The sequence below is a fragment of the Myotis nattereri genome, assembly GCF_964212035.1.
Source record: "Myotis nattereri genome assembly, chromosome: 4".
Lineage (NCBI taxonomy): Eukaryota > Metazoa > Chordata > Mammalia > Chiroptera > Vespertilionidae > Myotis > Myotis nattereri.
Genome location: NC_138079.1, coordinates 82430660 through 82574838, shown reverse-complemented (window position 1 = coordinate 82574838; position 144179 = coordinate 82430660). Strand labels below are relative to the sequence as shown.

The window sequence follows — 144179 nt, the reverse complement described above, 5'->3', positions numbered from 1 at the left end:
TCTCATCAGAGTACTCCCCTGCTAAGAAAATAATGCTTCAGTGACCTCTTCTTGCTTATGAGACCAAACCTGGTCCTGCCTGCCTCACCTGCCGGGCTCAAACTGCCCTCTTTTTCCAGATGCTGGCCATCTTTCAATTAGAGCCGCACTACTATTCCAGCTGCCCGGCATCCTTCCTCAGGCTTACATCCCCTTTGCCTAGTTAACTCCTAGCTCAGCTCAAAAGTTGGTTCCTCAAGGACACCTTTCAAGACCCCAATCTAGATCAGATCCCCCTCATAAAACTTTCCACAATTGTATTGGATTAAACCATAAGACATTTCCTATATTTGATTTTTAACCTACAAAAGTGGCAATTTGATATGGTTAACCTAATGATTAAGTGACTGATAATGAAATGAGTTGTTTGATGTCTGTTTCTAACTGGAGTGCAGGCTCTGTGAGGGTAGGGACTATGCATATTGTTCCTTTTGTGCCTAGGGCCTAGCACAAGGTCTTGTATATTAAATATTTGTTAAATAAATGAGGAAATGGAGTGTCTTGTCCAGGAATTAACTTCCAATATTCTAAGTCTTTAATTCTTTCTTTCTGTTATATCACAGTCTCTTTTTTATGTTCCTGTGATGTTATTTGCTGAATAACATCCTCAATAGCAAAAGTAACAACAGTTTTTGCTTTTTTTATGTTATCAGATGTGGACTTGAAACTTTCAGAAGTAATTTCAGCATACACACACCCCTTACTCCCCCACCCTCACCCCCACCCCCCGCTTGTCCACAATTTTCTGCCATTTTCAAGAATGTCACTTGCCTTTCTCTAGGTATGTGCCTGGGAAAAGATTAAGCTTCTCATATGTTTAAGGCTTATCTCAAAAGTTACTTTTTCTGGAAAATAAAACCTTAAAGCAGTTCTTCCATGGCTTGGCCTTCACCTCTTCCAGAAACCAGTGTAAGGCTTTATTCTGTTAGCTGGAAGCATCCTGGCCTGTGATTATTTTTAAATGAAGTTTGTGTTTCAACCCAGAGTTCCACAGGAGTCATCGAAGTTCTCCGATCCATGGGATATCCTAGTCTTACTCTGTCTTTCAGCCTTCTCATCCTTGCCACCTTCAGTCTTTTCCTTATCTTTTTCACTCCTATGAGCTCCCCAGGTAGGAACTATATTTTATACATCCTTTATATCCTGGAGGGCCTTATAAGTATCTGTGAAATTGAATTATTTTTTGAAAAGAAAAAGATGCTAGATAGATACCTGAGTTTGGAAATCTGCTGGTACTCTATATTGGTTAGTATGTTAGGGGGAAAAAGGCTTTGGTATTCTGTACATGAGGAAAAATGACAAGTAGAGAGTTCAGAGCCAAAGGAATTTGACAGAAGTTTTTCTGAAAGGGATGATTTTGCACTGAAAGTTAAGGTAATTTGACGGAAAGGAAGTTAGAAAGCATTAAAGATTGAAGGAATGATTTGCTGAGAAGTAGGAAAGCCCAAGTTATGAACAGAAAATCTATTTTATTGTTTTATCAGTCCTAAGAAGTATTTTTTCTTTTAGGGAGAAAAAATGGGTTACTGTGGGTGACACATCACTTAGGATATTTAAGTGGGTTCCTGTGACCGACAACAAGGAGGTAAGTGTGGAAGAAAATCCCAACAAAAAAAGGTACTGTTTTCTTTCTTTGATTACCTCTTAATGATAAAGGAGTTTATTTCCCCAGAATTGAGTTGGAAATATGTAAAGACATCCTCTGTCATTGGCCCACACAGAGCCTCCCTTTATATTTTCCATTTATTCCCTTTCCTTAACCCATTCCCCCTTTCCAGGGCTTGGTGAACTATAGCCCATCCTGCTGTGAGTGTCAGTGTAGCCTTATTGGAATTCAGCTATGCCCATTGGTTTCCTTCTGCTTTTGAGTTATAATGGTAGAGTTGAATAGTTGCCATAAGACCTAATGGTCTGCAAAGTCTAAAATATTTATTATCTGGCCCTTTAAGAAAAAGGTTGCTGACTCCTGTTTTTATCGAGTTAGCTATTCACTGCAGTGTATTTTTATATGTTTTATATGTATATATGCCTTTCTAATTCCTCTTCCATGGGTTTATCTGGACATCTGTGTATTCTTGAAAAACACATAGCATTGTTTCATGTTGGTGTTTTTAAATGTTTACATCTAAATGTAGCATTGGGCTATAAACCTCCATTCTTCTTTGTTCAGCCTTGTTTTTGAGAACTCTCCATGTTTCTATAATTGTAAATACAGTTACTACCTTTGACCCTTGTACTGTATTCTTTTATATAGTGTTCACATTCATGTACACATTTCCTGGGTAATAAAACACCCAGATTGTCTCCAACTCTTTTCCCCTAATTGTTTTTGAAAAATCTCAAATCTAAAACAGACATAAAAGTAAGTGAAACAGCCTTAACCGGTTTGGCTCAGTGGATAGAGCATCAGCCTGTGGACTCAAGGGTCCCAGGTTTGATTCCGGTCAAGGGCATGTACCTTGGTTGCGGGCACATCCCCAGTAGGGAGTGTGCAGGAGGCAGCTGATCGATGTTTCTCTCTCATCGATGTTTCTAACTATCTATCCCTCTCCCTTCCTCTCTGTAAAAAATCGATAAAATATATTAAAAAAAAGTAAGTGAATCATAAATGCACAATATTCTATATATACTAGAGCAGTCATGGTGAACCTTTAGAGCTTGGCATGTCAGCATTTTGAAAAACCCTAACTTAACTCTGGTGCCGTGTCACATAGAAATTTTTTGATATTTGCAACCTTAGTAAAACAAAGACTTATATTTTTGATATTTATTTTATATATTTAAATGCCATTTAATAAAGAAAAATCAACCAAAAAAATGAGTTCACGTGTCACCTCTGACACGCGTTGTCAGGTTCGCCATCACTGTACTAAGGCTTGGTGCACAGATTCGTGCACTGTGTGTGTGTGGGGGGGGGGGGGGTGGGCGTGGACTGCGGGGATTAGCCTGCTGTGGGAGCGCCGCTCATCCCAGTCAGCTGAGTGGCGCTCCCCCTGTGGGAGTGCACTGACCACCAGGGGGCAGCTCTTGCATTGAGCATCTGCCCCCTGGTGATCAGTGCGTGTCATAGTGACTGGTCAACCGGTCATTCCACCAGTCGGTTGCTGGGCTTTTATATATATAGATAAAAGCTAAGCGACTGGAACGACTGGAACGACCCGTTGCTATGACATGCACTGTGGCTAGCCAACCAGCCCGATCGAGGGCGGGTTGGCTGGCCAACCTCCTGCAGCCCCTTCCCCTGGCCAGACCCCACCCATGCACGAATTCGTGCACCAGTTCTCTAGTAATGAATAAATACAGTAGGTCCTCTTGTTATGTCAGACATCCGTTCCTATGGCATGACATAATGTGATTTTCGCCGTAAGTCGGAGCAAAAGCACCTATGTCACTCACGTGGAGCACATACACAGCAGTAATGAAGTGAAACAGTAAAAAAAATTTAAAAGAAAGGTAACAATTCTTGACCTTTACTTCTGGTAAATAAATAATGAAAAACATAAAGCACATATGTACATATGTAGAAATGACAGAACTTTTTTTTTTTTTATAAATAAATGGGAGATGGCAACATAACCACGAAACGACATATGTCGAGTTCGACGTAACCCGAGGACTGTCTGTATAAAGCTGATACTCTTGTCAAAACAACCCAGGTCAGCCCTAGCCTTCTATTGGCTACCTCTGCTTTCCATTGGCTACCTCTTGTGGCTACCTCTATTTCTATTGGCTCAGTGGATAGAGCATCGGCCTATGGACTAAAAGGTCCCGGGTTCAATTCCGGTCAAGGGCATGTACCTTGGTTGCGGGCACATCCCCAGTAGGGGGTGTGTAGGAGGCAGCTGATCCATGTTTCTCTCTCATCAATGTTTGTAACTCTCTATCCCTCTCCCTTCCTCTCTGTAAAAAATCAATAAAATATATTTTTTAAAAAAACAAAAAAAACCAGTATTGTTAGATTTATATGTAAAGTTATCTCATCTTGGTTTTAATTTGATGACAAATTGTGTCATTACTAATGACACTGAGCATCTTAACTATGTTTATTAGCCTTTTGGGTTTCCTCTTTTAGGAAGTGCATATTTAAGTGTATTTGCCTCTGGTCTTTTTCTTATGACTTGTAATTGTCTGTGTTCTGGTCACAAATTCTTTAAATTATATACTACCCATACCATTTCCCATTCCATGGCTTGTCTTTGCACTGTCTTTATGCTGCCTGAGTAAAAAAAAAAAACTTTTTAATTTTAACATAGACAACACAATTAAGATTTTTCTTGAATGTCTTAAGAAATCTCTTTTCAAAGAGAAACTTCAGAACTAGTGTGGTGGTTCTGATCCAAGAGTCCCTAAGGACCTAGCTTCTTCTAATCTTTTAGTTTCTTTAAAAAATCATTTTAGCCGTAACTGGTTTGGCTCAGTGGATAGAGTGTCGGCCTACGAACTGAAAGGTCCCAGGTTCGATTCCGGTCAAGGGCACATGCCTGGGTTGTGGGCTTGATCCCCCAGTGGGGGACTTGCAGGAGGCAGCCGATCAATGATTCTCTCATTGTGGATGTTTTTCTCTCTCTCCCTCTTTCTTCCTCTCTGAAATTAATAAAAATATATTTTAAAAAAATCATTTTAGCCCTAGCTGGTTTGGCTCAGTGGATGGAGCATCAGCCTACAGACTGAAGGGTCCCAGTTTCGATTCCGGTCAAGGGCATATGCCCGGGTTGTGCACTTGGTCCCCAGTAGGGGGGCGTGCAGGAGGCAGCCAATCAATGATTCTCTCTCATCATTGATGTTTCTATCTCTCTCTCCCTCTCCCTTCTTCTCTGAAATCAATAAAAATATATTTTAAAAAATTATTTTAGAGTCCTGGCTGGGTGGCTTAGTTGGTTGGAGTGTTGGTTCAGTGCACCAAAAGGTTGTGGGTTTGATTCCCAGTCAGGACACATACCTAGGTTTCAGGTTTGATCTCCAACCTGGGCGTGTATGAATGATATTTCTCTCTCTCTCTCTCTCTCTCTCTCTTTCTCTCTGCCTCTCTCCATCTCTCCCTTCTTCTCTCTCTAAGAAAAGCAAGGGAAACATATTCTTTGGTGAGGCTTAATAATAATAATAATTTTAGAGAGTAGTGACACTATTCATTTTACTCTTTTTAATTAATTGTAGTAAAATACACACACCATAAAATTTACCATATTATCATTTTTTTTGTGTTTAGTTCAGTACAGTAGCGTTACATATATTTACCTTGTTTTACAACCAATCTCCAGAACTTTTCACCTTGTAAAACTAAAACTTCATACCCATTAAACAGTTCCCCATTTCTCTGCTCCATTTTTGACCTTGTATTCCAAGGTTAAGCTTTAGCCATTCACTCAGCACATTCAGGTACCAGGCAGCAGGAGGAGTAGAAAGATGGCAAATGGTATTTTCGGGAGTTTAAGTAGTTTCCTTGAAGTTGCCCCAGGATATACTATAAGTGTTCATAATAGCTTGTGGTACATCTAGTGCCTGGGAAGACTGAGAAAATATGACCACCTAAAAATTCTATTAATATGCCCTGGCTGGTGTTGCTCAGTGGTTGGAGCATGGTCGTCGTCCACCCTCACCCCTCTCCCCCAGGTATGGTCAAGGGCACATACCTGAGTTGCATGTTTGGTTCTCAGTCCCAGTCAGGGTGTGTGCAGGAGGCAACTAGTCTATGTCCCTCTCTCTCTGTCTCTCCCTCTCCCCCTTCCTTCCTCCCTCCCACTTTTCTCTCTAAAAAAAAAAAGCAATGGAAAAAAATATCCTCAGGTGGGATTAACAACAACAAAAAAGTTCTATTAATATGGACGAGGATTTCTGCCATAATACACTTGCTTTTTTCCTCCTCTCTTTACCTTCTGGTGACTAAATTTTCTTCTGGTGATTTTAAGTTCTTTTTTCTATTGGCTACCTCTAACTTAAGACTTACTATGTTTCCCTGTAAAGTGTATCAGAATCTGTATTTTCCCTCTGAACCTGGTAATACCCACAACATTTTCCCCACCTATGGTCTCTGCCTCTCCCTCACTTCTATCCTTACCTTGTCCTTAGTTGTTTTTTTAAATATATAAATACCTTTTCTAAGGAAATATTTTTTAATTCTTTTTTTCTAAATATATTTTTATTGATTTTAGAGAGAAAGGGAGAGGGAGAGAGAGAGATAGAAATATCAATTGGCTGCTTCCTGCATGCCCCCTACCAGGGGATCGGATGGAGCCTGAAAGCTGGGCATGTGCCCTGACCAGGAATCAACTGTGACCTCGTGATTCATGGGCTGATGCTCAACTACTGAGGCATACTGGCTGGGCCCTTGTCCTTAGTTTTGACTGGAATTTTAGATTATACTAAAGGCCCGGTGCACGAAATTCTTGCAGGGGTGGGGGGTGTCCCTCAGCCCAGCCTGTGCCCTCGGGGGATGTCTGACTGCTTGTTTAGGCCTGATCCCCGCGTTGGACATCCCTCTTGAAATCCAGGATGCTGCATGCACCAATGACCATACTTTTCATACAGGTGAAAGGCATCCTGCTGTTGTATGGGCAGCTACATTTTTTGCCCTGATTATAAAAAGTAGTACATAACATGATCCTTCTGCGGCAGTAGTACCATTTCCCCCATCTTATGGGTGGAAAAACTGAAGGAGAGAGAAGTTCAGTAATTGGCTTTGTCACACAGTTATAAGTGTCAGAATCAGGGCTGACCACAAAATGTGCAAGCCAGAGTGCATGCATGTCATCGCTGCATCATCCTGTTTTTTTCAGTGTTAAAGTAGCCTTGCCAGGTTTTAATTTTTAAATCTAAGAGGCTGTTCCCATATAGGGTAGGGTCCCTAGGCCTGGCCGGCGATCAGAGCCAATCGGTGGGGCGACTGGCAGGCAGGGCGATCGGGGTACCCCCGCTGGCACCCACCTTGGCTGATGGCCTGGCGCTGCCCACTGGCCAGTCCCGCGCCCCGATCACTGCCACCGCCTGTCGCCTCCCTGTCAGGGGGTAGGGGGCAGACACTCAATGCAGGAGCAGCTCCTGTGTTGAGCATCTGCCCCCAGGTGGTCAGTGCACATCATAGCGACCGGTTGTTCAGCTGTTCGGTTGATTTGCATATTAAGCTTTTATTATATAGGCTATTCAGTTCACATATTTCAGTTTTTGCAGATATTTCTTATTTTAGTCATTGCTTAATTAGCCAAAGTTAACATTACTAATTATTTACTAACCCTTTGCCACCTATTTTTATTTTTATTGATTTCAGAGAGGAAGGGAGAGCGAGATAGAAACATCAGTGATGAGAGAAAATCATTGATTGGCTGCCTCTTGCACGCCTCCCTACCTCGGGGATTGAGCCTGCAACCTGAGCATGTGCCCTTGAATGGAATCGAACCCGGGACCCTCCAGTCCGCAGGCCAATGCTCTATCCATGGAGCCAAACCAGCCAGGGTTTTTGCCACCTATTTATTATTATTATTATTATTATTTTTTTTGATATATTTTATTGATTTTTTTTTTTTTTTTTTTTTTTTTTTTTTTTTTTTTTTTTTTTTTTTTACAGAGAGGAAGGGAGAGGGATAGAGAGTTAGAAACATTGATGAGAGAGAAACATCGATCAGCCGCCTCCTGCACATCTCCTACTGGGGATGTGCCCGCAACCCAGGTACATGCCCTTGACCGGAATCGAACCTGGGACCTTTCAGTCCGCAGGCCGACGCTCTATCCACTGAGCCAAACCGGTTTCGGCCACCTATTTATTATTATTTTCTCCTAGATTCATTTCTCTTGCTGGAATCCATCCTTCAAAATTTTTTCACAGAGGGCTTTTGTAGAACTTTCTGAAAATAGCTTTTTATTCCTAAAAATATCTTTATTTTATTTTTATGTTTTGTTGATCATTTCATGTTTAATTGATATTTTTAGGAATAAAAAGAAAACATCTTTTTATTCCTGAAAATACCTTTATTTTACTTTCATGTTTAGTTGACCTCTATATGAAATTCTAGGTTCCAAATTATTTTATTTCAGCATTTTAAAATTATTACTCAGTTGTGCTTCTGGTGAGAAATCTGATGTCAGTCTGATTCTTGATTCTTTGTAGTTATCCTCTTGTATTTCTGGGAACTTTTAGAATTTCTTCTCTCTCTGATCTTCTAGGACTTCTATAAGAATATCCTGTAATGTTCACATCTAGCTTCTTTTTTTTTAAATTATTAAATCTTTATTGTTCAGATTATTACATTTGTTCCTCTTTTTTCCCCCCATAACTTCCCTCCACCCAGTTCCCACCCCACCCTCCGCCCTCACTTTCCACCCACTGTCCTCATCCATAGGTGTGCGATTTTTGTCTAGTCTCTTCCCGCATCCCCCACACCCCTTTCCCCACCAAGAATAGTCAGTCCATTCCCTTTCTATGCCCCTGATTCGATTATAATCACCCGTTCATTCTGTTCATCAGATTATTTATTCACTTGATTTTCAGATTCACATGTTGATAGATGTGTATTTGTTGTTCATAATTTGTATCTTTACCTTTTTTCTTCTTCTTCCTCTTCTTAAAGGATACCTTTCAGCATTTCATATAATACTGGTTTGGTGGTGATGAAGTCCTTTAGCTTTTTCTTAATCTGTGAAGCTCTTTATGTGACCTTCAATTCTGAACGATAGCTTTGCTGGATAAAGTAATCTTGGTTGTAGGTTCTTGGCATTCATCACTTTGAATATTCTTGCTACTCCCTTCTGGCCTGCAAAGTTTCTGTTGAGAAGTCAGCTGACAGTCATATGGGTACCCCCTTGTAGGTAACTGACTTTCTTTCTCTTGCTGCTTTTAAGATTCTCTCTTTGTCTTTTGCTCTTGGCATTTTAATGATGATGTGTCTTGGTGTGGTCCTCTTTGGATTCCTTTTGTTTGGGGTTCTCTGCGCTTCCTGGACTTGTAAGTCTATTTCTTTCACCAGGTAGGGGAAGTTTTCTGTTATTATTTCTTCAAATAGGTTTTCAATATCTTGCTCTCTCTCTTCTTCTGGCACCCCTATAATTCGGATGTTGGTACGCTTGAAGCTGTCCCAGAGGCTCCTTACACTGTCTTGGTATTTTTGGATTCTTTTTTCATTTTGCTTTTCCGGTTGGGTGTTTTTTGCTTCTTCGTATTTCAAATCATTGACTTGATTCTTGCGATTCTCTAGTCTGCTGTTGGGAGTCTGTGTAATATTCTTTATTTCAGTCATTGTATGCTTAATTTCTAGTTGGTCCTTTATCATAACCTCGAGGGTCTGACTAGATTTCTTGAAGATCTCACTACATTTATTGGCGGTCTCACCAGTCTTTTTGAGGTTTTTAACTAAATTTATCGGCGGCTTCTAGCAAGTTCTTGAAACACCTTAAAAGTGTGGTTTTGAACTCTATACCCAGCAGTTTGCTTTCCTCCATTTCTGTCATTTGTGTCCTGTTTCTTTGTCTCCGCATTTTTTATGCTTCCCTGTGTTGATAAAGTGGTTTTCTGTGCTAAGTGACCTCTAGGGCCCAGTGGTTCAGCCTCCCCAATTACCTAAGGAAGACACTCTTGGTGCACCCCCTGTGGTCTTTGTGCACAGTCTGGTTGTAGTTAAGCCTTGATTGTTGTAGGTAAAACTGGGAGGGATTGACCTCCAGGCCAATTGGCTGTGAGAATCAGCTGTGTCTACAGTGGGAGAAATTCTGTCCTGGATCTCTAGGGAGGTGCTAATCTAGCCTCTGCCTGAGGCTATCCAGCAAACGCCTCTGTGCAAGGCTTGGGCGGGGCGGGTCCCACGGGATCAACAAGGCGGGCAGAGTGAGCAGTTATGGCTGCTCTCAGTCCTGCCTTCAGAGGACCTGCTTCTCAGTGTCCCAGCAATTGCTGCAAGTACCTCCGAGAGAAAGCTGCCTTCGAGTTCCGACCGATGCCAGACAGTCCCGCTTCTCCCGTATGAGTCTGGGTCCTCAGAGACTCGCCCAGAACTGGAGCTCAGAGCCTGAGACTCCCTCCCGATTGAAAAAAGACAACCTCGCCCTCAGCCGCCAGCCCACTCCAAGTGCACCTTTGTACCTTAGTATTTTACTTCCGCACTGCACCTCCTCTGAGTCTCGGTATGCTTTTCTCTTTCCTTCTAGTTGTAGAATTTCCACTCAGCCAGCCTTCCTGTGGTTCTGGGTGATGTCCATTCCGTCTTTTTGTTGTATTTTTGAAGTGGTTGTGCGAGGCAGCAAACTCCGGTGTTTACCTATGCCACCATCTAGTTTTCTCCACATCTAGCTTCTTTATTTCTGAACTTTTCTCTCATTTATTTCATCTCGCTATTCTTTCCTCATTTCCCTATTTTCACTTCTCAACCCAGTTTTTACTCATTAATCCTTTCTTAAACTATATCTATTTCTGCTACCAAACTCATTTACTTTTTATTTTGAACAATTATACCAATTTCCTGTATTGATTCTTCTTCAAAACAACTTTTCAGTGTCATCCTTATCTATGTGAGCAGACTCACTATGTGTTTTATTTAAATTATTCTATGCCATTGCCATTCTGGTATAGCTTGTTCAGTTTATTGTCTTTCATGGTGCTTGTTATCCTCCAATATCTGGTTAGTGTTTTCTGTACACTTACCTTTTATTCCCTTGGGACTCTACTTTGCCTTGGCTAAAATAATGTTCAACTGAGGGAGTATATAAGCCTAAACTCTGGTTTCCCTCCTCTAAATGAATTTAAGGGATGGAGTTCCCTCTGCCATCTTCCCCTGCCTCCCAGGGAACTCCCTAGTACCATTCTTCCATGTGCTACCTTAATATAGGAGCAACCATCCTCCCTTGTCATTGCCAAGCCCAAGGTAAATGTTAGGAGGGCTATGGAGCCACTCTTTATTCTTCATACATCCCTGGCACCTGTGAGGCCATTACTGCTAGAATCAACCCCTCCACCCCCACTCCCACCCCCAACTCTTCCCATTTAAGTCCCTGGTCTTTTCCTATTCAAATTCCCTCTGGGACTCAGCTCCCTTTGTCTCTCTTGAGGGCTTCTTGGAGTGTTTGTGTTGCTTTCTGAGCTGGGCCCAGAGGTCCATCGGTTTATCTGCCCTCTAGTGATTCATGGTGGTGTGCCATCTTCTAAGGTACTAGCATAGACCTGTTAGATTAGGAAAAATGGAAAATGATGATCAAATTGGTAAAGAAAAAATTACGAAGGATACAGGGAGTGGGACACTCACTGCTGATGGGAGAGTTAATTGGCACAAACTTTACAGGTCAAGTTGATCATAAGAGCTTTCAGTGCTGGATGTGTTAATTAATTAGACTGTTGAAATCCTTTCACAAATGTATATACAGTGTGTCCCAAAAAAATGTGTACACACTTTAACAGCTGATAGCTCAGTTTTGAATGTAAAATTTACTTTACTAAACACTTCCTTGCCGAAACCGGTTTGGCTCAGTGGATAGAGCGTCGGCCTGCAGACTGAAAGGTCCCAGGTTCGATTCCGGTCAAGGGTATGTACCTGGGTTGCGGGCATATCCCCAGTAGGAGATGTGCAGGAGGCAGCTGATCGATGTTTCTCTCTCATTGATGTTTCTAACTCTCTATCTCTCTCCCTTCCTCTCTGTAAAAAATCAATAAAATATATTTTTAAAAAAACACTGCCTTTATAATTATTCAAAGTGTGTGTGTGTATATTTTTTTTTGGGGGGGGGACACCCTATATGTATATCAAGTCACCATTATGTACACTTTAAATATCTTACAGTTTTATTTGTCATGTATAACTGACTCAGTAAAACAGAAGGGGTAAAAAGTTTTAAATATTTATTCCTTAAATATGCAAGTTTTATCTCTAGGAATTTATGCTCAGGAGATAATCATATGTGTATAAAATATGCTTAAATATACCTAATGATAAAGCCAAACGTTCAGCATTACTGCATTGTTTATAGTGTTTCAAATTGCAAGCAAAATAAAGATCTTAATGTAGCTTGGCTAGTGTGGTTGAGTGGTTGAGCATGGACCCATGAACCAAGAGGTCACTGGTTCAATTCCTAATCGATGTTTCTCTCTTATCAATGTTTCTCTCCCTTTCCCTTCCTCTCTAAAAATCCATGAAAACATATACATGTATATAAAAAGAGAACTTATTGTACAGAATTCATTAAATAAGTTAAGTTATTGTGCACCTGTATTTTGTAAATCTTTGTAACCATTATAAAAAAGATGTAGCCGGGCCGGCATGGCTCAGCGGTTGAGCCTTGACCTATGAACCAGGCAGTTACAGTTCAATTCCCGGTCAGGGTATATGCCCCAGTGTAGGGTGTGCAGGAGGCAGCTGATCAATGATTCCCTCTCATCATTGATGTTTCTATCTCTCCTTCTCTGAAATCAATAAAAATATATAAAAATGAATAAATAAGGATGAAAAAAGATGTAGAAGATTACTCAGTTGCATAGAGAAATGTTTAATGCAGTGAATGAGGAAGGGAAAGTAAGTTATATGACCCATTTTCACACAAATATATGTGTAGGTTGTCTCTGGTTTTCGTTTTTTTTTTCTGTACTTCCAGAATTCCCTATAGTGAAGTATGTATTTTACATGAACACAGAATCATTAAAATGATGATAAAATAGAGATCAGGAAAAAATGATAAAGCCAAATGTTGGCATGGGTGCTGTGAAACTAGTACCCTTTCAGAGAGTAGTGGGGTACAGTGTATTTCAAGGAAATTAATATGATTATATTTTCTGATCCAGAAGGAATATTTTTGTGTGAATTTTATCTCAATAAAATAATCCAGGGAAAAATGAAAGTTTAGCATTGTGGTTTTATTTCTAGTAGCAATAAACACAATCCTAAATAAGTTAAAGCTAAATGTCTAATAGTTGAGAAGTTATTAAGTGAATTATGGTATATGGAATATTATGCAGCTATTAAAAACATGTTTATGTAGCTTATGTAGTAAAATGGTCAAGTGTAATTACACTAAAATTATGTCTGTGTAGGAAAAAATGAAGGGAAGGACATGCATAAATTGTACAGTTGATTTACTGCAGAGATAGGATTAAGAGTTATGAACAAAAAATTGTATTAGTAGTACAATGCATGTATAATAAAGAGACATGATGAACAGTATGAATTAGTGAATTTGAAATTACCAGATTTAAACTTTGGGCTGTTGGGATGCTGTCATTTGCAAGTTTCCTTTCCTGTGGGCTTGTTTGTTGCAGGCTAGTTCATCTTCCCACTGTGGTTCCCTAACATGTGTAGCCTACATCCTGCTTGAAGGGAATGATGTTATAGGTAAAGATTGAAGTAGAGTGAACATTTTGAATGGATGGGTTTTTTGGTCAGGAATAGAGCTAGCAGGGGCCCCTTTGTCCCGTAACTTCTTACATTACATATAAATGACTCCTTCCTTTTTCCAGTCAGAGGTCCATTCTTCTTTCACTTACTTTTTTTTCCTGCTGTGCTACTAAAATAGGAATCTTTTTCGAAATTAATATTTTGTGCTTCTCACCCATCCTCATGAGGAAGGGCTGGATCGAACATTCTGATCAGGGCAGAAAGCAGAAGAGTACCACAGGGAAATCTAGTAGAAGTATATGTGTCTATCTTTTACTTTTGATTCATGATATTAGCGCTGGAAGGGTCCATTTTACAGATACAGACACTGAGACTTGCGAACACCTTGTCCAGGATTCCATTATGCCTCGGGCCCTGGATTCTCAAAACCACTGTCATTATTCCTGTTCAGTCCTAATCCAGACCTCTGTGGTGTCTCAAAAAGCACCCTTCTCTATCTCTGCAAGTCTCCTGGTTGGCTCTGTCATATCCCTCTTTTTTTCCTTTTCTAGAAAGAAAAGTCAAAATCGAATGGTTCAGCAGCCCGGGAACCTAATGGCTTTCCCTCTGATGCCTCAGCCAATTCCTCTCTCCTTCTTGAATTCCAGGGTGAGTTGCATCCATATGTCTTCCTTGCAGGAAAATGAAAATTTAGATGAACCCATTAATAATAAGAATAGTTCTATGTATAATTTCAGTGCCTACTGTTTTGCTGGTATCTTGCTAGGCACTATACATAAATCTTCCCTTTTATACTTCACAGTAACCCTGCAAGATAGATGATAGTATCCTTATTTTCCATTTAAGGAAACAGGCTCAGAGAGGTGAAGTTACATATATAAAGTAACATAACTAGTAAGTGACAAACCACATTAATTCCTGGTTTTCTGGATCAGAAGCTCTTTTCTTTAGACAGTATACTTTATGATAGTACCTGAGAGTGGGCCACCCAAAGCTAGGGCATCTACCTATCCCCTGTTGGCACAAGGTCTGCTTCTTAAATCAATCTTCAGTGAAGGTCCTGCCTGTGTCAGGACCGCATTCATGATGTGACCTCTTACACCTACGTGGCAGTTACTGTTTGTGAAGCACTTTCACTTCAGTTTCTCATTTTTATCCTGACATCAGCCTGTGATATAAACCAGGCAGTTACCCTCATCCCTAGTTAAGGAAATGATGTTTGGAGAAAAAAAGTGTTCGCCTAAGTTCAAAAGTGACAAAGCTTTATTCTTACTTTTTTTCTTTCTTTTATTTATTTTTTTTAGAGCTTTATTTTTATAATAAAATGCAACTTCCATTTTAGCATAGAAGATCGTGGTCTTCGTAGAAGTAAAGACTAGAAAGGACTTACAATTTTCTCTTCAAAACTAGTCTGGGAGCATGCAGGTATCCCCTGCCAACCTTTCCCCCCACCCTCTGTCCCCACCCCAGGGTCAGTGTGATATATGAAGGAATACAAGAAAAAGGTTTTTTAGTTATGTGTGGGGTATTCAATAACTGTAGAACTCTAGGAGACATATATGAGGCTTCCCTTTCTCAGTCTGACCACCATTTCATCCTTTTCATTCAGTAAACATTTAATGAACTCCTACTGTATGCGAGGTACTATGCACAAGAAATTCAAGGACCAATAAGCCACAGAGCCTATCTGCACAGAGTATAATGGAAGGAAACTGGTGTGTAAAATAGTAAACTCAGGTGTGCACAGGACACTACAGGAGCATAAAAGAGAAGGTGGTCATTTTTACTCAACAGAGCTTGGGCAATGTGGAGGACATTATGCTTGAGCTCAATGTTGGCCTGTATAGGGGCTTTCCAGAAAGGCTAGAAAGAATAAGAAAGACACCTGTGCAGGAAGTAGCTCTTTGCTTAGGGTCCAGCTTGGTGTGGACTAACAACAGGGAGTGAGACTGGAGATGAGAAAGGACTTTGTATGTTATGATAGGGCCATCTTCTCCCTGTCCAGAGAAGCACTGGGATTTGAATTTTATTGTTTTGGCAGCAGGCAACCATTGAAGGGTTTAGAAATATCATGCTGGCAGAGGTGTGAAGTACAGTGGGAGTACATGGTACTGAAGGAAGGGCAGTTAGGTGGCTTTTGCTGGAGGCTAGGCCTGAACTAAGCCACCAGGAGAGGAAGGAATGAACACAACTCCCGTGTTTTTTAACTATTTCTAACTTAGGTGGTGATTTCAAGCCTTCAGACAGCTTCCCAGGTGGGATTCCTTTGGTCCTTGAGGCTTCGGGTGGAACCTAGACCACTAAAGGATCTGAGCTGAATACTTCCAGACATAACCATCCTCCTCCTTCAGAGAGCCGAGAATGCCAGACAGATTTTATCATTTTCTACGTATCTTGTGTTGTGAGAAAGGTTGAGAGGCATACTGTCCATCTCTTCCACTGGACAATAAGAAAATACAGGGTCTAAGCTATAAATGGTGGATAATAATTAACTGTATCCTGATCTTCCTGAAATATACATGTTGCATAAATTTGAAAATTCTAGCTGCACCTGGTGCTTAGAATATGTTGTGAAATACGAAATGCTTAAGTTAATCAACTTAGACTCTGTTGATAATTTGCAGTGCATAGCAGCCCCATGAACCTCTGCCTTTGGTTCAGAGTGCATCTGCATCAGTGATCATTGTACCTGGTGTGTCTATGGCTGCCTAAGAAGACACCAGAGTTACTCTTGAGGAATAATTACCACCCTCAGCTGTTGCCTTTGTCATGTTTGGTTTTCAGATGAAAACAGCAACCAGAGTTCTGTGTCTGATGTCTATCAACTCAAGGTGGACAGCAGCACCAACTCAAGCCCCAGCCCCCAGCAGAGCGAGTCCCTGAGCCCAGCACACACCTCTGACTTCCGCACAGATGACTCCCAGCCCCCTACTCTGGGCCAGGAGATCCTTGAGGGTAAGTCAGGACGAGCATCTTGGAGGGGCCTTGCCTCTTGCTGTTGATGTTTCTCTTCTTTGGAGTAAGTGGATAGAGAAAATGCCACAGAGTCTGGCAGTCTCAAGCTATTTGTTAACAGTTTGGGCTACTCTGGAGAATGGTTGTATTTTCCCCTTACAGAATGAAGGAAGAAAACAACACAAGTGAGCGCCAGGATCTGTGTGAGGCACTTTCAATATTTAACGCCTGGTATAATTCTCTCCCAAATCCTTGAAATAGATGCTATTATCTCCATTTTACAGATGAAAAAGTGGAGTCTTAGAAAGTTTTGCTTATCAAAGATCACATAGTTAGTAACTGGTAGCGTGGGTATCTCTAATTATATTCCTTCTCACTTCAGAGTTTATTCTCTTTGCATTATCTCCTGTGAATTTCTTCTTAAATATTGTTTCTATGTATGTTGATTCTTTTTAAAAAATATATGTTTTTATTGATTTCAGAGAGGAAGGGAGAGAGAGATAAGAAACATCAATGACGCCGAAACCGGTTTGGCTCAGTGGATGGAGTGTCGGCCTGCGGACTGAAGGGTCCTGGGTTCGATTCCGGTCAAGGGCATGTACCCGAGTTGCGGGCACATCCCCAGTGGGAGATGTGCAGGAGGCAGCTGATTGATGTTTCTCTCTCATCGATGTTTCTGACTATCTCTCTCCCTTCCTCTCTGTAAAAAATCAATAAAAATATGTTTAAAAAAAAAAAAAAGAAACATCAATGATGAGAGAGACTCATTGATCGGCTGCCTCCTGAATGCCCCCCACTAAGGATTGAGCCCACCACCCAGGCATGTGCCCTTGACTGGAATCGAACCCGGGACCCTTCAGTCCGTAGGCCAACGCTCTACCAAGTGAGCCAAACCAGCTAGAACTGTATGTTGATTCTTCAGCCAGTGTTGCCTCTTCACCATGACACCTCTAGATAGCCTTAGGAAAACTTCCCCAGCTTTAAGGCAGATTCTACAGGAGTCTCCTGCGTCAGGAGGCCTTGCCATTCTGCTGACCTTGTTGCTTTTACAGAGCCCTCCCTGCCTGCCTCAGAAGTGGCTGATGAACCTCCCACCCTCACGAAGGAAGAACCAGTTCCACTGGAGACACAGGTAAGGAGGCACTTTGGGTTTCCCAGTTTCTAAGAAAAAAGGAAGGACTTCATTGCTGTGAATTGCATATATTGTGTTGAATGTGCTATAGTATAGTAGAGTGGGGAAGCAGCAAGGAAAACTAGTGTCTCCAAGTTATAAGGTAGGGGAAAATGTTTGGTTATCTACGAGAAGATTGGCATTGGGCTTCTGGGTTGTAATTACGGGTGAGGAGGTTCTGGTTCAGACGGATGGCCCTATAATTCCATGTTCTGGCTGCTCCTAGATGGCCACGGAAGAGGAAGACTCAGGTGCCCCACCCCTGAAACGCGTCTGTGTGGACCAACCCGCAGCGCCGCAGACAGCCTCAGAAAGCTAGCACCATCCTGGCACCCTTCATCTCCTGGCCCCCTGCCTCTATTTATTGCATTCTGGTTCTGACTGTGCTGTGTTGCTGGGCTAAGGGCAAGCACTGGGGCCCAGAGCCTGCCCATAGGAGCCTTCTATTCTGGAAGGCTGACATAGGACTTGGGGTTATCGCATCATCTTCCCTCCCTGGCACCTATGTCTGCTTGTTCCTGAGAAGAGGATGCTCATGTCCTCTTTGTATCCCAAGTAGGCTGGAGTATCAGCCATCCCAAGGTTTATCTGTCACCGCCAGGTAGCAGTCTCTGCTCCAGAACCTCTGGACTGAGCTGCTGGCGCTTCTATAAGAAGAAAGAGATGTGGAAGGCACCCTTTAGAGAAGAGGGTGCCAAGAGTTACTTGAATTTGATGGCGACTGTAGATGTCTGGACTTTCCCTTAGGGCCAGGTGCCCTGTGGGCCGTTATTGGAGGATGCCTAGGTAGAGACTTTGGAGGGAAGGGGCTTTTCTCCACATGAGGGCAAAAAAGTCCATATAGATTTCTTGCTGCCCTGGCACCTCTGCCCATTTCTGAGGTCATCCTGCCTCTCATGGGCTCTCTAGCTGCTGACAATTCCCCCCCCACACATGCAGCTTTCTGTTCTTACCCGTACATTTCATTCCAGCATTCTCTGCCTCCTGCCACAGTCCCCAGCATTCATGCCACAAAACCCCAGAAAGAATTTGAAGTCTGACCACAGTACCCATCCCCCAGAGTACTCCTTCAGCTCAGACTTTCTAGAAAGATTCCCTTTCTTTAAAATCTGCATGTTTAATTGAACTTCGTGATTTTATTTTTTGTTTCATAAGAGTTTAAGAAATGGAAATGGGCAACAGTGAGTGAAGACATATTTTAGCACTGAATAGAATATTTTTAAAATTAAACTATTTGAAATATGCCTTGTTGGTATCTGAGTGCTTCATTCTTGAAGGTTGTGGGGGTGGGGCTGGGAGTATGGGTGGCTGAGTGCTTGTGAAGTCACTGTGGACTAGGCTCTGCCCATTGTCTTACTCCCAGAGGATGGCTGTGATGCCAATGATTGGTAGACTCCCTTTGAAGTTGTCGTGCAGTTGGAATTCTATGACTGTTCCTCTGTACACTGAATGCAACCAATTGTTTTCCACAGCTGCTTAGGAGGCATTCATGAGTTCTTTATTTCATTTATTATGGCAAAATACACATAAAATAACATTTATCATTTTGACCATTTTGAAGTATACAGTTCAGTGGTACTAAGTACATACACAATATTATGCAATCATCACTGCTCTCTACCTCCAAACTTTTATTACCTCAAACAAACCCCCATACCTATTAAGCAGTTGCTCCCCACTTGCCCCTTCCTGGAGGCCCTGACAATCACTAATCTATTTTCTGTCCATGAGTTCCTTCTTGATTCCAAAGGAAAACCAGAGTCATGGTTGAAAGAGTTCTACATTCTACATGTTAAAGAACTTTGTTTCAGTATTCCCTAAAGTGATTCACTTTTCTCAGGAGCTCCAAGTTTATGGGATGAGAGGACCAAATTCTGCTGCCCTGTTTTATCATCCCTAATTTGTTTTTTTTTTTTAAATTTTACATAACATGTACTATCAAGTTGTCAAATGCATGTCACAGATACTGCAATTGTATGTGGAACATAAAATAAGTATCCTATATAATAAAAGCCCAGCGACCGAACAGTAGAACGACCAGAATGACTGGTCAACCAGTTGCTATGACTGCTCGGCTGACAGGGATGAGCGGCTGCTCCGCTGGAGGCCAGTCCCCACAGGCCATGGGATCTAAGGGTTTCTATTCATAGCTTTAAGAATGGAATGAGATCATCAGCTTTTAAGTAGTTGAGGGAAAACACACACTGCTCCTTTTTCATTCTTTGTCCCACCTTCTTGCTAGAAAATGAACACCTGGCTCCCATGGCCCTGCCCCAAGCGCACTGGGCCAAGAGCTCACTGGCCCTTGGCTCGAGTGAGTCTGTGTAATGTTAACGTAAAAAACCACTGAGTCCTGTAAAGAATTTTATGAGTTTATTTAAGCCAAACTGTCGACAAATGCTAGGAAGCGGAACCTTAATGAATTGAGATAATGCTCTGGAGAATGGCATGTCACATCTATACAGACTGCAATCAAAGGAAGGGACGTAAGCGGGTTACATGAAATCGACTGGTGATAGACTAGAGAGGTGGGAGAAAGCAAAGCGGTGGGGAGGGGGGAACCCCTGGGATTGGATAAAAAGTAAAATGAGCCCTGACCGGTTTGGCTCAGTGGATAGAGCATCCGCCTGCGGACTGAAGGGTCCCAGGTTCGAATCCAGTCAAGGGCATGTACCTTGGTTGCAGGCACATCCCCAGTAGGGGGTGTGCAGGAGGCAGTGACTCTCTATCCCTCTCCCTTCCTCTGTAAAAAATCTATAAAATATATTAAAAAAAAAAAGTTAAATGACAGACATGTACTTAAGTGGGTCAGGAACAATTAACATGATAATAATGAAGGAATTTGTGGTATTTGTCCTGGGCCCAGGCACCTTAGGCTGTGCCCCAAGGGGTCCAGATAAGGGAAGTTACAAGTTACCCAGACATTTCAAGGGTATGTTGTTATAGATGCAAAAAGACAGATAGGCTCAGTTAAGGTAAAGGTTGACCTTGTCAGTGAAAACACCAGCCTAGGACGTTAACTACCCACCGTAACTGCTTCTAGTTAAAATTTAATTTCAGACCAAGACTGCCATGCAGGCCCTTCCCTGAGCTTGTCAGGTTAGCATGTGGCCCCTTTTGTCCACACTTCCAATGGCCTTTACACCTAGTGCCTCTGCCTGAGCATCTTAACTCAGCCTGTATCACTGACTGAGCACCCACCGTGTCCCAGGTGATGCCGGGGTGCTCACAGAGCAGCAGGGAGCCAGCTGCCTGTCCTATGGAGGGAGCGTGTGTTCCGCCAGGAGGAGAGGACGGGGGTGCGGGGGGGAAACATCCTTGGACAGACGTGAGGTGCAGCCATTAGAGGGCAGGGGCACCACGAAAACATGGGAATGAAGCCACATAGGGGCTCCGCGAGGGAAGGGCAAAGGGAGGCTCACTGAGGGAAACTGAATGGATGGAGGAGAGCCCGGCAGACACCTGGAGAAGGGCATTGGGCAGAGGGGACAGCCCATGTTGGGGCAGCAGGACAGGCAAGAGGCTGAATGGAAGGGGGTCGAGGGGCACGTCCTGTAGAGATGGAGGGCTGGTGAGAACCTGGCATCCCCTGAGTGCAGGGGGAGGGGCCAGGGCTGTAGGTGAGGACCCGCTGGGCTGATGCAGTGGGGACAGACCCTCTGGCTTGTGTCAGGAGCAGACTGAGGGGGAAGAGGAAGCAGGGAGACAGCAGGAGGCGACAGCACCCTCCCCAGGGCGATGCGGAGACAGTGGAAACTGGCAGCCCAGGCAGCAGCTTTTGGGTGTGCTGGAGGGAAGCCCGAGCATGAGGAACTGTGTGTGTATGTGTGTGTGTGTGTGATTTTGGGAGGGCGAGGGGTGGGCGGTGAGGAGGCCCCATGCTGGCCCTGGCCCCTGGGAAGACAGGGTCTCCGGCAGCTGCGGGGAGGGGGGGGTGGGTGGGGGAGGGAGTGTCAGATCCCGTCCGTTTTGAGGATCTAACAGACCTGGTTTCAAACCCAGACCTTAGTTTGAGCTCCACACGAGGCCCATGGAATGTTCACAACCAGCCTCCCACCGTGAAGTCCAGGCGGCGGGTCATCCCATCTCCCTGCCCTAATCCCTCCATGTCCCTCCCGCCCCCAGCTCTCTTCAGTGATGACACGTACTTACCGGAAACCAGCAAATCATTTCATTTTTGGTACAAAACCCAACAAAACAGAATGTACAGTATTATGGAAAGCAAACGTTGAAAACCAGGAAAATGAAGCCCCCTTGTGGACACACAGATCAGCTGTGCCCAGAACCCGGGTCACCCGTGACACAAGAGGGCTCAGGGTCCAATGCAAAGGGCTTGCCCAGGTGGTCCAACTCTAATCCCTGGCTCCAGTTTCCAGGACAGAGAGGATCCCGCACCACAGAACAGAACAGCGGAGACCAGCTCCAAGTCCCACGGCCTAAAGCAGTGATGGCGAACCTGACACGCGTGTCAGAGGTGACAAACTCATTTTTTTGGTTAATTTTTCTTTGTTAAATGACATTTAAATATATAAAATAAATATCAAAAATATAAATCTTTACCGAAACCGGTTTGGCTCAGTGGATAGAGCGTCGGCCTGTGGACTGAGAGGTCCCAGGTTTGATTCCGGTCAGGGGCATGTACCTGGGTTGCGGGCATATCCCCATCGATCAGGCAGCTGATCGATGTTTCTCTCTCATCGATGTTTCTAACTCTCTATCTCTCTCCCTTCCTCTCTGTAAAAAAATCAATAAAATATATTTTAAAAAAATATATAAATCTTTGTTTTACTATGGTTGCAAATATCAAAAAATTTCTATATGTGACACGGCACCAGAGTTAAGTTAGGGTTTTTCAAAATGCTGACATGCCGAGCTCAAAAGGTTTGCCATCACTGGCCTAAAGCAATGCTTGCGGTTCTTCCGGAGAAAGAAACGCTCCTGAGACGCTGGGACAGGGCGGTCAGCATCCAGATCGCTGCCTCTAACCCCCACCTGGGGTCTGTGGTGCTCCCTGCTCTTCCCTCCCTCCTCCTCCCATGTCCCCTCCCAGGTGAACCATGGATGGCCCTTCCCATCCTCTGCCCTCCTCAGCTCTGATGGCAGGTAGGGAAGGTGGGGGGTCATGCAGGGAATCTGAGGGCCTTGAGGAAATGCCACTTGAACAGCCAGAGACAGTGTCTGTCCATCCGCCTCCCTGGCTGAACCGCTTAACACAGAGGCCTCATGAATGTGTGTTTAGAACCGGTCCCCCTCCCTCTGGCTGTTTTGGGCAAGTTGGCCTCTGGAGTGTTAATTCTCTCTCCTTTAAAATGAGAACAAGAGCCCAGTGGGCATGGCTCAGTGGTTGAATGTCGACCTGTGATTCAGGAGGTCAAGGTTTGACTGCCTGGGTTGTGGTCTCGATCCCCAGTGTGGGGTGTGCAGGAGGCAGCTGATCCATGATTCTCTCATCATTGATGTATCTCTCTCTTCCTCTCTGAAATCAATGGAAGATATCCTATATAATAAAAGCCTAATATGCAAATTGTCACCTTGACCGGGAGTTCGACTGCTTGCTATGATGTGTGCTGACCACCAGGGGATGGCGTGGAACATGGCGGGCATCAGCGACGAGGCACGGGCAGCAGGCTGGGCTTCCAGGTGAGCCGGGCCGCAGCTGCTGGGACTGCAGGGGCCTGTCGGGCTCCCCGTAGGTTCATGCAGGAGCCGGTCTGTGAGGCTGGCCAGGAGAGAGTGCGCTGCCCACCCGGCTTCCGTGCAGCACCGCTGGGCAGCCCAGAGGCCCACGCTGCACACCGGCCCGTGGTGTCCGGCTGTGCTCACATCTCTGCATGGGGACTCAGGCACTGTGACTCAGGTGGAGGGGGCATGTGGGGACCCGGGGGCCCAGGTGCTGCCCAGGGCCCAGAGGTCAGCTGGGACCCGCCTTTCCAGGCCAGATGCTCATGCTTCAATCACCGGCCAGGCCTACCTAGGGACCGCACCCATGCACAAATTTTGTGCACCAGGCCTCTTGAGTTTTAATGTTTTTAAATGAAGTTATTGAAAGTATAATGACTAAGATAAAAAATGATGAGGCACATTTGGAAAAGAACCAAGTAGAGTTTCTATGAGAAACAATTATTGAAATCAAATGTCACAAAGGGTAAGAGAGAGAAAGCTGCCGAAACCGGTTTGGCTCAGTGGATAGAGCGTCGGCCTGCGGACTCAAGGGTCCCAGGTTCGATTCCGGTCAGGGGCATGTGCCTGGGTTGCGGGCACATCCCCAGTGGGAGATATGCAGGAGGCAGCTGACCGATGTTTCTCTCTCGTTGATGTTTCTAGCTCTCTATCTCTCTCCCTTCCTCTCTGTAAAAAATCAATAAAATATATATATAAAAAAAAAAAAAAAAAGAGAGAGAAAGCTAACAAAGGGACGTAGCTGACATTCGTGGTTACATCATGATCAGGTGCTAGGACTGGGGACAGGAGGCTGGGAATCCCATCCCTCATGACAGCCGTGGGCAAACTACGGCCCGCGGGCCGGATCTGGCCCGTTCGGCTGTTCTATTCGGCCCACGGAGCCGAAAGAGCGGAGGGTTCTCTTGCTCTCCCCTCCGCTCCTTCACCAGCAGCAGTGTTAACATGTATTAGTTCACACAAACACTCGATCCATGCTTTTTTTCCGTCCCTCCGGTCCAGTTTAAGAACCCATTGTGGCCCTCGAGTCAAAAAGTTTGCCCACCCCTGCGAGTCTAACCACTGGGAAACACTGGCCACGGCCTCTTTTCCTTTTTGCTGAGTATTATTACAGGCTCGTGGATTCCCTTTATATTCAACTAGTGAACCGGTGCATGGATTCGTGCACATTGAAAGGAAATTAATTAGGAGGTGGCCAGGGGGGCGGGACTGGGCCAGATGGGCTGGACATGCCCTGGAGCCAACCTCCCAGCGTCTGAGGAGTGAGCAGGGTCTCTCTGGCAAGTGGGGTCCCTTGGCCTGGCCTGTGGGGATCAGGCCGAAACCAGCTCTCCGACATCCCCAGAGGGGTCCCAGAGTGTAAGAGGGCACTCTGCAAGTGTGCAATAAACCAGATTCGGGCTGACAGTGCCCCGGCAACAACATAACCCACAGCCAAAGGTGGAATCGCGTGGCCACACGAGGAATCAGTCTCTGGTTTTCGGGTGCGTCACTCAAGAACCACTGCTGCCAAGTCAGTGCAGCTCGGCAGCTCCTATGTTGAGCGTCTGCCCCCTGGTGGTTCATGTGCATCACAGCGACTGGTCGGACAGTTAGCATAATATCTATATCTATATATCTATATCTATATCTTTATCTATATATGGGTGTGTATTATATTAAGTGCATTACTGTCATTTTTTCCCTTTTAATCCTCACCTGAGGATATTTTTCCATTGACTTTTAGCAAGAGTGGAAGAGAAAGGGAAAGACAGAGAAATATCAATGTCAGAGAAACACACTGAATGGTTGCCTACATGAGCCCTGACCAGGGCCTGGGATGGGGAGGAGCCTGCAACCGAGGTACGTGCCCTTTACTGGAATTGAACCCAGGACCCTTCGGTCTGCAGGCCAACACTCTATCCACTGAACCAAACTGGCTAGGGCTACTGTCATTTTTTTTAATGTTCAAATTGTCCCAGATTCAGCTTTTTGTGGCTCCTGTGTCCTGTTGACATGTTCCCATTAGTATTTGAGCAGTTCCTTACTTTTAGGAACAAGATATTCCTGACTCACCTTGAACATTGCTATTCCTAGTCATTTTTCAAGGAGCCTTGGATCCTCTTAGTAGGAAATGTTATTTAGAAACCTAGATAAACATGGCTTTGCTGAGTAATGAGTTTGAGGGATGTAGTAGAAAGACTGAGGATAGATTCTGAAGAGTCTTAAAGGTCAGACTAGGTAGTTTGGTTTTACTTTCTTGGCTTTAGGAAGTCAATTATTAGAAGCCAAGAACAGGAAAGTGACAGTGTGCAAGATACCATGGAGAGGAAAGAGAGGGAGGCAAGGGGACAGATGGAAGGACATTGCCCACCTGATATATTTGCACATATTGAAAGGAGACATATTCAATTTGGGGATAGAGTGAAGTAAGTATAGGTACATTGAAAACAAAGTAAAAATAGACTGAAGCAAACCAGGGAAAACAAAAGAAGAAAGGAAATGTAATCAGTTCACCATGTGGATTGCAATATAATTATTTTGGGAATATTCTTTTTTTATATATAAATACTAGGGGCCTGGTGCACGAAATTCATGCACTGGTGTGGGGGGGTGTCCCTCAGCCCACCCTGCCCCCTCTCACATTGGGTGCCCTCAGGGGATGTCCTAGTGACAGCTTAGGACCGCTCCCTGCTCCCCTTGGGGATAGGGCCTAAGCCGCAGTCTGGCCTCCCTTGGTAGGAGGTGACTGGGCTGATCAGGGGAAGGCACCAGCCCCATCACCGCACTGCTGCAGCCACTGCCAGTCACCACAGCCAGCAAGGTTTTTTTCATCAACACGGACTCCAGTCCCTTCACTATGAAAAAATGACAACTTTCTTTAGGCATTTTCAAGATGTGTCTTTCATATAATAAATTTTTAAAAAAAAATATTTTTTATTGAGTTTTTACAGAGAGGAAAGGAGAGAGATAAAGAGTTAGAAACATCGATGAGAGAGAGAAACATCGACCAGCTGCCTCCTGCACACTCCCCACTGGGGATGTGCCCGCAACCAAGGTACATGCCCTTGACCGGAATCGAACCTGGGACCTTTCAGTCCACAGGCCGACGCTCTGTCCACTGAGCCAAACCGGTTTCAGCTCATATAGTAATAATTTCTTTATTATTATTTTTTTTTATCCTCATCTGAGGATATGTTTCCATTGATTTTTAGAGAATGTGGAAGAGAAAGGGAAAGACAGAGAAAAACATCAAAGTGAGAGGAACACTTAGATTGGTTGCCTCCTGCATGAGCCCTGACCTGGGCCCTGGCCAGGGAGGAGCCTGCAACCTAGGTACATGCCCTTGGTCAGAACTGAACTCAGACCCTGCCATCGGCAGGCCAAGGCATTATCCACTGAGTCAAACCGGCTAGGGCAGGATATGACATTTCTTAGCCCTCCAGCAGCGGACCTTCGTTTTTTTCGCCAGGAGTGTGGTGAAAAACCCTAGATCACCTTTTTGGATTCTTATTACCCAAGTTACTAAGAATATTACCAGTGGCATACAGGGAGCTTAACCAATGAGCGGTCAGAAAAGGTGTTTCCTCTGTAGTTCACACCAATCGCCGGCTTGGCCCCCCCCCCCCCCCGAGGCCTGACGCCTCTGGCCCAGGCTTCAGGCCTGGGCAGGGGACCCCCAGGCCCCTCCGATTGCTGGCTCCGCCCCCCACCCAGGCTTGACGCCTTGGCCAGAGGCGTGACCTCCATCACACTCCAATCACAGGATCGGCCCCTTGGCCAGGCTGACACCTCCGTCAGAGGTGTCAAGCCTGGGCAGGGGATCCCCATCTCTCCCCGATCACCGCTTCTGGGGCTTCTGGGGCCCGGGATGGCGGCTTGCACTGGCGGCTGTGCTGTCCCGCCCTGCAATGTGCAAATGAGCTGCCATTTTTGTTGGCGGTTAATTTGCCTATCACAATGATTAGCCAATGGGAGATGTAGCGCAGGTATGGTCAATTACCATGACTGTCTATTATTAGATAGGCTATTTTATTGTTTTTTTACAGAGAGGAAGGGAGAGGGATAGAGAGTTAGAAACATTGGTGAGAGAGAAACATCGATCAGCTGCCTCCTGAGCACCCCCTACTGGGGATGTGGCCGAAACCAAGGTACATGCCCTTGACCAGAATCGAACCTGGGACCTTTCAGTCCACAGGCCGATGCTCTATCCACTGAGCAAAACTGGTTAGGGTAGGAATATTCTTATATATGTATGTAATGTTTTTGGGGGAAGAAGGGTATGTCCTCATCTTCTAATGAAGAAAGTCAGCAGCTAACATTAAAACTGAAAAATTAAAGAATAGCATTACACAGGTTATTTAGAAATACGGAGTTAAATACCAGAGGAAACAGCTTAAAAACTTTAAAATGGCTGCCCAGGGGAGCAGGAAATAGATGGGATGGTGCTGCCGGGCTTCTTTTTGTAGAAATATTTGGTTTTGTGTGTGTTTTTTTAAAACTGTTTATGTTTCCTTTTAGTGTTATTTTTTTTTTTAAAATGTTTTTATTGATTTTTTTTAGAGGGAGAGGGTGAGGGAGATAGAAAGATCATTGATCCGCCGCCTCCTGCACCTGCCCCGCCGCCCCCGCCCTGGAATGAAGCCCACAACCTAGACATGTGCTCTGACCGGGAATCAACTGGGGACCTCTTGTTTCATGGGTCGATGCTCAACCACTGAGCCACACAGTCTGGGTGCACCCTAAGGGTTTTAAGGGTGGAGATTTTGGGTGAGGTCCCAGGGGAGGATTTCAATAAAATATTCAGCAGTGTTACTGGTGTGTCCTTTCAGGATTGTGGTCTCCTCTGATTGATTGGCCAGCACCCAGGGCAAAGGTCATTTTTCAATGCAGCTGGTCCTGAGGCTGGTTTTGTTGCTTATCTGGACCTGGAGCTGAAATACAACTGAGGCAAACCCATGACCAGCAATATGCTAGGAGAGGCAAAGTCACCCTGAGGGTGAGGTCCCACCCTACAATTGATTGTCCCTTGCTACCTGGGGGTTTCCACCCTGCTGACCTTCGGCAGTACCTGGCTCATTGCCTTTGCTCTGCTCTTGCCTGTCTACCTGTGTACAATAGTTTTAGCCCCTGTTTTGCTTTCCACGGTCTCAGTTACCCAAGATCAATCATGGCCTGAAAATATTAAACGAAAAATTCCAGAAACAAATTCAAGGGTTTTAAACTGCACACCTTTTTGGAAATTGCTGTTTTGCTCAGGACATGAATCATCCCTTTGCTCATGGTATCCACGTGGTACAAGCTTCTGACTTGTCAGTCACTTAGTCGCCCTCTCAGTTACTGGCGAAGTGGCTGTGTTCAAGAACCCTTATTTTACTTAACAACAGCCCCAAAACACAAGAGTAGTATGCAGGCAATTCATACATACCAAAGAGAAGCCGTTAAAGTGTTTCCTTTAAGTGAAAAGGTATGTATAGGAGGGAAAAGTGTAGGCTGTGTAAACAAAAACTTTCATGGCTGAAATCCTTTCTAAAAGAAAGGGTTTACTGAGCCAAATGCTAGCCAGAAGAACCAGGTCCTGGAGCATGAATTCTAAACCAGCAGCAGCAGGGCGAGATGAAAACAACATATTCCTTGGGTCTTCTAAGTAAATAGTTTGGCAAAGAAAGATGTAAATTGTTTTGAAAGAATTTACGTTTGCTATAAAGGGGGTAATAGAATGTGAAGTGGGGCTAGTTCAGAGTCTAAACGTGTAAGGAAGAAGCATTTGCTTCTTTGGATTGGTTGTGGGCAATTGTGGGAGACATTCAAGTGTAAACAAATGGACTTACCTGATAGTCATACTCAGCTATTCTCTTTAGATAATCCAGTGGAAATAGCCACTTGAAAGTTAATTCAAAGTTTTAACATACATTCAGGAATGCAAGTAGTCTTTTGTTGGTCTTGCCCTTTAGCTGTTAACTGACTAACCTCTATCTCCTCCTTCCACCCTCAGGTCTGCTGTAATTTAATTTAGTACTTCTCAGAATTTTTTCTTTGTCATATATAAAGGTTCGGTACTATCTGTGGTTTCAGGCATCCACTGGGGGTCTTGGAACTTTCCCCTGAGTATAAGGGTGGTGGAGACTACTGTATCTGGTTTACCCTGTAGCCGTAGAGCTCAAGAGAGGTCACGGCTGACCCTTCAAGGTTGTGAGAAAGGTGGAGCCATTAATAGAAATTAAAAACACCCAGACTTGGCGGGTGTGGCTCAGTTGGTTGAGCTTCATCCCATGCACTGAAAGGTCCCTGGTTCAATTCCTGGTCAGGGCACATACCCAGTTTGCAGTTTCAGAGTATGTGTGTGGGGCAACCGATCGATCCTTCTCACATTGATGTTTCTCTCTCTCAAATCAATAAAAACATATTTAAATAAATTAATAAAGTAAAATAAAAATGCCCAGAGAAAGCCAATGATGGAGGAAAGGGAAATAATAAACTATGGTTTTGGCCCTGGCCAAATAGCTCAGTTGGTTAGAGTGTCGTCCCAATAAACCAAGGTTGTAGATTCCTTCCTCGGTCAGGGCATATATAAAGAATCAAACAATGGCCCAGCTGGTGTGGCGAAGTGGTTGAGCTTCAACCTATGAACCAGGAAGTCAGTTTGATTCTCAGTCAGGGAACACGCCTGAGTTGCGGGCTCAGTCCAATGTGCAGGAGGCAGCCAATCAATGATTTCCTCTCCACACTGATGTTTCTATCTCTCTCTTCCTCTCCTTTCCTCTCTTAAATAAATAAAAATATATTTAAAAAAATTAAACTGTGTTTTTGGGCTGTGTTGAATTTGAGGAACCAACAGAATGGTCAGGAGAAGACCAGCCAGGAGCTGGAAATGTTTAAGCAAGGGTTTATGATTACATCAGTGAAGCATGGATGTGTGGCAGGGCACAGCTCCGTATGACACAGACCACAAAAACAGACCCTGCTCATTGAGCTCCTGTCATAAAACTACCCAGTGGAGATCTGCATGGGGAAATGTGCTATACATCTGCAGACAGTGTTATTCCTGCAGCTAAGGAGTCACAGCTGTCTTTGAGCAGTAGACGCTCTGGTATAGATTCCTGGAAACAACACATTTTAATCTCTGCCCTTTATTATTATTATTTATTTAAATGCTGGTAGAGAAAACACATTGAACAACAAATTTTACTAAATTTATGAATAATAAAACCTTGAGAATTCAGTGAAAGGCTATGGGGGCTGGAACAATTGGGAAAAAGCATTGGGAAGAAAATGTGGGATTTGGATGCACAGAGGAGATAGAAATAACTTCTGGCAGTGGGGAATTCTGGGAACTAGGAGAAAGTTGGCTAGTTGGGGGCTTGCTGAGAATTAGGCACTGGAAGACTGGATAGGAAGAGTCAACTCAAGGACTTTGTCAGCAACGAGAGTCAATGAGTGGAGGCAAGAGCATACAATGGGGTAAAGACAATCTTCAATAAATGGTGTTGGGAAAATTGGACAGATACATGCAAAAAAATGAAACTAGACCACCAACTTACACCATACATAAGAATACACTAAAAACGGATGAAAGGCTTAAATGTAAGTGGCAAAACCATAAAAATCCTACAGGAAAACAGGCAGTAAAATCTCAGACATTCATGCAGCAGAATTTTCACTGATACATCTCTTAGGGCAAGAGAAACAAAGGAAAAAAATAAACAAATGGGACTACATCAAACTAAAAGGCTTCTGCACAGTGGAAAAAAAAACCCACCAACAAAATGAAAAGGGAACCTATTGTATGGGAGAACATATTTGTCAATGACATATCTGATAAGGTGTTAATTTCCAAAATATACAAAGAACTCATACAACTCAATACCAGGAAGACAAGCAATCCAGTTAAAAAATGGGCAAAGGACCTGAAATACACACTTCTCTAAAGAGGACATACAGATGACCAATAGGCATATGAAAAAATGCTCAACGCCACTAATCATCACAGAGATGCAAATTAAAACCACAATGAGGTATCACCTCACACTTACCAGAATGGCTACCATCAACAAACCAACAAACAAGTGCTGGCAAAGATGTGAAGAAAAGGGAACCCTAGTACACTGCTGGTAGGAATACAGACTGGTGCAGCCACTGTGGAAAATAGCATGGAGTTTCCTAAAAAAATTTATCCCTAGCTGGTTTGGCTCAGTGGATAGAGCATCAGCCTATGGACTGAAGGTCCCAGGTTTAATTTCGGTCAAGGGCACATGCCTGGATTGTCAGCTCAATCCCCAGTAGGGGGCATGCAAGAGGCAGCCGATCAATGATTCTCTCACATCATTGATGTTTCTATCTCTCTCTCCCTCTTCCTTCCTCTCTGAAATCAATAAAGAAATATATTTTAAAAAAATTTTTTTTAAATGGAACTGCCATTTGACCCAGTGATCCCACTTCTTGGAATATATCCTAAGACTCCTGTAACACCAATTAGAAATCAGAAAGAATATATGCACCCCTATGTTCAGGGCAGCATTATTTACAAAAGCTAAGATCTGGAAACAGTCCAAGTGCCCATCAGTAGATGAGTGGATAAAAAAGCTGTGGTATATTTACACAACGGAATAATATGCGACTGTAAAGAAGGAGCTCATGCCTAACCGGTGTGGTTCAGTGGTTGAACGTCGACCTATGAACCAGGAGATCACAGTTTGATTCCTGCCCACATGCCAGGGTTTCGGGTTCAATCCCCATAGGGGGTGTGTAGGAGGCAACCGATCAGTGATTCTCTCTCATCATTGATGTTTCTCTCCCTCTCCCTTCCTCTCTGAAATAAATAAAAATATATTTTAAAAATTAAAAAAAAGGAGCTCATATCCTTTGTGACAGCATGGATGGAACTGGAGATTATTGTGCTAAGTGAAATAAACCAGTTAAAGACAAATATCACATGATCTCACTTACATGTGGAATCTAATGAACAAAATAAACTATCAACAAAATAGGTCCAGAGACATAGATGCACAGAACAGACTGACAGATCTCAGAGGGGATGGGGGTGGAGGGGCCAGGGAGAGATTAACTAAAGAACACAAATGCATATAGGCATAGCCTATGGACACAGACAGTAGTGTGGGAAAGGCCTGGGGTTGGGCAGGGGCTGGGTGGAAGACAGCAAAGGAGGAGGATATGGGGGACATCTGTAATATTGTCAACAATAAATTAAAAAAAAAAGTCCTTGAGGCCCTGGCAGGGTAGCTCAGCTGGTTAGAGTATTGTCTGGATATGCCAAGGTTGCAGTTTGAACCCTGTTCAGGGCACATACAAGAATCAACTAATGAAAGCATAAATAAGTGGAAATCGATGTTTCTCTCTTTCAAATCAATCTTTTAAAAGAGTCAATGAAAGTATTAGAACAGAAAACTGGTACCTGCATTAACTTAGTCTCTCCCTTTTTACTTACTGTTTTGTTAATCCTCACTAGAAGATAATTTTTCCATTGTTTTTCAGAGTGGAAGGGAGGGAAATGGGGAGGGGACTGGGGGGGAGAGAAACATCAATGTGAGAGAGACACAGCCACTGGTTGCCTCCCACACACGCCCTGAGTTGCAGGGGGTGGGAGGAGTGAACTGCAACATGCCCTTGACCAGAAATTAAACCCCCAATCCTTTGGTGCACAAGCCCACACTCTAACCATTGAGCACCATGAGCTAGGACTCCCCTTTATCCCATATAATAAAGAGGTAATATGCAAATGACCATCACTCCAACACATAAGATGGCCGCCCCCATGTGGTCAAAGATGGCCAACAGGGGAGGGTAGTTGGGGGCAACCAGGCCTGCAGAAGGGCAGTTAGGGGTGACCAGGCTGGCAGGAGAGGGCAGTTAGGCGTTGATCAGGCTGGCAGGGGAGTGGTTAGGGGACGATCAGGCTGGCAGGCAGGCGAGCGGTTGGGAGCCAGCAGTCCTGGATCATGAGAGGGATGTCGACTGCCCTGTGGGATCTGGCCTAAACGGGCAGTCAGACATCCCTTGAGGGGTCCCAGATTGGAGAGGGTGCAGGCTGGGCTGAGGGACAGCGCCCACCCCCCCCCCCACTTGCACAAATTTTGTGCAACCGGGCCTGGTCCCCGCCCCCCCCCCCCCAACTGCCCTCCCCTGCAGGCTTGGTTGCCCCCAGCTGCCCTCCCTTGCAGGCCATCTTTGACCACATGGGGGTGGCCATCTTGTGAGCTGGAGTGATGGTCAATTTGCATATTACCTCTTTATTATATTGGATAAAGGGGAGTCCTAGCTCATGGTGCTCAGAACAAGCCCACAACCCTGGCATGTGCCCCTGACTGGAATCAAACCCGGGACCCTTCAGTCTGCAGGCTGAGGCTCTATCCACTAAGCCAAACCAGCTAGGGCATGGGCTCCCTTTTTTTGATATCTTCAGTACAAATGTTAAAATACTGTGTTAATCAGTTCCATTGCTTATAAATTTGAGACACAGAAATAGAGGACATACACCAAGCCAAGAGTCATTAAAGGTTTGTGCCCTGGCTGGCTTGGCTAAGTGGATAGAGCGTCGGCCTGCGGACTGAGGGGTCCCAGGTTCGATTCCGGCCAAGGGCATATGCCTGGGTTGCAGGCTCCATCCCCAGTGGGGGAGTGTGCAGGAGGCAGCTGATCAATGATTCTCTCTCATCATTGATGTTTCTATCTCTCTCTCCTTCTCCCTTCCTCTCTGAAATCAATAAAGAAATATATTTAAAAAAATAAAAATAAAGGTTTGTTTGTTTTTTATATTGTAAACTAATATATAATCACTATAGAAAACAAAAAAGAAAACCAACCATAATCCCACCTCTCCAAGATAAGCACTGTTCTTTATTTGGGGAGGCCCTTATTAACTCATTTTGGGGCTCCAGTTGACAACCCATCCTCACAAAACTACAACTCTAGCTTCGGACATTCCAACTGTGTTCTGGATGGCTCTCCAGGGAGCTCATTGAGTCTCCAGTCTAGAGCTCTACCAACACCAGGGCTGGACTCCAGCCCATTTTGGACCCAAGTGCGGAAATGATTATGGTACCCATTCTTGTGGGCAATTAGATGCTGTTTTTGAAATATCAGTATTTTCCAAATATTTGTTTTTTAATTTTTGTTTTGTTTTTCTTAATGTTTTTGGAGTATTTATTGTGTGTAGTCAGCTCTTAGCTATCTAGTCCTTCAAATGTCTATCCCATTAGTCATCCAGCCTGTGCCTCTCAAATCTGTCTGCTGGTCTCCACTGATCTTGTTACATTTGAGGCCCTTGGTGTCCCCGCCGCAAACAACTGCAGTTCTCTTCTAAGTGGTCACTCCAACCATCACATGCTGTGGCCAAGGGGATCACTTCTTTTCCCACTTCCATCTCTTGATATTTTTTTGCCTCAAAACCCCTATGTTTTTAAAATATAGTTTATTAATTTTTTACAGAGAGGAAGGGATAGGGATAGAGAGTTAGAAACATCGATGAGAGAGAAACATCGATCAGCTGCCTCCTGTACACCCCCTACCAGGTATGTGTCCACAACCAAGGTACCTGCCGTTGGCCGGAATTGAACCTGGGACCCTTGAGTCCGCAGGCCGACGCTCTATCCACTGAGCCAAACTGGTTAGGGCAAAACCCCTATGTTTTAGGCACATGTCCTGAATTTACCAAGTCTGCCCTGCTGCTCCCTCTGCCTACAATGTTTGTGTCTCATTTCTTTGTCTAGTCCAGTGCAACTTACCTTTTTACAATCAACTCAAATACCATATCTCCTGAGAAGAAACCTAATCCTCTTAGAGGAAATGGCTACTCAAGGAAGACGACCTTCCTTTTCTGCTAGGTGATCAGAGAAGGCTTCATGGAAGTGGCGGTCTGATTTAGCACTTACCTTTTCCTGGGGGTATTCTTCTCACCTCAAGGTGAAAAAAAAGGAGGAAAAAATCTGGTATTGGCATGCTGCATTCCCGGACACCCAGCAGTCTATTCCTGTTGAGTAGGCTGCGAAGGATGTTCTGGGCCACTGAAGATCTTTGAACCAAGGGAGACAATTTGACGGGGAGAAAATTATAGTCAGTGTGTTTCTGATTGCATTGAACACCCAAACAGACTTTGGACGATGTGGGCATAGTCTGCATGGAGAAGCAGCTTAAATGTCCTCATTTCCAGGCAGTTACTGCTGTCTTCTTACTTTGGTCAGCACTCATCACTTAGAACTATTATTTATCTCTTACTTTTTCAGGGGAGTCTAACACAGGGCCCTGAACATTGTAGGTGCTAGTAATTATGATTTGAAGGGATGGATGTCTCTTTAATAAGTATGCCCTTTAGAACATTTTTCCGAGAGATTCCATATTTTATCCTTTCCAGCAAGCCCTAAGTAGCACCATACCAATATCCAGGTCTCAACCACACTCTCATCCAGCAGTAAACTCTGGGGTGAGCTAGGCTGGGGCTCAAGTTGTCCTTCAGTAGAAGCTTTGCTTGGACAAGGTCTTGGGGTTACTTCCCGCCAAACCCTCTTCCCATCCGCTCCACGCGCGCATCTCCGGGCGTGGCTGAGCGCGGCGCCTTTAAGAAGGGGGCGGAGCACAAGTGGAAAGACAAAGCCCCTGGTCGCGCGCTCCCCTTCCCCCCTCCAGCGCACCACACGGACAGTGATGCCCGGATGTCGGTGTCGCCGTCAGTGTCACAGATGGCGTAGTGTCTGTATGTGTTAGAGGGCTTCTCTTGTCTCACCTCCTTGAATTTCCGACTTTTCGGTTCTCCGCTACCTCCCACTTTCAACTCCACTGCTGGAGGCCTGCACGCCAGTCACCGGTGCTTACATAACGTGACCTTTCACCTCTTCATACTGCCCTCTAGTGCGTTGCAACCCAACTACGCAGCCGGGGAAGGGGGCTGGATCCAAGCGCAGAGCGGCAGTTCCTCTCAGCCAATAGGCTGTGAGCGCTGGCTAGCTCTCCGCCTATTGGAGCATTCGCCACCGGCGCCACAGGAGAGCAAGTTAGTGTGTGTCTTGGCCGGGCGGGGGGTGGGGAGGAGGGGAATCTCCCGCCATTTTTCAATAATTTCCTCCTGTGCAGCTGAGGAGTCGTGACTGCCGAACGCGGGGACCAGGAGCGAAGGTTGGCTGGAGGCTGCCAGCCTGCGCCGCGGTGTGCGTGGGAATTCTGCGTCCTTGCGTCCCGTTCCTTGGCCCTCGCGCGGCCGCGCCACCAGCGAGGGAGCTGATTTCTCGCCGCCCTCTCACCCCTCCCCTCCCCCACACTGCTCCCGGGAGCCTGGCTCGCTCCGGGCCGCGGGGCCTAGTGTTGCGCCGCAGGCTCGCGGAGCAGCCGCTGTCTCCGCCGCCGCCACCACCACCACCGCCGCCGCCGCGATGGCGCCGCTGCTGGGCCGCAAGCCCTTCCCGCTGGTGAAGCCGCTTCCCGGCGAAGAGCCGCTCTTCACTATCGCGCACACTCAGGAGGCCTTCCGCACCCGGGAGTATCCTTTTCCAGCCGCGCCAGCCTGGCCGCTCGCGGGGTGGGCCGGGGGCTCGTCGGACCGGGGGCCACGCAGCCCCGCGCGGGGGGGGCAGCTGTCAGCGTGCCGATGCCCGCGGGCCTACACCGTGAGTCCGAGCCCGCGGCTCTGGGCGGGGAAGCGGGCGGCGGGGGTGAGGACCGGCGCCGTACCGGGCGCTACGGAGCCCCGCGCCCTCCATCCATTCCCCGGCACCGCACTTTGTCCCCGGGCCTCGCCGTCGAGGAGCGACCCCCACCTCCACACCCCCTGGGGTTGGCTTTAGAGTAGACCCATGTACCACAGAGAGCGGGGTTTCCTTTTTCTTTTTTTTTTTAAATTAAACCTTCAAGTGAAGTTTTTAAAATGGTACCCATGTGGCCTCGTGATCGGCTCGTCCAAGTCGACTGCGTTTTACCCCCTCTCTGCGGGGGCGCGTGTGCTTTTCTCCGGGTGGCCCTGAGGTGACAGAGCCGTGAGGGCGGAACCAAGGATGAAGTTCCTTCCACACTTGGAGGGGAAGGAAGGAGAGTTACTCTGGAGGAGCTGATGTCTTTCCCTGTCCGTGCACAGGTTTGGAGTTTTGACGACTTAGGAGATCGGTGATTGTTTTTAAGTAAAATTAAAAAATAGATACCAAGACATAGAGTTTTTATGTTGTAACTTAAGATCACGAGGCTGATGTTTTATTTACGAAGCATCGTCTCTAATCATTGTTTTCTTGAACAGGCTTAGTTTTTTGGTTAAAAGTTGTACAACTTCTATTATTATTTTTTAATGGATGCCAGTTGAGTCCTTTCGACGCTTATGTGTAAAAAAAAAAAAAGATGTTTGAATCAACCTTTCTTTAATGTACAGAAAGCTTCAAGAAGGCTAATGTATTTAGTTTTGTCCGCCCTTTCCCTGTGTTAGGACTTGATTTCTTGTAGCTTCTGCTTGCTTTTGTACAGAGGAGGAAGTGCCCAGGTGAGGGATATAATTTGATTTCATTTCTTTTTGTTCACTTCTTTAATGTACTTTAAAAAAAAATCTTCACCCGAGGATATGTTTTAATTGATTTGAGAGAGGGAGAGAGAGAGAAACATTGCCTCCTGTATGTGCCGGTAGGTACTAGGGATCCACTGCAGCCTAGGTATGTGCCTTGACCTGGATCGGAACCCGACACCTTTTGGTGTACCAGAGGAACGCTCCAACTCACTGAGCCGCCCGGCCAGGGCTAATGTAATAATTTATAGGATAATTTCATTCGTGTTTGATTGCAGTTTGTGACTGTTGGGTGTTTACATATAAAAAGAAACCTGGAAAGTGAGTCCATGCTGTAGGAAGGCTCTTGAAATATAATTATAGCATTTTAGAGCTGAATGAGTCTTGGAAATGTTTAGGTTCTTCTGCCTGCTTTGCCAGGTGGTCCCAGAGAATTGAGATTGACACACACTGTAAATGATGAGAGTCAGGAGTAGAATCCAGTGCTTTTCCTACCTCATCCCTGTACCTAAGTTAAAACCATGGAATGATACTCCTTTTTAATGATGTTAGTCCACTTTTGTGTCAGTTTGTGGTATAAGATAAGGTCCATGCCCTGACCGGTTTGGCTCAGTGGATAGAACGTCGGCTTGCGGACTGGAGGATCCCAGGTTCGATTTTGATCAAGGGCATGTGCCTTGGTTGCAGGCACATCCCCAGTAGGGAGTGTGCAGGAGGCAGCTGATCGATGTTTCTCTCTCATCGATGTTTCTAACTCTCTATCCCTCTCCCTTCCTCTGTGTAAAAAATCAATAAAATATATTAAAAAAAAAAGGATAAGGTCCATTTAAGGGAGGGGTGGGGATCCTAATCTGGTTCTTTTTATTGTCCTGTTAAGACTTTCAGATTGTTTTGGAGAAGTACTGAGTTCTACTAAATGTAATATTCTTCTAAGGTTGCCCTACTTTTAAAAAAAACATACCAAACATTGATAGAGTGAAAAATTACTTGTGGGAATCTGCCATATCCTTTTCAAATGCCATCTTTTGAGCAGTTGATTCCTCACACTAATATTATCAGATGTTAATTTTTCAGGTATGATTCTAAAGGAGTATAAGAAACATGATAGAGAAGAGACAAATTCTAAGTCCTTTAAGTACTGAGCCATGTAAAGTGGCTGTGACTAGCTAATTTAGAACTGGCAGCACAGGCTTTTTCATATAATTTACTAAAATCTTTGACATATAATGATAAATATGAAGTGTTCCTTTTAAAAACTGAAGGTTGAAACTTAATGGTATGTGTTTAATAAAAAATTCCTGTACCAGTATTTGTAGAACCCTTTTAACAAAGGAATTCATAAATTGTGTTACATATTGGGGGTATATTGCTCACTTGGGAGTGTCTACAGTGGAAACACTTTAGGAGGGTTTTTAAACTATTGTATTTTGTGTTTTTTTTTTATATTTTATTGATTTCTTACAGAGAGGAAGGGAGAGGGATAGAGAGCCAGAAACATCCATGTGAGAGAAACATGGATCAGCTGCCTCCTGCACGCCCCCCAGTGGGGATGTGCCCGCAACCAAGGCACATGCCCTTGACTGGAATCGAACCCGGGACCCTTGAGTCCGCAGGCCGAAGCTTTATCCACTGAGCCAAACCGGTACTGGCTGGCATATTTCTTTATTAGGCTATTAGGGATTTCTTAGAGGAGAACAAGTACGTGGTTGGGTTTCAGCTGCATTTGAGATACTGTAATTTCCAGTTCTTAATTTATGTTTATAATTATGTTTTTAATAGGATTTGAGTAGTTTTCTTCTAAGTACTACCTTTTGATTGCACGTATATTTTATAACAAATTTATATGATTTATTGACTTAAAGCTGTAAGTGTTGGTATGTTCTTAAAAGCATTATTATACATCTTAATTAAATTTACAGTGGTAGTTGTGAATGATGCACACATTTAATGACTGGGTGTTCTATATTGATGATTATGTTTTTTTTACTGTGTCTTTGAATCTGTGCTACACAACTCCCTACTGAAGTACTTCAGGCAGGACAGTAGTTGGGAAAATCTTAGTTGGGGAAATTCACTTTATCAGAATACTTTTAGTTAATTTACTTAACTGATTTTAAAGAGAGACAGAGGGAGAGAGACATTGATTTGTTGCTCCACCCATTCACGCACTCATTGCTTGATTAGGAAAAATGTATTTTTTTATTGATTTCAGAGAGGAAGGGAGAGGGAGAGAGAGAAACATCAATGATGAGGGAGAATCATTGACCGGCTGCCTCCTACATGCCTCCTATTGGGGATCAAGCCTGCAATCTGGGCGTGTGTCCTGACCTGGAATTGAACGCTCAACCACTGAGCCACATCAGCTGGGTTGATTCTTTTTCTTTTTAATTTTCTATTTTTTATTGAATTTACTTGGGTTATATTCGTTAATAAAATTATATAGATTTAAGGTGTGCAATTCTATAATACATCATCTCTATATTGTATTGTGTGTTTATCACCCAAGTCATGTCTTTTGCCATCACCATTTTCATTTGATTCTTTTTTTTTTTTCATTTGATTCTTGTATGCGCCCTGACTGGGGATGGAACCAGTAATCTTGGCTTATGGGGACGATGCTTTACAAACTCAGCTACCCGGCCAGGATCTATCAGAATCAATTCTTGATGTGATTATTTGACAGTAGTATGTTACATTGACTGTATTTAAGTCAAGGTGGGTTTTAAGGAGGAACTGAACCTACAAGCAGCCTGTTGTAGGTTAATATTTTTGTTGTATTGCTTTAACTATCTTAGTTTCTAAAGCCTAGAAACAACTGGGTTATTCATTTTTTGCTGCATCAATATATGAGAACTTTTAGCTGGTGTAATGAGGAAGGGCTATTAGAATATGGCCAGAATAACTTGTTTGCCTGGAAAACCATGACTAGAGCATGTTGCGTTTTTTGTTTTTGTTTGTTTGTTTGTTTGTTTTTTAGAGAGGAAGGGAGAGCGGGAGAGAAGGCTAGAAATATCTATGATGGGAGAGAATCCTCCTGCACACCCCCTACTGAGGATTGAGCCTGCAACCTGGACAGGTGCCCTGATTGGGAATCAAACCAGTGACCTCCTGGTTTACAAGTCAACTCTCCATCACTGAGCTATACAAATGGGGCTAGAGAGCCTGTTTTAAGAGTTGAAGTTGCAAGACAGGCTCTCATTGGACAGTGGAATACTGAGCTCTTATGTTAACTTCTATAATTTAATTTCTTTAAAGTAACAAGCTATACCACATTAGAGTGATTTATTTTATTAGAGGAAGGGAGGGAGGGAGAGAGAGACAGAGACATTTATGGGTTGCCTCCTGAATGCATCCTGGCTAGGGATCCTGAAAACCTGGGTGTGTGCCCTGATTGGGAATCGAACCTACCACCTTTTGGTGTATGGGACAGTGCTCCAACCAACTGAGACACACTGCCCAGGGCTAGAGTTACTATTTTTATTTTTCAGTTTTCTATTGACTTTGATTTTTTACATATATTTGTTTTATTGATTTCAAGAGGGAAAGGGAGAAAAAGATAGAAACATTAATGATGAGAATCATTGATAAGCTGCCTACTGCATGCTCCACACCAGGGATCAAGCCAGCAACCCGGGCATGTGCCCCGACTGGGAATCGAACCCTGACCTCCTGGTTCATAGGTCAACGTTCAACCACTGAGCCATGCCAGCCGGGCATTCTATTGACTTTTAGAAAAGGTGGAAGGGGGGAGGGAGAGAGAGAGGGAGACATCAATTGTGAGAGAGAGACATCTGTTGGTTGCCTCTCACACTGGTGGGTCCGGGGATCGAGCCTGTGACCCTTTGGTGCTTGGACAGACACTCTACACTCTCACCACTGAGCAACTCTGGCTAGAGTTATTTTTAACATAATGACAAACTAGTCCAAAGAGAAAAAAATAGGATAAAAAGCAAATCTTGACTTGGTACTTTGTCATCTCACTTAGAACTCTTAGGGTTATAGTTGTGCTTATTTAACCTCCATACTTTTCTGGGCCACTTCCTTTCAGGCTATCAAATCCTTCCTTCCTTTCTTCACTCACTCACTCACTCCCTCACTCACTCAATTTATTTATTTGTTTATTTATTTGTTTTAATCCTCACCTGAGGATATTTTTCCCATTGATTCCTAGAGAGAGTGGAAGGTGGGGGAGGGAGAGAAATATCATGAGAGAGACATGCCTTCCACAAGCGCCCTTGCCAGGGCTGGGGAACCTGTAACCAATGTATCTTCTCTTGACGAGGAATTGAACTCAAGACCCTTTGTGGGCTGAGGCTTTAACCACTAAGCCAAACTGGTCAGGGCTCAAGTACTTTATTGAGAGAAACGATTCTTACAAGGCGAAAGAACAAAGAAGCAGCATATTGTAGGGAGAGGTAGCCCTTGCACTCATGAAAAGGAGATGCATAATGAGATAGTCTAGGACTTGAAAATATCTTATTTATAGTTTATACAACCTTTGGAGAACTGCATTGACATTTTCTCTGCAATTATATGTGCAGCAGTAGCTGGAACATAAAAAACATCAATTGGCATTTGCTCTGAATGGTTATTTGAGAGTGAGTGACTTATTTTGGTAACCTAAAATCTGAAATAGGATTTAGAGGCAGCTGTCTCAATATCCTTCTAGTCAGCCTTTTCTCCTTTCATTTTCATTTTTTCCTCTTGCTTTCTTTGAACATTAGTCAGAATAATAACCAGAACAAAATTATATAAATTTAAAAATACCCATTGTTAAGGCATGTTGTAGGTATTTCAGTTTTAGCCTTTAAAAAAAAAATTGATTTTAGAGCCCGGCTGGTATGGCTCACTGGTTGAGTGTTGACCCATGAACCAGGAAGCTCCAGTTTGATTACCTGTCAGAGAACATGACCAGATTTCAGGCATGATCCCCAGCAGGAGGTGTGCAGGAGGTAGCCCATCATTGATGTTTCTATCTCCCTTCCTCGCTCTGAAATCAATAAGAATATATGTTTAAAAAAATGAGTTAGAGAAAGGGGAAGGACGAGAGAGAAACATCGATTTGTTCCACTTATTTCTGCATTCACTGGTTGATTTTTGTATGTGCCCTGACCATCAAACCCACAACTTTTGGGTATTGGGACGATATTTGAACCAACTTAGTTTTTAAAGTAATCAGAAGAAATGGGTTTAAAAACAAGCAAGATTGAGAAAAAAGGAAGTTAGGGTGAGAAGCACACACAGAGCACCAGAAAAGAGGATTACCAGTGTAGCCAATTAAAATATTTTGCCTGGGTGAGAAATGAAGATCAGAGGCTGGATTTGTTAATGGCTCTGTTTGCTATTGGCAAGGACTGACAAGAAATGTGTAAGTGGCTGCAGTTGGGGACTGAAGAAATGAGGATGATTCCCTCATTTCTGATTAGGGCACTAGGGCCATTCAGTGAGACTGGAATTATCTGTTAAAGTAGCAAGTTTAGGAGGATGAGGTGGGGTAATAAGAATTTAGTTTAGAAACAGTTGGGTTTGAGGTATTATGAGGTATCTAGGTGGTACTGCTATGTTGTTGACTATATAGGTCTTGATCAGGAGGGCCATTTGTATATTTATAACATTCACGGACCATACAAAATTATCAACTTAAAAATTAACTTGTTATATTTGGTCAAACTTTTTTTTTTTTTTTCATATACAAAGCTGTTGGTTTATTCAGCCACAGAGTTGGGGAAAGGCTCCCAGTGGCTCAGGTCAGAGTCTCTCCTTTAAGTCCTGGCTACCCAAGAAGAGAAGGGGTCCTCATGTAGGCAAGTGGATTTTTTTAGCGTGGTCTCAACTGGCCGTGATACTGTGAAGAAACACTTGTGTCCTCTGTTTTGTTGTCAGGGATATTATATCTAACTAGTAGCCCTGCGCATGAATCTGTGCGCCAGTAGCTCGCTGCTGCCCTCCTGTAGCTCTCCGTCCCCTGTCCCCCCTCCCCCCATAGCTTGCTACTCTGCCCCCTCCTGTAGCTCTCCGCTGCCCACTTGTAGCTCGCTGCCCCACCCTCCTGCTGATCCGTGATCCGGTTGTTATTAGGTCGGTTGTCATGCTACAAGGCATAACGACCATTTGCATATTACATCTTTATTATATAGGATATTATATAGGATTGGTAATGAAAAGAAGCTCAGTGGTTGGCTTCATAGTCTTCTGGTGCAGCAAATTTTGTGCAGGGGATGGTGGGATGAGTTGTCAAGGACATCTGGTGTACATGGATCCAGCGTTTTCCATAAGTGGTGCAAATGCTCTTGGAAACTGGTGACTTAGCTATTGGACTATCTGGAAAGGTAGCCTTAACCTGTAAATGAGAAGACCAAGGAGAATCTTTTTTTTTTTTCGCCTCATGCCCTGCCGCACAACCAGCGGCCACCACTGCTCACTTTCTCTATCGGGTACTACTTCCCAAATATTTTTTGTTTTTAATCCTCACCCAAGGATATTTTTCCATTGATTTTTTTTTTGAGAGAGAGTGGAAGAGAGGGGGAAAGACAGAAATAGTAAGAAACATGAACCCCGACCAGGGCCTGGGTCAGGGAGGAACCTGCATCCGAGGTATGTGCCTTTGACTGGAATTGAACCCAGGACCCTTCAGTCCGCAGGTCAACACTGTCCACTGAGCCCAACCGGCTAGGGCAGTGATGGCGAACCTATGACATGCATGTCAGAGGTGACACGCAAACTCATTTTTTTTTGGTTCATTTTTCTTTGTTAAATGGCATTTAAATATATAAAGTAAATATCAAAAATATACATCTTTGTTTTACTATGGTTGCAGATATCAAAAAAATTTCTATACGTGACACAGCACCAGAGTTAAGTTAGGGTTTTTCAAAATGCTGACATGCCGAGCTCAAAAGATTCGCCATCACTGGGCTAGGGCTTTGATCAAACATTTAATTAACTCACCCCTAATGCCTTGGTAGGGTCAGACCTAATGATTTTGTGGGTGGGCCTTACATGACCCCGGGCCACATGTTCCCCACCTCTGGTCTAGATCAAGAAGACTGGACTGGGCACATTATTCCTACTTTTAAAAATAACTAATAAAAGAAAATGTTCTCTTTTTTTTTTTTAATCCTCATCCGAGGACATGCTTATTGATTTTAGAAGGGAAGGAAGAGTGAGAGACAGAGAGAGAGAAACATCAATGTGAGAGAAACATTGATCAGTTGTCTCCCTATATACCACACCCTGACTAGGAATCAAACCCACAAGTTTTTGGTGTATGGCAGTGATGGCGAACCTTTTGAACTCGGCGTGTCAGCATTTTGAAAAACCCTAACTTAACTCTGGTGCCTTGTCACCGATAGAAATTTATTGATTTTTTTACAGAGAAGAAGGGAGAGGGATAGAGAGCCAGAAACATCAATGACAGAGACCAATCAGCTGCCTCCTGCACGCTCCCCACTGGGGATGTGCACGCAACCAAGGTACATGCCCTTGACCGGAATTGAACCTGGGACCCTTCAGTCCACAGGCTGATGCTCTATCCACTGAGCCAAACCGGTTTGGCAAGACTTATATTTTTGATATGTATTTTATATATTTAAGTGCCATTTAACAAAAAAAAAATCAACCAAAAAAATGAGTTCGCGTGTCACAGGTTCGCCATCACTGGTGTGTGGGATGATGCTCCAACCACCTGAACCACACCAGCTAGGACAGTGTTCTCTCTTTAGGATATATTTGTTAATATCATTTACATTCTCCCTGATTTCTCAGTGAATTTCTTCAGTGTTGCTAAGTAACTATTAAACTGCTAAACATTTTGTTTGTTTAAATAAATTCACTTACTGATTGTCTTTATTTTACCTCCACTCCTCAAGTGCAGACAGGCAAACAAAAATAAAACGTCCATCTTGTTAGTTATGATATAAAAATACCATTATAGTTATGATAACAGAAGCCATGCTATTGCCTTTTTTTCCCTTTACTGTAGTTCACCCTATCCGTAGGGGATTAGTTCCAAGACCCCCCCCCCCTCCAATACTGTATTTGAAAAAGTACCGAAATATTGAAACAGTACTGAACCCTATATATGTCATGCTTTTTTTGTGTGTATATATATATATATCTTGATAAAGTCTAAGGCTTCTTTTTGGCATATCTGATTTGCCAGTAACATTATTGTTGGTGCTTTGGGGCCATTAATAAGTAAAATTGAAGTTATTTGAACACAAGCACTGAGATAACCATAATGGTCCATTGGATAACAGCTGGCTACTAAGTGACTATCACTCAGGTAGCATATACAGCCTGAATACGCTGGGCAAAAGGGATGGTTCATAGAATGGGATGGCACAAGATTTAAAACATAAATTATTTATTTCTGGAATTTTCCACTTAATATTTTTGAACTGGGTTTGAATGGGTAACTGAAATGAGAGCAAAAGAGCTAAAGGGGACTATAAGTTTTTATACATTTTCAGTGGTTGTCTTTATATGACTATACTAGAGGCTCAGTGCATGAAATTCAGCACAGGGGTTGAGGAGGTGTCCTTCAGCCCGGCCTGCATCCTCTCGCAATCCGGGACCCCTTGGGGGATGTTGGGCCTAAACTGGCAGTCCGACATCCCCTGCAGTCCAGGACACTGCATGTGCCAATGACCATACTTTTCATACAGGTGAAGGGCATCTTGCTGTTATATGGGTAACTACATTTTTTTTGCTCTGATTATAAGAAGTAGTATGATCCTTCTGAGGCAGTAGTACCATTTCCCCCATCTTATGGGTGGAAAAACTGAAGCAGAGAGAAGTTAAGTAATTGGCTGTGTTACACAGTTATAAGGGTCAGAATCAGGGCTAACCACAAAATGCAACCCAGAGTCCATGCATGTCATTGCGTCATTCCTGTTTTTTCAGTGTTGGAGTAGCCTTGCCAGGTTTTAATTTTTAAACCTAAGAGACTATTTCCAATATATAGGGTAGGATCCCTAGGCCTGGCCAGCGATCAGGGCCATCTGTGGGGCGACCACTGGGTGGGGAGATCAGGGTGCCCCACTGGCACCCACCTTGGCTGGCGGCCTGGCACCGCCCCGCATTGAGGGTCTGCCCCTGGTGGTCAGTGCACGTTAGTTCCACTGTTTGGTCAATTTGCATATTAGGGTTTTATTATATACTAGAGGCCTGGTGCACAAAAATTTGTGCACTTGGGGGGGGGGAGGGGGGTCCCTCAGCCCGGCCTGTGCCTTCTCGCAGTCTGGGACCCCTCGGGAGATAACGACCTGCTGGCTTAGGCCTGCTCCCGGGTGGCAGAGGGCAGGCCCAATCCCTAGGTGCAGCATCTGGTCGGGCTCAGAGCAGGGCCGATTGGGAAGTTGGGGCGCCGCCCCCTGTCATGCACAGAGCAGGGCGGATTGGGAGGTTGTGATGCCACCCTCAGTCACGCTCAGGGTAGGGCCGATTGGGGGGTTGGGGCACCGCCCCCTGTCACACTCAAGGCAGGGTCGATGGGGAGGTTGCGGTGCTGCCCCGTCACGCACAGCAGGACCCATCAGGGGGGTTGGGGCTCCGTACCCTGTCACGCACAGAGCAGGGTCAATCAGGGGGTTGGGGAGCTCCCCCGTCACTCACAGAGTAGGGCCGATAGGAGAGTTGGGGCACCGCCCCCTGTCACACACACAGCAGGGCAGATCGAGGTTGGGGCGCCGCCACTCTTACACTCAGGGCAGGGCCGATGGGGAGGTTATGGCTCTACCCCGTCACACACAAAGCAGGGCCCGTGGGTGGGGGGGGGGGGTTGGGGCGCCGCATCCTGTCACACACAGAGCAAGGTTGATCAGGGGGTTGGGGCGCCTTCCCCTGTCACGAACAGAGCAGGGCCGATAGGGAGGTTGTGGCCCCGCCTCCTGTCACACACAAAGCCGCAGGGTGATCAGGGGGTTTGGGTGCTGCCCCCTGTCACGCTGATCCCGGTGCCAGGAGGCCTCGTGGCTCTGCTGATCCTGGTGCTGGGAGGCATATTACCCTTTTACTATATAGGATAGAGGCCTGGTGCATGGGTGGGGGCTGGCTGGTTTGCCCTGAAGGGTGTCCTGGATCAGGGTGGGGGTCCCCACTGGGGTGCCTGGCCAGCCAGGGTGAGAGGATGATGGCTGTTTGCAGCTGGTCACACACCCTTCAGGGTGGGGTCCCCACTGGGGTGCCTGGCCAGTCTGGGTGAGAGGCTGAGGGCCGTTTTCAGGCTGGCGGGTGACTGAAGCTCCCAACTGCTCCTTTTTTTCTTTTTCTTTTTATTCTGGGCCAGCTTTAGCTCTGACTCCAGCTCTGAGGCCTTTGCTGCTGAAAACAGGTATCTGGTTTGTTTGTGTTCTATAATCGAAACACTGTATCAACTCCAGCTCTGAGATGGGGGGGGGGGGGGCTGAAAGCAGGTTTCTGGGGTTTTGTTTAGCTTCTATATTTGTAACTATGTTTCAGACTGCAAGCTCAGAGGCTGGCAAGGCAGGCGGGGAACGTTGGTTTCCTCCGTCACTGAAGCAAGCAAGCCTCCTGTTAGTTTCAAACTGCCTGGCTGCTGGCTGCCATCTTGGCTGGCAGTTAATTTTCATATCACCCTGATTAGCCAATGGGAAGGGTAGCAGTCGTACGCTAATTACCATGTTTCTCTTTTATTAGATAGGAAGATTGAAGTCTGACTCCTGGTTTTTGATGTTACTGTATTTTGTTTAATCCTTTAAGTATTAGCATCATCCCCAGTGAGGGAAATAGATTTGTTGCTTCATTTTTGTCAGATGGTTAAAACTACTATTTTGGATTCTCTGTTGTTTTGTCCCTGTTGATTGCCTTGTTATTGATCATAACCCTAGAAAACCAAGAATATTCATGTAAATATATTAATATATTTTTTTATTGATTTTTTTACAGAGAGGAAGGGAGAGGGATAGAGAGTTAGAAACATCGATGAGAGAGAAACATCGATCGGCTGCCTCCTGCACACTCCTTACTGGGTATGTGCCCACAACCAAGGTACATGCCCTTGACCGGAATCGAACCTGGGACTCTTGAGTCCTCAGGCCAACACTTTATCCACTTAGCCAAACCGGTTAGGGCAAGAATCTTCATATATTAAAAAGGAAATTATTTGTTTAGTTGTGAGTTACTATCACAGAGGGAGCTTTTTAATAACTTTTATTTCAACCGCTATAAAATAAAGTAACTTGTAAAGTACTAGGTGTACCAGTTAATAATGCGGATTTTTTTCAGTAGATGGAGTTACACATATGTTGATACATATGCGATTTGTTATGCATGCTATTTTGTATTGACAGCAAACCTCAAAACTTCATATGTCAAATTTGCTGAAGGTATAATCATAGAGCTTAAAATTGTCAAATTTTGTGCCAAAAAAGCATTTGCGGGAAGTTTTAATTCATTATTTTGAAGAAAAAGTTATTGTAGACTTCAGGGAGCTTATGGTGAACATGCTCCATCTCAAGATATTTGTGAACGCTGGTTTAAACACTTTAAAAGTGATGGAAGTGATGATTTTGATGTGAAAGACAAAGAACATCCGGGTCAACCAAAAAAGTTTGAAGACCAGCAATTACAAGCATTATTGGATGAAGATGCATGTCAAACTCAAAAACAACTTGCAGAAAGATTAAACATTGCTCAGCAAATAATTTCTGATCGTTTACAAGCAATGGGAAAGATTTTAAAGGAGGAAAAATGGGTGCCACATAAACTGAATGAAAGACAAATGGAAAACCAAAAAGTCACAGTAAAATGTTGCTTCAACAGCATGAAAAAAAGTCTTTTTTGCATCGAATTGTGACTGGCGATGAAAAGTGGATTCATTTTGAGAATCCCAAACGCACAAAATCATGGGGTGATCCAGGTCAACCATCAACATCGACTGCAAGGCCAAATCGCTTTGGAAAGAAGACAATGCCCTGCGTTTGGTGGGATCAGGAAGGTGTGGTGTATTATGAGCTTCTAAAACCAGGTGAAACCGTGAATACTGATCGCTACTGACAAGAAATAATCAATTTGAACCACGCTTTGATTGTGAAATCACCAGAATGTGCCAGAAGACACAGCAAAGTAATTTTGCTTCATGATAATGCACCATCACATACTTTAAAACCAGTTAAAGACACGTTAAAAGATCTTGCCTGGAAAGTATTAACCCACCCACCGTATTCACCAGATCTTGCTCCTTCAGATTACCACTTGTTCCAATTGATGGCACACTTTCTGAGCAGTACTTCAAAACGTACGAAGAAGTGGAAAATTGGGTCTCTGAATGGTTTGCCTCAAAACAAGAAAAGTTCTGTTGGGACGGTATCTGCAAATTACCTGAAAGATGGGGGAAATGTGTAGCTAGCGATGGACATTACTTTGAATAAAGCATTTTTGATGTTTCTCTTGAAATTACGTGTTTATTTGATTACAAAATCCGCCATTATTAAACAGTACACCTAGTACAGAGATTGGCAGAGAATTCTCTAGTTGCGTCAGTTTATTTGCTAGTATAGCATCTGTTGCTATGCATAAAATTAAATTAGCTACTTTTTGAATTTGAACATAGCTGGCCGATAGTGAATTCCTGTTGGGATGTTGTAGAACGTTATATACTTGGCACTAAACTGTGACGTGCTTTTCATCTCATAAAGACTGAACAATGACTGCTAAGTGACTGGTGAATGTATTGTTATTGTAGATAACATAAAGACTTGATAGATATTATATCAAAATTATTTTCAGGATTTTTATGGAATTTTTTTTTAAATATATTTTATTGATTTTTTTACAGAGAGGAAGGGAGAGGGATAGAGAGTTAGAAACATTGATGAGAGAGAAACATCGATCAGCTGCCTCTTGCACACCCCCTCCTGGAGATGTGCCCGCAACCAAAGGTACATGCCCTTGACCAGAATCGAACCTGGGACCCTTCAGTCCGCAGGCTGACTCTCTATCCACTGAGCCAAACCGGTTAGGGCAGGATTTTTATGGAATTTTTAAAACCCTAAGATACAATAGGTGTTCCTAAGGTACTAAAAACTTCCAATATTTTAGTAAATGGATCATTAGATGCACAAGGTTATTCCAGACTGTCTGTGAGACTGATGTTGTCATCTCATCTTCCTGTGAAACTGATTCTTAAATTTGATAACCATTGAAATCTATACATCTATATCTATATCTATATCTATGCCTAAGTGCCCGAATAACCGGTTGCTGTGATGCACACTAACCACCAGGGGGCAGACGCTCAATGTAGGAGCTGCCCCTCTGGTTGTCAGTGCGCTCCCACAGCCAACCTCCTGCGGCCCCTCCCCCTGGCCAGCCAACCTCCTGTGGCTCCTCCCCCCAGCCAACCTCCCGCCCTCCTGATTGGCCCTGATCACTGACCAGGCCGAGGGACCCCCCTCATGCACAAATTTGTGCACTGGGCCTCTAGTTGTGTAATAACTCCACAGACCTTAAATTCTTATTTCTTACGACTTTTTGTCTTATTTTACCCTTTTTTTTCTTACAATTTCCAAATCTTTATTTTCCTCTAAATAAATTGGAAATTTTGGTTTTTTGCCTTTATGTTTGTCTTACGCATTTTTAGTACTGTTTGAGTACTAAAATTGTGAATTGAAGAAATCACATTTGTACTAAATTATTCATGTTTTATTTGCAAAGCGCGACAAACTATTCTGGCCATACTTCAGTCTTAATCGTCTTGTTTGGATTCACCAATTGAAAACTAACTTCAATTTTATCTTCTCAATATGTATATCATAGAAAGGATACTGTAGGTTTTTTTCTATATATAATTAAGTATTTTATGAATATGGATTAGTTGTCTCTGTTGCTTGAATATTGTTTTCCTGAGCCACTGCTAACAGAGAGTATGAAGCCCGCTTGGAGAGGTACAGTGAACGCATTTGGACATGTAAGAGTACCGGAAGTAGTCAGCTAACACACAAGGAGGCCTGGGAGGAGGAACAGGAAGTTGCTGAACTGTGAGTAATATAAACATTGCTTTTCTAGCACCATCTTCACATTATTAGGAAAGGGGGCATAGAAAGTAAAGCAGTATTTATATTAAAATTTATGGGGGAAAAAATTTATGGGGCATAAATTGGAATTTGTTACATTAGTATACTGTATTAGTGTCTAAGTGCCTTTGCTTAGTAGAATTTTGCTAGTAACAAAGTGTGTGGAATACATAGTTATGTATATACTTTAGGTAATTCACCAGGCTTTTGAATATTCTTGCTCTACTTTTATCCTGTAAATATTTTGAAAATGTGGTTCTAAACAATGGACACAAATATGATCTAGAAGTAATATGGAGGTAGCAAATAAGCAGAGAGTTTTTAAATTTTGTGGTCATTTGAAATTTAAGATAGTATTTACAGCAGCTACTAAAAATAAACACAATTTAAATACCATTTATCTAAGTGGGGCAGTTGAATGAGGAGTCGGTTTTTTAAAAAATATATTCTTACTAGTTTTAGAGGGAGAGAGAAAAATATCAATCAGCTGCCTCCTACATGTCCCCTATTGGGGATCAATCCTGCAACCCTTGTAGTGCCCTGACCAGGAATTGAACATGCGCCCTTTTGTGACAGTCCTCAACCAACAGCCACACCGGCCAGGGTTGAATGAAGAGTCTTAAAATTCCTGTCTATATTCAAAGTGCCTACTTGTTTTGGTATTCTCTCAAAGAAAACACTCAGAATTGGGCATTAGGAACATGTAAAAGATAAATAGAAACTAGGGATGTAAATTACCCCTTTGGGAATTTGGAATAGAAATTTTTTCTGTGGACTTCTTACTAACTTTTCCTGATAACCCATAAGCAAAGAGCATATAATTCTGCTCTTTTGCTGGTGTAACAGAACACTGGGTGTAGTTGAGGTCTGGGTTCTGGTTATGGCTCCAGGACTAATTATTAGTCAAGTTTGTTAACCTGATGCCTGTTTCTTCTTAGCTTGGGTCACTTACATCGTTCTGTTTTAGATTAGTATTATTTATGTATATGCCCTTTTTAAAGTGTACTAGACCAGGTGTTGGCCACCCTTTTCAATAAACTGTCAGTTAGTATGGTCTTTGTCTTAGCTATTTAATTCTGAGGTTGTACAGTAAAAATAGCCATAGATAATAATACATAAGTGAATGGGAGTGACTGTGTTCAATGAGAGACACATCAGTTGGGTGTCTCCCGCATGCCTCAAGCCCGCAATCCAGGCATATGCCTGACTGGGAATCGAACCCCGGGGACCTCTTGGTCCATGAGATAGCCAAGCTCAATCCACTGAGCTACACCAGCCAGGCTCAAACTACTTTTTAAAAATATATATTTTATTGATTTTTTACAGAGAGGAAGGGAGAGGGATAGAGAGTCTGAAACATTGATCAGCTGCCTCCTGCACACTCCCCACTGATGATGTGCCCGCAACCAAGGTACATGCCCTTGACTGGAATCAAACCTGGGACCTTTCAGTCTGCAGGCCGACACTCTATCCACTGAGCCAAACCAGTCAGGGCCAAACTGCTTTTTTTTTTTTTTTTTAAATATATTTTTTATTGATTTTTTACAGAGAGGAAGGGAGAGGGATAGAGAGTTAGAAACATCGATGAGAGAGAAACATCGATCAGCTGCCTCCCGCACACCTACTACTGGGGATGTGCCCGCAACCCAGGCACATGCCCTTGACCGGAATCGAACCTGGGACCTTTCAGTCCGCAGGCCGACGCTCTATCCACTGAGCCAAACCAGTTTCGCCAAACTGCTTTTTAAAAGAGTTGAAACATAAGCTATCAGCAGTATATGAGTGTTACTTTGCACTATTTATTTTCCCATATTGGGTATGATCATTAAAATTCTTTTTTGTTAGGTTAATAAGTGAAAAGTGGTACATCATGGTTTTACTTTGCAAGGACATTGGAGTTCAAATCATGGTTCCATCATGTTAACATCCTGATTTATTTTCCTTATCTATAAAATGAAAATTCTAGAGAACTAAATGAATGAAAGCATATTATTGATTCAGACATAATAAAAATACAAGTGTTATGATATCCTAACTAAAAAGATGGGAAAAGGCTGTAAATAAATAATGCACACCTAAAACAGGACGTCTACTGCAAAAAACAAATTAATGGAGAAATGACCAACCTTAGTAATGATGTGCCTATTATTTTCACTTTATGTATGAAAAAATTTACCTGGAAAGGTCAGTCTGACAAAGATATTTATAAGTTCTTTTTCCTGTGTACTACATAGTTTTTAATCTTTGTATTCCCCAGTGCCTTGTATATTTGCTAAAGAAATGTTTGCATTGACCTGAATTAAAGCTGTGGAAAGGTTTTTCTGCATTTTCTTGGTAATTAATAACATATTTGTTCAGTTTGAAGGAAGAGTTTCCTGCCTGGTATGAGAAACTTGTTCTGGAAATGGTTCACCATAACACAGCCTCCTTAGAGAAGTTAGTAGATACTGCTTGGTTGGAGATCATGACCAAATATGCTGTGGGAGAAGAGTGTGACTTTGAGGTAAGTTTCTATATTCTTTAAAAATATGAGATTTGATTCACTAACCATATATCAGGATATGAGCATAGATTATCCAATGCATATCTGTGTGTATAAAATTGTGTTACATGAAGTCTCTACTTAGTATTAAATATAAATGCCAAATTTTAGAATACTGGGCTAGCCATTTTACATGTCTTGCAGATTCTGCCCAGAAATGTTGAGGTAGTAAACAGGCTCAGATAATTAAATAGGTTTGTTTACATTGTTGTATGAATTAAGAGTGATTTCAACTGTATGTAATGAAATATCTAACACTGGCTAGTACTTCTCAAACTTTAGCCTAAATAAAATCACTTATTCTTAAACTATTTAAAAATATTGAAGAGGCACTAGCCAGTTTTACTCAGTTGATAGAGTGTTGGCCTGCAGACAGATAGGTGCCTGGTTCCGTTCCCAAGGGCACATGCCCAGGTTTCAGGTTCAATCCCCAGTAGGGAGTGTGCAGGAGGCAGCCAATCAACGATTCTCTCATCATTGATTTTTCTATCTCTCCCTCTCCTTTCCTCTCTGAAATCAATAAAAATATATTAAAAAATATATATATTGAAGAGGAAGGAATGTTTCCAAACTCATTTTATGAAGCCAGCATTACCTTGATACCAAAACCAGATAAAGACATTACCAAAAAAAGGAAAACTTACAGGCCAATATTGTTGAGGAATATAGATACAAAAATTTTCAACAAAATATTAGCAAACTGGATTCAATAATTCATTAAAAGAATTATATACTATGACGAAATGGAATTTATCTCAGGGGTGCAAGGTTAGTTCAACATCCATAACTAAATCAGTGTAATACATTTTATTAATAAAGTATAAAAACATGACCACCTCAGTAGATGGAGAAAAAAGCATTTGACAGAATTCAACATCCTTTTATGGGAAAAATTTCCTCGTGTGAAGTTTAACAAATGAAAAAGGAAATAGAATAGAGAGCCCAGAAATAAGTCCTTGCTTATTTGGTCAATTAAGCTACAATAAAGGAGGCAACGATAGACAGTGCAAAAAGATGAAATTGGACTACTTTCTTACACCATATATAAAAATAAACTCACCTGGCCATTATTGCTAAGTGCTTGAGCACTGAACCAAGGTCACCAGTCCCAGTCAGGGCACATGGCCGGGTTTCAGGCTCGATCCCCAATTGAGGGCGTGCAGAAAGCAGCTCTCAATGTTTCTCTCTCTTCCTTTCCATTCCTCTTTCTCTAAAAATCAATAAAAACATATTTAAAATCAAAACAAAAAAAAATCTCAAAATTAAAGATTTAAATGTTAGACCTGAACCCATAAAACTGAATGAAAACATAGGCAGTAAACTCTTTGACATTGCTCTTCGCAGTGTTATAAAATTGACTTTGGAGATAGGGAAAGAAACATTAATTTGTTGTTCCACTTATTTATGCATTCATTGGTTGATTCCTGTATGTACCTTAACTAGGGATCATATTCATAACCCTGGTGCATCCTGATAATAATCCAGTCAACTGAAGACTATCTTGCCAGGGCTGGATATATGTTTTCAAGAGAGGGAAACGAAAAAAACAAACAAATGGGACCACATCAAACTAAAAAGAGTTTGCAAAGCAAAGGAAATCATTAACAAAATGAAAAGACAGCCTGTTTAATGGGAGAAGATACTCGCAAATGATACATCCATAAGGGGTTAATATTAAAAATATATAAGGAACTCAAACAATTTAACACCAAAAAACAAGCAATCCAATTAAAAAATGGGCAGAAGACTTTAACAGACATTTCTGTTAAAGGACATACAGCCCTAGCCTGTTTGGCTCAGTGGATAGAGTGTTGGCCTGCGGGCTGATGGGTCTCAGGTTCGATTCCAGTCAAGGGCATATACTCGGTTGCAGGCTCCTCCCCGACCTGGGCCCTGCTCAGGGCTCATGCAGGAGGCAACTAATCGATGTGTTTCTCTCACATTGATGTTTCTATCAGCCTTTCCCTCTCTCTTTCACTCTCTCTAAAAATCAATGGAAAAGTATCCTTGGATGAAGCTTAAAAGTAAATAAATAATAAAAGAATAAAATACGTTTAAAAACAAACACAAACAAGCACAGAAGGACCTACAGATGGCCAGCAGATATGAAAATATGCTCAATATCACTAATCATCAGGGAAATACAAATTAAAACAACAATGAGATATCGCCTCGCACCTGTCAGAGTGGCTGTCGTCAATCTTATATAATAAAAGGCTAATATGCAAATCGACAGGACCGCAGAATGACCAGTCACTATGACATGCACTGACCACCAGGGGGCAGATGCTCAACACAGGAGCTACCCCCTAGTGGTCAGTGTGCTTTCACAGGGAGGAGCACCGCTTAGCCAGAAGCTGGGCTCACAGCTGGTGAGCGCAGTGGCCATGGTGGGAGCATCTCCTGCCTCTGCAGCAGTGCTAAGGACCCCTCAGGGGATGTCTGTCGGCTTAGGCCCACTCCCCCTGGGGAATGGGCTTCGGACATCCCCTGAGGGGTCCTGGACTGCAAAAGGAATGCAAGGGGTCCTGGACTGCCGGGCTTAGGAACCCCCCCCCACCCCCCACCCCCCCCAGTGCACGAATGTCATGCACCGGCCTCTAGTAAATCAATAAATAAGTGCTGACAAGGATGTGGAGAAAAGGGAACCCATATATTATTTGGTGGGATTGGAAATCAGTGCAGCTACTATGGAAAACAGTATGGAGATTCCTTAAAAATTAGAAATAGAGTTGCCATATGATCCAGCAATTGTACTTTGGGGTGTTTATCTTAAGAAAACAAAACACTAAATGTATATGTACCCCTATGTTCAGTGCAGCATTATTAGTAATAGCTGAAAGCAACCTAGAGTAGATGAATGGGTAAAGATGGTCTAGTGAATATATACAGTGGAATAATATTATTTAGCAACAAAAAAGAATGAAATCTTGCCATTTGAGACAATATAGATCGACCTAGAGGGTATTAATCCTAAATCAAATAAGTCAGACAGAGAAAAACTTCACTTATATGTGGAATCTAAAGAAACAATGTAAAGGAATAAACAACAGAAACAGATACAGAGAACAAGCTGATGGTTGCTAACGAGGAGGTTTGAATTAAGAAAAAGGAGAGTGCAAAACAAATGAGTTATTTAAAAAGAAATAGAGTGGATACTGTTTTCCTAATTTGAATAAGAGTTTTATTCTCAAGTTTGATATGATCACCATAGGTTGACAATCTCACACATACACATATACACATGGGGATGAACATACTTAACTAATAGCCATGAGCTCACCAAATGAAAACAAGAGGCAAAGAGAAAAAAGAAAATAGACACACACAAACTTGAGGATAGATAAGAGATAAATAAATTGAGAGAGAGTTGTACGCAGATACGGGGACACTTTCCTTACACACTTTTCATCCTGTTCAATCTGCCTTTCTTGGGAAATAATAGCTGGCCCAACAGGAAGCAGCTGAATAATTGACCTTGAAATATTTCTTCTCCAGAAGGCTTAAATATATGACCATTACTACAGGCAGGGAGATAATAAAGCCTCATGTCAGGTGCCAACTTGTGGGTCCAGTTAATTATCAGCTCTAGAATAGGGAAAAAATCTTATCAACCTGGTCTGTCTATCAATCCTCTATGTTTCCCCTTTTAAAAAAATCACTAGAGGACTTATGAATATACATTCTTGAGCCCTATTTCCTAAGGATTTGGTTTAGAAAGTTTTGGGTAGGTTTTAAAAATTTGCAGTTTTGCTGAAACCGGTTTGGCTCAGTGGATAGAGCGTCGGCCTGCGGACTGAAAGGTCCCAGGTTCGATTCCGGTCAAGGGCATGTACCTGGGTTGTGCGCACATCCCCAGTAGGAGATGTGCAGGAGGCAGCTGATCGATGTTTCTCTCTCATTGATGTTTCTAACTCTCTATCTCTCTCCCTTCCTCTCTGTAAAAAATCAATAAAATATATTTAAAAAAAAAATTTGCAGTTTTAACAGCTCCACTTATATGTGATGATGCTAACACTCTGGAAACAATGATTCTCACTGATGTTTCTATTTCTCTCCCTCTCACTTCCTCTCTGAAATCAATTAAAAAATATATATTTTAAAAAGTTTCTAGAAGTAATAAGTGATAGGATACAAGATAAATTTGCGAACACCAATTTGTATTTATGTCTATGTGTTAGCAGCAAACAATTTGAAATTTAACAAAGAAATACTATTTCAATATCAAAAACTATGAAGTACTCTAGGAGTAAACCTGACAAAGATACGCATGACTTATACCTAAAAATTATAAAACATTGCTGAGAGAAATTAAAGAAGACCTTAAATAATGGGGAGGTATATCTTGTTCAGTTCTTCCCAAGTTGATAATGTAGATGCAACTCAATTGCAATAAAATCCCAGCAGTTTTTTTTTAGGAATTGCCAAGCTGATTGTAAAGTTTACTTCAAAATACAAAAAAAACAACAACAAAAAAAACTAACCAAAACAACTTTGCAGAAGCACAAGAAGGATAAGCTAATATTGTCTGATTTTGAGCCTTCAAATTTTAAAGTATTGATATAGTGTGAACTTGGTATAAGAATAGCAAATAGATGTGGAACAGTATAGCATCCAGAAATTGACACACACACACAGAGGCACACTTGATTTTTGGTAGGGGTTGAAAGATAGTTAAGTGAAGAAGACATAGTTTTTTCGATAAGTGGTTCTGGTATTGTTGGATATCCATATATATAATAGATTCTTTTTTTTAAAAATATATTTTATTGATTTTTTACAGAGAGGAAGGGAGAGAGATAGAGAGTTAGAAACATCGATGAGAGAGAAACATCGATCAGCTGCCTCCTGCACATCTCCTACTGGGGATATGCCCGCAACCCAGGTACATGCCCTTGACCGGAATCGAACCCGGGACCCCTCAGTCCGCAGGCCGACGCTCTGTCCACTGAGCCAAACTGGTTTCGGCTATAATAGATTCTTTATTAAATGGAAAATTTTAAACTATTTTACACATGTCTGATGTTTGTGCCGTGATTGCCCTTTGGGCTTAGTACATTGGTACATGAGTTATAAATTAGATTGTGATAATTTTATTTTTTAAGATGTCATATTTTACTTGGTGGAAAAGGTGAAGGGCTTAAGTACAAATTGACAGTTACAGAATCACTTATGTAAAGGAGAGCATAGGGAATATAGTCAATAAAAATTGTGTCCGGTGGGTACTGGACTTATCAGGGAATCACTTTGTAAATTATGTAAATGTCTAATCACTATACTGTATACACCTGCAACTAATATAATATTGAATGTTAACTTTAATTGAAAAATAAAGAAAAGAAATACATAGGTATTGTAGAAAAAGAATGAAGAAATGAAGTCAGGGGCTAAATATGTCATTTTAAAAAATATATGTTTTTATTGATTTCAGAGAGGAAGGGCGAGGGAAAGAGAGATAGAAACATCAATGATGAGAGAAAACCATTGATAGGCTGCCTCCTGCATGTCCCCCACTGGGGATTGAACCTGCAACCCAGGCATGTGCCCTTGACCGGAATTGAACCCTGAACTCTTCAGTCAACAGGTGGATTGTTAATCCACTGAGCCAAACTAGCTAGGGCGTAATATGTCATTTTTTAGCATAGAAGTCAGAAATAAAATTGGAAAAAAATCACAGTACTTGGTTGGTACTTTGGAGGTTTAGTGAATTTTTGTTAGGTGGGGTGCAATGTAGGTATATTGGCTAATATATTCTAAACATTATCTTTAGGTTTTCTAGTTTTTATTTATTATTGCTGATTTTCATTCCTGTCTCCTTTATAGGTTGGGAAGGAAAAAATGCTCAAGGTGAGGATTGTGAAGATTCATCCTTTGGAGAAAGTGGATGAAGAAGCCACTGAAAAGAAACCTGATGGTGCCTGTGATTCTCCCTCAAGTGACAAAGAGAATTCTAGCCAAATTGCTCAGGAGCACCAGAAGAAGGAGGCAATTGTAAAAGAGGATGAAGGAAGGAGAGAGAATATTAGTATGTGTGATGCTAGCTTTCCTTTGTGACTCCTATTATACACAAATCTTTTTGAGTTCTCTAACAAGTAATTTGTGATTTGTAAACGAGTTTAGTAGGTAGATATGCCTTTCTTTTGTGATTCAGCAAACATCTAAAATATAAAGCGCTTTGGCTGGTGTACTCAGTGTTTAGAGCATTGCCCCATGCACCAAAAGGTCTTGGGTTCCATTCTGGTCAAGGGCATGTACCTAGGTTACAGATTCAATCCCCGACCCTGGTCAGGGTGTATGCAGGAGGAAACTGGTCTATGTCTGTCTGTCTGTCTCTCTTTCTCCTTCTCTCTCCCTCCCTAACTCCCTTTCACTTTCTTAAAAAAAAAAAATCAATGGAAAAGATATCCATGGGTGAGGATTAACCAAAAAGAAAAAGAGAAAAGTCCGTAAAGCAAATAAAGATTTAAGTCTTCCCTTGGAAGGCATTTCCTCTTAGAAATCTGTGTGCACATACCTAGCTACTCAAGATGGCAAAGAAAGCTTGCTTTCCTTGTCTCTTTAAGTTGGAAAATACATATGTCTGTGTGTGGAGAAGCAGGGTTAGAGTAGAAGGGGCAAATTCTAATCTCCATTACTTTTCACCGTGCAAGCCAATTGTGGTAATTTTAAGATACTTCCTTTTATCTAAATCCTGTAACTCAAGTCCCTCCCACATAGGAACTGCCAGAATTTTGAAACATTATGATATCTAAGAGTAATTTTTTGGGACTTGGCGATTCTAACAATACTGTTTGAAAAGTTGAACAATTGAGACTTTGCCCACTGGGAAAATTATTCAGCCTCTGAAACCTTAATTTGGGGGAAAACATCTATATAAATAAAAGAATTTGACTGTAATAGATTACTTCCGTCTTAAAATATGAGTACTCAAAGGATTTGTGTATATTGACCCCCCCTCCCCATGACTGTTAGAGGATCAAATAATCTTAACCTCTTATTTAAGTGTTACATACAGAGATTGAATTAGAATTAGAGTGCTATGCGCTCTGTTTTCCATTCTATTTTGTCTTTCCAGGTATTTTGGATATATGCAGATGTGTTTTAGAGGGATTTCCTTATCTAGTCCCAGGGGAACAATTAACTAATTAAAATTTCCCCAAGGATACTTAACTGTTGTAGTTGATTCACCCCAGTGTTGATACTTCAGTTTTGTTTTCCCCTCTGTATTGTGAATGCTAATGTTTATGTTTTTCAGTTTCTCTCTTCCTTCTTTTTGATACTGAAGTTTTCTAATATGTTCATTACTTAATATTCTCATGACTTATGTTAATAAATTTTTTGGTTAGGCGTTGCCTGATAATATGTCTTTAACACTTTCTGGAAACAGATCCTTGAACTACCAACAATATGTTAACAATTGTTAATTTTATGACTTTGGCATCGTGTACCAGGGAACTTCTATGTTTTAGGCTTTGGTTTTTTATGGTGTTATATGCCATAATTTAGTTTTTAATTATTGGGATATATATAATACTATTGCTAGTATGTGGAAAGGGTGGTGGACAGGCTGAAGAATTAGTGTTATGATGTCTACTGAGTGTTTTCAGGGGAAAAATTGATTAGAATTTCCATAGAAATGATAGGCAAATTCCAGTATACTAAATTTTTTCTCACTTAGGTGACCTTTCATTCTACTTTATGGGGAAAAATGTATTAGACAAACTTTCAGCTTGTTCTTAACCTCCCTATTTTAAATTTCTACATTCTTCCATCAGAGAAGGGAGCGAAAATGCTTTGACTTTGAATTCCATTTCCTCCTACTTTCTCTAGGGTTGAGTGAACTTTTATTGTTCTACTCTACAGTGTTCTTTAACCCTCTCTCATGTTTATTTTTCTCAATTTATAAATGAAGCCCCATTTTCTAAAAACAAAAACATATCCTCCCTTGATTCTGTTGTTTTATTTCTGTCTTACTCATTCAAACCAAGATTCATGAGATAGTGTTTCCACTTATTGTGCTATGATAGTCTAACTTCTGCTTCTTTACTCCTGACACTGTTGCTAATAAGATTATAGGTGACCCTCTACTTGCCAATTCTACTGATTTCTTCTATGTTTTGCTTTTCTGTTACATTTATACTGTTGGTCACAGTCATACCTTTAACTTATTTGATACCACAGTTTCCCTTAACCTTGACCCTAACCCTAACCCTTTTCTGTTCTTTTGCCATCTTTAGAAAATATGCATCTGCTTACTTAGACCAAAAATCCTTTGTTTCCCTAGAGCTCACAAGATAAATTCCAATTTCTTTAAATGGTGTACAGGTCCTTTATAGTTTGCCCTTCTTACTTCTTTAGTCTGATTTTTTACTGTAGTCCCAATTATATTTACTCGTTATTTGCATTCTCTGAACAAGTCATGTTCTTTCTAGGCTTTTTCTGCCTATCTTCCTAAGTTAAACATTGCTGCTCTCTCCTCATATTATTTTTGTGTACCCACCTCTCTAATAATATTTACCACATTGTATTATAATTATTGTTGACTCTGCCCATAGACTTTAGCTAGTTCAGGTAAGGATTTTATGAATCATCTTGGTGCCCCATCATTCAGTGCCTGATGCAGAGTAGGTGTTCAATAAGACAATTATGAATGAATGAATAGAATTAAAAGAATTCTTATTTTCACTAATTTTCTAATGATTTGACTAGATGACAGAGCACGTAGATCTCCACGAAAACTCCCTACTTCATTAAAAAAAGGAGAAAGGAAATGGGCTCCTCCAAAATTTCTGCCTCACAAATATGATGTGAAACTACAAAATGAAGATAAGGTTAGTTGGCACTTTATGTTAACCCTGTTACTTACATAGATGTTTAAGAAAATATCATAGGGCTGGTTTTCTTAGAGAAAATGTGCTAAAGAAAAATGTAAATGAATGTGTTTCTGTAACAAATTCTGAGTGCTTTTCTAGTTCTCTAGTCTTAGTAATTATGACTTTACGTCAAACTGTATTTTCTTTCTTAGAAGATTGTTTTTTCCTTTTAATAGGACTTATTAAGGTTAAGAGTAATTTGCATTTGAGCTTCAAATTCAGTTTGAAAAATAAGAATCTGTTTCCAGCAGTTATAGACTTCCTGAGATAATAGCTCTTCCCAGATAAAAGTAGAGCAATTTGTTATGTAATTTAATTTAGAAACCGAGTCAACAGTAATCAATGCTTTTGCAAGGAATCTGTGGAATTAACAACGTGAAACAGTAAATACCCTTAAAGTAACTTAGTACTGTGTTTTATTCATTCTAAGATGTTCATCTTTTATATTTTTAATGTATTTAGAATCAGTATATATCTTAAAATCAGTTGGCATAAATTTTTTTCTTAGTGGTGTATAAAATAATGTCTTTTATTAATAGCACCTTAGAGTCTATGAAATAATGCCGTATTACTTTCAGGTACTCATACCTGTATGTAAATTGTTAGAAAGAAGGAGGATGGGAGGTTGTGTGTGGAAGAGAGCTGCACATTTTTCTTCACGTTTAACTGTTTTATAGAAAAAACAGCTGAGGCCTGAGAAGCTTAATAATTGTCAAAGCTCCTAATTTAGTAAAAGAGATTGGGATGGATTATAACCCAGATCTTTTGCTTATTTAGAGTTTTTTCCCCTACCTCAAATTTGTTGACAAGTCTTAATTCCATTTTGACTGTTTTATAGTGAATTAGAGGCCCGGTGCACGGCATTCATGCACTGGGGGGCTGGGGGGACGCTGTCCCTCAGCCCCGCCTGCGCCCTCTCGCAGTCTGGGACCCCTCAGAGGATGTCTGACTGCTGGCTTAGGCCTGCTCCCCATGGCCTAAGCCAGCGAGAGAGGCTCCCTCCACTGCCGCTGTGCTCACCAGCCATGAGCCCGGCTTCCACCAGGAGAGAGCTCCTGTGTTAAGCGACTGCCCCCTGGTGATCAGTGGGCTTCATAGCGACCGGTTGTTCAGTTGATTTGCATACTAGGGTTTTATTATATAGGATGATCTGAAGACATACCTAAATTGTTAGGATTTCTTTATATTTTAAAATTAAATGTTAAATACAATTTTTCACTAAAAGTTTCTTCCTCATTCAGGAAGGTAACTAGTTAAAACATTGCTAGGGAGTCTCAACCACTTTCCTAATTATTCATATTCTTATTGTTGAATGTAAATTGTTTTGTTCACATGTAGTAAATACTATTCACAGGAAGATAGAAAATACAAATAAGAAAAAAGACATCTCTAATCCCATACTCAGAGATGATAATTGATGAATATAGTTGTGATTAATGGTGGTTGTTAGCTTTTAAGTGACCTTTAAGAGTAGGAATATTTGCCCTACCGGTATGGCTCAGTCTGAACCAGAGGTCAGAGTTTGATTTCTGGTCAGGGTACATGCCTAGGTAGTAGGCTTGATACCCAGAGGCAGCCAATCAGTGATTCTTTCTTGACATTGATGTTTCTATCTCTCTCTCTCCCTCTATGAAATCAATAAAAACATATTGCAAAAAGAATTAAAAGTAGGAATATTATATACATACTGTTTTGTAGCTTCTTTTTCCTTTTCTCTCTGGTAACTATCTGTAATGTCGTAACATTCTTTGAAAACAGTATTTTCAGGTTGTGGTGTATGTGATGGTCACCAGGAGAGTTTATTAAAAAAGTAGTAGCTCTTTCCGAAAGCAGCCAGAGGTGACATGTTGAAAATTGTTCGCTATTCACTTGACCCAGAAAACCCCACAGAATCATGCAAATTAGGAAGTTCAAATTTTTAAGTTCACTTTAAGAACATGTGAAACTGTCCAGGCCATTGATGGTATACATATCTGAAAAATCACCAAGTATCTGAAGGATGTCAATTTAGAGAAGTAATGTTTGCCATTCCATCATTAAAATGGTGAATTGGTGGATGTGTCCAGTCCAAACAGTGGGGCTGGGCTCAGGGTCTGTGGCCCAAAAAGTGCCAAATTTTTGCTACACAGGTTTAAAAATGCAGAGAGTAATGCTGAACTTCAGGGTTTAGATATAGATTCTCTGGTCATTGAACACAACAGAGCTCCCAAGAGGTGATGCAGAACTTACAGAACTCTTTGGAGGATTAAACTATATATGAGCTCTCCCTGCCACATTGAGATGAACCTCACTGAAAAAGAGCAGATTGTTCCTCAACCAGAAGAGCAGGTGGCAAGAAGAAAAAGATACCCCAGAAAAAACTGTAGAAACAAAAACCTAATAGCCTCGGAGTAAATTCAGCATAAAATCTTCTATATACATAAAAGCCAAGCAAACAGAATGATGGAATGACTGGTCGCTCTGATGTGTGCACTGCAGCGGCCAGCTGGCTCCGCCAACACCCCAACCTCCTGCAGCCTCTCCTCTGCCAGTCCTGCCCCCACCCCCCACCCCGTGAATCCACCAATTCACCATCGTGGGTGGGGCAAGTCAGCCAACTGTCCGTGGACCCTCCCCTGGGTTGCCCCCCCAACCCCCACACGCATGCACGAATTGGTGCACCAGCCCTCTAGTAGGTAATAAAAGTAAAGCAGGGGGAAAAAAGTGGATGCTCAGGCTCTACTGCCAGACATTTTAAAAGTATGTTTATATTGATTTTTAGAGAGAGGAAGGGACACAGAGAGAACCATTGATGGTGATGTGAGAGAGAAACATGGATTGAACACTCATACACACCCCAACCAGAGATCAGACCTGCAACCTCAGCATGTGCCCTGACCAGGAATTGAACTGGCAGCCTTTCCGTGCATGGAATGATGCTCAGCCCAACTGAGCCACACTGGCCAGTGCTAGCGTATGCATTTAAAAAAAATATATATATATATATATTATTGATTTTTTTTTTTTTTTTTACAGAGCTGAAGGGAGAGGGATAGAGAGTTAGAAACATCGATGAGAGAGAAATATTGATCAACTGCCTCCTGCACACCCTCTACTGGGGATGTGCCCACAACCAAGGTACATGCCCTTGACTGGAATCGAACCTGGGACTCTTCAGTCCGCAGGCTGATGCTCTGTCCATTGAGCCAAACCGGTTAGGGCTCGCATATGCACTTTAATAGCTCCCTAGATCAGCGGTCGCCAACCTTTCAACCCTCACAGACCACCAGTGGTCCACAGACCACCAGTTGGTGACCGCTGCCCTAGATGATTCTGATAAGTTTGTCCTGATTGAGAAAAGTATTTTCCCCCATGGCTTCAGGGTATTCATTATGGATGTATTTTAATCTTAAAAATGAATCCTTTATTGAAGATATTTATGTATTCCTCCCATCCCTTTTTCTGCTTTTATAAGCAGTTGATGGCTGGTCTATTTATTTCTAAATTTTTAAATATGAGGATTTGTTGATTCAGTGAGTATATGCATTTTTAGGACTTTGATACATATTGACAGATTTCCTGGGGATTAATTAACATCCTGTCTCTGACAATTATTCTTTTTTCTTCCTGGTTTATAGCTTTATTTTATGGATGGAATTATGATTTTTCTGGAGAGAAAATAAATCTTTGTTCTCATTGGTTAATTGTTCTTTCACCCTAGTGATGAGTTGTTTATATTTGTTAACCTAGATCATCAGTAATGTGCCAGCAGACAGCTTGATTCGTACAGAACGCCCACCAAATAAGGAGATACTTCGCTACTTTATACGGCATAATGCCTTACGGGCTGGCACTGGTGAAAATGCACCTTGGGTGGTAGAAGATGAATTGGTGAAGAAATATTCCCTACCTAGCAAGTTCAGTGACTTTTTACTTGATCCATACAAGGTAAGGTCACTATTAATTTTTGGACAGCGGGATAGAACACTATTAGATGAGTTTATTTCCCCAGATGGGCCCAATAGATTAGATTTAGAGCAGATTTTGAACTCTAACATCAGATAAGGAATTCAAAAATTTTCAGATATCTATTTCATATAGGTTGTGATTTGTGGGGTTGTTAGGGGAGAGGTCACGTTGAGTATCTCCCCTAGTTCAATTTATTTTTTACATAATTAAGAAGCAAACTACATACATGTACTTTTTAACCTCAGATCCTTCTTATAATGAGGTATGGTATAAACACAAAAAATATTTTGCAAATTGAATCCTAAAAATGAAAATTGATTTTATACATCAGAAAAGATGATCAAATATACTGGTAGCCTTGAAAAAGGACTTGGAATGAGTATTACTTTGTATGTCAGGTGAGTAGAAAATCTAGGATTTTCCTCTTGAGAACACGGTTTTTTCTTTATTTCATTTGATCTACAGAACATTATTATGAAGTTGTATAGTATGTAAAAATATCTTAATCTTATTTTCCAGATGGGGAAACAGAGGCTAGTCTAATTAGAAGCAATATGAAGTGAATGACAAAAGCCAAGACATTGTCCTTTGATCTCTGGTTATCTTTTCCATTTAGGGTTTCTTCAATGAAATTATAATGTAGTTTGTGAGAGTTTTTTATGTAGGTTGTGAGAGTATTTATGCTTCTTGTGGTGGTAAATTTACTTATTTGCATACTGATGTTTTCATCTTGGTCTCTGGGCCAGAAGGGGAAGGAGAGAGCCCCTGGTCCATTAAAATAAAGTCTGAGTTCCAGGATTTTTCTCCCCCATCCTTATTTATTTATTTATTTTTGGTAAGAGAACATTTATTGGGTAAATCACAGAGGTAGAAAAAGTAATTCCTGGAAGAAATGGGCTTAGGAAACAAGTTATAGGGGTAAAGGAAGGGCCCTTTGAATTTGGGAGTGAGGAAGCTAATGATAACAAGCCAGGAATCTGGGGCAGAGAGAGGTTGGGGGAGGGAAGGGAAGAGAAGGGAAAGGCATGGGCATACTTTCAGGAGGGAGAGCACCCCCTTTCTTGCATATTTTTATTGATTTCAGAGAGGAAGGGAGAGGGAGAGATAGAAACATCAATAATGAGAGAGAATTATTGATTGGCTGCCTCTGCACTACCCCCACTGGGGATCGAGCCTGCAACCCTGGCCATGTGCCCTGGTCATAGGTCAATGGTCAACCACTGAGGCTCCCTCTCTTGTTTGTTTGATGGTTTGTTTTTAATGTATTTTTTATTGTTGATAGTATTACAGATATCTTCCATTCCCTCCTCCCATTCCCGTTTTTCTCTTCTCCTAACCCTTATCTGCGCGCCCGCACCCCCGCCACACACACCCAGGTCTTTACTACCCTATACCTCATGTCCATGGGCTATGCATATCCTATATAATAAAAGCCTAATATGCAAATCGACCAAATGGAGGAACAACCGGTTAGCAGGGATTGGGGCCGGCAAGCAGGCAGCAGCAGGCAGAGGGAGGGGATGGCGATCTGGGGGGTGTCAGCGGCAGGGGGGCCGTCCCCAGATCGGCCCGCTGGTAGTTTCCCTCGGAGGCTAAACTAAGCCATCAGTTGGACATCTCCCGAGGGCATGCGTGCGCGCGCGTGCGCACACACACGCGCACACACACACACACACACACACACACACGAGTGCACAAATTTTCGTGCACTGGGCCTCCAGTGTATATATGTTGTTTGGTTTTTCTCTTCTTGTTCCCCCAACCCCACATCAAGGTATGTCAGTCTGTTTCATGTCTCCCTTGATTTTTTTAAAATATATTTTTTATTGTTGATGCCTCCCTTGTTTTTAATTGTGAAAAACTAAGGATATCTCCAGTCATGTAACTGAATTATTGTAATTATCTTAGGTTGATTTTGCTGACAAAAGTACATTGAGAAATAAATTTATTTATTTAAACATTGATAAAAACCTCTAACCATAGTTTAGCATTTAGAATGTTTTCTTATTCTAGACCAGCGTGATTATTACCTTTCATTATGCTCTTTAAATTTTCATTTGTGAAAAAGAAGAATTTAGGAACTAATTGACTTTTTTTAGATCAGGACTAAATTTTCCATGGAACTATAGTAAACCGAATTTTTTTCCTTAATATTTTTATTTTCTTGGTATTTTTATTTACTGAAAGGATATTTTAATACATTATTTCATTGCTGTATGTTTTGAAACTGATGGCTTTTGGTGGTTATAACATGAGATTACTATCTATACTGTATGAGAATCCTATATAAAATGATCTCTGAATGGGTTTTAGGCTCATGGATCATTTGAATCCTTTAATATTTTCCTCTTATTTGATAGCTGTCTTTTATGTATTTTAGTTTAGTGATTAAAGTATGTGACCATGCTCTAGCTTTTTTGGTTCAGTGGATAAAGTGTCAGCCTGTGGACTGAAGGGTCCCAGGTTCGATTCCAGTCAAGAGCACATGCCCGGGTTGTGGGCTTGATTCCCAGTAAGGGTGTGCAAGAGACAGCCTATTAATGATTGTCTCATCATTAATGTTGCTATCTTATCTCTCTCTTCCTCTCCCTCCCTCTCTGAAAATCAACAAAAATATGTAAAAATAAAATTAAAATAAAAATCATTTTAAAAAGAAGTATGTGAATAACATGAAAGGACTGAGTATTTATAGGTAAAAATGTCTTTAGATTTTACTGAATGAAAAAGTTTGATCCACTCTCTCTAAAAATTGATTGAAAAATGTCCTGAGGTGAGGATTAACAAAAAAGTAAAAAATAAAAATAAATTCTGCTTGTTATGGAGAAAAATGCTACTGACAGTTGAGTTTAGGGATAACCTTTTTTTATAGGCCTAATGACTTGGAGGAATGTTTTACAAAACAATGGGTAATAAGGTAATTGTCATTTAAGATGAGATCAGTCATCTTAGTTCATTTCCCTTTGTAATACATGCAGCTCTAGTGTTCTGTTATTCTATCCATAATGTTTGAACTCTTATTTTGAACTGTTATAAAGGGCATCCTGTCACCCTGGCCAGTGTGGGTCAGTGGTTAGAGCATCAGCCACTAATGGGGACGCTTTTAGATAGAGACATAACAAGAAAATAACACTTTTAAAATTGGGAATCCATAATTAATTTGGGGTAATTTAGTATGGTTTTTAATATATTTTAAAAACATTATTTTGAAATAAATAATTTCATATAGAAAAGTTGACAAAATAATATAAAGCATTTCCCTTCATGTAGATTGTACTCCACGTTGATTTCTCAAATGTTAACATTTACCATATTTGTTTTATTATTTTCTCTTTTAATACATACATACGTACATACATACACACAAAAATTTTTCTTTCTGAGACAATTGAGAGTAGGTTGTAAGACAGGCTGCCCTTATTATTATTACTAGAGGCCTGGTGCACAAAATTCATGCATGAGACGGGTATGTCCCTCAGCCTAGCCTGCACCCTTTCCAATCTGGGATCCCTCTCACAATCTGGGACTGCTGGATCCCAACCACTCGCCTGCCTGCCTGCCTGATTGCCCCTTACCGCTTCTGCCTGCCAGCCTGATCCACCCCCTAACCACTCCCCTGCCAGCCTGATTGACCCCTAACTACTACCCTGCCGGCCCAATTGTCCTAACTGCCCTCCCCTGCCGGCCTGGTCACCCCTAACTGTCCTCCCCTGCTAGCCTGGTTGCCCCCAACTGCCTTCCCCTTCAGGCCTGATCGTCCCCAACTACCCTTCCCTGCTGGCCCGGTTACCGCTAACTGCCCTCCCTTGCCAGCCTGGTCCCCCCAACTGCCCTCCCCTGCAGGCCTGATCACCCCTAACTGCCGTCCCTTGCAGGCCTGGTCCCTCCCAACTGCCTCCCCTGTTTGCCTGATTGCCCACAACTGCCCTCCCCTGCGGGCCATTTTGTGTGTTGGAGTGATGGTCAATTTGCGTATTACCTTTTTATTATATAGGATTTTTTGTTGTTAATCCTTACCTGAGAATATTTTTGCCATTGCTTTTTGGAGAGAGTGGAAGGTAGGGAGGTGGGAGAGAGCGAGAGACATCAATGTGAGAGACATACCTCAATTGGTTGGCTCCTGTACATGCCCTGAAGGGACAGGAATCGTACCCAAGACCCTTCAGTGCATGGGCTGATGCTCTAACCACTGACCACACTGGCCAGGGTGACAGGATGCTCTTTTTAAAAGTACTTGAATGTGTCTTTCCTAAAGACAAGGATGTTTTCTAATGTAATTCTAGTATAGTTATCAAATCAGTAAACTAACTTGATTTACAGTTTTTACTCAAATTTTGCCATTTATCCCATTAATGTCCTTTTAGCCGCCTCTCCACCCCCCAATTTTGTTTTGGTTTCAGTAGGATCCATTTACTTGTTATTTATTATGTCTCTTTAATCTCCTCTAATCCAGAACAGTCCCTCAAATTTTCTTTGCCTTTTAAAAACCTAATTATTATGCTCTTCAGTTTGGATTTATTTTATCATGAGTAGATTTAGTCTGAATTTTTGGTAGAAATGCCACAAAAATGATGTTGTATTCTTCTCAGTGAGTTGTATGAGAAGGCACATGATGTAATCTTGTCTCATTACTAGTGATATTAATTATTATATATTTTAAAATATGTTCCTTATCTCTCCTAATAACTAATGTTTCAAGTAAGTGTTTATAGCCCTAAGATTTTTCTTTAAATTTTAGCTCTTGAAGTTTGTTTATGAGGTGGAGACTAGAGCAGAAGTATTTAAAATAAATTATATTATTTTTCAAAGCACTTAAAATATTTTATAGTAACACATTTCACAAATTTCTAATTTATGATTCTTGCTGCTTACTGTTATGTTAAATTTAACATCTGAATGAGCTTCTCTAAATACTGGTTCTTTATTTTTATCTTATTAGATTTTCTTATTTGTGGTAGTGGTTTGTTTCTGATGATAGGGAACAAGTATAGAATTGTATACACTATTTTTCTTAACAGCCTCTCATGTTTTTAGACAGAAATATTTTTTCTTGTTTAGCAATTAGGAAAAGCCTTTGTCCCAAACTATAGTACTAGAATCCAGACATCCATTCTTTTCTCCCTTCCTATACACTACTCTAGTAGATTACTTATGCTGAATGGGGGGTAGGGGAGACCCTTAGCACATAAGTGGTTTTATACTTTTTCAGATTCCCCTGAGTCCAGCCATGCCGGCTCCCATTTGGCTGTGACTGCCCACCAGCATGCCCTGTGCTGAGATGATCCAGTTACTGAAGGACTACTCACTCGGGGAGCTGGCCTGTTGGGAGGGGGTTGGGTGAGTTAATTTCTTTCCTTTTTTTTTTAAATCCTCACCCAAGAATAAGTTTTTATGGTTTTTAGAAAGGAAGGGGGTTGGGGGGAGAAACATTGATGTGAGAGAAAAACATCAATCAGTTGCCTCCAGCACCAGCCCTGACCAAACCGGCAACCTTTTGATTTCAACGCTTCAACCAACTGACTCACCGGGCCAGGGCTTCTTTCATTTTTTAAGAGAAAAAAATTAAATGGTGTAGATTGGCAAAAACAACACACCTTATACATAAAAATGGGTAGCTGGACCCTTTTATGGTTAAGCCACCCCAGCCTTTTCTTGCATTATTTCTGCATAGCACAATGCTTCTAAGTAGAAGAAATTCAAAGAAACTTATGCTAAATTTGACTTTTAAAATTTTTGACTTTTTAAATAGAAATACAACCAATAAATTTGGAAGAGGTCTAATTATAAAAGATCCTATTAAAAATATCTTATTTAAAATAGTAAAAAAGATACATAGACTCATGTTAGTCTCCTTTTTAATGATAAATTTCATTTTAGAATGACTTTAAATAAAATCTGTCATCCTGATCATTAGAAAAAGTGGCAATCTATTTTGTTTGTACTCTGAAGATTTTCCAAGGCTACCTGAAGAGGATGGTTAACTCTTCTCTTGAGAATAATATATTTGTCTTTAATTTCTGACAGGGTAGTGTTTAGTCTTACTCTGACAGCAGTTTTCCACTGTTGTGCCATGGCACACTGCAAGAGGCACACTGTGTGCTGTGCAAGAGTTTTTAAAACATGCAATGCCTGGCTGTTTAATCAGGGGCACTGACCTCTTTTCCTTTAGATTGTCACAAAAATGACAGCAGTCAACACAACAACTGAATCAAAATTATGCCAATTTTTCTTTGGTCAGATCAGCAAAAAATATGTTATTTGGTGTGCTGCAGAATTTTAGTAATTAGTTTGTATATGCCATGAGATTAAGAAGGTTGAAAATCACTGCTCTATGATCTGTAGAATAGTCTTGAGATATGGTTCTCTTTGGAGTATTGTGCTATCACTGTCCATGAGGAAAATGCAATCTTACATTAGTTATCTTTGTTTATTCTTTTTAACCTTTTGAAATTTATTTCTGGGGAAGAAGAACTGGGAAATTCTATTTTTGTGAAAAGTATCCCCTGAAGCACTGATAGTGTTTCTTTTTATGTTAACTATGAAACCATTTTGTCATTTTATACTGAGGCTGATAATTGAAACCAATTTTTTAGTCAGGCAACAAAAAACAGCCAGCTAGAGGAACAGTAACCTACAATTGCCTGTAATTCTTAAAAGGCAGATCGGCCTTTAAAGTTACAGAACTTGGCCAGAAGAAGTGTAAGGCCACTATTCATTGCAGACTATATTTATACCTCTTGTGCTGCCTTGGTTCTGTGAGTTTGTTTCTCTGATTATATTCTTCTTGTTTATTTCTTTTTGGCATTATAGTACACCTTATTAAATTTTACTCTACCTGCTTGTTTACTCCTAATGAGCATAGGTGTTTCTCTGTATCATCTCCGGATTTATTTCACCATAGCCATTTTCCTGTAGCCTTTTTAAAGGGGCTCATACTTTAATATTCAATAATCTTTAGGTGTTTCCTTGCCTATACTTGTCATTTTATACTTGTCATTTTATACATTTGATTTCACACTAACCTATCTTACTGCCTGCCTGCAGACTGCTTCCCTGCTATGTATGTATGTATGTATGTATTTATTTATTTATGTAGATCTGTTGTTCCACTCATCTATGCATTCACTGGTTGATTCTGACTGGGGATCGATCCACAACCTTGGCATGTTGGGACAATGTTCTAATCAACTGAGATATCCAGCCAAGGCCAGACTGTTTCTTTTATTAAATACTAGAGGCCCAGTGCATGAAAATTCATGCACTGGAGGGAATTGTCCCTCAGTCCAGCCTGCCCGCTCTCACAGTCCGGGAGCCCTCAGCAGCGGGAGGCAACTGTCGATCAGGGGATGGCGACGCCCCCATCACATCTCTGCTGCTGCCACTGTTGGCAGCACAAGCCTTCGCAGGCTCTGGTTACCTACGCCTTGGGCTGGCCCTGGATGACTGGGCAGCCAACAGCCGAGGCTTGCCTGTGCCTCGGGCATTGGCTGGGCAGCCATCATGTGAGGCTTGCCTGAGCCTCGGGCCAGCCCTGGGTGGCTGGGGGCTGAGGGGACTGGGGGACTCCAGAGGCAGGCATGCAGCAAGGCCCCAGGGGGACTGAGGGAACTGGGCGCCACCATTTTGTGGCTGTGGGCACCGTCATCTTTGAGGGCGGGGCAGTCAATTAGCATATTACCTCCTTATTGGCTGTGGCTGCTGCCATCTTTGCGATGGCATGAAGGTCAATTAGCATATTCCCTCTTTATTAGATAGGATATTTTTACTAGAGGCCTGGTGCATGGATTCGTGCGCTGATGTGTGTGTCCCTTAGCCCAGCCTGCGCCCTTTCACAGTCTGGGACCTCTCGGGGGATGTCCACCTGCCAGCTTAGGCAGTCAGATATCCCTCTCACAGTCCGGGACCCCTCGCTCCCTACCGCCAGCCTGCGGTGGAGGTGGGAGAGGCTCCCACCACCACCGCTGCACTCGCCAGCTGTGAGCTGTGAGCCTGGCTTCTGGCTGAGTGGCGCTCCCCCTGTGGGAGTGTACTGACCACCAGGGGGGCAGCTTCTACATTGAGCGTCTGCCCCCTGGTGGACAGTGCGCATCATAGTGACTGGTCATTCTGCCGTTCGGTCGATTTGCATATTAGGGTTTTATTATATTGGAGGATAGGATTGATTTCAGAGAGGAAGGGAGAGGAAGAGAGAGATAGAAACATCAAGGATGAGAGAGAATCATTGATCAGCTGCCTCCTGCACACCCTCTACTGGGGATTCAGCCTGCAACCCGGGCATGTGCCCTTGACCAGAATCGGACCTAGGACCTTTCAGTCTACAGGCCGACGCTCTATCCCCTGAGCCAAATATGGGCTAGGGCCAGACTGTTTCTTTACATGTTGCTCTTATCAAGTTAGTCCCTTAGTCCCTTCCACTAAAAAACTTGAAGTTTTTTAGAACTTAAGTATTTTAGAGATTATCTAGTCTTTCTCCTGATCACTTGAAATAGTACTTTTTTTGAAATTGGCTGTACCTTTTCATTGCTGGTTATTATTTCATTTAATTTGTGTTTTAGCTGCTAGGTTTTTTTCTTTATAATTATATTCTTTAAAACATAGAACTCATGACTGTTGTTTCTGTGTACATAAAACAAAAACAAAGACTAAAAACAAAATACCACGTGCGGGCGCGCACGTACAGTGCGATTGAAACTTTGCGGCCCATGCGCAGAAGTCAGTATTTTGTGGAAGAGCCACACTGAAGGGGCCAAAGAGCCGCATGTGGCTCGCGAGCCCGGTTTGCCGAGCCGCAGTTTGCCGACCACTGGACTAAGGGAATATACTGTGATTACTGGGTGGCATTCAGGACCCATTTGAAGGCATTTGGTTATGACTTTAATATCACACATTCATTGTATCTTCTAGTCATGTTTCTTTTTAAAAATTTTATGTATTGATGAGAGAGAGAGAGAGAGAAAGAGAGAGAGAGAGAGAGACATCGATTTGTTGTTCCACCTATTCATGCATTCATTGGTTGGTTCTTGAATGTGCCTGACCGGAGATTGAACTGAAACCTTGGCTTATTGGGATGATGCTCTAACCAACTGAGCTACCTGAACATGTGCAGGCCAGGAGTGATTAGATATAACAGAGCAAGAGAGACAAAAGAATTTAATCTGGGTTAGAAGGGTAGGGAAGTACGAGCATGGTGAAAATGATAAAATTAACAGATTTGAGGGCCTGGTGGGATTGAAGGATTACAAAGTTGGGGTACTAGAGGAAGTGAACTAGAAAGATGTGAGAAGATGAACAAAGAGAATTAAATGAAATTGAGAATTTAGAGGGCTTATAGTTACTAGTATATTCATTAGAATGAGTTCTTAAGGTATGGAGAAATGTCAAAAGGGAGTTTAAAGACTTATTCTGTCAGTGTCATGAGAACAATGTCTTTGTTATTGTTAGTATACTCATTGATATGTTAAAAAAGAAATTCCTGATCTGAGGTTATTTTTTCCATTGGTTTTTAGAGAGGGAGAAAGGGGGAGATGGAGAGAGAGAGAAATATTGATGTAAGAAAGCCACATTGATTGGTTGCTCCCACATGCGCCCCAATCAGGGCCAGGGAATAAACCTGCAACCCAGGTACGTGCCCTTGACCGGAATGGAATCCATGACTCTTCAGTGTGTAGGCCAACTCTCTACCACTGAGCAAAACTGGCCAGGGCCTCACTGATACTTTTAATAAGAAAATAGGCTTCTGAATTTAAACAGAAATACTTAATGCTAATCTTTAAATGTAAACCTTAAGAGCATAGAATATTCCCAGTTGGAACAAAGGCTTAAAGGATGAAAACCTAGTCCTGTCTCAGGAGCAATACTTTTAGCCCTAGCTGGTTTGGCTCAGTGGATAAAGCGTCGGCCTGCAGACTGAAGAGCCCTGGGTTCGATTCCAATCAAGGGCACATGCCTGGGTTGTGGGCTCGATCCCCAGTAGGTGGCATGTCGATCGATGATTCTCTCTCATTGTTGATATTTCTATTTCTCTCCCCTTCTCCTTTCCTCTCTGAAATTAATAATAATGATGATGATGATGATGATGATGATAAAAGAGCAATACTTTTAAATTTTCTCACATGTTCCCCTTATCTATATCAGGTACTCTTTGTTAATCCTCACCTGAGGATATTTTTCCATTGATTTTTAGAGAGAGAGTGAAAGGGAGGGGGAGAGACTGAGAAAGAAAAACACCAGTGTGAGAGAGACACATCGATTGGTGCCTCCCGCACGTGCCCAACCAGGGGCCTCCCGCACATGCAACTGAAGTACATGGTATGGGCTGGAATTGAATCCGGGACCCTTTAGTCTGCAGGCCGATGCTCTATTAAGCCAAACCAGCTAGGGCTAGATCAGGTATTCTTTTTTTCTTTTTTTTAATATATATTTTTTATTGATTTCAGAGAGGAAGGGAGAGGGAGAGAGATACAAACATCAATGATGAGAGAGAATCATCTATCTGCTGCCTCCTGCATGCCCTCCTCTACTGGGTATCGAGCCCACAACCAGGGCATATGCCCTTGACTGGAATTGAACCTGGGACCCTTCAGTCCACAGGCTGACACTCTATCCACTGAGCCAGACTGGTTAGGTCTAGATCAGGTATTCTTAATCTGGGATCCATGGATGGACTCGGAAATTGTTTGCATAATTTTTATATGTCTTTTCTGGGGAAATGGTTCACAGTTCATTCAAGTATTTAAGAACTGCTAATTTGTATATAAACAAAACTAGTTGCATAGCAAAAATGTCTAATATTAGAGTATAGCTTTTTAAGCCTAGGTATCGAGAATTTTGTGTTGATATGGATATAACACTGTTTTTTCAGGGACATAGGATTTATAAAGAGAAATGAATTTGTAGTTTTGCCTGAAGAGCAGAAAAGAGGGCCTTTCGGATACTTAAATGTTGCTTCTTTAAACTAGTTTTTTAAATTAATTTTGCTTCTATTTTTAAATTCTAGTATATGACTCTCAACCCTTCTACTAAGAGGAAGAATACTGGATCCCCAGACAGGAAGCCCTCAAAGAAATCCAAGACAGATAACTCTTCTTTGAGTTCACCACTAAATCCTAAGTTATGGTGTCATGTACACTTGAAGAAATCCTTGAATGGCTCACCACTCAAGGTGAAGAACTCAAAGAATTCCAAATCTCCAGAAGAGCATCTGGAAGAAGTGATGAAGATGATGTCAACCAACAAATTACATGCTAACTTTCACATTCCTAAGAAAGGCCCACCTGCCAAGAAACCAGGGAAGCACAGTGACAAACCTTTGAAAGCCAAGGGCAGAAGCAAAGGCATCCTGAATGGACAGAAATCCACAGGGAATTCCAGATCTCCAAAAAAGGGCCTAAAGTCTCCTAAAACAAAAATGAAGCAGATGACTTTGTTGGATATGGCCAAAGGCACTCAGAAGATGACACGAGCCCCCCGGAATTCTGGGGGTACACCCAGGTCCTCTAGTAAACCTCATAAGCATCTGCCTCCCGCTGCCCTACACCTTATTGCCTACTACAAAGAAAACAAAGACAAGGAGGACAAGAAGAGTGCCCTGTCTTGCGTTATCTCTAAAACAGCTCGTCTTCTTTCTAATGAAGATAGAGCTCGTCTCCCAGAAGAATTGCGGAATATCGTTCAAAAACGCTTTGAGCTTCTAGAGCACAAAAAAAGGTGGGCCTCTATGTCTGAAGAGCAACGCAAAGACTATTTGAAAAAGAAACGAGAGGAGTTGAGAGAAAAGTTGAAGGAGAAAGCCAAAGAGCGGAGAGAGAAAGAAATGCTTGAGAAACTAGAAAAACAGAAGCGATATGAGGACCAAGAATTAACTGGCAAGCACCTTCCAGCATTTAGATTGGTGGATACCCCTGAAGGGTTGCCCAACACACTCTTTGGGGATGTAGCCCTGGTGGTGGAGTTTTTGAGCTGTTATTCTGGACTACTCTTACCAGATGCTCAGTATCCTATTACTGCTGTGTCTCTTATGGAAGCCTTGAGTGCAGAAAAAGGTGGCTTTTTATACCTGAACAGAGTCTTGGTCATCCTTTTACAGACCTTATTACAAGATGAAATAGCAGAAGACTATGGTGAATTGGGAATGAAGCTGTCAGAAATCCCCCTGACTCTGCATTCTGTTTCAGAGCTGGTGCGGCTCTGCTTGCGCAGATCTGATGTTCAGGAAGAAAGTGAGGGCTCGGACACAGATGACAATAAAGATTCAGCACCATTTGAGGACAATGAAGTACAAGATGAGTTCTTAGAGAAGCTGGAAACTTCTGAATTTTTTGAGCTAACATCAGAAGAGAAGCTACAGATCTTGACAGCACTCTGCCACCGGATTCTCATGACATATTCAGTGCAAGACCACATGGAATCAAGACAGCAGATGTCTGCAGAGTTGTGGAAGGAACGGCTTGCTGTATTAAAGGAAGAAAATGATAAGAAGAGAGCAGAGAAACAGAAACGGAAAGAAATGGAAGCTAGAAATAAAGAAAATGGAAAAGAGGAGAATGGGTTAGGCAAAACCGATAGGAAAAAAGTTGTGAAGTTTGAACCCCAGGTAGATACGGAAGCTGTTGACATGATTAGTACTGTGAAGAGCAGACGGCTGCTTGCCATTCAGGCCAAGAAGGAGCGGGAAATCCAGGAGAGAGAAATGAAAGGTAAAATATTATAATGAGAGAAAAGAGGAAGCCCTTTAGTACAGGGGTGGAGAACATCCGGCCAGCAGGCCCTATAAGGCTGGAAAAATCATTTGGCCTGGCCCTGCCAAGGCATTAGGGATGAGTTCATGAAATGTTTGACCAAATATAGCATGCTATTATTAAGTTGATAATTTTGCATGGCCTATAGATGATGTTATAAATATCCAAATGGCCCCTGGCAGAAAAATGGTTCCATACCTCTGCTTTAGAAGATAGTAAAAGTAAGGAAATTACTGAGGTAGTGGTAAAGTCTCTATTTGTCATAACTAGTTATTTTTGTATATAATAACCCAGATCCTACTATGTATGTAATAGTCTAGCAGAAGTGCTCAGTATGGCATTCTGTAGTAAATGATAATTTGACATATAGATAATGTGATGTTGACATCTTTTCTGAGTTTCCTAGTTTAGACCAAATCCACAAATAGGTACAGTGGAAGTAACACATGACTAGGGAATTGCCGATATGGGTTCAAACTCTACCAACTGATTTAGCTATATTCCTTTGGTCAACTTATCTATGCCTCAGTTTCCTCATATGATTGTAAAAATTGTTGTAACAATTGAATAATTAGGTACTTGAAGCCCTCTGCACAGTTGTCCTTAAGATATAATAACATAAAAATTTTGGGCTTTGATAGCACCATTAAATCTGAACTTTTAAATAAATAGTATTATTAATAAACTAGAGGTCCAGTGCACGAAATTCGTGCACCAGTAGGCCTTCCTTCCCCCGTCTGCCAGCACCAGCTTCCCTCTGGCACCTGGGACCCAGGCTTCCCTCTGGCTGCTGGCAGGCACCCGGGACCCGGGCTTCCCTTGCAGCCCTGGCTTCATCTGGAAGGTGGTCCAGAAGGATGTCCGGTCTAATTAGCATATTATGCTTTTATTATTATAGATAATTCATATACCAGTCAGTTCTTCCATTGATAGTGTACAATTCAGTGTTTTTAAATATATTCACAGACATGCAACCTTCACCACAATTTTAGAACATTTTCATTACCTCAAAAAGATACTCTATACCCTTTAGCCATCTGGGACTCTGATTGAGATTGCTTTGAATCTGTAGATCAATTTTGGGATCTATAGATTAGAACTATAGATCTAATAGATTTATTGCTATCTTAATATTTTGTCCCTGTCCTCCCTAGACCCAAGCAACCACTTGTCTACTACTGTTTCTCTAGATTTGCCTATTCTGACAACATATAAATGGGATCATACAAAATGTGATCTTTTATGATTGGCTTCTTTCACTTAGTGTATATAATGTTTTCAAAGTTCATCCATGTTGTAGCATGTTTCAGTAGTACTTTATTTATTTATCTTAATTATTATTTTTAATCCTCACCTGAGGATATTTTTACATTGATTTTTAGAGAGAATGGAAGAGAGAGGGAAAGACAGAAATATTGATATGCATGAAATACATCGATTGGTTGCTTCCTACATGCGCCCCGACCAGGGTCTGGTCTGGGCAGGAGCCTGCAACTGAGGTATATGCCCTTGACCAGAATCGAACCCGGGACCCTTTGGTGTGCAGTCAGATGCTCTATTCGCTGAGCCAAACCAGCTAGGGCAGTACCTCGTTCCTTTTAATAGCAGAATACTGTTCGATTAATTGGATATACCACATTTTATCAATTGATGGACATTTGGCTTGTTTCCTCCTTTTTGGTTACTATGAGTCTGCTGAAAGCATTGGTGTACAAGTTTTTGTATGGATGTATCTTTTTATTTCTCTTGGGCATATACCTAGGAATATAATTCCTGGGTCTTATGGTAACTGTTTAACTGTTAGAGAAACTCCCAAACTATTTTTCAAATGGCTGCACAATTTTACTTTCCTATGAACAGTGTATGAGGGTTCTGATTTCTCTACTTGCTGCATCCTCACCAACACTTGTTATTTTGTGATTTGTGGATTATAACCATCCTAGTGGTTGAGAATTGGTATCTCATTAAGGTTTTGATACACATTTCCTTTTTTTTTTTTAAGTTTTTAAAATGCGAATTTTATTTATTTTTGGAATAAATAATATATTTGCATGACTCAAAAATTCAAAAGATACAAGAAGGTTTGTACTCCAGGCAACTACTCTGATACGCATTTCCTGATTACTAGTGATGTTGAGCATCTTTTCATGTGCCTATTATTTGTATATCTTCTTGGGAGAAATGTTAATTCAGATTTTTGCCCATTTTCAAATCAGATTGTCTTATTATTATTGAGTTGTAAGAGTTCTTTGTATAGTCTAGATACAAATTCCTTTTCTCACAGATATATGATCTGCAAATATTTTCACCTATTTTATGTGTTGTCTTTTTACTTTCTTGATAGTGTCCATTGAAGCACAAATTTTAAATTATTTTATAAAGCCCAATTTATCTCCCCCCCTCCCCCTGGTAGCTTGTGGTTTTGGTGTCATATCTAAGAATCCATTGCGAAATCCACAGCCATGAAGATTTACCCGTATGTTTTCTTCTAAAAGTCTTATAGTGTTAGCTCTTACATTTACGTCTTTGATTCATTTTGAGTTAATTTTAATATATGGTATGAGGTACACGTCTAACTTCATTCTGTGGCTATCTAGGGATTTTCTATTATCATTTGTTAAAGGTTATTCTTTCCCCCATTGAATGATCTTGACACCTTTGACAAAAATCATTTGACTATAGATGTATTGATTTATTTATGGACTCTGATTTCTGTTCCATTGATCTATATGTTTATCTTTACACCAATGTTACAGTGGCTTGATTACTATTGCTTTGTAGTAGTTGTTGAAGTGGGAAGTATGAATTGTCTAACTTGTTGTTTTTCAAGATTGTTTTAGCTGTTCAAGGTCCCTTGCAATGCCATAGTAATTTTAGAATCAGCTTATTAATTTCTACAAAGAAGCCATCTGGGACTCTGATCGAGATTGCTTTGAATCTATAGATCAATTTTGGGATCTATAGATTAGAACTATAGATCTAATAGATTTATTGTCATCTTAATATTTTGTCTTCTGATCCATGTTCAACACCCCAAGCCAAGTCCATCTCCCCAACAATCGCCACACTGTCGTTCGCATCCGAGTTTTTCTTTTTTGCTCAGCTGTCAGCCCCTCTATCTATAGCAGTGGTTCTTAACCTTCCTAATGCCGCGACCCTTTAATACAGTTCTTCATGTTGTGGTGACCCCCAATTTCATTGTTACAAATTGAACATAATTAAAGCATAGTGATTAATCACAAAAACAATATGTAATTATATATGTGTTTTCCGATGGTCTTAGGTGACCCCTGTGAAAAGGTCGTTTGACCCCTAAAAGAGTCACAACCCACAGGTTGAGAACCGCTGATCTATATAGTAATACCAATATTTACTTACTTGATCAGTCTCACAATGTACACAAAATTTGTTTTAGAATTATTACCCATAATAAACTAAGTTTATTAGTTTTTTTCCTTTAAGACATAACTATTTTGATCACTGTTACAGTTTTAAACCTTATGAAAGTTGCCAACTTATGAAATGAAGATAGTAAAAATGCTTTATTTGTCAAAGTTGGATGCTAAGGATTGGGTAGATATATACCTAGAAATAGTCTTAAATTATGTGTGAGAGCCCGGCCGGCATGGCTCAGTGGTTGAGTGTTGATCTATGAACCAGGAGGTCACGGTCTGATTCCCAGTCAGGGCACATGCCTGGGTTGCCGGCTCAATCCCCAGTGTAGGATGGGCATGAGGCAGCCAATTAATGATTCTTTCTCATCGTTGTTTCTATCTCTCTCTCCCCCTCTCCCTCCCTCTCTGAAATAAAAAAAATTTTTTTTTTTAAATTGTGTGAGAATTTTACAGAAAGTCAAACAACTTTGTTACTTTGTTAGTTTTTTTCATTAGACAATATGAAATATTTAATTTAAAACAGGCTTTAGGTTACACTACTTAAGGCCATTGAAATGTTTTTATATTTATATGTGAGTTTGTGCATATACATACTTACCAATTTGAAAGAGTATAATTGCATTCCATATTAAACAGCATATAGATTAACTTTATATCACATTTCAGTGTGTTTTACCTCTGAAACAATGATTTCTGGAGTTCCTGAAGTGTTACTGTGTGTGTTATATTTATCTTAACCTAGGAGAAAGGCTAGGGAGATGATAGAGGGAAACAACGGACAAAAAATATGAATATTTTGCCATGGTCAATATTTGAATTGTAGAGTTAGGTCTTTCAATATCCAGTGTTGTAACTACTGAAACTGAATTTGGCTGTCTTTTGGTGATTTTCCCTAGGTTGGTTTTTTTTTTTTTTTTTTTTTTAATATATTTTATTGATTTTTTACAGAGAGGAAGGGAGAGAGATAGAGAGTCAGAAACATCGATGAGAGAGAAACATCGATCAGCTGCCTCCTGCACATCTCCTACTGGGGATATGCCCGCAACCCAGGTACATGCTCCTGACCGGAATCGAACCTGGGACCCTTCAGTCCGCAGGCCAACGCTCTATCCACTGAGCCAAACCGGTTTTGGCCCTAGGTTGTTTTTTATTTGTAGCTGCAAGAGAAGGAGCTTTTCCTTTATTGTGATTTGGCCATTACTCTTTATCATTTACCTTTGTGTACTGTTCTCTACTGAATCATTGTTGCCAATATAGTTCCATTCAGGCTAGAAAACTTGATTAAAGATAGCATGCCATGTTGGTTTTAAATAAATGAGATTGATGCATTTTCCAGATTCTCATCATATTGTAGATATCACCAGTAGAAGATCAGGGTTAAAAAATTCTGGCATTGTAAATAGTAGTGCATTGCACTTACAGTATCACAATTTGTGATGGTTATGGAAAAACTTGAAAGGCAAGATTACTGGGTTGCTTTTGTTGAGAGAAATTTCTGTCTGGATAGAATAAACCCATATTATCAATGATCAGAAATAAATTGATTAAAACCTTTTTTTTGTGTGTCCTTAACAGTGCTAACTAAAAAAATAGTATTGTTGATTTTGTTTGTTTTTTTGGTCACTAAGGCTAATAAGGTAAATATTCTATCAAATTCCTCAAAGCAAAAATTTGTTTTATTTTGAAATAGCTATTCTAGTTTTATCCCAATCATTTTGAAGATCCTATGATGGTCCTGTCATACAATTTTCAATTAATTCCATTTAAGGACTGTTTTAAGGTTACATTTAAAATTATTAATAAAATAAAATAACTTAATTATTAAAATTAATGAAGTTAAATTTTGGAGAGAAGAGATTTTGATGATGCCTGAGACATCACCAAAATTCAAAGAACATAGGAGGGCCGGATAGAAATTGCTTCCTTTAAATGTGATTTCATTTTTTTTTTATTTCAAGAGAGAGGAAGGGAGCAGGAGAGAAGGGTAGAAATATCAATGAGGAGAGAGAATCATAGATTGGCAGCCTCCTACACACCCCTGGGGATCGAGCCCACAACCTGGGCATGTGCCCCAACTGGAAATGGAACCATGATCTCCTGGTTCATAGGACAGTGCTCAACCACTGAGCCATACTGGCTCGGCTACATGTCATTTCTTATAACATACTAGAATTAGGAGAAGGAAACTAAGGTTTGATGAAAATATACTTTATACCAGGCACTTCTTACTGCATATGTGATTGACTGATTTATTTTAATCCTCACCCGAGGATATTTTTTCCATTTATTTTTTTAGAGAGAGTGGGAGTGAGGGGCAGAGGGGTAGAGAGAGGAACATCGATGTGAGAGAGACACATGGATTGGTTGCCCCTGGCACTCGCCCAACTGGCGCTGGGGATCAAACCTGCAACCGAGGTACGTGTCCTTGACCGGAAAGCGAATGTACAACCCTTCTGTTGGAGGCTGACGCTCCAACCACTGAGTCAAACTGGCTAGAGCTTCAAATGTGATTTAATTTGTAAGAGTGGAATTTACTAGGAAAAAAAAAAAGTCTAGTTGACTCTCTTTGTCTTTAACAGTGAAACTAGAACGGGAAGCTGAGGAAGAACGAATACGAAAACACAAAGCAGCTGCTGAGAAGGCATTCCAGGAGGGAATTGCCAAGGCAAAACTAGTCATGCGTAGGACTCCTATTGGTACAGATCGGAACCATAATAGGTAACTTACTAAACTTAATTTTTGTCATCTTGTTAGAGCCTTTACTAGTTATAAAACTGTCAAAAGCACTAAAAATACATAAGCTTTGCTATTTATGGATTTTGGAAACAATTATTCATCACACATTCATTGAGTATTTATTGAATATATGCCAAATGCTAGGGTTACAAAGTTAAATAAAGACATGACCCTGTTCTTAAGATATCACAAATATGGAGCTTAAAGTATGATGATAGGTGACGTGTGAACCAAATAGAGGACTTTAAAAAATGGTATTTTAAATGCGTACATTGCATGGAGTATAAAGTTGAGACATTAGAAGTTATAAAAATTACAGATTTTAGACAAGTCTCAAATTCTAAACATTTTGGTATTCTTTGTCTTTATAATTTGTATAGTATTTCTGAATGTTTAGTAATATTCTTTAATCATCTTTCCCAACAATAAAGTCATCTTGTGCCCATAATCTGTCATTATCTTATTAATATGTGGTTGTGATTTATAGATACTGGCTCTTCTCAGATGAAGTTCCAGGATTGTTCATTGAAAAAGGCTGGATACATGACAGCATTGACTACCGATTCAGACATCACCGAAAAGACCATGCTGACTCACCTGATGAGGATTACTGTCCCCGTAGTATGTATATCTGTTAGTTATTTTACTCTGCCCAAGGAGAGTAAATATTAAGAACTGTCTGTTCTCTGTCATCTTTTTTTTTTTTTCGTTAATCCTCACCCGAGGATATTTTTTCATTGATTTTTAGAGAGGGTGAAGGGAGGAGGAGAGACAGGAAGAAACATCTATGTGAGAGAGACACATTGATTGGTTGCCTCCCTCACATGCCCCTACGAGGGCCAGGATGAAGCCTGCAACCAAGGTACGTGCCCTGGACCAGAATCAAACTTGGGACTTTTCAGTCCATGGGCTGACGCTTTATCCACTGAGCCAAAGTGACTAGGGCTGTAAGATTTCTTTATTGCTTTCTTAGGTAGATGTACTTGAGTGGGGTGAGAGAATATGAAATGCACAGAAAGCAGGAAACTAACATGTGATTACCAATTTTATTCCAGGCATTGTGTGGACAGATAAAGAATTTGAAAACTACTCCTACAAAGTCTATATATAACATCTTGTTTGGGTATTAAACTTTATATGAGTAGTTTTCAAACTTTGTTCCTTGGAAATCACTTTCTAGGTACCTGAAAGGTTAGAATTAAAGTAAGGGGGCCAAGAAGGCAGTTATATGTCTTCTTCCTTTACTTTTAAAATTCATTTATTCAATATTTATGGATCATCTTTTATGTGCCTACCAATTTTTCATGTGCTGTGATACAAGGTAGCAAATAAGATAATATTCTTTTTCTTGTCTGGGTTCTGGTTACATGGGTATATTCAGTTGGCAAAATAAATACATAAATGTACTTTTATAAATATTTTTTTTACTTGAAGTTGTGTGTGTGTGTGTGTGTGTGTTTCTCTCTCTCTCTCTCTCTCTCTCTCTCTCTCTCTCTCTCTCTCTCTCGAGCCCCAGTGCACGAAATTCGTGCACTGGCGCGGTGTGTGGCTCTCAGCCTGGCCTGTGCCCTCTTGCAGTCCGGGAGCCCTCAGGGGATGTCCAACTGATGGACATTCTTAGCACTGCCACAGAGGTGGGAGAGGCTCCCGCCACCACTGCTGCACTCATTAGCCTTAAGCGTGGCTCAGGGCTTCTGGCTGAGTGACACTCCCCCTGTGGGAGTGCACTGACCACCGGGGGGCAGCTCCTGCATTGAGTGTCTGCCTCCTGGGTGGTCAGTGCATGTCATAGCAATGGGTCGGTCTGCTGTTTGGTCAATTTGCATATTAGCCTTTTATTATATAGAGTGTGTGTGTGTGTGTGTGGAGAGAGGGAGGGAGGGAGGGGGGGGAGGGAGGGAGGGAGGGAGGGAGGGGGGGAGGGGGGGGAGAGAGAGAGAGAGAGAGAGAGAGAGAGAGAAATTAGAGCTGGAAGCTTCTGAATGTCCAGACACATATTTGGTTGTCATTATTGGCATAGGTGGTAGAGGCCAGGGATGCCACTAAATACCCTACAGTGCATATAATAACACCCCCTCCCCCACTTCAAAGAATTAGCTTAAAATGTCAATAACGCTGAAGTTGAGAAAACCTGACCTAACCATCTGAATTTTTCATTTTATTTATTTATTTATTTATTATTTCAGAGAGGAAGGGGAGAGAGAGAAACATCAGTGATGAGAGAGAATCATTGATTGATTGCCGCCCACATACCCCACACTGGGGATCTAGACCACAACCCAGGATGTGCCCTGACTGGGAATTGAACCATGACTTCCTGGTTCATAGGTCGGTGCTCAATTACTGAGCCGCACCGGCCAGACCCAGCTCTATTTTCTATAACTTAATAAAATTTGCTTCTCAAATGTTAGATTATATGTGTGTGTTTTTGAGAAATCTCTTAATTTTTTTAAAAAAAGTATTTTTTTCCCTTTGGTAATACTGTAATCCAAACTATATACTCACAAAATTGATAAATAAGGAAATTAATATGTAGCCCAAATTTCAAATTTAAGGCATTTTCCTGTTAAATTACATTAAGTGCTAAATTGTAGTACTAGTAGAAAAATCTAGTTCTGGTAGACTGTAAATACCAGGTGAGGGCAGTTAATGTTTGAGAGCACTAAGTGTGAAGTCGGGATCTTCAGACATAGGAAAGTTTCTAGTGGATTGAGAGACTGTGAACATGTGTTTAGTGGCTGTCATTAGAAGTTGGGCCTACACAGAATTTCCTGATTGAAGGTTGGCATCCAAATTCTTTCACTTCTAGAGCATCCTGGTAGATGTTTTGCCTCTTCTTTCTTTAAAAAAAAATACATTTTTGCCGAAACCGGTTTGGCTCAGTGGATAGAGCGTCGGCCTGCGGACTGAAGGGTCCCAGGTTCGATTCCGGTAAAGGGCATGTACCTGGGTTGCAGGCACATCCCCAGTGGGGGGCGTGCAGGAGGCAGCTGATCGATGTCTCTCTCTCATCGATGTTTCTGACTATCTCTCTCCCTTCCTCTCTGTAAGAAATCAATAAAATATATTTAAAAAAAATACATTTTTATTGATTTCAGAGAGGGAGGGGGAGAGATAGAAATATCAATGATGAGAGAGAATCATTGATCAGCTGCCTCCTATACGCCCTCTACTAGGGATTGAGCCTGTAACCAGGGCATGTGCCCTTGACCAGAATCAAACCTGGGACCCTTCAGTCTGCAGGCCGACATTCTATCCACTGAGCCAAACCAGCCAGGGCTGTTGTTGCTTCTTGAACTCTAGTTCCAGCATGGCAGGCTCTCTCCAAAATTACCTGACTGAAAAGACTAAAAAAAAAAAAAAAAAAAAAGGAGAGATTGTTTATATTGTAGGAGGGAGAATGGTAGCAGGGAACAAACCGATTGTAATATGAGGTAAGGCTTCAAATACTGGCTTAAGATCTACCTATATTAATGTCACATCCTATATAATAAAGAGGTAATATGCAAATTGACCCTCACCCTCACAAGATGGCTGCCTACAATCAGGCCGGCAGGAGGGTTAGTGAGGGATGACCAAACGACTGAGCAGGCAGGCTGCATGGGGCAACCAGGCTGGCAGGGGGTTAGTGAGGGACGATCAGGCTGGCAGGGGGGCAGTTGGGGGTGATCAGGCCAGTGGGGGTGGTCAGTCAGGAGTGACCAGGCCGGCGGGGGGCGGGGGGGCAGTTGGGGTTGATTAGGCTGGCGGGGGCGGGCAGTGAGGGGTGACCAGGAAGCAGGCAGGTGAGTGATTAGGAGCCAGCGGTCCAGGATTGTGAGAGGGATGTCCGACTGCTGTTTTAGGCCTGATCCCAAGGGGTCCCAGATTGGAGAGGGCGCAGGCTGGGCTGAGGGGACCCTCCCCTCTCCCTGGGCCTCTAGTATTTTTTTTTTTAATATATTTTATTGATTTTTTTACAGAGAGGAAGGGAGAGAGATAGAGAGTTAGAAACATCGATGAGAAAGAAACATCGATCAGCTGCCTCCTGCACATCTCCTACTGGGGATGTGCCCGCAACCAACGTACATGCCCTTGACCGGAATCGAACCTGGGACCTTTCAGTCCACAGGCCGACGCTCTATCCACTGAGCCAAACCGGTTTCAGCAGGGCCTCTAGTATTAATATATAAGAATTGGTTTACAGAAAAGTTAATCATATCTGACATATGAAAGCTTTCAGGGGTAAGCGTTTAGTAGCTTATATATTTTAGTTGACTCCTTCAACACAGATGTCTTTGTGTTAACATCGGAATAAATTATTTGCTTTGATATAAAGAGTTATCCCTCTTCATTCTAAGTTGTGAAACTCTTAAACTTTGAACTGTACAGCTATTCAACTGTATAGAGAACAAATATCTCAGATAATGCGTTTTATGTGAAATACTTAAAGAGAAGTTAGCATCTATTGTGCATGTGGATATATTTAATAGGCAGCATCTGTTTTTAGTTGTTAGATTTGGTACTGTGTTGTACTGCTTAGATTTGAAACTAGGAATTGGATATTTACTATATTCAACCAATGTATTAATTTTTCTTAGATAAGAAAGCAAATCTAGGCAAAAATGCAAGCGTGAACACACAACATGGACCAGCAACAGAAATTGCTGTAGAGACCACCATACCCAAACAAGGACAGAATCTATGGTAATGTGAGCATTCATCTGGCTGCTCTTTTTCCTTTCAGTGTTAAAGTATTTACTATATTAACACCAGTGAGTTAGTGATTATCTATTCAGATATTTTGTGTTACTTTGATTTCTTGGATATGTAAACTCATTGCTTTAAAAGCAGGCTTGATTTTTTTTTTTTTAATCCTCACTTGAGGAGTTATATATATATGTATATATATTTTATTGATGTTAGATAGGAAGGGAGAGGGAGACATCGATGTGAGAGACACATTGATTTGGTTGCCTCTGGACGGTGGATGGAACCTGCAAACCTAGGTATGTGCCCTGACCAGGAATTGAATCCATAACCCTTTGGTGTACAAGACAGCGCTCCAACCAGCTGAGCCACCTGGATGGGGCAAAGCAGACTTGATTTTTTGATAAATATTTATTTGTTCTAAGTTTGGAATTACATTTCCCCCCTTGTAATGTAACCTTGTATATGATAGATCTTATATAGCATTTGAAGCGCTTTTCAGTCCATTTGCAAATAGAAATATTTAGCATTTTCATTAATTAAAAAATAACTGTATACATAGCCATTAATTTTCCTTTGTGTTGATTCTACTTTTAGGCAGGATTGTGAGAGGGATGTCCTACTGCTGTTTTAGTCCTTTCTACTGAAAGGACTCTTTGTGATTACATTAATTGCTTTAGCTTTGATAACCTTTGGTTTAATGGCCATTTATCTTTTTGAATATCTAAGTTTACTCTTTGAAGGTATATGGACAAATATGCCTATAACTTGATAAAATTTGTCTCATATTTTACTAGGAATTATGGGCTCCAATGTCCGTGGATAAAGTTAACATTAGGCATGGAAATAGTAAACTAGTTCTTCTTGTGAGCAAGTTTGGAATTCTGCTTTCCTAATTCCCACCATCAACCCTAGATTCCTTTCTTAATGTTTGACTTTTGACCCCCGCACCCCACCCCCAATTATTCAGGCCTTTTTTGCCCCTACAGGTTCTTATGTGATAGTCAGAAGGAACTGGATGAGTTGTTAAATTGCCTTCACCCTCAGGGAATACGAGAAAGTCAGCTTAAAGAAAGACTAGAGAAGAGGTAAGGATTTTCGTCTTGCTGTTCACATCTTAATTCTCTTCAGCATTAGATATTATAAATGTCTTAGTTTTTTTGTGTGTGTGTTCTTTTTTTTTTATCCATTAAAAACTATCATTTTTAAAAACATCTAACTTTTATATTTCTTTTGCTTGGTATTTTCTTGGCACGTCATACTTAGAAAAATATGCTTTTAAACCGTGTATATTCAGGGTAACAGGATTAGTCTTGAATAATGCATGCCATGCAACACACTGAAGTCCTCTTTGTTGTTAGGCAGCATTGTACATCAGTTGGTGATCAGAAGTATTCTGTCAGTATTCAAAATAGCCAAAAAATGAAAAAAATCTAGATGTCCATCAACTGATGGATAGATGTTGTTCTTATATCCATAAATTCAGCCATAAAAAGGAACAAAGTGCTATATGCAACAGCATGGTTGAACCAAGAAAATATGCTGAGTCAAAGAAGCCAGATGCAATAGACTGCATATTTTATGATTCCATTTATATGAGACTTCCAAAATAAGTAAATCCACAGAAAGTAGATTATTGTTTGCCCGGGAATGGGAGATGGGGAGAACTGGGAGCCACTGCTAAAGCTGTGGGATTTTTTTTTTTTATATATATATTTTATTGATTTTCTACAGAGAGGAAGGGAGAGGGATAGAGAGTTAGGAACATCAATGAGAGAGAAACATCGATCAGCTGCCTCCTGCACGCCCCCTACTGGGAATGTGCCTGCAGCCAAGGTACATGCCCTTGACGGGAATCGAACCTGGGACCCTGGAGTCCGCAGGCCGACGCTCTATCCACTGAGCCAAACCGGTTAGGCAAGCTGTGGGATTTTTATGGGGTGATAAAAATATGTTGGAATTAGGTAGTTTGGTTAGTTCCACAACATAAAAACCACTAAAAATTTATACTTTTTAAAATGGTGAGTTTAATGTTATGTGACTTATATCTCAAAAAACAAGCAAAAAGCCCCGAACACCCCAAAATCCCAAGCAAGAACTGTGCTATCTACAAAATGAGCATCAACTCCATCAAGATTTGTTAGTGTACTTCCTTTTCTAGGCATTGTTTCTATCAAAGCTAGGACAAGATTTTGGTTTAAGACTACCTTTTATTTCTGACTGCGTGCTTTCCTGGTTGAATTTAGGTTTGATTGAGAGAATGAAAATACCAGACTTTTGTGAGTGGTTGTGGATACATATCGGTTTTAGCCCACTGCTTAATGTGAAAAATTAAAATTATATTCAGAATCATGCTGTATTAATGCAGATATGATTAGGAAAATTAAGAAAGACAAGGGAAAATGTCAGTACACAGAACCACAAAGGAATATAGTTCTATGATGAACCTTATTAAAATACAGTCAAACTTTGGTTCTCAAATGAACAATTTTGTTCTCAACTAAGTTGTTCAAAGAAAAAAGCGTCTCGGTTGTTGAACAAATTTCAGTTCTAGGCCTGAAACCCTTTCATGCTGATATAGATCAGCATGACTAAAGCATCTCTCAGGCCCATCTCAGGAAATAGTGCTGTAAATATACATGTATTTTTTGCTTTTGTTGCTGATGAAATGGACAATTAGCACAATTTTAAAACATAAAGAAGCTATCAAGAGTGCTAATGTTGCTAAGGGTATGAAAGAAACAATGATCATAGGCAATTGAAGAGGTAGAAAGTTTGTTGATTTGTATAAATGAAAAGCAGTTAGCTGGTGACTACAAGCAAAGATGCTGCATGCTGACCTGAAAGATACCCCTGGAACGAGTGCTGAAAGTGATTTGTTTAAGGCTAGTAGGTAGTGATTCGATAAATTTAAGACAAGAAGTGTTTGTTTATAGATAAAACAGTACATTAAACATGTGCTGTATATAAGAAAGGTTAAAACGGAATCATTTGGGTGTCTGAAACAAATTCAATTTATATTATTTCTAATGGGAAAAAATTATTCTGTTTTCCAACAAATTGCTTCTTGAACAGCCTTCTGGAATGAATGAAGTTTAGAGCCAAGGTTCTACTGTATTTGCTAGGCACATGCATAGGATTGAAAGGACTTGTTCCATTCACTAAAAAAGCTGTCAAGCAGTACATATAGTCTTTGGGGCTTACTGCTCTTTACTTGGCACTAAAGAGCCATCCTTTTTTTTTTTTAAATAACTGAACTCCATTTTCCTTTATATTATTCCATGACTAATATTTGTGAATCTGCCCCAATTTATTTATCTGTTCTCTTGGTGGTGGTTGAGTTGATTTCCCTGGGGGTAGCGAAGATGATGAGGTAATACTTCACAAACCATTTGAGGTTCAGATTTATTTAAAAATACATAGGGTATCCCCAAAAAATGTATGCACACTTTGAATAATTATAAAGGCAATGTTTATTAAAATACATTTCATTCTCAAAATGTAACAGAATATACACACACACACATATTTTTGGGGGGATACCATATATATATTTTCTCTTTATAAGAAAATATGTAAAATGATGGATATAAATTAAAGGGTATGCAGTCAGTTATAGCTCAGTAAGAAAGATTTTTTTTTAAAAAAGTATATCGAAGGATACTAGGCCATTTGGAAACATAAAGAAATAAATTTTTTTGTTATATCAATGAACATTTATATACTTAGCCACAGAAACAATCTCAACAAAATACAAAAGTAGAAAGCTTCAGGATATATTCTCTCATCAGATTGCAATAAAATTAGAAATAAATTATTTAAAGATGATTAAAAAGATCTTAACTGGTAGTAAGTTAAGTATATTCCTAGGTAACAGATAAAACAAGAAAATAAAGGGAAATTATGTTGAACATGGAAAACAATGAAAGCATCCTTTATTTAAAAAAATTTTTTTTGATATATTTTTATTGATTTCAGAGAGGAAGGGAGAGGGAGAGAGAGAGATAGAAACATCAATGATGAGAATCATTGATCGGCTGCTCCTGCACGCCACACAATGGGATCAAGCCTGCAACCCGGGCATGTGCCCTTGACCGAAATAAAACCTAGGACCCTTCAGTCCACAGGCTGACACTCTATCTACTGAGCCACACCTGCTAGGGCTGAAAGAATCCTTCCTATATAATGAAAGGCTAATGTGCAAATTGTCCCCTCCACCGGGAGTTTGACCAAGGGGTGGGGCTGGTCAGCCGGCCGCCTGCCCATGGGTGGGCCGGCTAGACCCCACCGGTGCATGAATTCATGCACCAGGCCTCTAGTCCTTTATAAGAACACCAGTAACAATGAAGTTGTATTCAGGAAAATAATATTAAAAACCCATATTATTAAGAAAGAATAGGGAACTTAGTACTCAGCTTAGATGACCTTAAGCTTTAGTTTTCATTTTCGTATAGGAAGCCAACAGTGAAGCTAATAGTTGGCCCCATCCAAGGTAGAGAGTCGTATTTTAGTCTTTCTTTGCTGGGACTTCTCAAATGGTTAATCATTAGTGGAAAAGTGCATGTGAAGTGAAGGTCCTCATGTAGGTTTTCAGTTGAAATTTTTTTTCTGTGTTGTGAAGAATTTTAGGCAGATGATTTAAAGTTATCTTGGGTTGGTAGCAATTTTGCAACTGACGTAAGCAAGTACACTTTCTCTCTGGAGGAGCACAGCTTTAAACCAGGCCTCAAAGAATTCCCATAAACTTGGATCAAATTCCAAGAAGCTCATGGTAAGTTTAAAAATATACAAACTAGGTATCATGAATAAGAGCTAGGGAAAGCAACCCACTTTAGATACTGGAATTTAGCAAATACAGAATAAAATAAGTTTTTAAAATAAATCAAGAATAAGAGAAATTTGAAATTTTGTGCAAGAAACAGACTACTAAAAATTACCAAGGAGAGGTGAAAAATCTAAAGATGTCTTATAGAAATAAAACATGTTATTCAAGTAATTGAAATTTATCAACCATCTTCAAAAGTTTCTTTATTTCCCCTCCTGCTTATCCCAACTTTTCTAGGTACCAGGACATTGTTCATTCTATTCACCTAGCCCGGAAGCCAAATTTGGGCCTAAAATCCTGTGATGGCAACCAGGAGCTCTTAAACTTTCTTCGTAGTGATCTCATTGAAGTTGCAACAAGGTTACAAAAGGGAGGTCTTGGTTATGTGGAAGAAACATCGGAATTTGAAGCACGAGTAAGAACATATGAAAACACCCTTTGAAATCTGTTACTCATGAAAACCCAATTTGGAATTGTCCCCTGATACTGTTGTTGACTTCCCCTGGTGATCCTGGAACTCATATGTTTGGGTTTATCTTGAAAGACATGTGGAACTGAAAAATACTCTATATACATATGATATTTTTCCTTTGTCATCTTTTGCTGGTATCCCCAAAAATCTAATAGTTGGCTCAGAGCCTTTTCTGTTAAGTTGAATGAAAACTGGTCCTGGAGCCATAGCCCTATAACATTATTTAACATGTTTATTAGCATGTGATGCCTGTGCTTTAAGGTCTGACATACATTTGTTGTGTTCGGATTTTATGCATCATTCTTTTTTTTTAAATGTATTTTTATTGATTTCAGAGAGGAAGGGAGAGGGAGAGAGATAGAAACATCAATGATGAGCCGGAACCGGTTTGGCTCAGTGGATAGAGCGTCGGCCTGCGGACTGAAAGGTCCCGGGTTCGATTCCGGTCGGGGGCATGTGCCTGGGTTGCGGGCACGTCCCCAGTGGGGGATGTGCAGGAGGCGGCTGATCGATGTTTCTCTCTCATCGATGTTTCTGGCTCTCTATCTCTCTCCCTTCCTCTCTGTAAAAAATCAATAAAATATATTTAAAAAAAAAAAAGAAACATCAATGATGAGAATCATCGATTGGCTGTCTCCTACATGCCCCCTACTGGGGATTGAGCCCACAACCCAGGCAGGTGCCCTTAACCAGAATCGAACCCAGGACCCTTCAATCCATAGGCTGATGCTCTATTTACTGAGCCAAACTGGCTAGGGCTGATTTTATGCATTCTTTACACTAGATTAACTCAGGAGAATTATGCTTATATTGGGCAATACTCATGCTGTTAGATTGGAGAATACTATCCATCAATTATTGTAAAATATTTTTTACTGATTTTAAATAATAAAGTCCATATTAACTCTAACCAGCGGTTCTCAACCTGTGGGTCGCAACCAGCGGGAAACACATATAACATATCAGATATTTACATTACGATTCATAACAGTAGCAAAATTACAGTTATGAAGTAGCAACGAAAATAATTTTATGGTTGGGGGTCACCACAACACAAGGAACTGTATTAAAGGGTCGTGGCATTAGGAAGGTTGAGAACCCCTGCGAGTCCTTTCAAACTATTTATGTGCATTATAGCATGTATATTTTTGTTGTATCATTTTTAAATTTTTTTCAACTACAGTTGACATACAATATTATATTAGTTTCAGGTGTAATTGTATAATTATGAGCAGTTACATCTTTCTCAGAAACTCCCTTTGTCCTAATTTATAAACACTTTCTATTTCTTTTAGTTTTTATATCACTTCAGGGTCATAATAACCGATGGAGTTGATACTATTTTAAATCTTCTACTGTCAGAGTTTGTATTTCATTTTCTTTGCTATTGGAATTAGCAAATTATAAATGCATCTTATATATGCTACTTTTTCTTTTTAATTAATCTGTTTATGAATTCTTGATACATTTCCTAGGGAAAAGAATTTAAATATATTTGTTTTTTAATTTTTTTTAGGAATTATTCAACCCAAAATAACTTTGCCATTTTCAAATATTACATTTACTCTTTTATTTATTTAGCAAATATTTACCAAGTGCCTACTTTGTGTCAGACCATACCGTACTAGCATTGGATTATCATCATTCCTCCTTGTTTCTCTTTGTGGTTATAAAATGGCATCTTTTAATTGTGTGTCTTGCATGACTAAAGAAAGTAGTTTGGTATTTAAGAACATGATTTGGGTCCAAGTGATTTAGCTTCTGTTTCCTCATTCATAAAAAAGATGTGAGATTTAGCTGAAGTCAAGTATGTAAAGCATATTACTTAGTTTATAGTTTGTAAGCTAGTAGTTCAGACAATTTCAATTTTCCTTCCTAGTTTTTCTTTGCCTTTAGACTATGGTTTACACATAATAGGCACTCAGTTTACCGAGCGAAAGAATTGAATTGATTACTTACTTAAGTAGAGCAAGTTTCAGCATTTTGTGGATCCCTTCGCTGGGGAAATGGAAGTAGCCAGCTATTTTTAAATGCATAAGCCATCCATTGAACTGAGGAACCCAATTAAACTAATGTTATGTGATCCATTGGTGTCTAGGTTGATTTGAATGTAGTCAAGGATAGTCTCCTTTCATCTTTCTCTCAGCTTTTCTCTTAACCTGGTTTTTAAATCAATTCCTGTAGGTGGTCTCTTTGGAGAAACTGAAGGATTTTGGTGAATGTGTAATTGCCCTTCAAGCCAGTGTCATAAAGAAATTTCTCCAAGGCTTCATGGCTCCCAAGCAAAAGAGAAAAAAACTCCAAAGTGAAGATTCATCAAAAACTGAAGAGGTGGATGAAGAGAAAAAAATGGCAGAGGAAGCAAAGGTATCTAGTTAATGAAGATGTAATTTTATGATTGTGTAGAGTGATTTGGTTTTAAATAGTCAAACCCTATGCTTTTTTTTTTTTAATATATTTTTATTGATTTCAGAGAGAGGAAGGGAGAGGGAAAGAGTGAAAGAAACATCAATGATGAGAGAGAATCATTGATTGGCTGCCTCCTACAGTCCCCCCACTGGGGATCGAGCCCGCAACCCAGGCATGTGCCCTTGACTGGAATCGAACCCGGGACCCTTCGGTCCACAAGCCGACGCTCTTTCCACTGAGCCAAAGTAGCCAGGGCAAACCCTGTGCTTTTTAGCTACTGTAAACACTATTCCCTGAACCATGTTTGTCACTTTCACTGAAGCTTGGTTTTCAAACTGGTCTGTGAAACACAGCCCTATCTCTAGGACTGGGTAATGGGTCAGAATGCCCCCTTCCCCTTTCCCTTTTTTAAAAAGGTGGTAATAGTTTTTAAATTTTTAGAAATTGTGGTAAAATAGACAATACAGTGTACAGATGATGTGTTGTAGAATTGTGCACCTGAAACCTATATAATTTTGTTAACCAGTCTCACCCCAATAAATTCAGTTAAAAAAGTAAAAATGAAAAAAATTGTGGTCAAATATACATAACAGGCAATTTACAATTGTAACTATTTTTTTTACGAATGCAGATCTGTCATTAAGCATATTCACATTGTTCTTTAACTGTTATCATCATCGATCTCCAGAAGTTTTCATCTTCCTAAACTGAAACTGTTCATTGCAAACACTAAACTACTCATTTTACACCCCACCACAACCCCTGGCAACCACTATTTTCTTTCTATGTCTATACTAGTATATTTGACTACTGTAAGTATAGTCATAGAATATTTCTCCTTTTGTGACTCGCTTATTTAGCAGAATGTCTTCAAAGTTCACCCACATTGTAATATGTGCCAGAATATTTTTCCTTTTTAAGTCAGTAATGTTCTAGTGTACATATATAATACCACATTTTGTTTATTCGTCCATGGATGGACACTTGGGTCACTTCCACCTTTTGGCTATTGTGAATAGTGCTGCTATGAACATGGGTGTGCAGCTATCTGTTCTAGTTCCTACTTTCAATTCTTTGGGGTATAGACCCAGAAATAGAATTGATGGATTACATAGGAATTCTATTTAAGTTCTTGAAGAACTGCCATAATGTCTTCCATAGTGGGTGTACCATTTCACCCTCCTACCAGTAATGCTTGAGGGTTCCAGTTTCCCGCATCTTTGCCAACATTTGTTATGTTCTGTTTCTTTGATAATAGCCGAAGGTGTGAAGTGGTATCTTGTGGATTTGATTTGTATTTCCCTAATGATTAGTGATGTTGACCATCTTTTCATGTGCTTATTGGCCATATGTCTTATCGTTGGGCAAATGTCTATCTAGTCCTCTGACTATTTTATAATTGAGTTGTTTGTGTGTTTGTTGTCCAGTTGTATGGCTTTTTTTTTTTTTTAATGTTTTTATTGATTTTAGAGAGAGAGGAAAGGATAGCGGTAGTGAGAAACATAGATAAAAAACATCAATCGGCTGCTTCCTGCATTCCTCCTATTGGGGATTGAGCCCACAACGTCGGCATATGCTCTGACCAGGGATTAGAACCAGAAACCCCTTGGTTCACGTGCCAACACTCAATCACTGAGCCACACCAGCTGGGCTCTATGGGTTCTTTATATGTTCTGGGTATATGATTTGCAAATATATTCTCCTATTCCATGAGCTGCCCTTTCTTTCTATTGATAATATCTTGATGCACAAAAGTTTTATTTATTTTTTTTTATTTTTATTTTTTTCTTTTAATTAAATCTTTATTGTTCAGATTATTACATTTGTTCCTCTTTTTTCCCCCCCATAACTCCCCTCCTCCCAGTTCCCACCCCACCCTCCGCCCTCACTCCCCACCCACTGTCCTCATCCATAGGTGCACGATTTTTGTCCAGTCTCTTCCCGCATCTCCCACACCCCTTTCCCCCCCAAGAATAGTCAGTCCATTCCCTTTCTATGTCCCTGATTCTATTATAATCAACAGTTCATTCTGTTCATCGGATTATTTATTCACTTGATTCTTAGATTCACTTGTTGATAGATGCATATTTGTTGTTCATAATTTGTATCTTTACCTTTTTCTTCCTCTTACTCTTCTTAAAGGATACCTTTCAGCATTTCATATAATCCTGGTTTGGTGGTGATGAACTCCTTTAGCTTTTCCTTATCTGTGAAGCACTTTATCTGACCTTCAATTCTGAATGATAGCTTTGCTGGATAAAGTAATCTTGGTTGTAGGTTCTTGGTATTCATCACTTTGAATATTTCTTGCCACTCCCTTCTGGCCTGCAAAGTTTCTGTTGAGAAATCAGCTGACAGTCGTATGGGTATTCCCTTGTAGGTAACTGAGTTTCTTTCTCTTGCTGTTTTTAAGATTCTCTCTTTGTCTTTTGCTCTTGGCATTTTAATTATGATGTGTCTTGGTGTGGTCCTCTTTGGATTCCTTTTGTTTGGGGTTCTCCGCGCTTCTTGGACCTGTAAGTCCATTTCTTTCACTAGGTGGGGGAAGTTTTCTGTCATTATTTCTTCAAATAGGTTTTCAATATCTTGCTCTCTCTCATCTTCTGGCACCCCTATAATTCTGATGTTGGTACGCTTGAAGCTGTCCCAGAGGCTCCTTACACTATCCTCGCATTTTTGGATTCTTTTTTCATTTTGCTTTTCCGGTTGGGTGTTTTTTGCTTCCTCGCATTTCAAATCATTGACTTGATTCTGGCGCTCCTCTGGTCTGCTGTCGGGAGTCTGTATAATATTCGTTATTTCAGTCCGTGTATGCTTAATTTCTAGGTGGTTCCCCAATATACGATCGAGGGTCTCATTAGTTTTCTTGTAGATCTCATTAAGTTTATCGGCGGCTTCTAAACAGTTCTTGAGAGACCTTAAAAGTGTGGTTCTGAACTCTATATCTTCCATTGACAATTTTGTCCTGTTTCTTTGTCTCCGCATTTTGTTATGCTTCCTTGGTGCACCCCCTAGTGGTCTTTGTGCTCAGTCTTATAAACCTTGATTGTTGTAGCTAATACCAGGGAGGGTTTGACCTCCAGGCCAAGTGGCTATGAGAATCAGCTGTTTCTGCAGTGAGAGAACTTCTGTCCTCTAGGGAGGTGCTAATCTGGCGTTTGCCTGAGGCTATCCGGCAAATGCCTGTGTGCAGGGCTTGGGCGGGGCGGGTCGCACAGGATCAACAGGGTGGGCCCGAGAGAGCAGTGATGGCGGCTCTCAGTCCTGTCCCCAGGGGCTCTGCCTCTCTGAGTCCCAGCACCCGCTGCAAAGCTCGGAGAGAAAGCTGCACTCGCTCTGACCGAAGCCAGACAGTCCCGCTTCTCCCGTTTGAGTCTGGGTCCCTAAAGACTCACCCGGATCTGGAGCTCAGAGTCTGCGACTCCCTCCCGATTGAAAACGCCGACCGCGCCCTCCGCCGCCGCCGCCAGCCCGCTCCGCGCACTCCGCACCTCAGAATTTGCCTTCAGCACTGCGCCTCCTCTGAGTGTCCGTATGCGTTTCTCTTTCCTCCTAGTTGTAGGACTTCCACTCAGCCAGCGTTCCTGTGGTTCTGGGTGATGTCCCTTCCGTTTTTTGGTTTCACTTTTGAAGTAGTTGTTCAAAGCAGCAAACTCCGGCGTTAACCTATGCCGCCATCTTGGTTCTCCAAAAGTTTTAAATTTTAATGTACAACATCTGTTTTTTCTATTGTTGTCTCTGCTTTTGCTGTCCTATATAAGATATCATTGCCAAATTCAGTATCATGAAGCATTTCCCTGTTTTCTTTTTTAGTTAATTTTTATAGACAGTAAAAGGTAAAAATCCAAGTTAATGGTTTTGCATGCATGTATCCAGTTCTCTTGTTTTTTAATTTTAAAAGTAACATGTTCATTGTAAGTAACAAGTGAGAGGTAAGTAAAATATGAAACAACTCCTATTCTAATTTTACTGCCCAAGAATATCACTCTTTAATAGTTTGATGTGTTTTCTATATACATACAAGGTTGTGGGTTTGTGGATTTTATAGAATGGAATCCTTTGCATAATGTTCTGCAGTTTTTCATTCATCAGCATATCCTGAACATCCGTCTCCCCTTCCTATGAGTCCATGTAAATGTTCATTTTTCTGACATCTTAATTTCTTACTAATGAACATTAGGATGTCTCTGGTTTTTCTTCAAAAAAACCCCACATTTTTAATAATTTTTATATTTTTAATTGAATTTATTGGGGTTAACAATTTATACATCATCTCTATTATGTGTTCACCTCCCCAAGTCTTTTTTTGAAAATATATACTTTTATTAATTTCAGAGAGGAAGAAAGAGGGAGAGAAAGATAGAAACATGAATGATGAGAGGGAATCATCTATCAGCTGCCTCCTGCACACTCCCCACTGGGGGTCAAACCTGGGACCCTTTATTCCGCAGGTCGATGCTCTATCCATTAAGCCAAACTGGCTAGGGCCCCAAGTCTTCTTCCATCACTATTTATTTCCCCCTACACCTATATTCTCCTCTACCTCTCCCCACCCCATTTTCCCTCTGGTAATCACTATATGCTAGTATTGTTGTCTGTGAGGTTTTTTTTGTGTTTGTTTTGCTTAATTCTCTCACCTTTTTCACCCAGCCTGTTTTTTCTTTATTATAATAATCAGCAGCTGTCTGTCTGCTTTGTGTATTAGATTTCTGCTTAAAATTACGTAAGAATTTGAAAAGAGTACATTAAAGAAGTCCCAGGCATTATCCAGTAGCATACTTTCCCCTATTTTTGAATTCTCCTTTTCTCCCTTCTTTTGTTTCATAAACAATTGGAAAGAGCTTGTTAGTGTCAGTCACTGTGGTAAGTCTGCAGGTTATAATGATGAGTAAAAGCCAGAAGTCTATGCCCTCAAGGAACTCATTTTGAGTGTGAGAGATGGTTATAGTAGTGTTATAAGTACTGATGATAAAAAGAGCAGTACCTGAGTCACCAGGGACACCTGGGGGCAAATTAGAGAAGACTTCCCAGAGGAGAAGAACATATCAGCTAGGTTTTGAAGAATAAATTGGAGTTAATCAGATGGAAAGGTGCATAGACTGAACTTGGCCTCCTTGTCATTTACAGCTGCCCTCTCAGTTTACATAGAATGAGTCTACTGTCCAAAGCTCCTCAGGTATTTGAACACAGTTGTCAGGTACCTCCTAAATTTCTTCCTGGGGCCAAGGGTGATACCAGTATGTGATTATTTTGTGGAAGAGGGTAAGCAGAACAGAGAACTAAGACTCAGTTAAATAAAGGCTTAACAATTAATTTGTGACTTAGGCTTAGAGACTTAACACATATGTCATTATCGTACAAGGATTAATTCTCACCTTCTTCTTGTGTTCTTTTTAATGATTATATGGCCACCAGGTCACCTAGATGAAGTCTAAGACATTAGTTAATAGTCTCCTTTGCTGAATATTACATGGGTTTTGTTTTTAACTAAGTTTTATACAGAAGAGCCTCTTGATATGATCTTTCTCTTCTATTTATTTACCTATAAATTTTCTTATTGAGAACTAGATGTAGATTTCTTTTTTTTTTTTTAATATATTTTATTGATTTTTTACAGAGAGGAAGGGAGAGAGATAGAGAGTTAGAAACATCGATGAGAGAGAAACATCGATCAGCTGCCTCCTGCACATCTCCCACTGGGGATGTGCCTGCAACCCAAGTACATGCCCTTGACCGGAATCAAACCTGGGACCTTTCAGTCCGCAGGCCGACGCTCTATCCACTGAGCCAAACCGGTTTTGGCTAGATGTAGATTTCTTACATATTTTTTTATTTTTAGTGCTCAACCCCATGGTGAAGTAACCTCTTCTTAGCTTGTCATATGAGACTTGATTCTTAGCTTGAATGGGGGAAAAAAATATGAGCACTTTACAGGTTTAATCTTGGGGCCCAGACACATTGTACACAAATGGAAAGCATGGAAGAGTTTCATGGAAAATCAATTAGGTTGCCTACTGAGTAGTTCAACAATGTTCTCCATTAAAATGGCATTATGTCCTTCAGTTCCCTACCAAACAAAGGTCAACTTTGACACAGCTCTGAAATTTTCCACTGTCCTTTGCTTTGACGGTTTCCACTTAGCATGGGCCAGGATTTTTTTTAGTTGGCACTAGGTTGTTGCATGAGCTAATATCAGTCTCTAATCTGGGCTTCAGTTTCCTTATTATAAAAGTAGATCATCTCTCGAATATCTTTTTTGTAATAGTTATTGACTTTGAATATTTAATGTTTATTTCATTTCCTTGTATTAAATGGGAAAGACATGGTATAATTTGGCAAAATCCTGGATTCTGTTAGGCTCTCTGCTTAGTTTGGCTCCTTTTGTCCTAACAACCTGATTATCTGTTTTTACATTTTATACATTCTTTGTGGAAAAATATGGTCTGAAGTCTCATTATAGTTTTGCCAAGATATACTGCCTTTTTACTGTTAGGCGGAGGGACTTGCATGTAAACTGGCTTCCTTTTGGTTCTGTTATACTCACTTCTATCCAGGGACCAACTTTATTTAAACATGCTAGAGAATTTGAAATTTTCATCAGAGAGTATTTACTGGATGTGTTGAATGTCAAAATTTTTATTTTGCTGCTCTTGATCTGTTTTTGAAAACACTGTTTTGCCCGGCCACTGTGGTTCAGTTGTTTGAGCATCATACCATGCACCAGGAGGTGGCTGGTTCAATTCCCAGTCAGGGCACATGCCCAGATTTCATGCTTGATCCCCTGTAGGGGGGTGTGCAGGAGGCAGCCAATCATTGTTTCTCTCATTGGTTTCTATCACTTTCCTCCTTTCTGTGAAGTCAGTAAAAACATTTTAAAACAAAACCAAAAAAAAAAAAAATCTCATACTGTTTTGACTATGATAAGGTTTTGTTTTTTAATGTGCTGGACTGTTTACAATTTTGTGCAGTGGGAGAAGACCAGGATGCTCTTTCAAATCTTGAGTGCCTAATGTTTTTGCCCTCAAAATTAGAGACTGGTTGGAGTCTAGGCTGGTCTAGATGGATAACTCAGTGGATATAATAGGACACTGATGATTAGTATGTATAATGCCAAGAGCATTGGTTCGGGATAAATTGGCCCTTAATTGCTGTGAGACCTTGGGTAACCTTTCTTTCCACGAAAAATAATAAATGAATATTACCTAATTGTGCACAAACATTTCCTAGCAACATTATTCAGAATAGCCAAAAAATTGAAATGATCCAAATGTTTATCAACTGATTAATGGATAAACAAAGTGTGATATATCCATACAATGGATATTATTTGGCAATTAAAATGGAATGAAGTACTGATACATGCTATGATGTGGATAAACCTAGAAAGCATGCGCAGTAAAGAAGCCAGTCATAGAAGGCCAGGTGTTATATGAAATGTCCAGAATAGACAAATCTATAGACCACAAGTAGATAAATTGTTACTTATCGGCTGGGTAAATGTGGTGGGGTAGTGTAGGGAATGGGGAATGAGTGCTAATGGGTTGGGTACAAGGTTTCTTTTGGGGATGATGAATGTTCTAAAATTAAGATTATATTGACAGTTGCACAACTCTGTAAATATATGAAAAACCATTGATTGTACACTTTACAAGGTGAACTTGTCAATATATAAATTTTATCACAATAAATTTTTTTTTTAATATATTTTATTGATTTTTTACAGAGAGGAAGGGAGAGAGATAGAGAGAGTTAGAAACATCGATGAGAGAGAAACATCGATCAGCTGCCTCCCGCACATCCCCCACTGGGGATGTGCCCGCAACCCAGGTACATGCCCTTGACCGGAATCGAACCCGGGACCCCTCAGTCCGCAGGCCGACGCTCTATCCACTGAGCCAAACCGGTTTCGGCTCACAATAAATGTTTTTAAAATGAGGTTAACTAAGCCTGTTTTCAAGATCCCTTCCAGTGTTTTTATTAATCTTCACTGGAGGATATTTTTTTTTCTTTTTTTTTTTTTTTAAGCCTACAGCACCTGGTATTCCCAGGAGGATATTTTTCTATTATGTTTAGAGAGAGTCAAAGTGAGGGGGAGAGACAGAGAGAAACATCAGTGTGTGAGAGACACATCGATTGGTTGTTACCCATACACACCCTTACCAACCTGCAACCAAGCTATAATGTCCTTGACTGCAATCGAACCTGTGACCTTTCAGTCTGCAGGCTGACACTCCTATCCACTGAGCCAAACCAGCTAGGGCTCAGTTTTTTTTATTTTAGAGGCCAAATGAGCTATTGAGTACTCAGATTTAAAATTTATAAGCAATAACTTAAGGAAGTAAAAAAGCATTACTATATGCTAAGACATTTTCTTGAAAAGGTGTGCATCTGACTATCCACTAGAGGACAGCAAAGCCCATTTTAGCCATTTTCTATCTGTTTTCAATAGCACTCTTTTAAAGAAAGTCTATGGTACCATGTGTTAGCTCTCCATTACAACAGGGGGGGAAACTAGCAGCTGTCATAATGGACCCCATGTTTTATTGACGCACTCTGAAGAGGGAAGGAAGGAAATTGTGCTGTGCAGTATTTCGAAGGCAGATGTTGAAATACCTGCAGTTGGAGATTGGAATAAGGAATGAGTCAATTTCCCCTAGAACTTTAGCAGCCTCTTAAATAGACTTTTTTGGTGTGTTTAAATGATCCTTGCTATTACTCATAAATGTATACCATTATTCATAAATGCTCTGTGGTTCTTTATTTCTGTAGGAAAGAGAAAGGACAACATTATTTTCTCTTCCTCACACCACAGCTTTAGAAGTGGCTCAACTATCCTACTCCCTTGGCAGCTATTGTAAAGCCTATGGCTTTCCAGGATAACTGGACTCTCCTATAGGAGGAAGACTATATTCCTTAAAATAGACCTCTTTGCCTAGAGCAGGGCAGTGAAATCCAGCGGTAGTGTTGTCCGTTAGCTAGAGCTAGCCCAAGTTGTAAAAGTAGAGGGATTGCTAATCCACTTTAGTTCACTCATGACAGTTGAGCAATATGACCTCCACAAGGTTGATGATACTAAGATAACCTAGTCTCTCAGCTTCTGCTGAATTGCCTAAGCTTTACCTTGTCGTCTCTTGTATTTTCTGACTATCTGAGAATGATAACCCCCCGCCCCCCCACATTAGCATTTGTTCAGGTAAATGCTCACCATAGGAAAGAGAGTTAGTTGTGTTGATCATCAGAATTGCTGATTATATTTTCCACCATCCTGTGTTTTGCTTGGCTGATTCTAATTTAATTTGCATTTTATGATCATGGAGAAGACAATATGCAGAGATTAACTGCCCAGAATGAAGTCAGGCTAACTTCTGGGACTTTCAGATTTTCACTTAACTTAGAAGTTGGTGATAGTGTCTAAAGGAATATGTTGTATCAACACTTAATATTTTGTTTTTTATTGATTGATTTTAGAGAGAGGAAGGTACAGAGAAAGAGAAACATCGATTTGTTGTATCTACCCATTCCTCTTTCAGTGTAAACTCTGTCAGTATTATGTGAAAAATTCATGTCTTTGAGGTCCCTATAGTAATACTGGCCTGATTTGGTGTCTGTTTAGGTTGCATCTGCACTGGAAAAATGGAAGACAGCCATCCGTGAAGCTCAGACCTTTTCCAGAATGCATGTTCTACTTGGGATGCTTGATGCCTGTATCAAGTGGGATATGTCAGCAGAAAATGCCAGGTGCAAAGTTTGTCGAAAGAAAGGTAGGTGTATTTAGGTCAGTGCTGCTTATTTGAATGTATCAGGAACTGTGACTTGTTAACACAGATTTTTTCTCCCCTAAATAATTTTGAGTATACAGCATTTAAATGTGGTGGGACAGATATTACCTGCTGGAGTTCTATAATAAAATGCTAATCTGAAATCCCATGTCCACAAATCAGAGTAGGCCCTTTGTTTCCCAATATTGAGTATAAAATAAGAGCAGTTGCTTTCCAATCTTTAAATTCTATAGAGGGAAGAAAATTAGTTAACCTAAACATTTTAATCTTCCTGTCTCTGAATTTTAGTCATCTGTGAAGTAGGACAGGTGCTACCACCAGAGGGCAGTACTTGTACATTGTGAAGAATACTCAGGTTTGGGTTTTCCAGCAAGAATTCTACACAGCAAAGGGATTTGGGAACCGTTTAATGCTGAGAGCTTTCTAAGTCCATGTGTGTAAAAGGAACTTCATGACTAAAAGCCTCCCTCAGTGATACACTTTTCAGCGACAAATTCTTTTGTGAATTTGGTTTGAATTTAATTTCCAAAAACAGTTGCCCTAAGAACTGATTTAGAATGAAAGTTGGGGAGGGGACATGGCCATGGTAAGTTGGTTCAGTGTATTTTCAAATGTAGGGAAACTTAAGTGTTTTAAGAGAGTCATACCAGATATGAGTTGGAAGTGTTTAGGGGGTCCTGAAGGAAGAAGGGCAAAAAATGTAATACTTCATAGGGAATTTATATTTCTTAGTGGGAAAGGAGCAGCAAAATTTCCTGCTATCACTGTTTTTTTGCTGCCTCTTAATAAATGTTAAATGTTCTGTCCTAGCTCTGGGTAGATTTTGGAATATAAATCAGGAGACCTAAGCCACAGATTATTATGTGCTACATTTCTTTTCAGAAAGTGACTACATTTTAAAAAAATATGTAGTAGCATTGTACTAGAATGTTTGTTGCTTCTGTAGTGTTAATTGAGGGCAAGTGGCTCTTTCTTCCAACTCCTTGACTGTTGCCGTGTTCCCGACAGTGCCATACAAGTTTATCTTCTTGCAGGTGAGGATGACAAACTGATCTTGTGTGATGAGTGTAATAAAGCCTTCCACCTGTTTTGTCTGAGGCCGGCCCTCTATGAAGTACCAGATGGTGAGTGGCAATGCCCAGCTTGCCAGCCTGCTACTGCCAGGCGCAACTCCCGTGGCAGGTGAGAATTCTTCTCCCAAAAACAAATGAATAAATAGCTGTTATAATTAGGCTTCAGTTATTCAAACTGAATGACATTAAGGAGCTTTAATTTAAGTCCATCTATTGGGTATGGAGCCTGATCATTTAAGGTATAATAGGAACTCAAGGGGGGCTCATTTAATTTTAGCTTAATGTTGACATTTCTAGTTTCATTACCAGTTATGTTCTCTATCTTCTTGACCATACCTTCTAAAATGACAATATATCTCCTTCTGCCCCATGCCCATTTCTTAATTGGTGATTATGTCTGCAACCACCAAATCCTGAAACTCATTACTTTCCCTACCCAGACCTTCCTTAACATGATTAGAATTTGGTTGTCAACTTGGACATCTTCCTCTCCTTTGTCTTCCATAGTCATTCATTTGCCAGATGTTATCAGGTCAGTGTCCAGATGTCTTATGAATCAATCTGCTGTCCGTTCTCCAAGGTCCCTGTTGTCACTGGCCCTCCTACATCTCTCACCTGGGCTCCTCGGTGGTTTCTCAGCTCCTTACCTCATATCTTTCACCCTCTTATTCTTCCAGCTTTAGTGATGAGACCCGAATAGGTTATAAAAGGCAAAGAACTGCTTATGTCACTTTACTATTCAAAAACATCCATCTTTACATTTCCTCTTTAATAAAGTCCAAACTCCCTAGCCTAACTTTTGAGACTCTTATTGTACAATACTGGCATATGTTTTTATGAGCCCTCCTTCCCATATTTGTGCGCTTGTTACAAACTGTTCATTGTGCATCCTTGCCTCTTGTGCTTTCCTCCCAAGTGGGAATATTCTCTCTTCCAAGTACTCCCTCATTTTACTGGGTGTAAACTACCGAAAATTTTGTGTTCTCTTGAAGTGTTCTTACATCCTTAGAATTAATTGTTCCTCTTTGTGTTTCAACTGGGTGTTCAATATCTAAGACAGCATTTTGGTGCATTTGATGTCTTCCCATGAGATTGTGAATGCCCTGAGAGTAGAGGTGGTGCTTTGTTCTTCACCCTAATTTCAATAAGGCCAGACACAGGGCTTTGTAAAAAGGAGGCACCTAATATTTGCCAAGTTAATACAATTGTTTTCCACATTGAAATTTGAGGTTGTGAAAGGGCAGCTTATAGGCACTTTGGCTTGGTCTCTCTTTGAAAGGGCAGAGCTGTTTGATCCTGACCTCACCTAACAGTATTACTCAGTTATTTCTCACTCCATTCCAGCTATACTTAAGAGAGATGAGGCATGCTGTTCTGAAATGGTGGGGCTTTGGACCAGCTGTTCTGAGCTGGGATTACCAGTGCTTTGATGTTATGGTCATCTGCAAGCTGTTTCAGCTCCTGGAAGGGGGCCATCAAGGTGGAGTAACACCTGTCTGGGCTTTTATTCTTTCAGTCCACCCCAGAGTCGGGGACACATTTTAATACCTTAAATGTTACATTATCTGGCTGTTTTTGTGAGATAAAAGGAATAAAATTTTGAATTGTTTTGAGGGCGGGAGGGGTACATTTTTGTCTTGATTTCTGTTGCCATTGGTGTCTTATCCAAAGCATTTGGGGCCTGGTTGGGGAGGTATGCTGTTGACAGTATATTCTACTTCCTGTGTCCTGGCCTGGATTCAGTTTACCTTCCTCATCATCAAATCTGTCCAGTGTGTGAAGAGGGAAAAGTTGCTGGGATCCACATGGGACTTGATCCCCCTAGGAACACTTTGGCTGAGAACCAGGTTCCCTGTATGCTTTTTCACCTCCCAGGAATTACACAGAGGAGTCTGCCTCTGAGAACAGCCAAGATGATGAGAGCAGTGAAGAGGAGGAAGAGGAGGAAGAGGAAGAAGAAGATTATGAGGTGGCTGGTTTGCGATGTAAGTATTCAGTTTGCCTTCATAGTTAATCTCATAGTCTTTTAAGCTGACTTGGAAAGATTGGGTTGGCAGGCAATAGATAGTCAGTGTTGCCATCATGCCATCTTCCTGTTCTCACATACTGTGGCTGTTGGGGTGACTTCATTGCCATGGTTTTAAATGGGTTTTCAAGGTGCCATTTAACCACCTTCCTATTAGGAGGTTGGGTAGCTTCGTCTCAAGAACGTTAATTTACGGTAGATTCACTTGATCCACGATTTAGTAGAATTCAAGGCACCAAGTATGTTAATGACAAGCCTCTAGTTCTGAGCCCCTCATTGCCTGGGGACAATGATTAAAGAAGGTCCAGTTCCATTGCCCTCTCCTAACAGTTCTTTTGCCTCTGTTTTCAGAGAAGTCATTTTTCCTTGGTTTTTCACTCCCCTATAGAGTTCAGGGCATAGCTTTGCTAGTTTGAAAAAGAATGCCGGTTTTTCATAGCTTAGGCATAAAGTTGTTAGGAAGGTTCATACATGTTTCACATTAGATGCCAGTAGGGGGAGAAAAAGACCTCATCATTTACCCTTACCTCGCTGACTCTTTATTTTTTGTGACTATTTGAGAGTTTGTTGTTTTCATGGTTAAACTTGAAGTTCTGTAATTTACCCTTAGCCTCCCTCTTTTCAAAACATATCCTTCTTTGTAGGTTAGTAGAAAAGAGACACAGATCAAGATTTTGATGAGCTCTTGAAGAGATGATACAATTCCCAAGATCATAGCACTCTGAATGATCAGTTAGTATAAGGAGAGAGACGATGCTTGGCATGATCAATCTTTTACTTCAGTAGTGCCGCCAAACCTGAGGGCTTGGGCTTACACACCTGCTCCCATCTCTCTAGTCCTGAAGGCTTTTAATTTGGGACACCTCAATTTCACTCATTCCTATTGGCATGATTTTCCAGGTATCCAGGGTGAGGAGACAAGCAGTCCATTAACCTTGTATCACACAGAGACCAGCATCTACTGGCTGAGAGTTGTGATTCAGATGCGTGTTTGTCTGGAAGCAGATTCTGAATATAGCAGTGTACTGATTGTTTATTTTCAAACTAGTGATTGTTTTCTACTTCTGAGGTGTTGCTCTCTTTCCAAGGAATTGTTTCCTTTCCAGGTTTCAAGGGCTGTTTCTATCAAAAGGATGTAGGAAGTATTTATAGCATTTTGTCTACTCTGCCTTTTAGACCACCAAAGATGTGGCTCTCTAGTTCAGCTCAAGTCTGGGGTTGGTGTCTGTTCCTAACATCCCAAAGTTTTATCCTTGGCATCAGCTGCTTACTCCCTGTTCTTAGCCAGGTCTTGGGCTTGAGACCCTGGAATAGCCAATGAAGGGTTAACATTATTTATTCCTGTATCACTGCCTCTGTATGCCCCTATGTCTGTCCAAATGTCACCTTCCGGCTTTCCAGGGAAAATTTGTTTAGTAGAGAAACCTTGAGCTAATCCTTCTGGAGCGTGAGATATTGAGGAATGTTGGTTTGTGTGACATTAAACACCTGATGTAAACCTGAGACACAAGTGGTCTTGGGTGCCTTTGTATTCTCTCTTCTCTCTTTGGGGATCCTAGGCAGCTTTTTATGGGAGTGACCTAGATGACTGCCTGTGGTTTTCAGAAATGCAAGAGAGCAGGACTGATGCTACCCCTAAATTGTATTCAATGAGGAAGACTTTACATAAATACTTCACATAAGTATCAGCTTTTCTCTAAGAAAAGATAACTCTGGGAATTATAAAATAGGATCTCTCCTGTAGCCAAGTTTCATCTCACATGTAAATGCATTACACATTTCAGGCTGAGTGTGGGCTTAGGAATTGCAGGCAGACCTGTAGCAAATGGCCTCTCCTTTGAGTGAGGCACTTACAATTGACTCCTTCAGGAGCCTCATTCCCAGGAGTAACTGGACAGGGCGGGGCCAGAGGATAGAAGCACTGAAGGAACTGACCTGAGGAGGCTCTTAAAAGGTCTTTGGCAGTTCATGAAAGGTATTCATTCCTCATCTACTGCTCCCTTCACGATGTCCTGTTAGATAGGACAGGAGATAGCAAAGAGCACTCTGTAACCCAAGGAAGCCATTGCTTTGCTTGTCCGATTATCTCCTCATTCCATAACATGCTTCCTTCATCCTCAGTTGTTCTCCTCTCAGTCTGTATTTTTTATTTCAGTGAGACCTCGAAAGACTGTCCGGGGCAAGCAGGGTGTCATCTCCCCTGTGGCAAGGCCAGGCCGACGACCAGCTAAGAAGCCACATCCTATCGCCAGGAGGTCTCAGCCAAAGGCACCACCTGTAGATGACACTGAGGTTGATGAGCTGGTAAGAACTATTTATCATTCTGCCTCTAATGTTTCTGCTTCTTATCCCCCACTCCAGTATTAGGAATTCATCAGGCAACAGGTGGGAGCCTCCCCCTCTCCTCCCCTCCTCCCTCCCTAAATTTGGAGGCTGATGGGAGGGCCTATAGGCAGACAAGGCAGCAGGCCCTCCAGGAACAGCTATGTCCGGCATTCTCCTGCTGTAGCCTGCAAACATTGTCTCCTTTAGTTAACAGGCAGCCTGCGACTTGTTAAGGATTTTAAAATAGTATCCATGTGTCTCCAGTGGCTCAGAGGGGCTGGGTCTCCATTGTGGGAATGTCAGCAATGTCGGAGCCTCATTTACTCTCTGGTCTTTTGCTGACAGTTGTTATGGGAGGGACATTACCCTCCCCTCTGCTCCTCCACTGTGATTTTAGTGGTTTTGCTTTAGACTTCACTTGAGCTTTAAAGAGCAAAAAGAGGCCCTTGAAAACTTGATTGTTTTGACAGATCAAATTGGGGTTGGGATGGGCTGGGGGCATAAAGCAAGCCATTAGGGAGCTCAAAGAGCAATGAGAGATCCTCCTACTTGCCCAGCCCTAACCTCTTCAACTCTGTGGCTCCTCCTTCTTCGAGTCACAGCCTGTTAATGGCTACCTAGAAAGGAGGCCTCACGTTTTTTTCTCCTTAGTCACTTAGCTCTCACATGCCTGCAGCGGGAGAGCACAGGAAAGGAATTGTACCTCTTGCCTTTCTTCCCTGAGACTCCCTACTCCCACAGAATTGTCTGCCAGTGGCATCCATACCCGGTCTGGTTTTCTGCAATTGTTTGCTTATATACAACAGCGTCATCATAATCCCAGGTCCATCTGCTCTTAAGAAAGTGGTTGAGCTCTTTCTCTCTCTCTTTTTTAAAGCAGATGTATACATTTTCTGTTTTGTCCACTTTTCTTCTCTTGGATCTGTAATGATATCTTCTTCCATTGGCACCAGGTGCTTCAGACCAAACGGAGCTCCCGGAGGCAAAGCCTGGAATTGCAGAAGTGTGAAGAGATCCTCAACAAGATTGTGAAGTACCGTTCCAGCTGGCCCTTCAGGTAACAGCTTTGTGTTCTCAAGCACAGAGGGTAGGACCAACCTGGCAGCTGGCTGAGGCAGTGCTCATTTGAACCCCTAGGAACAAATCTGATCCCTTCCTTTCAAGACATGTCTCAGTCGCAGGGGATTGGTGTTCCAAACTGGTAGAGACAGCTCTTAGTGCAAGGTGAACACACCTTCTCTGTGCCTACCAGGTGGCTGATCTCAGCGGGGTGGGCCTTCTGTGGCTAATGGTTTAACAGCAAAGTTTCTGTCCGTTGTGTCATGGCTGTGCTGCTATCTCCATTTGGGGTTTCTCCACAGGGAGCCTGTGACCAGAGATGAGGCTGAGGACTACTATGATGTGATCACCCACCCCATGGATTTCCAGACAATGCAGAACAAATGTTCCTGTGGGAGCTACCGCTCTGTGCAAGAGTTTCTTACCGACATGAAGCAGGTGTTTACCAACGCTGAGCTTTACAACTGCCGAGGCAGCCATGTGCTAAACTGCATGGTGAAGACAGAACAGTGTCTGGTGGCTTTGTTGCATAAACACCTTCCTGGCCACCCATATGTCCGTAGGAAACGCAAGAAGTTTCCTGACCAGTTTACTGAAGATGAAGGGGACAGTGAGCCAGAGACCATTGGACAGTCTAGGGGACGAAGACAGAAGAAATAGAGAGGTGGGGCCCTGGTAAGGGAGAGGGAGCTGAGGTTCGGGAAATGGAGGTGAGAGCAAGGGAAGGAGGAGTGGGATGGAGAAGAACGTGGAAGGGAGGACATCACAGGGAGTCCTGAAATGCCTGTTGTCCCAAGCTTGTGCTATTTTTCTAAAACTCTCCATAGAGCCTTAATCAAGCAGAGCTATTTGGAGAGCATAATATTGGGTTGGTCTCTGCCTAGAAATATGGTGATAGACCTTAACCTACCCTTTCTGAGAATTTCCATGAAGAGCCCAAGGGTATGAACCCAATTCCTTTTCCTTCCTACCCAAGATCCCTTCCACTTTGGCCACCACAATAGTGCCAAGCCCTTTGGTCTCCAGGGGCAGTATTACTGTATTACACAGAAGGATCAAGTATAACCAGGCCAGTTAGGTGGTGTTGCTTTTTAAAAGTCTATATTTATATACAGCCTTGTTTCTTTAAGCCCATACTCTGTCTCTTCCCCCACTCCCTCTCAGGTGACGGTATTAGTGAGTGCCATGCAGAATTCTGTATTCACCAGCATCATGAAACAGTTGTGCTCTTTTCATTTGATCTTGGCAGAGTAAAGGGACATGTCCTAGAGCCATTCCTGAATACCCTTCCCCTTCTTTGTGACAGTTCTCTCCCCACTTTCACCCCACCACACCCTCCAGAAAACAAACAAACTAAGGCACTTCACGTAGAGACTGGAGTCCTGCTTATAATCATGCATATAATCTTTAGTTTGATGGATCTGGCCAGAGGGGTGTTGGAGCCCAGCCCACCCACATACCAGACAAGCTCTTAGGGGAGCAGAAGAAAAGCAGGAAGGATTGAAATGTTTAATTTTTTTAAATTGACTTTTCTAGTTATTAAAAATTGCTTGTTTTAGCAGTGATATTGTATAAAAACACCTTGTAAAATATTTCTGTCATCTTGCTTTGGCACATGTACAGTACAATTTATATGATAATGTGTTTGCTTTCCTTTGCCCCATCTCCTCCCTCAGCCCATCCTCTCTCCTTCAGAGAAGTGGGTTGGAGGCTTATCACAGCAATCAGTGTGACCTGGGTGGGAGAGGGCACCCCCCCGCCCCCCGCCTGCCCCTGTGGCTGTTTCTCCCTTCTCCATTCCCATTTTCACCCCCCTCCTCCCATGCCTTTACTCCCTGAGAACCTGAATCTTTCAGTGGTCAGTGTCAGTGGGAGTAGAGATGGGAGGAGAAGCTAGGCAGCCCCTTCCCACAATGACTCTAGCACTAGTGGTTATATTTAGGCAAAAGTTTGTAGTCTTCTTTCCCTTTTATGGAAGATTTTGATAAAAAATGCAAAACAGGGTTTAATTTTTTTTTCTCTATCAGCTTTGAATTGGAAATTTGGATCACCTGGGTTTTCTTGTATCTATTTAAATGAAGGGAAAAGAATTCCACCAAGGGGATTGCAACTTAGAGAATTTGGGAATAAAGCCTCTTAGTATTAAACTTCAAGGTGTGGTCCCTGCCTCTCCCCTGTCCTCTTCATTCAAGGACTTTGGGGATTTGCTCCGGTGGCTGGTGGATAGGCTTACTGTCCCCTTCCCACAGGCTTGGAGTTAGCACTGACATTACAACTTCATAATCCCAGCCACCACCTCCTGCCTCTTACCCTAGAGCCAGTCTGTTCTTGTTAACAGTAAGAATCCTGTGTTCCCACTTCAGTGATACCTGAATTTGTTGTTTTTTAATTGTCTTTAAGGAGGAAGGGCCCCATTGAGGGGTAAACTTGTAATAAATTGGAATTTCAAATAAACCTTATGTACTTGTGTTTATAAAGAAAAAGCAGTGCTGGTGACTCCTTCTTTGTGCTCCTTGGGGTGCTAGTGCAGAGTAGGTAGTCTGAGTCCTCAGTTTTCCTACCGAGTCTTGGAGCCAGTTATTCCTCAGCATTGAGAGGACCTTTCTTTGACTTAGTCTTTTTTTTTCTTTTTATAATGCTTTTATTTATTTGGGAGAGGGAGAGAGGAATGGAAACATCAATGATGAGAGAATCATTGATCGGCTGCCTCCTGCACGCCCCCTACCGGGGATCGAGCCTGCAACCCTGGGCATGTGCCCTGACCGGGAATCAACTCCTGGTTCATGGGCTGACCCTCAACCACTGAGCCACACCGGCCGGGCTGACTTAGCCTTTTTAACCACAGGTTAGAGCCAGCTTCTCATTGCCTTGCTTCCAGGAGACATTTCTGATGCCCCTGGTACAAAGTAAGACCTTCATTTTCCCTGGCCTTGTCTCTGTCCGAAACCCCCCAACATTTTATTTGAAATTTCTAAGAATTCGAGTAAATTATTTTTTTAAGTCTTCACTATAGAAATTTATGTAGATTTTTAGTTAATTTGGGGAAACTCCTGCCATTTTAAAAACTTTCTGGGAGTCCTGGTCAGTGGGCTAAGTGGTTAGAGCATCAGCCTGTGCACGGAAGGGTCTTGGGTTTGATTCCTGGTCAAGGGCACGTACTTGGGTTGTGGGCTCCCTCCCCACCCTCAGTCGGGGCATGTGTAGGAGGCAACCAGTTGATGTGTCTCTTTCACATTGATATTTCTCCTTCCCACTGTGGAAAACAATGGAAAAAATATCCTTGGACGAGGATTAAAAAAAAAAAAACACCCAAGGAAAATTTCAAACACAAAAAGAGTAAATATATAATGGATTCTCATGTACTCAGCTTCAACAATTCTGCCATGTAGCCAATCTTGTTTTCTCTGTACTTATTTTATGCTGGAAGTTTTATAAAGTCCAAGTGGTTGATTCAGGTAGTCACGGCTGGGTGGCAGCTTACCTATGGACTTCAGAGGTTTTGTAGAGCCACTGCATGCTCCCATTTATTGAGAAAAGAAACTACCAATTCCTGACCACCTGAACCCAAGCCCTGGGTGTGGGTTCTGCCATCGACTCATTGTGTGGCCTTGCTGAATGCGGGCTTTGAGCCAGGCCCGCACTGAGCACTTGGGGATTTTCCGTCCTGCAGGGGAGGAAGCAGTTTGCCCCAAGGTCAGATTGGTTTGATCAGCCCTCAGGCTCTGGAGAAGGAGGCTGTGTTACCTGTGAGCATTTTCTACACACAGTTGGACTCCCACCTCATGTGGATGCAGTTCTGTCCCTCAGGTAGGTTCCTTAGGCCACACTAGGGTAGTGCTGTTGGGACCATGGGTCTGTATCCTGGTCCTGCCCAACCTTGAGAAGCACCCTTTCTCCCTACTTCTTCCCCAGGGGTGAGACCTTGGGGGAGCCACCTAATTTTTGGTTGAGTATTATAAATGGGGACAAAAACTTACCCTTTGTTGTTAATTCTCACATGATATTTTCCCATTGCTTTTCAGAGAGTGGAAGGGAGGGGAAAGAGAAGCATCAATGTGAGAGACACATCACTGGTTGCTTCCTACACGTGCTCTGCCCCAGGTCAGGGAGGGAACCGGGAATCCAAGTACATGCTCTTGACCCAGAATTAAATCCTGGACCCTTCGGTGCACCAGCCGAAGCTCCAACACTGAGCCATACCAGCCAGGGCGAGAACTTTTATTCTTGAAGATGGGCATGAATCATTACTTCGAGAACCAACTAAGGCCTCTCCCTCATCCTGACTTATTTTTCCTCAAACCCTGTCTCTGGGGAGGAGGTACAGTCAGGGGTGGCAGTGAGGTGGGGTCTGGAGTCCAAAGCCACCACTTGGGCAGGGAGCCAGGGTCTCCTTGGCAGGGGTGAGAAAACTCAGGGGAGGCAGAAAGAGGTTTTCCCTCCTGTGAACAGCTTCCATTCTTGCCCAGGGCCTTGTATTTTTACACCCAGGACTGCTCTGGAATGCTGGGACTTTCCCTTTCAGGGTAGAACCGATAGCTACTGACCACCGAGGCAGGTCAATCTGACTGACCTAAGAAGTTCCCTTAACTCAGGCTCTCCCAGCCACAAGTTCAGACTGAGGTGCTGTGGTGGCCTGAAGACCCACCTGCTGGGCCACCAGGGCCACTGCCGGGAGGGGCTGGAGGCACACAATGAACAGTCCAGCAGGTGTTGATTTCTGAGGCATTTGGGGGCTCTGGAATTACTTGTCTTGGGGTGTGGAGAGACCTGCTTTGGGAGGGGCTTCTCTGGACAAAACAACCCCAGGTTTCAACATCTGCTGTTCCCCTGGGACGTGGTGGTGGAGGAAGTCACAAAAGTTCTGGAGGCTGCAGACCACCTACCTGGCTGTGTGAGGAGCCAGCCAAGTCCTCCACTTTGCCCTATCTGTAAAGTGGGGAGAGGGGGACCAAATAGAGGACTTCTGTAAGAGGCCTTGAATAACTGTTTCCTTCTTCCCCTCTAGGGTCTGGGACATTTCTATAGTGTCTCCCAGTGCTGAGAAGCCTTGGCTGGCAAGGTCCATTCTCCCTCCCTCCCAAGTACTGGCCCATGTGAACCATCTCAGGCTCAAAGCCGACAGAGCCCCCTTGGGCTGGTCCTGACTACACCTCCCCCTCAGGCCCCGCCTGCCTCCTAGTTGTTCTGGAAGCCAGTCTGGTTTCTGCTGAGTGAAAAATAGCCAAGGACCCCCCTCCCTTGTCCAATGACTGGCAAGGAATAGGGTGAACTGGTGCCATTTTAATGCTAATCCTCCCCTCCACCCTTCCCATTTGCCTTTTTCTTACCATCTCCGGAATCCTTCTGGTCCAGCTGCCCGTCCAGGGCAGGCCCTTTAGCAGCTTCAGCTCCACCCGCTCCCTGCAGACCTGGCCCATAAGCCCAGCTTGGTGCAGCCACTGCCCCTCCCGCTCTGAACCTGGGCCCCTGTCACTTTCAATAAGCTCATCCTGTCTCACTCAAGGACCCTCACAGGGAGAGTTACAAGGTGTTACAGTCATTTGGCTTCATTGATCAGAGAAGGCACAGGGACCTACTGTGTGCTCTGTGAGAAGGGAAGGCTTAAGATGGGGAAGGCATTCCACATGTAAGACACAGAAGCAAAAGGCACAAGGGTTGCAAAATTCCCCCGAGGTCAGTACTGTTACATGTGATGAGGGACAGCCCTGAACCCACCTCAACTCCTGATGGAGCTGTCGTTGGTTTTCATCTGGTTTCTCTCTTGTCCTGTGAGATGGGTGGTCGGTGCAGGGCCAGAACTCTGTCCTGAGAGGCTCTGGGTTGGGGGGCTGACCCCTACCACTGAAATGAAGCTACTGACCTTGGGCCTCCCCTTGGCTCCAAAGTGAGGCCAGCAGCGGAACTAGGTCCTCGGGGCCTCCTGGCAGTGACAATGAATGCCACTGTGCCATACACCCAGGGACAGAAACCAAGACCCTCACATCGCTCAAGGTGAGGTCACAGTGGCCACAGCGGAGGCCATGATGGGGCCCTGTAGTCTAATCCCAAGCTGATGGGGGTCCCATGGACCTTTTCCTAGCCCCTGGCATCCATGCATACTGCCTTGTACCTGCCCAATTTCTTATTGCTGCTCCCGTACCTCAAATATTTCCACAGCTTCTTAGGAGCTGAAGGCCCAATTCCCACTATACCCGGGCTCCCCACTATACCCGGGCTCCCGTCTCTGTGTCCATGTCTGCTACCAAGAGGCCCATATACCAGTCTAGTCCCATCTCTACTCCACCCAGAGAGAGCCCCAGGGCCCCAACTAGTGAAGTGGGTGCACTGACAATCTTCAAAGGCAGTAAGGATGGCCAGACACCAGCCTCAGACCCCAGGGAAGACAGCAGGCTGGGCTACAGGAGGCAGCAGGAGCAGGGCCTGAAGCTCTGAGAACCTTTGAGATAGGCCGATGCCCTCATTTTCTACACAAATGAGGAAAGCAGTCTGCAAAAAGGAAGACTTATTAAACACAACCCCCAAATAGGCTAGAGATTCTCCAGGGCCAGAGATGAGGATGTCATCCCGGGGATTCCCTGAGTATCCCAGCAGGCAGGCATCCCAGCCTCACTTTGGGAAGCAGGAACCCAGGCCTCAGAAATAGGCAAGCAGGTTGCCAAAAGGAGCAAAGACAGGCAAAAGGGAAACACACACACACACACACACACACACACACACACACACACACACTGAGACTTGCAAAACACAGCTGTTCCATGGGGGACATTCTCCTGATTGGTGGGGAGCCAGAGAACAGGGGCAGGGACCCACCCCAGCTCTGCTCACAAAGGAGATTCCTGCAGAGCCCCCCACCCTCCCACCTTCCCAGCCCAGAGAGGACTCAGGGGTGCCACATGGGGGTTTATTCCAGTCACAGCTTCCAGAGAAACTCAACAATAAATTACATCATTAAATAAACTCCCTGCTGGACCATGCCCCCTTCTGCCCCTTCTCCACATGCTCCCTTGGGACACTGTGGGGACTTAGCCAGGCCCACCCCCTGCTTTAGGCCACAGGGGAGTGAGCCTCACTGGGTCCTCACATGTGAGGGTTGAAGGAGAGTCTCCCTGCCCTGGTCCTCAGCCCCCTTGCACTCACTTGCCTGACCTTGACAGCTGGGCAGCTGCTAGTCAGCTGTCTCCCCCAGAGGGGGGGGGGGGTAGAGGAGGGGGCAACAGCCGCCCTGAGTAGGCCTGTGTACCTAGAGGTGTGTGGGGTTCTCCAGAGAGGGGTCCGTCTTAGTCATGTGCAAGACCACGGTGGGAGCTTTATAGTGGCAGTGGGTGCCACGGCCATAGCCTCCTGGGGCCCGGCAGGCCTTTGCCCGTGCCCGGCCAGCTGCCATCTTGCGGTGACAAAGGCTCTGCCAGGTCTGGAACGTCTTGGAGCTCCAGACCCAGACACCGCTGGTGATGCCCACCACCAGCGACATGAAGATTTTTAGCATAAAAACAGCCACAGTGGGCACCGAGCCCCCTTGCAGCGAGCAGTCCCTCCGGCCACCCGGCACACTGGCTGGGGAACACAGCTGCTCTGTTGCCCGAAGGCGCCAGAAGTCCATGTTGAGGCGTTCATAGACGTAGCACACAATGACGCAGGTGGCAGGCACCGTGTACAGGATGGAGAAGACCCCTATCTTGACCATGAGCTTCTCCAGCTTCTCCGTGTTGGTGCCGCCCGTCTTCATGATCTTGCGGATGTGGAAGAGGGCCACGAAGCCAGTCAGGAGGAAGCTGGTGCCCAGCACCAAGTAGCAGGAGAGGGGCACCAGCACGAAGCCTGTGAGCGCGGCCGCGTCCATGCTGGCCACGTAGCAGAGCCCGGTCAGCTCGTCCCCGGCGACCTTGCGCAGCGTCAGGATCACGATGGTCTTCAGGGCCGGCAGGCCCCAGGCCGCCAAGTGGAAGTAGCTGCCGTGGGCCTCGATCGCCTCGTGGCCCCATTTCTTGCCGGCCGCCAGGAACCAGGTGAGCGTCAGCACGACCCACCACAGGGAGCTGGCCATGCCGAAGTAGTAGAGCAGCAAGAAGACGAGCGTGCAGCCCGTGTTCTCCAGGCCCTCCTGGATCACATAGAGCGCGCCCGCCTCCTGGTCGCAGGCCACGCTCTGGGCGCCGGCCACCGCGCGGATGAGGAAGGCCAGCGAATAGACGTTGTAGCACATGGAGAGGAAGATGATGGGGCGCTCGGGGTACTGGAAGCGGTGAGGCTCCAGCAGGAAGGTGAGGACGGTGAAGGCCGTGGAGAAGAAGCACAGCGCCGACCACACGGCCATCCAGACGAGCGCGAAGTCCTTGTCGCGCCGCGACCAAAACACCTCGACCCCCGGCGCGCAGCGCGGCGCGCAGGAGCGGCTCTTCTCGATGTACTGGAACTTCTCGGGGTTCTCGCAGGTGCCGCCGCCGCCGCCGCCCAGGCCCGGGGCTGCCTCTCCGGGGGGCCGCGCGGGCCGCGGCGCCACGGGCAGCATGCCCAGCCCCTTGTGGGGTTCGGCGGGGCCGGCCGTGGCGTTCTCGGGCGCCTCCATGCAGAGCGCGTGGGGGTCGTTGCGCGTGGGCAGCCTGGCGCAGTCCAGCGAGTCCGGCCAGCCGAAGTTGAACTGCTCCATGATGGGCGCGCAGCGCAGCCGCGCCTGCTCGCACATGGGCCGGCAGGCAGGGATGGGCGTCGAGACCTGGTCGGTGCACATGGGCGCGTAGAGCGAGCACAGGAAGAAGCGCAGGTGGCTGTGGCAGCCGTACTGCACGAGCGGCGCGAACTCGGCCAGCTCGGCGGCGGCTTCGCCCTGCGACGTGTGGCCCAGCAGGTTGGGCAGACGGGTCAGGTTGTAGCCGATGCCGTGGCACATGGGGATCTCCACCGCTTGACACGGCGGCGGCCCGCGCCCACGCTCCGGGTCGAAGCGGCCGATCTCCAGTGCCGCGCCACCCGCCGCCAGCAGCTGCCACAGCAGCAGCGCCCGGCGGAGCGGCGGCACGGCCATCCCGGGCTGCCCCGGCCGAAGGCGGGAGGTCGGCCGCGGCTCACTCGGGCCGCGCCATCCGGCGCCCCCATGCCCGCCCGCCTGGTCCCGGGGCGCGGGCCATCGCCGAGCCGCCCGCGTGTGTCCGGGCGCGGCTGGGCGCCCTGGGCAGCGCGCAGGAAAGCCACCCGAGGGAGAGAGGCGCCGAGTCTCCACCGCCGCTGCCACTCCAGCGGCCGCGGAGCCTGAGCCGGCGCCGCCTCCCTCGGCCGCGGCTACAAGCCTCGGGGTGGGGCGCCGGGCGGACAAGCCCAGAGGCGGGTCCTTCACGCGCCGGGTACGCCCCCGCCTGGGCTTTAAAGGCGCCGCGTCCCGCAGCCATCCCGGGGCGGGGCGGCCCTGTGGGGCGAGTTGAAGCACCGCATGGTCTGCGCGCTCACAGCCGGTTATTTCCTTTCCCTACACGATCAGGATGACATTGGATGATCACGCCCCCTGCTTCCGCGGGCCTCACTCAAACCGTGGGGATGGGGAGAACTGTCCTTCCTGGGGTACAGATGGAACCACCAAGGCAGGACACAACGCAGTAACTGTGAACCCCTAGGGGTATGGTCGGTCTGTCGGTGACAGATGACAAGAAGTGAATGAGGCCCTGACCGGTTTGGCTCAGTGGATAGAGCTGCGGACTGAAGGGTCCCAGGTTGATTCCGGTCAAGGGCATGTACCTGGGTTGCGGGCACATCCCCAGTGGGAGGCGTGCAGGAGGCAGCTGATCGATGTTTCTCTCTCATCGATGTTTCTGACTCTCTATCCCTCTCCCTTCCTCTCTGTAAGAAATCAATAAAATATATTTTAAAAAAAAAAAAAAGAAGTGAATGAGGTCTGAGCCTGAGGCCCCTTACTGCCCATCCCACCCACTTGTACACCCCCAGGTTGGGAAGGTGTTTCTGAGGGGCTGGATTGTGGGGGCTCCCTAGGACCCCAGAGCACCTCAGCCCTCCCACTTCTGCTCAGCCAGGTACCCTCCATGGGCCCTGGGCAGCTCCATGGCCCAAGGGCATCCAGCACACCACCCACGGGGCCCTGCTCTGGTTTGGGCCTCACTCCTTTGCCCACCTCCCATCTGCCCTCACCCCCGAGGAGTATCAGGAAGACTCAGACTCAGATTCAACACGTGTGCTCAGCACAAGTTCAGTCCCCCTAGCAGCTGCCAGGGATGCTTAGAGGATGAGTGACTACGGGAGTGACCCGCAGGAGGGCTAGGAGACTGACTGAGGACTTATGGAAAGCCAAGCAGCCCCACGCCAGGCATTTTAAACTCTCATAGTCCCACAAGGAACTCTGAGCCCATTTTACAGATGAGAAATTGAGGCTCAGGAAACTTAAGCTATTTGCCCTAGATTATAGAACTCACAAGGGTCAGGGTTGGCATTCAGGCATGAATGCCACTCTTCCACTGCATGAGGCTGCCTGTCCCCACCAGAGGAAGGGCTCCTGCCCAGCTGGCCCCCCTCACCCTTCTGTAGAGCCTGGCATGCGGTGGGGGCTCAGAAGGAGTCGGGGCAGTGGCTGTAATCAGTGCTCACCCCCTCTACGAGCTGAGCTAGAATGAGGAAGGGGGAAGGAAAGAAAGATGCTCTGTTGCAGGCGTGCACCCAGCCTCTTGTTCTTCACGGGACACGAGAAACTGGGCATCCAAGGAGGTGCAGCCAGCACTGTGCCCAGTGCATAGTATATGCTCGGCTCCCCTGAGCCCTGCGAGGTGCTGCTGTAAGATGCTGAACTTCCCCAGGAGGAGCGCAGGAGGGAGGGACCTTTGGGAAAAGGCTGTGACTTTGATCACCTGGTCAAGGAGAACAGGGGTTCATTGCCAAAATGCCAGTGGCCGTTTCCCCTGACACAGGGTGACAGCTCTTGCTCATGGAGATGAGACGGCAGAAACCCTTCAAGGCATAACTTCCCCAGTTGCCTCTTCATTTCCTGCCACTCCCCCTCCTCCCCCCACTCCAACTCCTCCGGGGAAACAACATGCCACCTCGGTCTTGCCTCCAACCCCCCAGCTCAGAGGCCCTTCCCTGCTGCTCTGGCTGCCCAGCATCACCTCCTAAGGGCAGCCTCTGTCCTGGATGGAGTGGAGGCTCTGCTCTGTGGGCCCAGATCCTTGCCCGCCCACGATCCGCCCACTTGTGCACTCACATACGGCATCTCTCCCCCCTCTGCTTCAGTTCTAGCAGCTGCTCAAGGCCAAGGGGACATTTTATTTTTCTCTGTATCTTGCCCTGAGGAGGTACAGTTGCATGGATGACAGTGGAGCATGGCCCTGCCTCCTGAGCCCCTACATTATGGTGTTGGTGGGAGGAGGGGGCTCCAGAGCTGTCCCCTTTGCTGGCAGCCAGAGTGGGAAGCTCAGGCTGGTGGAGGCTTCCCATTGTTAGGACTGGCTTGGGAACCAGGTTTTTTATGCCCCAACCCCCCAGTCCCCTAACCACCGCCCCCCCCTGAGGGTGTAGAAGAATCAGGGGCCCTTCCTCTGGCAGTGTAATGGGGAGGGTGCCCCAGGAGCCAGGGGATGCCAGGCCTGTCACCATGGTAACAGCTGCTCTTGGGAAGCCAGAGGTGGGGAGGGGTTATGGAACAGCCCCTCCCCCATATAGATGCTGCCTGGGAGAGAAGAGGCCTCTTGGGCCGCCTGCCCACCCACCCGGCTTTGTCACTCGATCCCCCTCTTTACAAAGGTGGAACAATACCCCAGGCGCTCACTGAAAGGGGGCTTTGCGGAGGACCGAGGGGACTGGGAAGCGGGAGATTACCATCAGCGTCCACCCCATTTCTGCTCTACTGGGCAGCGGGCCGGAGGGGCAGGCGCGGTGGGAATGGAGTCCCTTCCTGGGGGAGACACCTCCCTTCCTGGGGCCCTTGGCTGTGAGCCAAGTTGCCCTGCATAAGTGGGAAGGGACACCTTCCTGACCTCTGTCCCCCTCCCACCAATCCAGTCTCCCTGAACTCCCCATCCTGAGGCCCTTCCTTCCACATCCTCCCTGACTGTAGCCACCACTCCCCTCCACTGGGCAGATGCTGGTCCTTCCTTCCCAAACTCAGCTCTGATCTTGCCATTTACAGGACAACCCCCACCTGGCGCCCGCCTCTGTGCCCTGCACCCACCATACCTGTGCCCGTCTCCCCACAGGCCTGGGAGCGCCTGGGTAGCTTGTCACGTGGCTTGGAAGGAGCTCTCATAAATGTATGAAAAGAATGTAATGAGGAGGGGGCCATAGATCCTTCTGGAAGAGGCTGACTACAAGTGGGGCCTGAGATTAGGAAAGGGATGTCAATTGGATTCTTGGGGACAGAGGTGTCTGTGAATAAACAGGAACTAGAAGGGGGCCGGTCCTGCATCTCTTCCAGGTGTCCTGGACAGCCCTCAGGAGGCACTATTGGCGATGGAGGACCCAGCAGGTACGTGGACACACCTGCTCCCGGGCAGGGGCGGGGTGTGGAGAGTCACTGCAGCCTGGGCAGACAGAGGTGAGCTGTGGCTGTGTGTGTGCTGTGCAGGGGGCATGAAGGGTGAACTAAGTGTGTGTGTGCACACGGACATGCAGGGGCCTGGTTATTCCTGTGTGCCTGCCCGTGCCCTGGCAGGGCTGGGTAAGACCCTCAGGTGGCCTCAGGGAATGAGCCCACCTCCCTGAACTGGAGCCCTGGTTCTCAATCAGTTTCCCTTTAAGGAGATGTCAAAGGCTGGACTAGACTGTTTCGTTTTTACTAAAGAAGTGCTTTAAAAATTTCTTCTTAGGGCTTTACACTTTTCACAACTAATTCAACATTAGAGATGAGCAGAGAAATAACACAATCATTTCTTCCTCTTCGTACATACAATCCCAGCACTCAGCTCATCAATATAGAGTTCAGACATCTCATCCGGGCTGGCGGCCCAGTGGTTGGAGCGCTGTCCTATACGTTAACAAGGTTGCAGGTCTGACCCCAGGTCAGGGTGCCTACGGGAGGCAACCAATCGATGTCTCTTTCTCACATCGATGTCTCTCCTTCTCTAAAATCAATAAACATATCTCTTTGGGTGAGGATTTAAAAAAAAGTTCAGGTATCTCTTTTGATACTTTTGTCTCGACTTTACAAACACTTGTGCTAAAATGGAATTAATATAGTACATTTCATGCCTCATTTTTTTCACCTAATAATCTATCATAAATCAATGGATGAATATATGGTAAAAATAAGTAAAATGTTAATGGTAGAATCTAGGTGGTGGACATTCAGGTGCTCACTATAAATGTTGTTAAACTTTTCTGTACATTTAAAGTTTTTCATAATAAAAGTATTTTTAAATTACTATCACAAATGTCTTTCCTTTTAAACACACACAGGGCCCAACCATTTTTTAAAAATAGTCACTCTGATCTTCACAGTGAGGATTTATTATAAATTATTTAGCTAATCCCCTTGGATAGACATTTAAGTGGCTTGTTCTGATATAGATCGGCCATGCAGATACTGGAGTATGTGTATCTGTAACTGGGTTCTGCAAACTGTGGTCCATAAGCCAAATCCAGCTCACTGGATTAAATAAAGTTTTATTGAAACAGTCATGCTCACTGGTTTAGAATCTATGGTTCCTTTTGAGCTACAATGGCAGAGTTGAGTAATTTTCACAGAGACAAATGGCCCCTAAAGCTGAACATGTTTGCTACTTGGTCCTTTACAGAAGACATTTGCCTACCCCTGAATGGACCTGTACATTTATTTCTATAGTACAGAGCCTGTGTCAATGGGTGTGTGAATTTTGCTGGGTCGATGGGTGTGTAAATTTTGCTGGGTCGATGGGTCTGTGAATTTTTTATAGCATCATTGAGGTACATTATTGATGTAAAATAAATGTGCACATATTTAAAGTATACAATGTGATGAGTTTTACCATATGGATATACTTGTGAAATTATTACCACAATTGACCCAGATAATACCTTCCAGTTAAAATGCAATTATCTTACTGGGAAGTAGTACATTAAAACGTTAATAACTGGTATATATATATAATAACTGGTCAATGTAGGGTGAAATGAGCTTAAAAATAACTACCATTTATTGAGTATTAATTTACATCTCATTTAATCCTCAAGATACCCTATGAGGTGATTATTATTTATCCTAATTTGTAGATGAGGGAACAGGCTTAAAGAGCGTTGAAGTACGAGGGCAATGGGAGATAATGGCGGACATCTGTAATACTTTTTTTTTTTTAAATATATATTTTATTGACTTTTTACAGAGAGGACAGGAGAGGGATAGAGAGTTAGAAACATCGATGAGAGAGAAACATTGGTCACCTGCCTCCTGCACACTCCCCACTGGGCATGTGCCCGCAACCACGGCATACGCCCTTGACCAGAATCGAACCCGGGACCCTTGAGTCCGCAGGCCGGTGCTCTATCCACTGAGCCAAACCGGCTAGGGCAACTTTCAATAATAAAGATAAAAAAAAGAGAGAGTTGAAGCAACATGCTTAAAGGCAAGTCATAGCACCAGGATTAAAATAAATAAATAAATAATAATAATAATATATTCTTTACCCCCCAAAAGTTTTCTTGTACTCTTCCTCCCCCTCTCAGATGACCACTGTAGATGAGTTTGCATTTAGTTTATGTAAATGGAATGTCCATGTGGTTTTATGGGAACTGTGGGTAGCAAACATTAATGGAGCACCTACCTTGCACCCGACACAGCACAGAGCCCAGACTGGGCTGGGCGCTGGGGACACAAGATGAACAAGACAGGGCACCTGTCCTCTGGCTGCTCCTGGTCGCTGGAGTCACAGAACAGTGACAACTCTGGCGTCAGCTGACATCCGTGATGAGAGAGGGAACCTGGGACTGGGTTCGCAGAAGGTGACACATGAGCAGATTCCTAAACCCAACTGGGAGCCAGATAAAAGAGGGCAGCGTGTTCGAGACAGGGAGCAGCACTGAAAGCATCAGAGAGAAAATGGAAGCAGCCTGCCAGGGCCCTACTGAGGCAGGGAGCCAGGGTTACCCTTGGCCAATGGGGAGCCATGGGGAGGTTTTAAGAGAGCGAGTGTTTTACTGGTCTCTTTTGGGGGTCGGCCGGGACCAGTAGAAGTGACAAGTTTGTGAGTCCTGGAGAAGGAGGTGCTTTAAGAGCAGAGAGGGGAGGAGGGCGGAGCGAACAGCAGGAAGCGGCCCTTTCAGAGCAGCGGCTGGCTCTGGGGGGGCTTCAGGGACGGCGTATGCCAGGGGCAAAGGGTACCCCACCTCCAGAGAGCCCCCATCTGTGTCCAGCCCCAGTCCTGCCAGGGCCGCCGTGGCCGCCCTGTGGCCAGGACGCCCAGAGGCGCCTGCCACTGCTGAAAGCCGCTTTGTGCAGCAGCTCCGGCTCCTGTTTCGTTGACGTTGGACCTGCTGCTTATTTATCCAACTCGAGGGGAAATTCGGCAGTGGCCGAGGGAAAAAAACAACCTCAGCTGCCGAGCAAGGAGGAAGGAGTCCCCAGCGTGGGCCCCGCTGCCCTCCCACCACCCTGCCCAGCCCAGAGAGGGCCTCACGTTGCCCCCTAAGACGGCAGCCTGGAGAGCTGCCTCACCTCCAAGACCTGGGACCCCCACCCGCCCTGAGGCTGCTGGCTCTCCGTGGGTCCTGGGACCCCCACCCGCCCTGAGGCTGCTGGCTCTCCGTGGGGCTCCCTCCGTGGCTTTTCTCAGGGAAAGTCACTTACCTTCCGGGCAAGCTGGTTCTCATCTCCTCAACCCCCCAACCCCGCCCTGCCATCACCCCCCCAACCCCCAACACACACCTGAGGAGGCTCCAGGTGGATGGTCCCTAGTGTGTTCTGAGCCATTCTCCTGCCCCGCCCAGCCCGCCGCTGCAGCAACAAGGAGCCTGCATCTAGGCCACCCTGGCCTCAGGGTGAGAGGGCAGAGCCCAGCAAAGCCTGTCAGATGGGAGGAGGCATGACTTTAGCCTCCCCGGACTAGTCCTCCCTCAGCCAGCGGAGAGAAGGTGTGAGCATCGGCCCCGGGCCCACCACACCCAGGGAGGGTCCCAGCTCTCCCCAGCACAGACCACCTCCTGGGGTCCGTGTGTCCTGTGAGGCCCTTTCACACCCACGACTTGGATTGCCCCCATTTTACATGAGGAGACTGAGGCTGAGGGATAGAGCTGAACCCCAGGCCTCCGGACACCAGGCCTGTGCCCTCCCTGCTTAATTCTCTGCCGTAGGTCATCGCACCCGACAGGCCCACTTGCTCCCATGGCCTGGTCAGCATGTCTGAAACCTCGTCTCTTTCTCACAAAGACCTGCCCAGGAGCTCCCCCGGGCAGGGGGCATGTCCCTCCATCCTGGCTTATCCCAGCCCTGGCCTTTCCTAGGGATGGTGGGGGAGGGGAGTTATCCCAGGTGAAGGGCAGAAGCCCCTCCTCCCCCAGTATGTCTTGTTTTAAGAGCAGAGAGGGAAGAAGGGCAGAGCTACCGTTCTGCAGGTCCCCACTCACACAGGGACAACCTCATGTCTGCCTTGGAGGCGTTCAGGCCCTGGGAGGCAATGTCACGGGGTGGGCCGAGCACCGCTTTTGGATTCAGTGCCTGGACTGCAACTGTGCCCTGCAGCTGTCATCTTAGATAAGCCGCGTGTCTCTGGGCTGCCACTTCTCAGCAGGTAAAGGACCTGGTGGTGCCAGCGCTCCCGGGAAGCTGAGGACCCGCAGTGACGGCTCAGCACTGTCCCTTCACACCAGGCACCCCTCCCCACACACCCCTCCACACACACACACACACACACACACACACACACACACACACACACACGTCCTTGAGCCTTTCCAGGACTCTGGGTAAACTTGTCTCAAGCTCTCATCTGAAGCCCGCATTGTCATCAGGGCTGCCTGTTTAATTCCCTGGTCCTTAGACACTTTTGCTTCCCTGGCCCCTTCCTCCATTAAAACAAAATATTGAAAAATTAAATTTTATGACTATATGAGCTATATTTTATGATTACATTACACTTTATGAATATATTAACATTATATGTAAAAACACTTTTTGACCTAACAGTTTTTTTGTCCTGTTTTTAAAAGAAAGCATTTTGGTGGGTCCCTAGAAATGTGTGGGCCCTGGCACGGTGCCCACTGAGCCCCAGGGGTAAGTCAGGCCTGGCTGTTGACCAGCCCAGTTTCACCTCCTCCTGTGGGACAGTTGTGCAGGGAAGCGCACACACCTCCTCCTGCCTGGAGCTCTGCCCTTCTCCCTTCTGCCTGTTCCTCCTGTGAAGGTGGGAAGGCGGCCCAGGAGGCTCAGCAGGCCTTCTCACAGCCTCTGCAGATGAGAAAAGCCACGATTCCACCCTCCTTCCTGTCCAGATGGGTAGGGCTGGCCTGCGGGCGCCTCTAGCCTAGCTCGCTGCAGCCCCCTCCCCTGTCTTCTGACCCCAAATGGTTTCCCTCTAAAAGAGGCCACATCTTCCTGATGCACCTCATCTACTCTGCTCCAAAGCCTTCGTTGGCTCCCACCTTCTGTAAGGCCAGACCCAAGCGGTCCAGTCTGGCAATCAAGGCCTTGCTCCCAGCTCACCGCCAGCCCCCCTGACTGGAGACCACCCCCACTTACTAGGTATACCGGGTACTAATGCATATTTTTTTCAATAGATGGAGTTACACATATGTTGATATATATGCGATTTGATATGTATGTTATTTTTTTAAATATATTTTATTGATTTTTTACAGAGAGGAAGGGAGAGGGATAGAGAGTTAGAAACATCGATGAGAGAGAAACATCGATCAGCTGCCTCCTGCACACCCCCTACTGGGAATGTGCCCGCAACCAAGGTACATGCCCTTGACCGGAATTGAACCTGGGACCCTTCAGTCTGCAGGCCAATGCTCTCTCCACTGAGCCAAACCGGTTAGGGCTATGTATGCTCTTTTGTTGGATTGACAGCAAGCTTCAAAGCTTCATATGTCAAATTTTCTGAAGGTGGTAACATCATAGATATTTTTACGCTTAAGAATGTCGAATTTCATGCCACAAAAAGAGCATTTGAGGGAAGTTTTAATTCATTACTATTTTGAAGAGAAGTGTTGCAGAATACTTCGGGAAGCTTATGGTGAACATGCTCCATCTCAAGATGCTTGTGAACGCTGGTTTAAACGCTTTAAAAGTGATGATTTCAATGTGAAAGACAAAGAACGCCCAGGCCAACCGAAAAAGTTTGAAGACCAACAGTTACAAGCATTATTGGATGAAGATGCGTGTCAGACTCAAAAACAACTTGCAGAAAGATTAAACATTGCTCAGCAAACAATTTCTGATCGTTTACAAGCAATGGGAAAGATTTGAAAGGAAGGAAGATGGGTGCCACATCAACTGAACGAAAGACAAATGGAAAACCAAAAAGTCACCAGTAAAATGTTGCTTCAACAGCACGAAAGAAAGTCTTTTTTGCATCGAATTGTGACTGGCGATGAAAAGTGGATTCATTTTGAGAATCCCAAACGCACAGAATCATGGTTGATCCAGGTCAACCATCAACATCCACTGCAAGGCCAAATCGCTTTGGAAAGAAGACAATGCTCTGCGTTTGGTGGGACCAGGAAGGTGTGGTGTATTATGAGCTTCTAAAACCAGGTGAAACCATTAATACTGATCACTACCGACAACAAATAATCAATTTGAACCACACTTGCATCGTGAAACGACCAGAGTGTTCCAGAAGACACGGCAAAGTAATTTTGCTTCATGATGACGCACCATCACACACTTCAAAACCAGTTAAAGACACGTTAGAAGATCTTGCCTGGGAAGTATTAACCCGCCCGCCGTATTCACCAGACCTTGCCCCTTCAGATGACCACTTGTTCCGATCGATGGCACACTTTCTGAGCAGCACTTCAAAACGTACGAAGAAGTGGAAAATTGGGTCTCTGAATGGTCTGCCTCAAAACAAGAGAAGTGCTATTGGGACGGTATCCACAAATTACCAGAAAGATGGGGGAATGTGTAGCTAGCGATGGACATTACTTTGAATAAAGCACTTACGATGTTTCTCTTGATATTATTGTGTTTTATTTGGATTACAAAATTCGAATTATTAACCGGTTAATAGTTAATCTGCATTATTAACCAGTTAATAATTAATCTGTATTATTAACCAGTTAATAGTTAATCCCATATTATTAACTAGTTAATAGTTAATCCGTATTATTAACCAGTTAATAATCTGCATTAACCGCAATAATGCGGATTTTGTAATCAAAGAAAACATGATAATTTCAAGAGAAACATCAAAAGTGCTTTATTCAAAGTGATGTCCATTGCTAGCTACACATTCTCCCATCTTTCAGGTAATTTGTGGATACCGTCCCAATAGAACTTTTCTTGTTTTGAGGCAGACCATTCAGAGACCCAATTTTCCACTTCTTCGTACGTTTTAAAGTGCTGCTCAGAAAGTGCGTGTGCCATCGATCGGAACAAGTGGTCATCTGAAGGAGCAATACAACAAAATAGCATACATATCCAATCTCATATATATCAACATGTGTAACTCCATCTATTGAAAAAAATCCTCATTATTAACTGGTACACCTAGTATGGAGCCCACGGTTCTAATGCTCATGCCCTTCACTGGCCCCAGACACACCCAATCCCCCTGAGCTTGGGCCACATCTTTGCTCAGGGACAGAACCTCTGCTGACTGTATTTTAAAAAATATTTTTTAAATCTTTTTTAATCTTTTAATTTTTCCTCCGCTGACTGTATTCACCGTTGCTTTGAGTTACTCTTTTTTTAAAAAAAATAATATATATAACTTACAACCACATATACTTTAAATAACAATCAATATGCGCTATGCCAACCCTAGACTATACGTGGGTTTAGGTGATAACAGTGAAAATCCACCCTCTTTAAGCACCCACCTTCCCCCGCTCTGTTAGGGGCCTCTGTTGGCGTGGGTGGTGTGTCTCTCTAGACCTTCACAGACACGAACACATATGCCTACTTACAAATGAATAAAATTGGGAGGCTTTTACTTATTTACAGTTAGTTCTGTAATTCAAGTAATATATGTATATATAGTTAAAAAAATTGAGATATAATTTACATTAAAATGCACAACTCTTGAGTGTTCAGCTTGATAAATCATTAACAAAGTGAACACTCTAGTCACAGTGTCACCCCCCCCCCCGCCCCCACCGTAGACACAGAGCCTGCCCATCACCCGAGAAGGCTTGTTTGTATCCCTTCCAGCAACATGTTCCACTGTTCTCACTGCCCCATCTCAGCTTAGCTGCACCTGTTCTTAACTGTTGTATAAATGGAGCCACAGTATTTGCTCTTTTGTGCTGGCTTTTTCTGCTCAGCGTATTATTTGTGTACCTCATCTCTGCTGCTGGCACGTAGCTGCACTTGGTCATTCTCACTGCTGAGTAGTGCTCCATGGTGTGGGCACAGAGAGTTTCTTTTTTCATTCTCCTGATGATGGATATTTATTTGGGTTGTTTCCAGTTTGGGGTTTGTGCACCCCCGCCACCCCCAAATAAAATTCTTATGTTGAAGCTTAAGCCTCAACTGATGGCATTAGGAAGTGGGCTTTGGGGGGTGATTTGGTCATGAGAGTGGCGCCCCTGGGAATGGGATTGGTGCCTGTATTTTTCAAAGGCTGCTGAGAGCTCCTAGCCTTTCACCATGAACGACGTAGGGAGCAGATGGTCATCTACGCACCAGAGATGGGCTCTCAGCGGACAACAAATCTGCTGGCACCTGGGCCTTTCTTATTTTTTTTTAATTTTTAAAAAAATATTTTTTACGCATGGGATAAAATAACATTAGGCCATTGTCAATTGAGATGGAGTAACCATTTCATCTCTTCTGCATGCATGGTCTAGACAAAAGAAAAAAAATATTTTTATTGATTTCAGAGGGGAAGGAAGAGGGAAGAGAGATAGAAACATCAATGATGAGAGAGAATCATTGATCGGCTGCCTCCTGCACGCCCCCACATGGGACTGAGCCTGCAACCTGGGCATGCGCTCTTGACCAGAATCGAACCTGGACCCTTCAGTCCACAGGCCGATGCTCTATCCACTGGGCCAAACCAGCTAGGGCACCTTGCCTTTCCTACATCATCCTGTTCTTGTTTCATTATAAAAATGTTTGGGTACACCGAGTAAGAATCTATGGCGCAATGAAAATGCACGAATGACAGTTACGTACATCAACATGGCGAGTCTCTAAATCATAAGGTTGAGTGAACGAATCCAGGCCTAACAGAATACAGACTGTTCATTTATATAAAGTTTAGAAAGAGGCTAAATGGAACTAGATTGACATTTATGATAAACGTTCAAGAAATGCAAAGAGGTGAACATCAAAATTGTTAGGTAGGATGTGGCAGTCAGGTGGGGGCAGGGAATTGGTTAGGTTTGGGAAGGGCAGGCAGGTGGCGTCTGAGGGCTGACAGTGTCTTACTTTTTGACTGTTAGGGCCACACGGGTGTTCATTTGGGAAGTTTTAATGTGAACACATAAGTTTTGGGCACTTTTCTGTGTGTTAAATTTTACTGTTTAAGAAGGAAAAAGGGCCTGGCCAGTGTGCTCAGTGGTTGAGCGTCAACCCATGAACCAAGAGGTCCTGGGTTCAATTCCCGATTGGGGCACATGCCTGGGGTGCAGTCCCCAGTGGGGGTGCACAGCGGGCAGCCCATCGATGTTTCTCTTTCATCAGTGCTTCCATCTCTCTATCCCTCTCCCTTCCTCTCTCTCTGAAAAATCAATAAAAAATATTTTTTTAAAAAAAGAAGAAAAAGGTACATGAAGTATCTGAAGTAAAAAACAAAGTCCCCAGTCCCTTCCTTTCTGCCGAGGTAGCACTATGGGCCTCATTTGGTTTCCTCTCAGACACTTTTATTTGCACTTACCTCCCTCTATACACATGGACGCCGGATACACGTGTGTTTTTTTGTGTGTTTCTCTTAAATGATATGTGTGTAATTCTATAGCTTGTTTTCACTTGATGAGTTTTGGACCCATTTAAAAGCTCAGTCCACCTTCGTTACAGGAGTGTCATAGCGTTTTGCGCAGAATTCATGCACTACAGCTGGGCTGGGTTAGTGACAGCACCTTCTGCATAGGGTTGCTGCGGGGTGTCAGGTGCCAAGTGCTTAGAACAGGGCCCGGCCATGTCCGGCTAGCCGTGAGCGCGTCCGTTTCCCGAGCGGTGAAGTGGGATTCGCCTGAGGATCAGGTGGTCAGGACGGGAGGAGCTGCTCCGAGCAGTGCCCGCACCCGTGGGCATTGGCTGAGGGCGGTGGAGGGGCAGGTGCCGCTCGTTAGTTCTTGTGAACGTGCAGTTGGCTTTCCTACCTGGAGGGCAGGCTCCCCGTCTTTGCTCTTTGTTTTTATCATGGTTGTGGCTCTTCTTTCCAGTTTTCTCTTCTGGATGAACTTTGTCATCTAGTTTCATAAATAATCCTATTGGATTTAGAGATTAATTGACTGAAGTTATAGATTAATTTGGGGAGAACTGACATCTTTACAAGCTAGTAAACTCTTGATTTTGCTGACCTCTATTTAACGGACTTTGGATTTAATGGACAAAATTTCTGGTCTGTATGTCATCTATGAAAATTAACACCCTGTTCATTTTAAAATGCTTTTATTTTTTATTTTTTTTAAAATATATTTTATTGATTTTTTACAGAGAGGAAGGGAGAGAGATAGAGAGTTAGAAACATCGATGAGAGAGAAACATCGATCAGCTGCCTCCTGCACATCTCCTACTGGGGATATGCCTGCAACCCAGGTACATGCCCTTAACCGGAATCGAACCTGGGACCTTTCAGTCCGCAGGCCGACGCTCTATCCACTGAGCCAAACCGGTTTCGGCTAAAATGCTTTTAACCAAGATTTGCTTATAATTAAATTAACAGGGCTTTTTTGTTATTAATTCAGTGTTATTTTTAACAAATAGGCCATATGTTGGAAAAAACACTGTAGTAATTTCACTGACATAAATAAATATTACATATTATAACTTAGTCTACATATTTAAATCCAAGAGTTACCGCTTGTAAACAACGTTCAGTTAGTGATCAGCAAGTGATGAGTGGCGTGACCTTCTGCAGCAGTTTTAACGTGTGCGGGCCGACACATCTACCAGACCCACTCAGTATAAATATAAAATTACTGTATACAGCCCTAACCGGTTTGGCTCAGTGGATAGAGCACTGGCCTGTGGATTTGAGCGTCCCGGGTTCGATTCCGGTCAAGGGCATGTACCTTGGTTGTGGGCACATCCCCAGTAGGGGGTGTGCAGGAGGCAGCTGATCGATGTTTCTCTCTCATCGATGTTTCTAACTCTCTATCCCTCTCCCTTCCTCTCTGTGAAAAATCAATAAAATATTGAAAAAAATTACTGTAATACATAGAGAAAACTTTTCTGTGAAATTAAACTTTTTCATACATACCTAATTTTACTTACACAAACGTGTCTACAGACATAAAACCAGGTAAACTAACGAATTTGTCAATTTTTTAACATATACATTCGGAGAACCTATTTGCTGGCTTTACCGACACACCCTCACCCTAATTAGTCCCTTATATTCATGTATTGAGCCTCTCCATTTGGAGGCAGATCATCTCCCCTTTAATTCTAGTCTCTTCCTTCCTCCTCTCTCCCTTCCTTCCCTGCTCCCTTCATCCCACACCATTCGCTGAGCACCTCCTGCACCAGCCGTGGGCAAACTACGGCCCGCGGGCCGGATCCGGCCCGTTTGATATGAATAAAACTATTGAAAAAAAAGACCGTACCCTTTTATGTAATGATGTTTACTTTGAATTTATATTAGTTCACACAAACACTCCATCCATGCTTTTGTTCCGGCCCTCCGGTCCAGTTTTAGAACCCATGGTGGCCCTCGAGTCAAAAAGTTTGCCCACCCCTGTCTACACCGTGAGGGAGGCAGACCTGGTGCCTGCTGGGGAGCTGATGACCGGGTCCGGAGGAACACCAGGTGAACACCGTGTGATAAAGTCCAGCTGCGAGGAAAGCAGGGGTGGGGGCAGAGAGGGATCCCTAAGTGGGGTGGAAGGGGCTGTCCTGGAAGGAAGTAGAGCAAGCACGTCAAATTCCCGGCTGGTGGGCCGCATGTAAACGAGGCATGCAGCCCGCTGGCCGCGAGTTTGACATACTTGACGTAGAGGCTCCAGCAGGTGATGGCTGTGCACGGGTCTTGTCCCAGGTCTTCATCCCAATTCTGAGATCCCTTGGACTCTCTTCCAGCTAGAGAAGGACGCGTTCATCCTAAAGCCCCTCCTGAGTGCTGGGTGGGAGAAATCCATCTCACTTCTTTTTTTATTTTTATTTTTATTTTATTATTATTTTTTAAATATATTTCATTGATTTTTTACAGAGAGGAGGGGAGAGGGATAGAGAGTTAGAAACATCGATGAGAGAGAAACATCAATCAGCTGCCTCCTGCACACTCCCTAGTGAGGATGTGCCCGCAACCCAGGTACATGCCCTTGACCAGAATCGAACCTGGGACCCTTCAGTCCGCAGGCGGACGCTCTGTCCACTGAGCCAAACCGGTTACAGCACTTCTTCTTTTTTAAAAAAAAAAATATATTTTATTGATTTTTTACAGAGAGGAAGGGAGAGGGATAGAGAGTTAGAAACATTGATGAGAGAGAAACATCAATCAGCTGCCTCCTGCACACCCCCTACCGGGGATATGCCCACAACCCAGGTACATGCCCTTGACCGAATCGAACCCAGGACCCTTCAGTCCGCAGGCTGACACTCTATCCACTGAGCCAAACTGGTTAAGGCTCCATCTCACTTCTGACCCGCCTCCCGCCCCCCCCCCCCCCAACACACACGCCCTCCTTACCTCCTTACCTCCACCCTAGACTGGCAGGTCAGTGCCCGGTGGGCTCTAGACTGCATTTTATCACCCAGTCACTGGTGTTCTTGGGCCTGAAGGCAGTTGGGGTTGTGCTCACAGGGTCTGTGAGCGTCTGTCTTTACCCAGAAAGTAGTAGGAAGTCTCTGCATTCCTGTAGACACAGGAGTGACATAATCAGATCTGCGTTTCTCAAAGAGCACTCTGGGAACAGGGAAGGGGGGTTTGGACACTGTTGCCTTAACTCAGAGTGACAGGAATAGAGAGGAAGGGAGTGTGTGTCCAACAGACAGGCAGCCAGGTAATGAGTGAGTGAGTGAGTGAATGAATGAATGATCAGCCTGTGTGGACACCACCATGTTGGTAAGGAAGATCCAGGTTGGAGATGGGTCAGCCCCCCCAAGTACCACCATGATGACATCAAGCCCCATGCCAGCCTGGGCCTCGCCAGCCCGGGCAGGGCTCTGACCACAGGACTCGCCAGCCTCAGTCCCTCCCAGGGTAGGGAGGCTTGAGGTCAGGTGAGCTGCCTGGCAGGAGTTGGAACCCAGGAGGGGAGGCTGAGGGCAGGATGTTCCACCACTGAGGGGTGACATCTGCCCACAAGAATTCTGCCGGGGGTGCCAGGGCCAGGCGACTCCCGGGTCTCTTTCCTCCACCCTCGACTGGCAGGTCAGTGCCAGGTGGGCTCTGGACCGCGATGAGGGGCCATCCCCTGCCTCATCCACTCCCTCTGCCCCGCACAGAAGCCCTTTCATAGGCAGGCTGGCTGGGAGTGCTGGCCACCCTCCGCCCCACGCCTCCTTCCTGCCGGCCGCAGATCCCCCTCTCTGGGCTCCGCAGCAGGCCCAGGTCGGGGAGCGCCCGGCGTGGAGCACAATGTGGCTCCTTGTTCCCCAGCCCGGCCGAGCCTCCTGGAATTGGCCCGTTTCCTGCCGAGGCCATGGGGCCTTTTCCAAGGTAAATAAACAAATACAGAGAAGTTGGGGCCTGGGGTGGAAAGCGGGGTGTTGGGGTTTTCTTTCCCCTCACTCCACTCCCATAGCCATAGTTGCTGTGTGACCACTGGGGTGGGATGGGAGGCTGAGATCACTGCCCCCATCCTGTTGGTTTTTAGATCAGAACCCACTGAGGATCTGAGGGGCTCTGTTCCTCTTGTCCCCACCCTCATCCAGGGGCTGCCCCCTGACAGGAAGGCAGGAGCGAGGGAACCCCGACAGGGACCCCGGCAGGGGAGACAGCCGCTGACAGTGGGTGGAAGGGGCTCTGGGCTTCCCTGGGCCCCCTTCCCAGCTGTGCCACGTGGGAGGAGCATCCTTAGGGAAGGAAACTCCTGTTCAGCCACAGGAAGGGCTCAGGAGGGGCTGCCTGCCTGGAGGCCCTGCGCCCCAGCTGCCTGATCTGGACAAGCCACAGCAGCTCTCTGTACCTTCGTTTCTTCGGCTTTAAAACAAGGACATCATCACCTCCTCACAGGCGCACAGGGCTCCCTGCGTTTGGGAGCAGGACGCCCAGAGCCAACCCTGGTTCCCTTGCCTAAGAAATGAGTGATGTGAGCAAGAGCAGATCCTCCGCTCCCTCCAGGGCTGAGGCTGCAGACGGAGCCCCCTCTGCCCGGCTCCTTCCCCCTCCAGGCCTCGCTGACCCACCCTCCACTGCAGGTGTGAGAGGGCACAGAGCAGGGAGGGGCACCACCAAACCTTCCCTGGCACTAGCCCTCCCTGTCTTCCAGCGGCTCCCCTGTTCCCAGCGCAGCCACCTCACAACCGTCAGAGAGAGGCGCCTTCTGAATGGACGCTTGGCCACTGACTCCACAAATCCCCCCTTTCTTCACTCACCCCGTCAACAAAGTTAGTGAGCAGCTTGTGCCGTGCTGGGCCATACACGCTGGGGGCTTGCTGAGTGGGTGTGTGTTCTCCAGTGATGTCTCTCAAAACAGGGCCTGAAGATGTATTTCCAAAGATCAGATTCCTTCAGAATTGACATTTTTAGTTTTCATTTCAATGATAATTTTAAGGATCATTTTATCACCCTGGCCAGGGAGCTCAGTTGGTTAGAGCATCGTCCTGATATGCCAAAGTTGCGGGTTCGATCCCTGGTCAGGGCACATACAAGAAGTAATCAATGAATGCATAAATAAGTGAACAACAAATCGATGTTTCTCTCCCTCTTTCTGTCTGTCTGTCTCTCAAATCAATTTTTAAAAGATTACTTTATCAGTTACAATGAAAAATCCCTCTTGCAGTAATCCTTTGCAGTTACAGAAGTAACCCCTGTATAGTGGTTCTGAGGTTTCAGTTACCCTGGGCCCACTGTGGTCCAAAAATATTAAGTGGAAAATTCCAGAATAAACAATTCAAAAGATATTTTGAGAGAGAGAGAGAGAGAGACCACATTCATATAACTTTTATTGTAGCATATTGTTATAATTGTTCTATTCCATTATTAGTTATTGTTAACCTCTTATTGTGCCTAATTTATAAATTAAACTTTATCGTGCGTATGTCTGTACAGGAAATATGTAAATATGGGGTTTGGTGCTGTCTGTGGTTTCAGGTCTTGGGAAGGTGTCCCCGGTGGATGAGGGGAAATATTTTCTATAAGCTAAGGCTTTAGAGTCCTAGTGTTCTTCAAACTTTAGTGCCATGGGAGTGTGGGGGCATGTTTTTATGGCTTCTGATGTATTTTTTTCCTTTAAAAGAAGTACACAGCACAGCAAAACATGCTGGATGCCACGCTCAGCTCCTCCTGGGGGTCTGGAAGGCTCCCGTCGGGCCACGGTGGGGAACTGACAGGTGACAGGGTCGCTGCCCACACGGAGCTTACGCTCTGCAGGCCTCTGAACGCCTCGGCTCCCTGGCCTTGGCCTGCGTGCGTTGCTGCACTTTGCCGGTGGCCACCGTTTCCCCATTACTTTCCGAACACTTGAAGGCAGCACCATCTTTTGTTTCTGTCAGTGGTGTATCTCATCTCCCGTCAAGCCTCCCTCTGAATTCCGACATCCAGCACCCGATGTCTGTCTCGCCTTGGACGTCCCACAGACCTCCCACGTGTGACATGACTGGGACAGGACTCTTGCCTCCCTCCACCCTCCTGCCTGCCCTGCTGCCTCCTTCCTTGACCTCGGTTCAGGGATGACGTCACATCCAGCAAGGGGTGTATGTTGAGAAACCTGGGACTAGCTTTGACTTCCTAGAGCCACTCGTGAGCCGTCCTGCAGGCTCCGCGACCTCCAGTGCCTACTATCCTGCATCCGTTCTGTTCCATGCAACCAACCTGTGGACATGGTTCATTTGCCTGCCTGGCTGCTCTGAACAACCAGACAGTGAACACGACATTTTAGGGAGGAATGGATTTTCTCTCTGGCATGTGGGCTTCAACAGGGTCCCATGTGGACACCTCAGACTAGCAGGGCTCAGTCTGAAGTTGGGGCTCTGTCTGTTCTCAAGATGTGTGGCTCCAAGGCCAGACATGAGGTGCCGTCCCCTCCCTTCAGGATCAGGGGCACCCAGCACTCTGCTAGCGTCCCTGCTGGGACGTTCACTGACTCCCTAGGGCTCCCCTGCCGGTCAGTGCCCTGGAGAGCGGCAGGCAGAGACAGCCAGCCTGGAGGCCCTACCCCAGCTGAAGCAACAAAGCCTGGGGGGAGGGGGGCCACACTTTTTCTTATACTTCTTTTAAAGGAAAGGGGGTTGTACCCTTTCCTCCCTCCACAGCCCTGCCACTCTGGCCCACCACACACAGCCCTTGTCTGAGGCCCTTGGTCTTCTCTGTCCAGAACCTCTTCCCGGAGGCCTCCTGAGGCCAGTGGCCTCCCGCCGGGGGCTCCCGCTGCCCAGCACTGTTTCTGGCACAGCCCAGGTGTGTGGCTCCCTGCCCGCCCTCGGCCTGGGCTCTCCCCTCACCACCTTCCCACTCTCTATACAGCCTGCGATGGGAGTGAGGGGGGCAGAATGACAAAAAAGAGGCTGGATTGGGACTCAGAGTCACCCCACCCTGCATCTTACCCACCAGACACCACGGATGAATCGAACCTCATAAAGGACAGGAGGAGACAGACACACTGTGCCCAGGCGCGTGCCCGGAGGACAGGCCCCTGCACGGCGCCGACAGCAGGCGAACAGTGTGTGAGTTTGGGAAGACTTCGGACAGAAGGCGATGTCCGGCATGAGTTCTCAAGGGTCGGTGGGAGTTGGGCTGTTGGGTGGTGGTGAGGGCAGAGGAAAATTACTCCAGAAAAAGAGAGGGGCATCTGGGAAGAGCAGGAGGTGGTGGGAATACGGCCTGTTCTGGGAACACGGAGAAGTTCAGTGCGTCAGTTCCAGAGGCGGAACAGCGGAGGCTTCTCTCCCTACCCTCACCCGCTTCTCGTGCAAAAGTCCGGAGGGAGGCCGTGAGGCCTGACACATGCCTCAGCTGCGTGACTTCCTCAGGAGCCAGGCCTCCAGCTCGCCACCTCGGAAGGTGGTCTGTAACGCCTTGAATCCCAGCCGTCACCGTCTCCCAGGCGCTGGCGCGGAGGGAGAGGTGAAGCAGGGCGAGCCCAGGGACCTGTCCGTGTGCTGAAGGAAGGCTTCCAGACGCTGGCAGGTGACACTCCTTTTAACTTGTTGGCCAGAACTCGGTCTGTAGCCACCGCAGCTGGAAGGACAGCCAAGAGATTACTCTGGGTGGCCACAGGCCCAGCTCAAACTCCGGGGCTCCAAAGCGGTGGAAGAAG

At 43.5% G+C, this 144179-nt stretch overlaps 3 protein-coding genes and 1 pseudogene across 6 annotated transcripts in view; 3 read left to right on the top strand and 1 right to left on the bottom strand.

The window, feature by feature from the left end:
• BCL7B (BAF chromatin remodeling complex subunit BCL7B) overlaps nt 1–22198 on the top strand; it is a 23902-nt gene extending 1704 nt beyond the window's left edge. For 2 of the 3 annotated variants that reach the window (XM_081090436.1, XM_081090437.1), the window contains exons 2-6: nt 1549–1624; nt 13886–13982; nt 16119–16289; nt 17342–17421; nt 17687–18704. In XM_081090436.1, the coding sequence (XP_080946562.1) occupies nt 1549–1624; nt 13886–13982; nt 16119–16289; nt 17342–17421; nt 17687–17779 (517 nt within the window). In that variant the 3' untranslated portion in view covers nt 17780–18704. Of the gene's footprint in view, nt 1–1548; nt 1625–13885; nt 13983–16118; nt 16290–17341; nt 17422–17686; nt 18705–21585 lie in introns of those variants that run through there. The other variant, XM_081090435.1, reaches the window with a different exon arrangement.
• A 13911-nt stretch (nt 22199–36109) lies between these two features.
• Nucleotides 36110–117001, top strand: BAZ1B (bromodomain adjacent to zinc finger domain 1B). The gene is made up of 19 exons (XM_081090433.1): nt 36110–36604; nt 51490–51606; nt 54001–54145; nt 60008–60209; nt 62894–63015; nt 66787–66984; nt 77999–79697; nt 85714–85852; nt 86358–86491; nt 90451–90556; nt 91549–91647; nt 95622–95799; nt 98041–98223; nt 107879–108026; nt 109079–109226; nt 110993–111102; nt 113299–113447; nt 114422–114525; nt 114830–117001. The coding sequence occupies exons 1-19, from the start codon at nt 36498–36500 to the stop codon at nt 115185–115187; spliced, it is 4446 nt and encodes a 1481-aa protein (XP_080946559.1). The 5' UTR covers nt 36110–36497; the 3' UTR covers nt 115188–117001.
• LOC308518078 (large ribosomal subunit protein uL22-like) lies at nt 64902–65451 on the top strand (annotated as a pseudogene). Its single transcript has one exon. The product of its transcript is annotated as a large ribosomal subunit protein uL22-like (transcript).
• Nucleotides 117002–121421: 4420 nt separating the features above from the next.
• On the bottom strand, nt 121422–123549 carry FZD9 (frizzled class receptor 9; the record flags this gene model as incomplete). The annotated part of the gene is made up of 1 exon (XM_081090350.1): nt 121422–123549. The coding sequence occupies one exon, from the start codon at nt 123547–123549 to the stop codon at nt 121768–121770; it is 1782 nt and encodes a 593-aa protein (XP_080946476.1). The 3' UTR covers nt 121422–121767.
• Between the last annotated feature and the right edge of the window lie 20630 nt (nt 123550–144179).

What these genes read in the sequence shown, in the direction of transcription:
- BAZ1B (XM_081090433.1), top strand. Translation starts at nt 36,498, where the DNA reads ATGGCGCCGCTGCTGGGCCGCAAGCCCTTCCCGCTGGTGAAGCCGCTT. An exon ending in GAACAGGAAGTTGCTGAACT is followed by an intron (nt 51,607 to 54,000) that starts GTGAGTAATATA and finishes ATATTTGTTCAG; the next exon opens with TTTGAAGGAAGAGTTTCCTG. An exon ending in GAGAAGAGTGTGACTTTGAG is followed by an intron (nt 54,146 to 60,007) that starts GTAAGTTTCTAT and finishes TCTCCTTTATAG; the next exon opens with GTTGGGAAGGAAAAAATGCT.